General features: G+C 41.4%; 1 protein-coding gene, 1 long non-coding RNA gene and 1 other non-coding gene across 3 annotated transcripts; 2 read left to right on the plus strand and 1 right to left on the minus strand.

The window, feature by feature from the left end:
* Window positions 1–534: 534 nt before the first annotated feature.
* On the minus strand, window positions 535–46,380 carry LOC115837268. Its single transcript, XR_004032322.1, has 3 exons — window positions 46,023–46,380; window positions 45,338–45,451; window positions 535–860 (listed from the first exon to the last, which is right to left on the minus strand). It is a non-coding gene; the product is annotated as an uncharacterized LOC115837268 (long non-coding RNA).
* A 192-nt stretch (window positions 46,381–46,572) lies between these two features.
* On the plus strand, window positions 46,573–111,312 carry SH3TC2 (SH3 domain and tetratricopeptide repeats 2). The gene is made up of 17 exons (XM_003266616.4): window positions 46,573–46,726; window positions 57,761–57,859; window positions 62,031–62,158; window positions 67,825–67,930; window positions 69,629–69,772; window positions 70,851–71,052; window positions 71,790–71,863; window positions 73,992–74,187; window positions 80,758–80,891; window positions 82,703–82,744; window positions 82,867–84,561; window positions 84,669–84,849; window positions 99,106–99,256; window positions 101,368–101,490; window positions 102,758–102,908; window positions 104,678–104,874; window positions 106,861–111,312. Exons 1-17 carry the CDS (start codon window positions 46,675–46,677, stop codon window positions 107,050–107,052), a joined length of 3,867 nt encoding a protein of 1,288 aa, XP_003266664.2. The 5' UTR covers window positions 46,573–46,674; the 3' UTR covers window positions 107,053–111,312.
* On the plus strand, window positions 52,063–52,165 carry LOC115831754. The gene has a single exon (XR_004027246.1). It is a non-coding gene; the product is annotated as a U6 spliceosomal RNA (small nuclear RNA).
* Window positions 111,313–144,179: the final 32,867 nt, after the last annotated feature.

Raw genomic sequence — 144,179 nt, forward strand, 5'->3', positions numbered from 1 at the left:
TTAGAAGTGTGACTGCATTATGGGCTAGTGATAGCATGAGTTGGGGTTTGGCAGTGAGCAATGAAGGTTGAGGATCTCCCCAGGATTTTCACCACATCACAGTATGATGCGCAGATGGTGGAAGGTCTCAGGCTTTGCACCTTTGTTTTTCCCCTTGGCCTTAATTCAGGTGCAGAAACTCTACATTTTCAGTGACAAGGTGAGATGCTCTCTTTGGATCATGGAAGTGACAAGAAGTCAGAGTGTGCCACCTACCTGGCATGATGCTCATGGACTGATATAACATCTGCCTACCAGCTGACTCTATATTCCTAATATCTTCTAGAGATCCAAGCTCATCAGGATTAATTGAGTTTTTCTAACTGGGGATAGAGTGGTTCAGTCTGGATTAGAGTTCAGGGCATCCATGAATTTGGGGTTATGGTCACTATTCAGCTTGATGACTTCCATAGTATTTGATTGGTATAAAAATTCCAGGATTACATAAAACATGTCTTATGTCCAGTGGAAGTAGGGAGAATACTAGGCCAGGCCTGCCCAATCTCTTAACTCTATTTAAGATTTGAGGATATAAGGTGCCTGAGAGTAGGACAGGGGTCACTAAGAAAAAAAGCCTGTGATTATTTTAGCTCAGGGAGGCTGGTGATCACCTCAGCTTACTATAAAGCTTTTCCACTCACAGCATAATCTCTGCAGTCATCTTGACATTCCGTTACTTGGAAGAGGATGGTCAGGGCCAGTCCTGGGATGTTATAAATATGTCAAGGGCAGGGCAACAGGGAAAATGTGTGCTCTTTCTTCCCAGTCCTTGTAAGGGACAAATGCTTGACACTTTCTTCAGAAAGCTGACATCTGTCTTCCTGTCAAAATGAATCAGGGTCTCATTAGTCAAAGACAATGCTATGCTTTCATCACTGTGCACAAGGTGGCATGGGCGCTGGGTTGTCCATGATGAGATGATAACCACATTAGATAAGGTCCTCCTATTGGTTCATAGGATCAACTCATGACTATCCACGGTACCTGTGAGACTGCTGCATTATTCCATGCAGCATGGTGCTCCAACTTTGGCTTGTATGAGTTTTATCAAGGTTGCTTCTTAGAAAGTCAGACTTCTGGGTTGCAACTATAATAATTTGGATTGAGTCAGTCTCAGATAGGGCTAGGGTTTCTGATGTAATACTGATGCAGATGGGCGATGGTCACAGTAGTGTTCTGGAGCCAGCATGTACCAGCCCTTGAGACCTGATTATTAAATACACAGGAATTTTGTGAGCTGGTTATTTAAACATTGGTAGCATGAAATTAACCATGGTGGTAGTATTTATACCATGGAAATTGGCAAATAGTACAAATCAGAGCCTTTTTTTTTTTCTGGATTGCTGGTTTACCAGCACACCATTAACCACGACAACTATTTCAGTGTTGTGAGACCAGAGCTGGACTGTGACTTGGGAGAAGAAAACGTTTGCTTTGGAAAGTCCTCTAATGTGCTTCCCCATTTTATGCAAGTCCATTTTCATCTCTGGGCCCAAGGTTTCCTTTATAAAATAAGAGCATTAGACTAGGTCAATTTTCAAACCAGGTTGCACAATAGTCATTTGGAGCTCTCTGACCAAGACTGAAATCTGGGCCTCGCTCCCAGAGAGTCTGGAGCCTCAGACTAGCATGGGATTTCAGTACACTGCACATGTATGTATAAAATATTTTTGGGAGAGTATACTTGCCACCACGGTTGAGAACTATTAATCTAGATGATGTCCGCTGTTCCTTGAAGTTCTAGATTCTCAGCCTGTGCAATACTATGTTGCCTTATATTTCATTTTTGCATTAATCCCTGTCATGAAAGAAGAGTTCTTCTGTATAAGAGAATTTTACAGACAATTAAAGAATACACTAATAAATATCAGTCTTTTTTTTTTTTTTTTGAGACGGAGTTTTACTCTTATTGCCCAGGCTGGAGTGTAGTGGCGTGATCTCAACTCACAGTAACCTCTGCCTCCTGGATTCAAGCGATTCTTCTGCCTCAGCCTCCTGAGTAGCTAAGATTACAGGTGTCCACCACCATGCCCAGCTAATTTTTTGTATTTTTAATAGAGATGGGTTTAAAAATTTTTTTTTTATTATACTTTAAGTTCTAGGGTACATGTGCACAATGTGCAGGTTTGTTACATATGTATACATGTGCCATGTTGGTGTGCTGCACCCATTAACTCGTCATTTACATTAGGTATATCTCCTAATGCTATCTCCCTCCCTCCCCCCACCCCACGACAGGCCCTGGTGTGTGGTGTTCCCCACCCTGTGTCCAAGTGTTCTCATTGTGCAATTCCCACCTACGAGTGAGAACATGCGCTGTTTGGTTTTCTGTCCTTGTGATAGTTTGCTGAGAATGATGGTTTCCAGCTTCATCCATGTCCCTACAAAGGACATGAACTCATCCTTTTTTATGGCTGCATAGTATTCCATGGTGTATATGTGCCACATTTTCTTAATCCAGTATATCACTGATGGACATTTGCGTTGGTTCCAAGTCTTTGCTATTGTGAACAGTGCCGCAATAAACATACGTGTGCATGTGTCTTTATAGCAGCATGATTTATAATCCTTTGGGTATATACCCAGTAATGGGATCGCCGGGTCAAATGGTATTTCTAGTTCTAGATCCTTGAGGAATAGCCACACTGTCTTCCACAATGGTTGAACTAGTTTACAGTCCCACCAACAGTGTAAAAGTGTTCCTATTTCTCCACATCCTCTCCAGCACCTGTTGTTTCCTGACTTTTTAATGATCACCATTCTAACTGGTGTGAGATGGTATCTCATTGTGGTTTTGATTGCATTTAGAGATGGGGTTTTACCATGTTGGCCAGGCTGGTCTTGAATTCCTGACCTCAGGTGATCCACCTGCCTCAGCTTCCCAAAGTGCTGGGATTACAGGCATGAGCCACCATGCCCAACCTAAATGCCATTCTTTTAAAACATTTGCTCTATTTAAATTTTTTTTCTTAAGCAGAAGAATCAGAAGAAAATTTTAGGATGTTTTTATATTTTAGAGTCACTATTATGGATGAGCATTGTTCATTTATATAACAAATATTTATTTGGCATCTATAGTGTGTTAGGTGTCTATTATAGAAGTGCCATAGAGAAGTAGAAAGATTGCTGGACTAGAGTTCAGGGCAAAATAATATTAATAATGGCTAATATTTATAATATTATATTACATACAATTTACTGTCCTAAACATTGTAGTTTTATCACCCCATTTAATCCTCATTACAATCTTCTGAGGCGGGTAAAATTAAATCCCTATTTTACAGATGAGGAAACCAATGCACAAAAAAGATCTTCACTTTCTCAAGGTCACACAACTGGTTGGGGCAGAGGTAAGATTCAAACCAGGCCCTGATCTTCTGTGTGATCTGCGACAAGATTGTTCCCTCCAAATCCTTGGTTTCCTGTTATGCTAGGTGATCTCTGAGGATTCTTCAAGCCTCATAATTCTCAAGTCCATGTCCTCCCTCACGTGTGCCATGGAAAGCCTGTGTATCTTCATTGGCCCGGGGGAGAAAAACAAGGCTGCTGATGCCTGGCTCAGGGATGAATTATGCGATTTACAGTCACCAAAACTAGATTACAAAATGTATGCCCTGAAGTCCATGTTCACTAACATATTTCTGTTTTCAGTAAATATTGTAGATATGTAGTATGGTTAAGCACTAAAGATTCACTGTTAAAAAGAGATCAGCTTACCGTTCATTAAGTAAATGAATAAATAGATAATTGCAAAGTAAGACAGTAGAATGAAGGAAATGTACGAGGGGTGGGGACAAGTAATCTGGAGATAAAATATTTCAGTTATAAGACTGGAAGGATGAGTGAGACCCAGCCATGGAAAACCAGAGGCAAGAACCAATCCAGATGTAGAAATAGCACATTCAAGGGTCCTGAGGCTGGAAAGCACATGGTGAGTTCAGGGAGGCCAGTGCAGCTGGAACATCAGGGACAGGGAAAGGCTTGCACAAAATAAGTTGGAGAGGAGGCTCCTGAACTGTAAAGCATTTAATCATAAAATAACAGGTGCTGTTTTATTTGATATCAATCTGTTGACATAAGTGAGATAGATTGGATGGAGCCATTGAACAACGGAAAGTGTTCTCATACATAGAGTACACAGATCTCAAGTGTATATCTCCATATTTCAACAGCACGATCAAGATAGAGGACAGCTTTTATCACTGGAGAGTCCCCTTGTGTCCTTTCCCAATGCATATCATCCCCAATGCACATCCCCACTCCAGAGGCAACCAAGCATTCGTTCGGTCTGTTGGACTTCATACAAATGGACTCACATAGTATGTATTCTTTTGTGATTGGCTTCTTCCCCTTTGCATAATAGTTTTGAGATTTATCCATGTTGTTGGTTGTGTTATTAATTGATTCCTTTTTATCCATAGGCTACATGACATGAGATATCACAAATATTTGATCTCTACTTTTAACAGTTTTGGAAGGAATCTCAATGATCCAACCACAGAGCCCTGTGATTAACCCCCCTGCAGTATCCCACCTAGTATTCATGAATGGAAACACTTCCCTTGATGGAGGGGTTAGGGTCTCCCAAGGTCATTCATCCTGCTCTCTTTGCCTAACTCTTAAAATGAGGTCAATGCATATTCTAGTGCCTCTGGGACACAAAATAGTTGGCCCTCCATATCTGTGGGTTCCACATCCATATATTCAACCAACAGCAGATTGAGAATATTCAGGAAAAAAAGGTGGTCATGTCTATACTGAATATGTATATAGACTTTTTTCTTGTCATTATCCCCTAAAGAATATAGTGTAACAACTATTTGCATGGCATTTACATTTATTAGGTATTATAAGTAACCTAGAGATGATTTAAAGCATATGGAAAGATGTGCATAGGTTATATGTAAACACTACACCATTTTATATCAGGGACTTGAGCATCGGTGGATTTTGATATCTGTAGGGGTTCTGGAACAAACCCTCTACAGATACTGAGGGACAACTGTACTCACACCCTCTGCTTATTTGAAAAAAAGATGTGAGCCTAGAATAGCATTTTTCTTACTATTTGTGTTTTTAGTATTCAATATTATAGGCCATATTTTCTTTAAAAAAATTTAAAAGTATTTTTCCTTTGTTTCAGGAATACTCAGTGTTGTGGTATTAACAAGCCTAGAGTTCCTGAGGATTCCAGAGAGATGAAGCCCAGAGCTGGTCACCTGTCCTCTTATTTCTTACTAACTGGGAAAACAGTTGACCACTGCTCATTTCTGTCCTCTTTGAGAGAGACAGGGGCTCCCAAGGTAGTATTTTTCTGGCAAAATCGAGAAGCAACAGGCAAAGTACAGCCTACATGTATCTGAATGTGTGCAGATGAAAAGATGTGACATGACCATCGACTAAAGAAAAACACAAGCAAGCTTTTAAATAATTAAAGTTAGTTTTATTTAGAAATCTTACTGAGGCTTATGGAGGCCTATGGACTGAGGCATACGTGCTGGGAGGAGGCTTTCAGAGAGGTTCTGTCAGACACCTCCAAAGCAGTGTTTAGCCCATTGCTTATACAGGTTTTGGGGATTCGGCACATGCAAAATCACATCAAATGAACACAAGAGCACATCTGATTACAGTTTGCAGGGGCATAATCCCTAATCTTGGCAGGTGTTCTCTTATGTGTAAATAAAGACAGGGGCCAGAGTCATTTATTTTTTAAGAAATATAGTGACTCAAGCAAGAGATGTGGAGGCTGTGTGTGTTCTATCCTGTTTTGTCTTCAAAGCATCTTCCGGAGAGCTGCATTTCATCACAGATAGGGTTTAAGCAAAAATGAGCAAATATTCCTTCTTATGTTTGCTACTTTGCCTCAACACAGCATGACAGAGTCTGAAGAATTTTGCTCTTTTCAAAGTTCTTTGGCTGTATGAGGCTGTCGCATTATGAAATACATATTTGGTGTTGGCCCCCAAGTCCAGGCATACTATTCCTAAACCCCTTGGAATCTCCAGAGTGATAAAAGTGTCTTAAGTCCCTAGATAGTTTCAGGGTGGGGGCTGCTTGGCAAAAGGACATGAAGGCGTGACTAGAGGGTTGGGACTTTCAGCTCCATCTCCCTACTTTTAGGGAGAAGCGAGGGGCAAAGGGCTGAGAGTTGAGTTAATCACCAATGGTGATTTAATCAATTATGCCTATAGAATGAAGCTTTCATAAAAACCTTAAAGGACTAAGCTCAGGAGCTTCTGGATAGCTGAGCATGAGGAGGTTCCTAGAGGTTGGTATGCCTAGAGAGGACATGAAGGCTCCATGCCCCTTCCCACGTGCCTTGCCCTATCCATCTCTTCATCTGTCCATTTATCTGTATCATTTATTATATGCTTTATTAATAAACTAGTAGACATAAGTAAAGTGTTTCCCTGAATGCCATGAGCCACTTTAGAAAATTAATGAAATCCAAGCAGGAGGTCCTAGGAACTGTGACTTGTGTCTGAAGTGGACACAGTCTTATAAAACTGAGCCCTTACCCTATGGGAGCTGGTACAATCTGTGAATAGATAGTATCAGAATTGAATTGAATAAGAGGACACCTAGCTGAATAATCTGCTGGAAAATTGACTGATTGCTGGTGGGAAGAAATCCCCACACATGTGCCTGTTGGCCCTTTGTGTGTCTTCTTTTGAGAAATGTCTATTCATGCCTTTTACCCACTTTGTAATGGGATTATTGTTATTATTTTTTAACTATTGAGTTGTTTGAGTTCTTTGTATATGCTGGATAGTAGTCCCTAGTCAGATGAATAGTTTGCAGATATTTTCTCCCATTAACAGGTTGTCTCTTCACTCTGTGGATTGTTTTCTTTGCTGTGCAGAAGCTTTTTAGTTTAGTATAGTCCCATTTGATACATTTTGAGACAGTGTCTCAAATGTCTTGCTGTGTCACCCGGGCTGGAGTTCCATGGTGCTATCATAGCTCACTGCAGCCTTGACTTCCTAGGCTCAAGCGATACTCCCACCTCAGCCTTCTGGGTAGTTAGAACTGCAAGTTCATGACACCAGCATGCCTGGCTAATTAAATTTTATTTTTATTTTTTTGTAGAGATGGCACCTCTCTATGTTGGTCAGGTTGGTCTTGAATTTCTGCCCACAAGCAATCCTTTTTGGCATCCCAAAGTGCTGGAATTACAAGTGTGAACCACCATGCCTGGCTTTTATTTTATTTTTTGTGTAGACATTGTAAGTGGAATTGCCTTCTTGATTTTGTTCTCAAATATTTCATTATCGGTGTGTAGAATTGCTACTGATTTTTGCATGCTAATTTTGTATTCTGTAACTTTATCAAATTTATTTATATCTAAGAGTTTTTTGGTGGAGTCTTCAGGATTTTCTAGACATAAGATTGTATTATCTGCAGAGAGAAACAATTTGATTTCCTCTTTTGCAATTTGGATGCTTTTTCTTTCCCTTGTCTGATTGTTCTGAGCAGGACTTGCAGTACTATGTAGAATAGGAGTGGTAAAACTGGGCATTCTTGTCTTGTTCCAGTTCTTAGAAGAAAGGCTTTCAGCTTTTTCCCACTTAGTATAATGTTAGCTGTGGGTTTGTTATATGTGGCCTTTATTATGTTGAGGAATGTTCCTTTAATGCCTGGTTTACTGAGAGTTTTTATAAGAAAGTCATGTTGAATTTTGTCAAATGCTTTTTCTGCATCCATTAAGATGATCATATGAGTTTTGTTCTTCATTCTGTTAATGTGATGGATCATGTTTATTGATTTATATATATTGATCCATCCTTGCATCTTTGGGACAAAACCCAATTGATCTTTTTGATGTGTTGTTGGATTCAATTTGCTAGTATTTTGCTGAGGAATTTGCATCTATGTTCATCAAGGGTATTGGCCTGTGGTTTTGTTGTTGTTGCATCCTTATCAATAATAACCTTGAATGTAAACAAATTGAACTTTCCACTTAAACTAGATAGCCTGGCTGAATGGATTTTAAAAACATGACCCAACTATTGGCTGCCTACAAGAAAATCATCTCACCTGTAAAGATATATAGACTGAAAGTGAAGGGACAGAAAATGATATTCCATGCAAATGGAAACCAAAGGTGAGCAGGAATAGCTATACTTAGATAAAACAGAGTTTAAATAAAAAAAAAATTTAATTCTTTTTTCTGTTTTTGATATCAGGGTAATGCTGATCTCATAGAATGAGTTAGAAAGAGTTCCCTCCTCTTCAAGTTTTTGGAATGGTTTGAGGAGAATTGGTGTGAGTTCTCCTTTGAAAGTTTGGTAGTATTCGGCAGTGAAGCCATCATTCCTGAACTTTTCTTTGTTGGAAGATTTTTATCACTGATTCAATCTCATTACTTATTATTGGTCTGTTCAAGTTTTTAATTTCTTTCTAATTTAATATTGGTAGGTTTTATGTGTCCAGAATTTATCCATTTCTTGTAGGTTTTCCGGTTTGTCAGCATATAGTTGTTCATAACAGTCTTTGATGATTTTTTGTATCTCTTTGGTATCAGTTGTAATGTTTCCTTTCCATTTCTGATTTTGTTTATTTGAGACTTTTGTCTTTTTTTCTTGGTTAGTCTAGCTAGTGGTTTATTGATTTTGTTTATCTTTCCAAAAAATAACTTTTGATATCATTGACTCTTTGTAGCTTTTTCGCCTCTATTTCATTTAGTTCTGTTCTGATTTTTTTTTTTTTTTACTTCTACTAATTTTTGGTTGGTTTATTCTTGCTTTTCTAATTCCGTGAGGTGCATCCTTTAGATTGTTTGTTTGGAATCTTTCTATTTTTTTGATGTAGGCATTTATTGCTAGAAGCTTCCCTGTTAGCACTACTTTTGCTGTGTTTCATAGGTTTTGGTATGACAATTTTTGCTTTTCATTTGTTTCAAGGAATCTTTTTACTTCCTTGTTAACTTCTTCCTTGACCCAGTGGTCGTTTAGGAGCATGTTGTTTAATTTTTATGTATTTGTAGTTTCCCAAGTTCCTTTTATTATTGATTTCTAGTTTTATTCTGCTGTGGTCTTAGCAGATAGTTGATATAATTTTAATTTTAAAAAATTTGTTGAGACTTGTTTTGTGTCCTAATATATGGTCTATCCTAGAGGATGTTCTGTGTGCTAATGAGAAGAATGTGTATTTTGTAGCTGTGGGTGAAACGTTCTGTAAATGTCTGTTAGGAAAATTTGGTCTAATGTGCAGTTTAAATCCGATTTTTTTTTGTTAATTTTCTATCTAGATGATCTGTCTACTGATGAGAGTGGGGTGTTGAAAGTCCTCAACTATTGTTGTATTGGAGTCCATCTCTCCCTTTAGATCTAATAGTATTTACCTTATATATCTTAGTGCTCTGGTGTTGGGTGAATGTATGTTTAGAATTGTCATATTCTCTTGCTGGATTGATTCCTTTATCATTACATAATGATCTTCTTTGTCTCTTTCTACTATTTTTTATTTAAACTCTGTTTTATCTAAGTATAGCTATTCCTGCTCACCTTTGGTTTCCATTTGCATGGAATATCATTTTCTGTCCCTTCACTTTCAGTCTATATATCTTTACAGGTGAGATGATTTTCTTGTAGGCAGCCAATAGTTGGGTCATGTTTTTAAAATCCATTCAGCCAGGCTATCTAGTTTAAGTGGAAAGTTCAATTTGTTTACATTCAAGGTTATTATTGATATGTGAGGGCTTATTTCTGTCATTTTATTAATTGATTTCTGATTGTTTTGTGTATCCTTTGTTCCTTTCTTTCACTCTTATTATCATTGTGTTTTTGTGGTTTTCTATAGTGGTAACATTTGAGTCCTTTCTTTTTCTTATTTGTGTTTTCATTCTACCAGTGGGTTTCATACTTTTGTGCATTTTTATGAAGGCAGATATTATCCCTTTGCTTCCAGGTGCAGGATTCCCTAAAAACATTTTTTTGTAGGGATGGTCTAGTGGTGATGAATTCCTTCATTCTTTGCTTGTCTGGGAAAGACTATTTCTCCTTCATGTACAAAGTATAACTTTGCTGGGAATAGTATCCTTGACTGACAGTTTTTTTTTTTTACTTTCAGCACTTTGAATATATTATCTCAAATATATTATCTCATTCTCTTCTGGCCTGTAAGGTTTCTGCTGAAAAGTCCATTGTTAGTCTGATGGGGGTTCCCTTATAAGTGACTAAACATTTTTCTCTTTCTGTTTTTAGAATTCTTTCTGTCTTTGACTTTTGACAATTAGATTATAATATGCTGTGGAAAGATCTTTCTGCATTGTATCTGTCTGGGGATTTCTGACCTTTCTGTATCTGGATGTCTAAATCTCTTGCTAGACTTGGGCTGTTTTCAGCTACTGGTTTGTTAAATAGGGTTTCTAACCCTTTCACTTTCTCTTTCCTCCAGGATACTGAAAATTTGAGTATTTAGTCATGTGACAGTGTTCCATATGTCACATAAGCTTTGTTCATTCTTTTTAATTCTTTTTTCTGTATTTTTGTCTGCCTGGTTTATTTCAAATGACTTATCTTCGAGTTCTGAAATTTTTCTTCTGCCTGGTTAAGTCTAATATTGAAGCTTTCAAATGTGTTTCATATTGCATTTAATGAATTCTTCATTTCCAGAATTTACATTTGATGGTTTTTTATGCTATCTATTTGGAAAATTTCTCATTCATATCCTGAATTTGTTTTGATTTTTTGTATTATTGTTCTCTATTCTCTTGTATCTCAATGAGCTTTCTTAATATCATTATTTTGTTTTTTAAATTAAAAAAATTATTATTATTTCAATAGTTTTTTTGGGAACAGGTGATTTTTGGTTACATGGATAAGCTCTTTAGTGGTGATTCTGTGATTTTGGTGCATCCATCACCCAAGCAGTGTACACTGTAACTGATGTGCAGTCTTTTATCCTTCAACCACCCCCACTCTTCCCACTGTGTTCCCAAAGTCCATTGTATCATTGTTACACCTTTGCATCCTCATAGCTTAGCTCCCACTTGTAAGTGAGAACATACAATGTTTGGTTTTCCATTCATGAGTTACTTCACTTAGAATAATGGTCTCTAATTCCATCCAGGTTGTGACAAATGTCATTATTTTATTCCTTTTTATGACTGAGTAGTATTTCATGGTCTATCTATCTATCTATCTATCATCTATCACATTTTCTTTATCCATTCATTGATTGATGGACATTTGGGCTGGTTCCATGTTTTGTGATTGCACATTGTGCTGCTATAAACATGCATGTACAAGTATCATTTACATATAATGACTTCTTTCCCTCTGGGTAGATACCCAGTAGTGGGATTGCTGGATCAAATGGTAGATCTACTTTTAGTTCTTTAAGGAATCTCCACATTGTTTTCCATAGTGGTTGTACTAGTTTACATTCCCATCAGCAGTGCGAAAGTGTTCCCTTTTCATTACATCCGTGGCAACATCTATTATTTTTTGAGTTTTTAATTATGGCCATTCTTGCAGGAGTAAGGTGGTATTACATTGTGGTTTTGATTTGCATTTCCTTGATCATTGAGATGTTGAGCATTTTTTCCTGTTTGTTGGCCATTTGTATATCTTATTTTGAGAATTGTCTATTCATGTCCTTAGCTCACTTTTTGATTGGATTGTGGTTTTTTTTGCTGATTTGTTTAAGTTCCTTATAGATTCTATGTAATAGTCCTTTGTCAGATGCAGTTTGTGAAGATTTTCTCCCACTCTGTGGGTTGTCTGTTTACTCTGCTAATTATGTCTTTTGCTGCACAGAAGCTTTTTAGTTTAATTAGGTCTCATCTATTTATCTTTGTTTTTGTTGCATTTGCTTTTGGGTTCTTGGTGATGAAGTCTTTGCTTAAGCCAATGTCTAGAAGGGTTATATTCTAGAATTTTTATGGCTTCAGATCTTAGATTTAAGTCTTTGATCCATCTTGAGTTGATTTTTGTATAAGATGACAGATGAGGATCTGGTTTTATTCTTCTACATGTGGCTTGCCAATTATCCCAGCAGCATTTGTTGAATAGGGTGGTACGTTTCCCCACTTTATGTTTTTGTTTGCTTTGTTGAAGATCAGTTGACTGTAGGTATTTGGCTTTATTTCTGGGTTCTCTATTCTCTTTTATTGGTCTATATCCCTATTTTTATACCACTACTGTGCTGTTTTGGTGACTATAGCCTTATAGTATAGTTTGAAGTCAGGTAATGTGGTGCCTCCAGATTTGTTCTTTTTGCTTAGTCTTGTTTTGGCTACATGGGATCTCTTTTAGTTTCGTATGAATTTCAGGATTTTTTTTCTAGTTCGTTGAAGAATGATGATAGTATTTTGATGAATATTCAACAACAAATTTGATGAGTATTCAACAACAAATTTTGTTGAATTTGTCAGTTGCTTTTGGCAGTATGTTCATTTTCACAATATTGGTTATATTATATTGATTATACCCATTCATGAGCATGGGTGTGTTTCCATTTGTGTGTGTCATCTATGATTTCTTTCAGTAGTGTTTTGTAGTTTTCCTTATAGAGGTCTTTCATCTCCTTGGTTAGGCATATTCTGAAGTATTTCATTTATTTTTTGCAGCTCTTGTGTAAGGAGTTGAGTTATTTATTTGATTCCCATCTTGGTTGCTGTTGGTGTGTAGCAGTGCTACTGATTTGTGTACTTGATTTTGTATCCTGATACTTTACTGAATTCATCAGATCTAGGAGCTCTTTGGTTGAGTACTTAGGTTTTCTAGGTATACAATCATATCATTGGTGAACAGCAATGGTTTGACTTCCTCTTTACCATTTTGGATGCTCTTTATTTCTTTCTCTTGTCTGATTGCTCTGGCTAGGACTTTCAGTACCATGTTGAATAAAAGTAGCAAGAGTGGGCATCCTTGACTTGTTCCTGTTCTTGGAATGCTTTCAACTTTTCCCCAGTGAGTATAATGTTGGCTGTAGATTTGTCATAGCTGGATTTTATTACCTTAAGGTATGGCCCTTCTTTGTCCATTTTGCTGAGGGTTTTAATCATAAAGGAATGCTGGATTTTGTCAAATGCTTTTTCTGCATCTATTGATATGATCATATGATTTTGTTTTTGATTCTTTTTATGTGATATATTGAATTTATTGACGTGTATGTTAAATCATCCCTGCATCCCTGGTACGAAACCCACTTAATGATGGTGGATTATCTTTTTGATATGCTGTTGGATTCAGTCAGCTAGTATTTTGTAGAGAATTTTTGCACCTATATTTATCAGGGATATGGTCTGTAGTTTTCTTTTTTTGTTATGTCCTTTCCTGTTTTTGGTATTAATGTGATACTGGCTTCACAGAATGCTTTAGGGAGGAGTCCATCTTTCTCTATCTTTTGGAATAGTTTCAGTAGGATTGGTAGCAATTTTTTTGAATGTCTGATAGAATTCAGCTATGAATTATCTGGTACTGGACTTTTTTTGTTGTTGTCCATTTAAAAAATTACCATTTCAATCTCACTGCTTGTTATCGGTCTGTTAAGAGTTTCTATTTCTTTCTGGTTTAATCTAGGAGGGTTCTATATTTATCACAACTCCTCTAGATGGAATTTATCCATCTCCTCTAGATTTTCTAGTTTATGTGCATGAAGGTGTTCATAGTAGCCTTGAGTGATCTTTTGTATTTCTGTTGTATTGGTTGTAATATCTCACATTTCATTTCTAATTGAGCTTATTTGAATCTTTTCTTTTCTTTTCTTTTCTTGGTTAATCTTGCTAATGGTCTATCAATTTTGTTTATCTTTTCAAAGAACCAGACTTTTATTTCATTTATCTTTTGTATTTTTTGTTTCAATTTTATTTAGTCTGCTCTGATCTTTGTTATTTCTTTTCTTCTGCTGGGTTTGAGTTTGGTTTGTTCTTTAGTTCCTTGAGGTGTACCCTGAGATTGTCTATGTGTTCTCTTTCAGACTTTGCAATGTAGGCATTTATTGCTATGAACTTTCCTCTTAGCACTGCTTTTGCTGTATCCCAGAGGTTTTGATATGTTGTGTCACTGTTATCATTCAGTTCAAATAATTTTTAAATTTCTATCTTGATTTCATTGTTGACCCAACAATCATGCAGGAGCAGGTTATTACATTTCTATGTATTTGTATGGTTTTGAGAATTTCTTTTGGAGTTGATTTCCAATTTTATTCCACTGTGGTCTGAGAGAGTGCTTGATATAATTCCAATTTTTTAAAATTTATTGAGACTTGTTTTATGGCCTATCATATGGTCTATATTGGAGAATGTTCCATGCACTGATGAATAAAATGTATACTCTGCAGTAGTTGGGTAGAATGCTCTGTAAATATCTGCTATGTCCATTTGTTCTAGGGTACAGTTTAAGTCCATTGTTTCTTTGTTGGCTATCTGTCTTAATGACCTGTCTAGTGCTGTCAGTGGAGTATTGAAGTCTCCCATTATTATTTTGTTGCCATCTATCTCATTTCTTAGGTCTAGTAGTAATTTTTTATAAATTTGGGAGTTCCAGTGTTAGGTGCATATATATTTAAGCTTGTGATATTTTCCTGTTGAACTAGTCCTTTTATCATTATATGATGTTTCTCTTTGATTTTTTTAAATGTTGTTGCTTTAAAGTCTCTTTTGTCTGATATAAGAATAGTGACTCCTGCGAGCTTTTGGTGTCCATCTGCATGCAGTATCTTTTTCCACCCCTTTACCTTAAGTTTATGTGAGTCCTTAGTGTTAGATGAGTCTCTTGAAGACAGCAGATACGTGGTTGGTGAATTCTTATCCATTCTACTTTTTTGTATCTTTTAAGTGGAGCATTTAGGCCATTTATATTTAGTGTTAGTATTGAGATGTGAGGTATTATTCTATTTCTAGTGCTAGTTATTGCCTGAATACATTTTTCCCATTGTGTTATTGTTTTATAGGCCCTGCAATATTTATGCTTTCAGAAGGTTCTATTTTGGTGTGTTTTGAAGTTTTGTTTCATGATTTAGAACTCTTTTTAGCAGTTCTTGTCATGCTGGCTTGGTAGTGGTGAATTATCTCAGGATTTGTTTTTCTGAAAAAGACTTTATCTTTCCTTCATTTATAAAGCTTTCCTTCATTTATAAATTATCTTGGTTGATAATTATTTTGTTTAAAGAGGCTAAAGATAGGACCCCAATCCCTTCTAGCTTGTAGGGTTTTTGCTGATAAATCTGTTGTTTATCTGATAGATTTTCCTTAATAGGTTACCTAATGCTTTTGCCTTACAGCTCTTAAGATTTGTTTTTTTGTCTTGACTTTGGATAACCTGATGACTATGTGTTTAGGTGATGACCTTTATTATTATTATTACTATTATTATTATTTTTAATTATTATTATTTTTGAAGACAGAGTCTTGCTCTGCCACCCAGGCTGGAGTGCAGTGGCATGATCTTGGCTCACTGCAACTTCTGCCTCCCAGGTTCAAGCAATTCTCATGTCTCAGCCTTCCTAGTAGCTAGGATTACAGATGTGCACCACCATGCCTGGCTGATTTTTATATTTTTAATAGGGATGGGGTTTCACCATGTTAGCCAGGCTAGTCTTGAACTCCTGAGCTCAGGTGACCCACCTGCCTGGGCCTCCCAAAGTGCTGGGATTACAGGCGTGAGCCACTGCCCTTGGCCTAGGTGATAATCTTTTTATGATGAATTTTTTGAGTGTTCTTTGAGCTTCTTTTATTTAAATGTCTAGGTCTCTAGCAAGGCCAGGCAAGTTTTCTTCAATTATTCCCTCAAATAAGTTTTCCAAACTTTTAGATTTCTCTTCTTCCTTGGGGAAACCAATTATTCTTAAGTTTGGTCATTTCACATAATCCCCAACTTCTTGGAGGCTTTGTTCATTTTTACTTATTCTGTTTTCTTTGTCTTTGTTGGATTGGGTTAATTTGAAAGCCTTGTATTTGAGTTCTGAAGTTTTTTCTCCTACTTTTTCTAGTCTATTGTTGAAACTTTACAATGTATTTTGTATTTCTCTAAGTGTGTCTTTCATTTCCAGAAGTTGTGATTGCTTTTTGTTTATGATGTCTATTTCTCTGAAGACATTGTGGTTCATATCCTGTATTATTTTTAAAATTTATTTAAGTTGGTTTTCACTTTTCTCTGGTGCCTACTTGCATAACTTAATAACCTTCTGAATTCTTTTTCTAGCAATTCAAAGATTTCTTCTTTGTTTGGATCCATTGCTGGTGAGCTAGTGTGATCTTTTGGGGGTGTTAAACTTGTTTTGTCATATTACCAGAATTGTTTTTCTGGTTCCTTCTCATTTGGGTGGACTATGTCAGAGGAAAGATCTGGGGCTCAAGTTCTGCTGTTCAGATTCTTTTGCCCTAGGGGTGATGCCTTGATGTGGTGCTTTCCCCCTTCCCTTAGGGATGGGGCTTCCTGAGAGCTGGACTACAGTGACTACTATTGCTTTTCTGGGTCTAGCCACCCAGTGAAGCTACCAGGCTCTGGGCAGGTACTAGGGTGTGTCTGCAAAGAGTCCTGTGATGTGATCTATCTTCAGGTCTCCCAGCCATGGAGACCAGCACCTGCTCTGGTGGAGGTAGTAGGGGAGTGAAGTGGATTCTGTGACAGACCTTGGTTGTAGTTTTGTTTAGTGCACTTTTTTTTTTTGGATGCTGATTATGCTAGTAGTAAAGTTGTAATGTGGATAGACTCAGGACCTCTGGGTAGCCAGGATGTGTTAGGTGGTGGAATTGGCTGTTGTCTTCTCCTTCCTTGGAGTAGGGTTGTTCTGTTATGGGTTACTGTAATGGCTTGAGTTGATTGGTTTCCAGGCAGGAGGTGGCACTTTCAAGAGAGCACCAGTTGTGCTAGTAGAAGGAGGATACGAACTTATCCTAAGGTAACCTGGGTAAGTATTGGGTTTCTCTGGTGATGGTTGGGGCCATGGACCTCCCACAAGCTTATGTCTTTTGTCTTTGACTACCAGGGTGGGTAGAGAAAGACCATAAGGTTGGGGCGGGGTTAGGTGTGTCTGAGCTCAGACTCTCTTTGGGCACGGCTTGCCATGGCCACTGTGGGGGATGGGAGTGTATTTTTCAGGCCAATGGAGTTATGTTCCAAGGGGGATTATGGCTGCCTCTGTTGCTTTGTACAGTTGGCCAAGGAACTGGGGGAAAGCTGGCAGTGACAGGCCTCACCCAGCTCCTGTGCAGCCAGCAAGGCCAGTCTCACTCCAGCCATGCGCTCCATAGAGCTGAATTTATATCCAGGCCTCCGGTGTGCAGGGCTGAGATCTTGCCTCAGGCTACAAGCCTCCTTGCTGAGAAAGCAAGCAGGTCTTTCAGGTCTTGACCCTCCCTGCCTGCCATAGCTTCTGTGCTCCTCTCTACACTTTCCGTTCACCCTGCTAGCCCACAGATTCTGCCCAAGAAAATTCGCACTTGGTTGAAATTATTACATAGTTCAGCTGGAAGCCTCCTTTACCCTGTGGCCCTTCCCTAATTCCACTGTCTGCCTTCCCCCAAGGACCCCTGTGAGATAAAGTCAGAAATGGCTTCCTTGGGGACTGGGAGTGCCTACAGGCTCTTCCTGCTTCTGCTTCTACTTTTTTACTTCACTTGGCTCTCTGAATTTGCTTCAGCTCTAGGTAAGGTTAAATCCTTCTTCAATGATCTGTGTTTTCAGGTTCCCCGGTAAGGATGTGTGTTTGGAGGCAGACTTTCCCCTCTCATAGTTTGCAGCAACAAGCTCCTTCCTTCAAAGGGTCTGTGCATTATTTTGGTTTTCCTGTTATGTTCTTTTGGTGGTTCTTGGAGCAAACATTCACGGTGTGAGTCTCCACACGCTGCTCTGTCCATCCAAGTAGGAGCTGCAAGTTAGTCCTGCCTCCTAGCTGCCACTTTCCCTCCTACTCTAACATCATTATTTTAAGTATTTTATCTGGGATTTCATAGATTTGCTTTTGACTGAACTCTATTGCTGGAGAATTACTGTGTTCTCTTGGAGGTGTCATATTTTCTTGCTTTTTCATGTTTCATATGTTTTTACACTGATGTCTGTGCATCTGGTGTAACAGTTGTTTCTTTCAATTTTTGGAATTTGCTTTCATAGGGGAGGGTACTTTTTTGAAGATGTATCTATGGTGTTGGTTGGGTCGGGCACTTTGCCATTGATTTTGGATGTGTGCAGCAGTGTGGTCACCATATGATTTCTTCAGCTGTAAACATTGTCAGTGGTGTCTGTGATTTCCTGAGTGGCTTAGGGTGCAATCGTTAGTGGAGTGGAGACTGTGGCAAAGTTTTGCTGGATACAGCAATGCCAGGTGGTCCTATCTTCAGACCTCTGTGATGGCAGCAGTGGGCTGAGCATGCCTGTCCTTGGGCTCCAGGGTGGCATATACTGGCACTGGTTTCAGTAGTTCCAGGCAGTCCAATTCTTGGATCCCTGGGTGGCTTTCTCAGGTGCTGGTAGTAGCAGAGTTGGGCCAGGCAAATTGGTGGGTTTTCAGGCCCCTGGGCAATGGTCATGGCATGGGTGATTGTAGTAGCAGTAGATGGACTAATCTCTGGGTCCTACATGGTCTGTACTTGTGTTGACAGTGGCTGTGATGGGCTGGGTGGGCCAGTCCCTAGGCCTATAGGTGTGTGCCCACTGTGGTGGTAATGGCAGGTTGGGTGGGCTTGAACTCAAGCTTCCAGGAGGAGTGCTCAGGTGCCAACAATGATGGACTGGGCTGGGTAGTCCCCAGGTCTCTGGACCACATGCTCTGGTACTGGTGGTGGGGGAGCAGAGCAAGGCTGGGCAAACTGGTCCTTAGTCCTCCCAGGGGTACTTGCAGGTACTAGCTGTGGTAGGCAGAGGCAGGGTGAGCCTTAGGCCCACTGGTAGCGTGTGTGGGCGAGTGTCAACTGCAGTGGCAGTGGCAGGCCGAATGAGCCTCACCTCAGGCCCCTGGGAGAAGTGCTCAAGTGCCAATGGTGATGGACTGGACTAGGCAATCTCCAGGTCCCTGCACTGTGTGCTGTGGCACTAGGAGGTTTGGGTGGTAGAGTGAGCCACGCAGTTGTGTCCTTTAGGTCTGCCAGTGGGGCTTGCAAGTGCTGGCTGTGGTCGGCAGGGGTGGGGTGATCTCCAGGCCCAAGGCAGAATGTTCAGGTGGGGACTGCAGTGGCTGCACTGCAGACCTGCTCAGGGCTTGTGGGAGGAGCAGGGTTGCTTTTAGTGGCAGGAGCCATATGCAGATGGCTGAGGAGTATGCATTTTGCTCATGCTTGAATCCTGGCAGTGGCAGCCATAAGCAGCTGTTGAGGGTAGGGGGGTTTGTCATTGCAATGCACGAAAATATGCAGTGGCTTCATTGTGGGGGGCAGTGGGGTTTTGCTAATGGCTTACTCTTCTGCCCTGGAGTCTGTGGTCTGTTGGAAGCTGGGCTCTCAATATGGCATTTTGCTATAGCTGCTTAGGGCTTGGGGTGTGCGGGGCCCAGCATGAGCTCTCTTTCTGGAGCAATGCCTTTGATCTTCAGGCAGCTTTTGATATTAGTCTTGAAGACTGCAAGGGTCTAGGGCTTTCCCATGCAGAGGATGCAGGAGTCTGTAGTGGAAATGTTAATCTCTGGGAATCACTCACTCATCCTTTCGCTGCATTGTGGAGCCTCCCCAGGCTCCCAGCTAATCCTGGCCAAGCAGACTGCCTGACTTCCCTCTCCTTCCTTGCTTTGGGTTTTTCCTGTAATTTCTCAGTTGAATTCCAGTGTTGTTTCTTAGATGATATATTCAAAGTGTTCTACTCTATTTCGGTTCTTCTTTGTGGAGGAGGCAAGCACCAGATGCCTTCAGTCAGCCATCTTGAAGCCTCTCAATTTACCTATTTAAATTGTACAGCTCAGTGATTTTTAGTATAATCACATAGTTGTGCAACCATCATCACAATCAATTTTAGAACATTTGTGACATGTCATAAAGAAAGCTTGTGCCCTTTAGCTATTACTCTTCAATTCCCCCATACCTCCCAGCCCCAAGCAACTACTTTTTGTGTGTATAGATCTGCCTATTCTGGACATTTCAAAGAAATAGAATCATACATGCAGCATGTGGTCTTTTGTAATTGGCTTCTTTCATTTAGCATAATGTTTTTAAGGTTTATCCATGTTGTACCATGTATTGGTATTTCATTTATTTTTATTGGGGAATAATATTCTATTGTATGCATATACCACCTTTGTATTCATTCATCAATTGCCAGGCATTTGGATTGTTTCTACCTTTTGGCTATTACGAATAATGTTACCATAAACATTCGTGTGCAAGTTTCTGTGTGAACATGAGTTTTCATTTTTCTTGGGGATACAAAACTAGCAGTAGAGTTGCTGGATCAAATAGTAACTCTATGTTTAACATGATTGTATTAGTCCATTTTCATGCTGCTGACTGATAAAGGCATACTCAAGACTGGGAAGGAAAAGATATTTAATTGGACTTAGAGTTCCATATGGCTGGAAGGCCTCAGAATCATGGTGGGAAGTGAAAGGCACTTTTTACATGGTGGTGGCAAGAGAAAATGAGGGAGATGCAAAAGTGGAAACCCCTGATAAAACCATCAGATCTTATGAGACTGATTCACTACCACGAGAACAGTATGGGGGACTCCACCACTCTGATTCAAATTATCTCCCACTGGGTCCTTCCCACAACATATGGGAATTGTGGGAGTACAATTCAAGATGAGATTTGGGTGGGGACACAGAGCCAAGCCATATCATTCCACCCCTAGCCCCTCCAAATGTCATGTCTTCACATTTCAAAACTAATCATGCCTTCCCAACAGTCCCCCAAAGTCTTAACTAATTTTGGCATTAACTCAAAAGTCCACAGTTCAAAGTCTCATCTGAGACAAGGCAAGTTCCTTCTGCCAATGAGCCTGTAAAATCAAAAGTGAGCTAGTTACTTCCTAGATACAATGCGGATACAGGTATTGGGTAAATACAGCCATTCCAAATGAGATAAATGGGCCAAAATGAAGGAGTTACAGGGCCATGGAAGTCTGAAATCCAGTGGGGCAGTCAAATTTTAAAGCTGCAAAACTATCTCCTTTGAATTCAGGTCTCACATCCAGGTCATGCTGATGTAAGAGGTGGGTTCCCATGGTCTTGGGCAGGTCCGCCCTTGTGGCTTTGCAAGAGGTGGGTTCCCATGGTCTTGGGCAGCTCCGCCCTTGTGGCTTTGCAGGGTACAGCCTCCCTCCCTTTCACGGGCTAGTGTTGAGTGTCTGTGTCTTTTCCAGGCACATGGTGCAAGCCGTAGGTTGATCTACTTATTCTAGGATCTGGAGGATGGGGGCCCTCTTCTCACAGCTCCACTAGGCAGTGCCCCAGTAGGGACTCTGTGTGGGGGCTCTAACCCCACATTTCCCTTCTGCACTGCCCTAGCAAAGGTTCCTCATGAGAGCCCCATTTCTGCAGCAAACTTCTGCCTAGGCATCCAGGCATTTCCACACATCTTCTGAAATCCAGGCAGAGGTTCCCAAACTATAATTCTTGACTTCTGTGTACTTGTAGCCTCAACATCACGTGGCAGCTGCCAAGGCTTGGGGCTTGCACCCTCTGAAACCATGGCCTGAGCTCTGTGTTGGCCCCTTTCAGTGGCTGGAACACAGAGCACCAAGTCCCTAGGCTGCACACAGCATGGGGACCCTGGGCCTGGCCCACAAAACCATTTTTTCTTCCTAGACCTGTGGGTCTGTGATGGGAGAGACTGTCACAAAGATCTCTGATATGCCCTGGGGACATTTTCCCCATTGTCTCGAGGATTAACATTCAGCTCCCTGTTACTTATGCAAATATCTGCAGCCAGCTTGAATTTCTCCTTAGAAAATGGGATTTTCTTTTCTACCACATTGCCAGGCTGCAAATTTTCCAAATTTTTATGCTCTGCTTCCCTTTTAAAATTGAATGCTTTTAACAGCACCCAAGTCACCTCTTGAATGCTTTGATGCTTAGAAATTTCTTCCACCAGATCCCCTAAATCATCTCTCTCAAGTTCAAAGTTCCACAAATCTCTAGGGCAGGGACAAAATGCTGCCAATCTCTTTGCTAAAACATAATAAGAGTCACCTTTGCTCCAGTTCCCACCAAGTTCCTCATCTCCATCTGAGACCACCTCAGCCTGGATTTCATTGTCCATATCATTATCAGTATTTTTGTCAAAGCCATTCAACAAGTCTCTAGGAAGTTCCAAACTGTCCCACATTTTCCTATTTTCTTCTGAGCTCTCCAAACTGTTCCAACCTCTGCCTGTTACCCAGTTCCAAAATTGCTTCCACATTTTCGGGTATTTTTTCAGCAATGCCTCACTCTACTGGTACCAATTTACTGTATTACTCTGTTTCATGCTGCTGATAAAGACATACCAGAGACTGGGAAGATAAAGAGGTTTAATTGGACTTACAGCTCCACATGACTGGGGAGGCCTCAGAATTATGGCAGGAGGGGAAACACATTTTTTACGTGGTGGCGGCAAGAGAAAATGAGGAAGATGCAAAAGCAGAAACCCCTGATAAAATTATCAGATCTTGTGAGACTTATTCACTACCACAAGAACAGTATGGGAGAATCCACCATGATGATTCAAATTATCTCCCAGTGGGTCCCTCCTACAACACGTGGGAATTATGGGAGTACAATTCAAGATGAGTTTTGGGTGGAGACACAGAGTCAAACCATATCAATGATGAAGAACTAACAGACTGGATTTTAAAAGTGGCTGCACCATTATATATCCCCACCACCATTGTATTAAGGTTCTGATTGCTCCACATCCTTGCCAATGCTTGTTATTATCTGGCCTTTTGATTGTAGCCATCTTAGTGGGTATAAATTGGTGTCTCATTGTGGTTTGGATTTGGCTTTCCCTGAGGACTACCGATGTCAATCATCTTTCCATGAGCTTATTGGCCATTTATATATCTTCTTTGGAGAAACATTTATTCAGATCTTTTGTTTATTTTTAAATTGGTTTATTTTACTTTGATTTTTAAGTTGTAAGAATTCTTTATATGTTATAGATATGTGTATGTATATATATTTATATATTCTATGTTATATCAGATATAAGATTTGCAAATTTTGTCTTCTTGGGTTGTCTTTTCAATTTCTTGATGGTGTTCTTTGAGGCATGAAAGTTTTTCATTTTGATGATGTCCCCAGCATCTCGAAATTAACAAAATGCTTCCAAAGATACTTCTGAATTTCCTCTCACAGCCACTCTGTAAAGCACATAGGGCAGAGATTATGTTTCAATTTCATAATTGATGAATGCACCCTTGGACAAGCTGCTCAGCCTGTCAGCCTCGTGATGAGGCAGAGGGGCAGAATCAGGACTTAAATGTGGGCCTCTCACTGTCCTTTGTCTAGGATTCATTTTATCTCATCCAGCTTAATGGTGATCAATTCGTCTTAGGCAAGACCATTCATTGACCCTTGGGTCATCGAAAGTCCCCAAATAACTTCTATCGGGAAAACAATCTTCTTTTCCCTGCATAATTATGAGAGCATAAATAAAGGGTGTAAAATGCTACACCCATAAGGATGTTCATAACAATTGGTGGCCACTGGCAAGGTGCAAGAGGAAGGCCTGGTGTGGGATTGTCTGTGGGGCTTGCCTGGTAAAGTAATCAGAAGAGTAGAATCTTGGCTCGTGCCTCTCAAGGGAATGGAGTTGAGAACCATGGAGCAGAGAGTCCCTTTGTTTAGGAGTTTGTTTTGAACTTGTTTAGATTCCAGGAAGGGAGATACAACTCCCACCGGAAAGAGGAAAATATTCCTAGATGTTGGAAAACCATGTGCCAAAAACACTGAGACACAACTTACTGCCTCTAGCAGGAGGAAAGAGAAAACCTTTCTGCGCCAGCTTTACCCATGGACCTCACCTTTCACAGGCTGCCATCTGGGCTGCCCTCAGTAAAGTTCTCTTTTCCACGAAGAGCACCCATCTTTCTCACTTGAAAGACCCAGTGACAAGTCAAGTTAAACAGGCAAAGTCAGAGTTGCCATTTTCACAATGTGGGGCAATTCCAGTGAAATCAAGCATGAAGCGGTGTGCAAATTAATATACATTATGTAATAATATAATATATTATACTATCTTGTAATTATATAATAGATTTTTAGTTATATAATACTATATATAGTATGAATATATATGGATATGTTTGATTATTATGTGATTAATATTATCTTAAGGGTGTGTGTGTGTGTATATATATTTTATATATATATATATAAAAAATATATATAATCTTTCTTCCAGAAATGGGAGCATATATGCCTGTGTCTAGAATACAGAGCCAAAGATCTGGAAGGTCATTCCAAAATACCAGTGGTTGCCTTTATAGAAGGGGCTAAGCTTGAGTTAGGGCTGAAGTTGTTTGAAAGGGGACTAGCTTTTTTGTTCACTATATAGTTTGAACTTTTTAATGCACATGCACCTACTGTAATAACATCATTTTAAGCAGAATACATTGGGTGGTTTTGGGACCTGACTTATCTGCAGGATGGCACTTCCCTCATCATCCTCAGCAGGGACTCGGACTCCATCTTACTCTCCAGCATTACAAACATGATCTCTGACGTGCCCCTCTGCACCATCCACTTTGTCTGCTGTCCTACTCTGTGTTAGGCTGTTCTTGAATTGCTGTAAAAATAATATCTGAGACTGGGTACTTTATAAGGAAAAGAAGTTTAATTGGCTCACAGTTCTGCAGGCTGTACAAGCATGGTGCTGGCATCTGCTCAGGTTCTGGGAGGGCCTCAGGAAGCTTTTACTTGTAGAAGAAGGTGAAGCACAAGCAGGCACATCACATGGTGGAAGCAGGAGCAAAAGAGAGAGAAAGGGGAGGTGCCACACTTTTTTTTTTTTTTTTTAAATAGAGACAGAGTCTCGCTCTGTTGCCCAGGCTGGAGTGCAGTAGTGCAATCTCAGCTCACTGCCAACCTCTGCTGCCCAGGTTCGAGCGATTCTCATGCCTCAGCCTCTAGAGTAGCTAGGACTACAGTCATGTACCACAATGTCTGGCTAATTTTTTTTTTTTTTGTATTTTTATTTAGTAGAGACAGGGTTTCTGCATGTTGGCCAAGCTAGTCTCAAACTCCTGACCTCAGGTGATCTGCTTGCCTTGGCCTCCCAAAGTGCTGGGATTACAGGCATGAGCCACTGCGCCCGGCCCACCACATACTTTTAAATGACCAGATCTCATGAGAATTCACTTACTATAACAAGGACAGCACCAAGGGGGTGACACTAAATAACTCATGAGAAATCTGCCCCCATGATCCAGTCACTTCCCACTAGGCTCCACCTCCAACATTGGGGATTAAATTTCAACATGAGATTTGGATGGGGAAAATATACAAACTGACTCCTGAACCTGCTGGACAGTCTTCTCATGACCTTATGTCATGGACCATTCTTGCTCTCATTTCCCTTGCCACCCACCTTGGCCTCCCCATCCAGCCTGACTCCAAGGTCACCTATTTCAGTGACTCTCTCACCAGCTCCCGGTATTCTGTCACCCCATTTTCCCCTGGCCACCCCTACATTGCCAGCTCAGAACCATCTGCTGTCCCTGCTGTGTTTCGAGACTACTGGAGGGGTGCCATAAATTCCCATGACTGGGTACCCTGAAAACTCCTAACAGCCAGCCTGGCTTGCTCCTCACTGCCCCAAGCAATTATCTTACGCCTTTCTGTTGACTTCTTATTACACTGCCCTCCCATGTAGACCTTTCCTCTTCTCGTGGTTTATATTAAGAACACTGAGACCTCCACCCATGGACTGTCCCAAATGCTCCTCTCCTTCCCTCGAACTCTTAACATTTTTGTGTATCACATTTTCCTTGTGGCCCATCTCAGAAGAGCTCTGTCTCCGAGACAGGCTGTTTGTATATACCCTCAAGTCCATCTTAGTTTCTTTTGGTGCTGTCCTCATTATAGTGAGTGAATTCTTATGAGATCTAGTCATTTAAAAGTGTGTGTATAAGAACCTCCCTCCAGAAAAAAAAAGCGGTGTTTTTCTTCTCCTTTGCATCATTAGTCTATTTCTCTTTTGTTCGTATCAGTGTGCCACACATCTCTATTCTGGACTTATTTAATAGTTTCCCCCAACAAAATGGCTGAAAAAACAGGCACACATACAGAATGTTGTGGAGGCTGCCTACATTCCCACCACATCAGGACGGACCCACTTATCCCCTAGTTGCTGGAAGCTTTCAAGGTTGGCGGCTCTCAACTGAGTCCTTCTCTAGGGCTTGCCTAGAATTGAAGAGAACAATCTCCTGGGCATGGTCCCTTCTGAAGCAGCCTGACTCCAGTGATAGGCTGTTATAGGCGTGAAAAGGTCGGGCCCCCTGACCTCAATTCAGGAACTCTGAAGGGCCCACCCACTCTAGAGCACTCTGTAGGAATCAGTCGAGGCCTCTGTTGGATCTGCATTGCTGCCCAGCTACTCCTCCTGCCCGATCTTGTTTCTCTCGCTCTATCCACTGGTGTGGATCCCAAGAGCACATCCCCATAAATTTCCTGCCTGCCATTCTTCTTCTCAGAGTCTGCTTCTAGGAAACTAACCTACTGCAGCAGGCTTTTTAAGTCTGGGAAGAAATCTTGAACATGGATCAGAAGAATCAACACTCACACTGATTTCATCTGCCAGAGCCCAGTCTGAGAAGATAAAGCTCCTTGGATCGATGTAAACTTTTGAATTATGTAGCTTAAAGAAAAATCCAGTTGTACAAATATAAGATGTAGGCTGGGAGTGGTGGCTTATGCCTGTAATCCCAGCACTTTGGGAGGCTGATGTAGGAGGATCACTTGAGTTCAGGAGTTTGAGACCAGACTGGGCAACATAGAGAGACCCCATCTCTACAAAGAATGTAAAAAGTGTGGTGGTGTGCACCTGTGATTCTAGCTACTCTGGAGACTGAGGCAGGAGGATCGCTTGAGCCTGGGAGTCTGAGGCTGCAATGAACTGTGATCATGCCACTGTACTCCAACCAGGGCAACAGAGCAAGACCTTTTCTCAAAATAAAACCAAAACCAAAAACCAAATATAAGTTGTGAGAGATTTTGGCACACATTTATTTGAAAAAAACCTAAGGGACCCCTTCATTCTTTCATCCACATATTTATTTATTTATTTACGTAGAAGTACGTATTCTGTGCTAGGCACTTACTTGCTGCACAGAGTGGGTGGGGGCAGAAATATGAGGAGGGGGAAAATAAATAAACAAAAACCCAGATTTGTGATTATTCTCCATGAAGTAAATAAACAGAGGGCAACAAAAGGGAATAAAAGGAGTATCTCTTAGGTGAGGTGACATTAAAAGCCTGGTGAGAGATCCATGCCAATTTCAATGGGACAGAAGCTCAGGGCTCAGGCAGTCAAAGGTAAGGAACTATGGACTCTGCAAGGTCCCTGCTCCCATGCCATGCTAACTGGAGGCTCCAGTCACTGAAGGAAGGGCTGCAGGTGGAGTTGCCTGTGGTCTTGCTGCTCAAAGTATGGTCTGCAGACCAGTGGAACAGGTACCACAGGCAAGCTCCCATTAGAAATGCAGATCTTCCAGCCCCTTCCCACCCATCAGGATCAGAATCTGCACCTTACTGGTTCCCATGTATATTAATTTCCCATGGCTGCTGTAATGAATTACCACAAACTTAATGCTTAAAACAACACAAATTTTATTTTCTTACAGTTACAGATGTTAGGAATCTGAAAAGAATCTTTCTGATTATCTTTGAGGACAGGTGGATGTGGTTTTGCTTAGTGATGTTTCTGGATATGCCTTGTGATTGAAACTGAGATTTTGTTTCTGTCATGACTGCTTGGCATATTCTGCTCACCTGGATCCCCTTCTTCCCCATAGACCTATATGTTCCAGGTACTTGAATAACACAACTAAGACAAGTAGAACAGTGTTTGCACGTGTACGCCCATGCACATGAGCTTTGCACAAGTAAAAAATAAATCTTTTCAATTTCTCACCATTATTTAGTGAGGTATAACCTTTTTTGTTATCTTTAATTATTATTATTATTGTTATTTACAAAGGGGGAGATATGCCAAAGAGCCTACAACTCAAAACCGGTACAGCCAGGATTTAATTCAAGTCTTCTGACCACAAATCTAATGCCCAAATTGACCGCTGAGAGGTACAAACACATCCAAGTACTGGTAAGATTTCTGTTACCCTCTTGGATAGTAGCTTGTCTGGCTGATTTCTCCACCCAGGGAAGGCAAGCCCAAGGACTGGGAAGTGCTGTGGGGGGAGGGTATGTTATTCTGTGTAATCCATGTAACCCTTCAGCCTGCTCTCAGACTGGATGAAAAGAGGTGTGTCATCTTCAAGAAGAGAAGAGGCTTCCTCTGCTATTACCCAAAGCTCCCAGCAAGAGTGGGGGCCCTCTGAACAGATTGCTGGTCGAATGGAGGCAATTCTTCAGGCAGGGGAGAGTGTAGAGGTCATACTTGGAGGGTGGCCACATTCACACAGATGGTGTAACTCCTGCATGACGTCTGTCCCAGAAGAAGATACTGGTAGTATAAAGTTGCTTTCCCCAGGGCGCTGGAATCAGCTACAGGCAGTGCTCTATGAAGGCCATCAAGAAACTGGGGAGTTGAGGGACCTTCAGTTACTGGAATATGCCTGTTACAGAAAATGCTTCTTGGTTTTGCTTCTTCTTCCTTCCGAGTTGCTGTGGAGATTGTGTTTGGCACTGAGATCTGGTATCTTCTGTGATGCACAGTATGAGGGACCATCTCTCGAGTCAGGTCAAGAGTATAACAGCCTAGGAGACACCTTGGACCTCTCTTCCAAGAGCACTCCTGATACACCATGCTTACATTAGAATTTCTCCTCCTCTTTTTCTTTCTCCTTCTTCATCTCCTCTTTTTTTCATTTTTTAAACATTTTATTGCATATATTTGAGGTTTACAGTATGATGTTATGGGATATATACAGATAGTAAAATGGTTACTATAGTGAGGCAGCTTAACATATCTATCATTTCATATAGTTGTTTTTTGTGTATGTGTGACAAGAGCAGCTAAAATCTATTTAACAAAAAATCCTAATACAGTATTACTTTTATTTTATTACTACAGTCATGTTGTACGTGAGATCTCTAGACTTGTTCATTGTACATATTGGCTACTTTGTATCCTTTGACATCTCCCCATACTCCTCACCATGGTAACCACTGAGACAAATGACAATGTTGATTCTTTAGCTCTGTATATTTGGCCTTTTTTTTTTTTCAGTTTCCACATATAAGTAAGATCACACAATTTTTTTTCTTTGTGTGTCTTGTTTATTTCACTTATCAAAATGTCCTCCTGATCCATCTATGTTGTGGCAAATAGCAGAATAATCCCTTCTTTCCTCAGACTGAATAATATTCATATACATACATATTTACATTTTCTATATCCATTCGTCCATTGATGGACACTTAGATTGTTTATCTTAGCTGCTGTGAATAAGGCTGCAATGAACATGTGGGTGCAAATATTTTTATGAGGTGGCTATTTCTTTTCTGTTCTCTTTTTTTCAGACAGCATCTTGCTCTGTTGCCCAGGCTGGAGTGCAGTGGTGTGATCATAGCTCACTGCAGACTTACTCCTGGATTCAATTTGATCCTTCTGCCTCAGCCTCCAGAATAGTTGGGACTACAAGCAGGCACCACCACACCTGGCTAATTTTTTATTTTTTGTAGAGAAAGGGTCTTGTTATGTTGCCCAGGCTGGTTTTGAACTTCTGGGCTCAAGTGATCCTCCTGCCTCAGCTTCCCAAAGTGATAGGATTACAGGCATGAGCTAACACACTCAGCAGTGGAAGTGGTAATTTCATTTTCTTTGGATATATACCCAGAAGAAGGGTTGCTGAGTTATATGGAAGTTTTATTTTTAATTTGTTTAGAAACCTCCATACTGTGTTCCATAATGGCTCTACCAATCTACATTCCCAACAATAGTATATTAGGCTTTCCTTTTCTTGACACCCTTACCAACATTTATTATCTCTTATCTTTTTGGTAATAGCCATTCTAACAGGTATGAGGTGGTATCTCATAGTGGTTTTAATTTGCATTTCGCTTATGATTAGTGATGTTGAGTACCTCTTAATATACATTTTGGCCATTTTTATGTCTTCTTTAGAGAAATGTCTGTTCATATCCTTTGCCTGCTTTTAAATCAAGTTATTTGTTTTTTGCTGTTTGGTTATAAGAGTTCTTTATAAATTTTGGATATTAACCCCTTATCAGGCACACAGTTTGCAAATATTTTTTCCCAGTCCACAGGTTGCCTTTTCATTTTGTTGATTGTTTCCTTCACTATAATGAAGCTTTTCAGTTTGATGTAGTACCATTTATTTAGTTTTGCTTTTGTAGCCTGAGCTTTTGGTGTGATATCCAAAAATTCATTTCCAAGACCAATGTCAAGGGGCTTTTTCCCTGTGTTCTCTTCTAAAATTTTATGGTATCAGATCTTACATTTTGGTCTCTTATTCATTTTGAGTTGATTTTTATGTATGGTGTAAAATAATGGTCCAATTCCATTTTTTTTTGCATGTTAAAGTTTGTTTTCCCAGCACTCTTGTTGAAGAGACCATCCTTCCCTCCTTGTGTCCTCTTGGTGTACTTGTTAAAAATTAGTTGAAAGAGTTTAAGAGGTATTGACATTAATTCTTTTCTGACTGTTCGGTAGAATTCAGCTGTGAAGCTATTTTGGTCCTAGGCTTTTCTTTGTTGGAAGGCTTTGAATTGCTTCTTCAATCAATTTATTTGTTACTGGTGTGTTCAATCTCTCTATTTCTTCCAATTCGATCTTGGTAGTTTATTTATTTCTAAGAATTTGTTGATTTCTTTAAAGTTAACCAATTTGTTGGCATATAACTGTTCATAATAGTCTCTACAATCCTTTGAATTTCTGAGGCATTTGTTGTAATGTCTTCACTTTTCTTTTTCTTTAAGTCTTTTTTTTCTTAGTCTACCTAGGGGTTTGTCAATTTTATCTATTTTTTTAAAAGAACCAACTCTTAGTTTTATGAATTATTTTCCTATAGTTTTTCTGTTCTTTATTTGACTTATTTCTATTCTGAACTTTATTATTATTTTTCCTTCTACTAACTTTGAATTTAGTTTGTTTTTCTTTTTCTGGATAATTGAGGTATAATGTTAGGCTATTTATTTGGAATCTTTCTTTTTTAATACAAGCATTTATTGCTAAACTTTCCTCTTAGAACTTCATTTGCTGCATTCCATAAGTTTTGATATGTTGTGTTTCCATTGTCATTTGTCTCAAGACATTTTTGAATTTCCCTTTTGGTTTTTTTCTTTGAACCAATGGTTGTTCAGGAGCATGTTGTTTAGTTTCCACATATTTGTGAATTGTCAAGATCCTTCCTGTTATTGATTTCTAGTTTCATACAATTTTGATCAGAAGCAGTACTAGATACCATTTTAATCATTCTAAATTTGTTAAGACTTATTCTGTGGCCTAGCATATGGTCTATCCTGGGGAATGTTCCATGTGCACTAGAGAATAATGTATATTCTCCTGCTGTTAGGATGGAAAGTTTTATATATGTCTATTAGGTCCATTTTGGTCTCATATGCAGTTCAAGTCCAGTATTTTCTGGTTAATTTTCTGTCTGGTTGATTATCCATTATTGAAAATGAGGTAGTAAGCTTCCCTAATTTTACTGTATTGCTATCTATTTCTTCCTTCATGTTCATTAATATTTGCTTTATATATTTATGTGCACCAATGGTAGATGCATATATATTTATAATTGTTATGACCTCTTGATGAATTGACTCCTTTCTCATTTAATAATGATCTTCGTTTTTTGCAACACTTTTTGACTTACAGTCTGCTTTATCTGATATAAGCATAGCAAGCTCTCTCTCTTTTGGTTGCTATTAGCATGGAATATCTTCTGTCATTCCTTTACTTTCAGCCTATGTATGTCTCTACAGCTAGAATAGGTCTCTTGTAGACAGCATATAGTTGGATCTTTTTTTTTTTTTTACGCACTTTATGTCAGCCACTTAATGTCTTATTTTTTCTTGAGATGGGGGTCTTATTGTGTTGTCCAGGCTGGTCTCAAACTTCTGTGCTCAAGGAATCTTCTCACTTCAGTCTCCTGAGTAGTTGGAATTATGGGTTTGTGCCACCATATCCAGCTTGTCTCTTTTGATTGCAATGTTTAATCTGTTTACATTCAAAGTTATTACTGATAAATAAGGACTTACTCCTGCCATTTTTTAAGTTGTTTTCTGGTCGTTTTGTAGATCCTTTGTTTCTTTCTTCCTCTTTTATTGTCTATCTTAGTGATTTGGTGATTTTCTGTAGTGTTAAGTTTTTCTTTCTTTCTCTTTCTCATTTGTGTATCTGCTGTGGCTTTTTGTTTTGTGGTTACCATGGAGCTTACCTAAAACATCTTATAGTTGTGATAGACTGTGTTAAACAGATAACAACTTACTTTAGTTGCATATGAATACCCAAGACTTTTATATTCCCCCCATTTATATTTTTGCTGTCACAATTTATACCTTTTTATATTGTATCTTCCTTTATACTTTATTGTAGCTATAGTTATTTTGACCATTTTAACTTTGAATCTTCATACTAGAAATTTGAAAGATTTACATACCACCTTTATAGTAATGAAGTGGGGAATACTTTATTTCTTTTTTATTTCTGAGGGATAACTTTGTGGGTATAGTATTCCAGGCTGGCACTTTTTTCTTTCAGTACTTTGAATATGTTATCCCGTTTTTCTCCTGACTTTCAAGATTTCTGCTAAGATATTCACTGATAGTCTAATGGGGATTCTCTTTATGTCACTTGCTGCTTTTAAGATTCTGCCTTTGTATTTTGACCTTTTGATAAAAATGTGCCTTTGGAATAAATTTGGTGACTTTTGAGCTTCATGGATCTGAATGTTCCTATCTCTGCCAAGACTTAAGAAGCTTTCAGCAGTTATTTCATTAAATAAACTTTGTGTGTCTTTTTCTCCCTTCCTCCTTTGAAGTTCGTAATGTGAGCATTTGCTCATTTAATGGTGTCCCATAAATCCTGTAGGCTTTCTTCACTCATTAAAATTTTTTCCCCTTTCTAACTAGGTTTTTTCTTTTTTTTTCTTTTTTTTTTTTTCTTTGGGTGTGTGTATGTTTCACCCCTCCTAACACCTATCCAGCTTCAGGTTTTTTCTCAAAGCTGCTAAGAGAAGGAAATTTTTTCAAGAGAGTTGTCTTCAAGTTCAGAGATGTTTTCTTCTGCTTGATCTATTCTGTTGAAGCTCTCAACTGTATTTTTTTTTAATTCCATTCATTGAATTCTTCAGCTCCAGATTTCTGTTTGGTTCTTTTTAAATGATATCTATCTTTTTGTTGAATTTGTCAGTCAGATCATGAGTTGTTCTCCTGGTTTCGTTGAATTTTCTATCTGTATTCTATTGTATCTCATTGAGTTTCCTTAAGATCATTATTTTGATTACTTTTTGGGAAATTTGTGAAGTTTAATTTCTTTAGGATCAGTTACTGGAGACTTATGTTCCTTTGACAGTGTCATATTTTCTTACTTTTCCGTGCTTCTTGTGTCCCTGTGTTGATGTCTGTGCCTCTGATGAAATAGTCATCTCCAATTTTAGAGTAGCTTTCATAGGGAAAGATTTTCACTGGCATATGAGTCCTAGGTTGGTTGTGTGTTGGCTGTGGTTCCAGGTAGGTGCAGTAGAGCAGTCTCCATGAAGTTTTTCAGTTGTTATTGACATCATTGATAACTGCAGCTGATTCAGTGGCTAAGGCTACAAGAGTTTGTAGCAGCAGTGGTGGCAGGGTAGGTTGTTAGAGCTCTCAGTGGAAAAGTCTTTGGGGAGGTCCTCTTGTTTTTTTTTTCCCCACAGTGGGAAGAAGTAGCTGAGGGGATCCCTCTTGGTGCTGGGTCTGACACAGGCCACAGGCAGCCACAGTGGTTCTGTGTTCCAGAGTACAGCTGCTTAGAGTAGCTGTGGAGTTTGGGTCCTGGCTTCAATGTCTTGTTGTACTATTGTAGAACCTGTAATGTGGGTGCAGGTTCACTCTCTGTGACAAGTGGATGAAGCTCTCCCACTAAACAGAGGACTGTTACTCTGAGGCACTCCCCAGTAGCTTGGGCCCAGGGGTCAGGTGTGTAGCTGTGACTCTGATGCTGGGGGTCAGGGCACAGCACTGGTATGGCTCTGGGGAGGAAGGAGTGTTCCAGAACTTGGGCCCAGAGCCAACAGGGTACATTGGCAACTCAGGCATCAGGAGAGGAAGTAGCACATGGTGGTGACTCTGGACTCTGGAGAGGTGGAACACAATAGTGGCCCAGGGTGTGTGAGTCCAGGTGCAGTGGCAGATAATTCCTAGAATGGAGGGGCACAGTTGTGGCTTGGGCTCTAGGAGGCGGGGAGCAGTGCAATGATAGCTCAACACCTTGGGGAGGTGCAACACCTCAGCAGCTCAGACTCCAGAGGGTTGGTTCAGATCCAAGAAGATGGAGCTCTGCAGTTGCTCAGCCCAAAGGGTAGGGTGAAATAGAACAGCCACGACTCTGTTTCCCTAGAGGGTAGAGCACCACATCTGCTCAGGCACCAGAGGTGTAGCTGCTCTGGTGAGACCATCTCTGGATCCCCAAGGGGCTTGGTGACACATAGGCTTGAATGCTGGGGTTGTGGCTACTCTCCTGGGCTGACGCTCTGATTCTGAGGGGTGAGGTACGGGGTTGGTTAAGGCTCTGGGGGGTCAGGCATGCTCTGCTGGCTCAGGCATGATTTATCCCTCCCTTAATCAGCTACTAGAGGGCAGGGATGTTGCCTACCCTGCTCCCTGCTAGATGATTTTCTTATGAATTACAAGGCCAGCACAAAGAGGGCACTCAGTGCACAATTGTGGAATTATTAAATCCATTGAAATCATCAGGCAAGAGGATCTTCTTTCTACATACACACGTATGGTTGGGATGTTTTTTCTTTTTCACAAATGGGATCATATTGTATGCATTGTATTACCAACTTTCTTTTCTTCTCCTTCTTCTTTGTGTAATAATATCTTAGGGATCTTTCCTTGACTTTATGAAGACCCACTTCATTCATTTTAACTGCTGGATAATCACTCCTGTGTTGATGGGCATTTGAGTTCCTTCCACTCCTCACTATTTCTTGTGATGCTGCTGTAGGCTTCCTTGCACAGGCCTCTTGCTACACAGGTGTGAGTGCTTCTCCAGGAAAGACAACTGAGCAGGACTCACTGGATGACAGGGCTCCTCTTTCCTATCCCATTTACTGGGTCAGATGCTTAAAATCTAAATTTTCCTGAAAAACAAGCTCAACTGAGGAGAAATTCCTTTCCCTGGGAGTGGTAGGGAGTGTCAGTCCTGGGCTTGTATCATGAACTTGGCACACACACAGACACACACACACACTTGATTCTATTCCAGCCTGCTCACCAGGAAACCTAATTTTAAAACAGGAACTAATTCATGTGTTTTTCAGCTCCATCAGGTCATTTATGTTCTTCTCTAAACTGGTTATTCTAGTTAGCATTTTGTCTAACCTTTTTTCAAGGTTCCTAGCTTCCTTGCATTGGGTTAGAGCATGCTCCTTTAGCTCAGAGGAGTTTGTTATTACCCACCTTCTGAAGCCTACTTCTGTCAATTTGTCAAACTCATTCTCCATCCAGTTTTGTTCCCTTGCTGGTGAGGAGTTGAGAACCTTTGGAGCAGAAGAGGCATTCTGGTTTTTGGAATTTTCAGCCTTTTTGAGCTGGTTTCTCCCCATCTTCGTGAATTAATCTACCTTTGGTCTTTGATGTTGGTGACCTTCGGATGGGGTCTCTGAGTGGACGTCCTTTTTGTTGTTGATATTATTCCTTTCAAACCAGGAACTAATTCATGTTAGCATCTTTTGTGGAAGCACACTGAACATGAAAGTCCTCATATTTGAGTTCTAGTATAGGATTTGTCACAAACCTTCCAAGAAAATGTAGGACAAGGAACATAGCCTCTATGGTCTTAAATGGGTTCGGAGGAGATAAGGAGTAGAGGGATAGACACATTACTGTTCAAGGGCACTTTCAGTGCTAACTTTCCAGGGTGATGCTTTGGTTTTCTGCCCTTGACCTCAGGTTTGCCCATAGGAGACACAAAATGGGAAGCGGATGCTTTAAAAGCCAATCAGTTTTCCCAGGTGAGTCAGAGTCAGCAGCTTGGTGACCTAAGCCCTGGTCAGCAGCCCAACCTTCTTTCCTGGAGCTACCACTGCTGGTTCCTCAGCTGACCCCTGGAGAGGGCATGTTTCACATCTCATACCGAAGAAAGTCGGGAAAAAGCCTTGCCCAAGACTTAGTAGTCTATATTTCTGGTGGCTGCTGGGCCCCACCACCACAGATGCCTGGTTTGGTGTTTCTGACAAAGAAGTAGAGCTGAGTGGTAAGGCAAAGGCTCTGGGGTCACACTGCCTTGGTTCCAATCCTGCCAGCAGACAGAACTAGAGAAAATCACCCAGACTCTTACTTTCCTTATTTTTAGTTGGGGGTGAATATTAAGTGAGGAATTTTCACATAAGCACGTGATAAGGGCTCAATATGCGTTTGTGATTGTTGTTGTTAATGTCCACAACAAACACAGCTTTTAAGATCACCAGTGGTGTCTGATGAATTCGTAGACAGATGCATGAGTGTACAGGAAGTTACAAGGCTAATATTCTGCTCATATTTCTGCCACTGGCTCCCTCCAAAATCAGTCCTCTGCTCATTCAAACTGAAAAAGTGTTCCCTAAACTAGCCTCAGTGCGAATCCTAGCATTGATAATGGCTCTTTCTTAATCTGGGATTGTCTTCCCACCTATTTCTATGAAAATCCCATCCTTCAAGGTCCCCAATCACATGCCACCTCCTCCAAAAAACTTTGTTTTTCCTGTTGAGAAGTGCTAACTTCATTTTCATATCGAATATATATCTATGTGCTGATGATTTCCAAGTCTGTATTTTCTATAGAGACCTTTCCCCTAAATACCAGACTTGTGAACAGTTCTATCTCACCTACCCACTCAGTCAAGCCTGCTCTTCTGGCAGGCCTCCTCCTGACCCCCATGTGAGATAGATCCAGTGCCAATTGTAACAATAGGAAAAGCAAGCTGTTATTCCTACCGTCACACACAATACAACACTCAACACAGCATATAGAGTATTTTATTGCTTCTCACCAAAATGTGTCTGTTTTTTTCCTCATATACCAAGCAATTCTCCAGCAGACACCAACAGGGTGTCCTATAATTCAGTTCAGTTATGACACCATCTACCTGAAGATAGTGTTAGATCCCACAGTTTAAGAGCCCAGTCCCACAAAATTGCCCTCCACTTCAGGTGTCAGTCACAAGTCCCTGGTTGTGATCTGTACTTCTGACCAGCTAGCTGTAAACCAAGGGTTCCCATGATCCTTTCTTTGTGTTTGATTAATTTGTTAGAGCATCTCACTGAACTCAGACTAACACTTGACTTACATTTACCCATTTATTATAAAGGACATTACAAAGGATGTGGATGAACGCCAGATGGAAGAGAGGCATAATGTAAGGTATGTGGGAAGGGGCACAGAGTACCATGCCCTCTCCAGGTGTGCCACCCTCCCAGCACCTCTGCTGATTCATCAACCAGGAAGCTCTCTGAACCCTGTCCTTTTGGGGTTTTATAGAGGCTTCATTATGTAGCATGACTGATTAAATCATTGACCATTGGTGATTAGCTCATCTTTAACACCCCCTCTCTTCCCCAGAGGTCAGGGCAGTGGGGTCTGAAAGTTCTAATGTAATCACATGGTTGATTCCCCTGCCTACGAGCCCCCATCATGAGGCTATTAAGGAGCCCACCAAGAGTAACAGAAGATGCTCCTGTTCTCCAGGAAATTCTAAGGGATTTAGGAGCTCTGCATTAGGTGATCTTGTCACTTAGGAAATCATAAAAGTTTTAGGAGCTCTGTCTCAAGAACCAGGAGCAGAGACCAAATATGTATTTCCTCTTCTTCTTCTTCTTCTTTTTTTTTTTGTTGAGATGACGTCTCACTATATTGTCCAGGTTAGTCTCCAACTCCTCAGCTCAAGCAATGGTCCCGCATTGGTGGCCAAGGTGCTTGGATTACAGGCATGAGCCACCATGCCCGCCATGTATTTGTTATTATATCACACTATTACACAACCTCTGTCAGTTCATGGCACTCCCAATCCTTCTAGGTGCTCAGGCCTTCTCTCATACCCCGCATCTAATGCAACAGTTAATTCTGCCTCAACCTACAAAATAAACCAGAATCTCACCACTTCTCATCACCTCCACTGCTTCTACTGTTAAAAGAAAAAACTTTAGAAAAATTAAACTTAAGAACATTTAGTTGAGCAAAGAATGATTCACAGATTGGGTACCCCCACCCTTGCCCCACGCCGACCAGAACAGGAACAGTTTCAGAGAGCTCCAGGCTGCAACTTGAGCAGGTAGCATTTACGGACAGCAAACAGAAGTGAGGTACAAAGGCTGCTTGATTGGTTACAGCTCAGTATTTGCCTCATTTGATCATGGTTTGATCAGTTGGCCACCTTTGACTGAAGCTCTGCTGCTGTGATTGGCTGAGACTCAGCTTTTTGTTACAAAAGTATACACCCAAGTTAGTTTCAGTTAGTTCATGTACTAAATTAGGTTATAGTTTGTGACATAAGAAATCAAATATGGAGGCATCCTTAGGCCAAATTTAGTTTAACATTATTTTTAAGAAAAGAAAAATAGAACAATCTGAGCTGTGCGAGATATGCAAAATTTATCAGGCTCAGAGACATGAGTATGGGACTTCAGTAATGTCTCCTGCACCCATGCCATGGGTCCATTATTAAAGGCATTTTGTTCCTGACTAGCTGCCTCACCCATAATCTTCATTTTCCTGGAATTTAATAACAATGTGTAGCCAATCAATAGCTTATGTTATTTTAATGTAAATTATTGGTAAATAACTTAGGAACTGCTGCTTCTTTTCCTTTAAAAACCCACCTGTAATTGTGGCTAATCCAAGCTCATATGCTGAATCTATAATTCTGGGTTGCAGTCCTCAAACTTGGCTCAAATAAACTCCACTTATGTTAAGTTTGCCTCAGCTTTGTTTTCCTTAAGGCCGACCCCCTGGTCCAGCCACACTTTTGCTTGCATTACTGCAATAGCCTCCTGCCAGTCTCCTTGCTTCACTCTTGTCCTTTTCTACCCTATCTATTCTCAACACAGCAGCTGGAGTGATTCTTTCAAATCATAAGTCATATCACTCTTCCACCAAAAATTCTCCAATGGTTGCCATTTCACTCAGATGAAAGCCACCATCCTTAAAATGATCTAGCAAGCCCTACATACCCAGGCCCCTGTTACCTCTCTGACTTCATCTCCTGCTAATCTCCCTGTGCTGCCCAATCTTCAGTCATCCTTTGGAACCCACTCCACACTCTTCTCTACCCTGTGCTGTGCCCCCAGGAGGCTGGCCTCTACGGGCTTCCTCCACAAAGCTCTGTTAATCTTTGGCTTCCAGTTATATTCAGTCATGGGAAGATGGAAGGTGAGAAGACGGAGTATTTATTCTGCTGGCCCCTTTCCATTCATGACCTTGGCTAGGCCGTAGCTATGTTCCTCTATCAAAGACATAGCCCCTGGCCCTGGGCCCTGGCTGCAGCCAGCTCTTGCTAGATTGCACTAGCTACCCCTCCTTTTGTGCCTTCAGGCCTAAGGATGTTATGGCTTCTTTTTATTTCTAGCCCTGGAGTGCCTCATCATACTTGCTGGTTTGCCTTAAGCCTGCCTACACTTTTGTAATGAAGCTCCTTCTTCATTCTTTCTTTAATTATGACCTTGAAGGTGTCTGCTTCCTACCTCTTTCTCACCATGTTCAAGTCACACCCTCTTCTGCCCTTCCTCTATCATGCTGGGCACCCTTCTGCCCCAGGGCCTTTGCACTGGCTCTTCCCTTTTCCTGGCATGCTCTTCCCCTGGCTGCTCCTGGATCCTTCCCTCATGTCCTTTTGGTCTTTGCTGAGTTGTCATTTTCTCAGTGATGACTTCTGTCTCTCAGCCCTTCTGAAAACTGCAGCCCCTCTACTGTGGAAGACCCTTTTTTTTCCCATATCACTTTCCACCATCTAACACACTGTATAATTTACTTATTTATTATGTTTCTTGCCTTTCTCCTTTCACTAGAATGTGAAAGCTACATGAGGGCAATATGTTGTCTTTTTTCCTTGCTGATGTATCCTCTAGACTTAGATAAATGCCTAGGTGTAGAAGATGCTCAATAAATATTTGTTCACTGAACAATTTGTTGAATAAATGGCATATTCTTATCTCTTATGGGATCTGTATTACTTTCCTAGGACTACTCTAACAAAGTACCACAAACTGGGTTGAAACAATAGAAAAGGATTGTCTTACAGTTCTGGAAACTAGAAGTCCAAAATCAAGGTGTCAGCATGGCCATACTCCCTCTGAAACCTGTAGGGGGAATCTTTCCTTGTCTTTTTCTAGTTTCTGGTGGTTTGCAGACAATGCTTGGTATTCTTTGGTCTGTGGCTATGTAACTCCAATATCTGCCTTCATTGTCACACGGAGCCCTCCTTGTGTGTCCTTGTCTATTCACAGGTTTTTGTTTTGTTTTGTTTTGAGACGGAATCTTGCTCTGTCACTCAGGCTGGAGTGCAGTGGCGCGATCTCAGCTCACAGCAAGCTCTGCCTCCCGGGTTCACAATATTCTCCTGCCTCAGCCTCCTGCATAGCTGGGACTGCAGGCGCCTGCCACCACGCCTGGTTAATTTTTTTTGTATTTTTAGTAGAGATGGGGTTTCGCAGTATTAGCCAGGATGGTCTCAATCCCCTGACCTTGTGATCCGCCTGCCTCAGCCTCCCAAAGTGCTGGGATTACAGATGTGAGCCATCGCCCCTGGCCCACAGGTTGTTTTCTTATAAGGACATTTTTATAAGATCATATTGGATTAGGGACCTACCCTACTTTAGTATAACCTCGTCTTGAATAATTATATCTATAGCAAGCCTATTTCTGAATAAAGTCAGATTCAGAGGGTGAGGACTTCAACCTATCTTTTTCAGGGGGACACAATTCAACTGATAATGGGATCTTTTCAGTTTTTCCCTGGAATTATAGTACCTAAGTTATGATTGCTCCAACTAGATTACAATTTTTCTAAGAAAAAAGTTCGATTTTATGTCTGAAATGGCAAACTCGTGGGTGGCTCTTGGGTTGGATTTTGGTCTACAGGCAAGTTTGTCTGCCCTGAGGTATTGGCCCACATAGTGCTTTGAAAGATTTTTTGAAATAATTTATAAACATTTATTTATTTATTTATTTATTTTAGCATTTTCTTAGAGATAGGGTATTTATATTGTTGCCCAGGCTGGTCTTGGACTCTTGGCCTCAAGTAATTCTCCTGCCTTAGACTCCTATAGCTTATAAACATTTAAACGTTAGGAACCTTCACTTACAAATCTGGATTTTTGGTTTCCATGACAAATGAGAATGTCTGGTTACACAGGCCTGTCTTGCACCATGTTCCTCATTGCCCAAAGCCTAGCAGGGGCTTCTTCTTAGACAGAGCAATGCCCTCCATGCCCTACAGGTACACCTCTCCCTGTTGTTGCCCCAACCTTGATGCCAGTGAAACTGCTTTTGCAAAGATTATGACAGTGAGAGAAATTTAATGTGACTGATTTCATCTTGCTTCTAGCCTCACAGGCTGGCTGTCTTTGCTCATCCCTAGGTGTAGGCCAAGGTAGCCATGTGAGGAATTTAGTTTATAGTTTAACTTTGAAGCGAGGATGATAACAGTCCCTCTCTAAAACGAATTCCCTCATTGGGGGCTGAAACTGTCTTTGTAAGACTAATGAAAAGCTGTAAGATTAAGATTATGGGAGGGACCTGAATTCTGCTAAAATGTAGATACAGTTTCTGTAATCCCTTATTGTTCAGGAGTCATGTGGTCAGAGGTCACAAGATTTGTGACTTCCCCAATTGCTTCTGTAGGTAACACCTCTGTTGTAGAACCTAAAATTGGTCTTTTGAGATGTCTTTCAGACTTTTACATTCTGGCAACTGACTGAACCCACCTAGACTCATGACTCATGACTTCACCTGTCCTGTGTTTCCCATCTAGAAACAAACTCAGTGCATGAGGACTATTTTCCACATTCCTATGATTGGATCCCCAACGAATCAGCAGCACCCACCCCCTCCCCACCTGCCCACCAAACTATCCTTGAAAAACCCTAAACTCTGGGTCTTTGGGGAGATTGACTGGAGTGATAACCCTGGTTGTTCTGCATGGCTGGCCTCACATTAATGAAAGGTTTTCTTTGCTGCAATACCAGTCTCAGTGAACTGGTTTTGTCTGTGCAGCAGGCAGAAAGAATCCATCAGGCAATTACAGTGGCATCAGCTGCCACTTATCTCCTGGCCAGCTCACTCATTTCTATCAGCTGCGTGGCTCTTGTAGCCATATGAGCTTGTAACCCTTGAATACCAAACAAATATTAAGGGAACAACAGGTATTCCATAATGATGGCAGTGATGGTGATGGTGGTGAGTCGAAGGTCGGTTGGAGCTCCACTTTTTTTTTTTTTACCATATACTCTTGAAGCTTTCCCAATCTAGCTTTTATCTCCACTGCTCCACCAAGATGTCCAGTGGTAAATTCTCTGTGCACATCTTACTTATTAGCAGCATTTGACATAGTTAATCACCTTCTGCTCTTGAAACACTTTCTTAACTTGAATTCTGTACCATCTTATGCTCTTGGTGCATATCCTCTCACTGGCCACTCTTTCTCTATCGCTTTTGCTGGTTTCTACTCCTTTCTTATTCATGTAAAAATTAATGTGCTTGTAGGGCTCATTCTTGATATATCCTCCGTATTCTATCCTCCACTTTCTCCCTTAAGAGATCTTATTTGGTCTCCTAACTTTACATACCCTCTACACAGTGACAACTCCCAAATACTTACCTTCAGCTTTTAACTTCTCCATGAACTCCAGATTGCTTTGTCTACATTTGCTTGGATATACTAAAGGACTATTAAATATTACATATACAAAACCAAACTCCTGGTTTCAATTCACAAAGCTTCTTTTCTCCTAGCATTTAACATTTCAATAAATATTAAATTATTTCAGTTGTTCAGGTAAAAAAAATCAGAACTACTCTAGAGTAGATTTTTTTTTCCTCTCATACATTCAATGTATCAACACATCCTTATGGCTCTCTGTGATGGTTAATTTCATGTGTTCTCTTGGCTAGGTCATGGTGCCCAGTTGTTTGACCAAAGAACAAAATAGATGTTGAAGGTATTTTTTTTTAAAGATAATTAATATTGACATCAGTAGACAGTGCACAAAGCAGATTACCCTCTATAATGTGCATGGGCCTTCCCACCAGCTGACTGGGGGCCTTCCAATTAGTCAAAGGCCTTAAGACTGAAGACTGCAGTTTCCTGAAAAAGAAATTCTTCTCAAGACTTCTTGACTGCAACATGGGAAACTTGTGTGAGTTTCTAGTCTGCTGCTCTGTGGAATTTGGACTAAAGGCTGCAATAGCAACTCTTACTTAAGTCTCCAGCCTGCTGCCTTGCCCTATGGATTTCAGATTCGCCAACCCTCACAGGGGCCAATTCGTTAATTTTTTTTTCTCTTTATCTTTAAACTTTTATTGGTCCTGTTCCTCTGGAGTACCTTGACTAATATACCCTTATTTCAAAATATGTCTAATACGTAAACCCTTTTCATCACCTCTACCAATAGCACTTTGGTTCAAGACATTATCATCTCTCTGCTGGATGTTACAATTGCTGCATATCTGGAGTTCCATCTATAGCCTATAAGCCAGGCTGACCCTTTAAAACCATAAGTCATGCACGTTACTCTTCTTTTTAGTGTCCTCCATTGGCTCTTACCTCATTCAGAGTAAAAGCTGAAGTCCTAAGATGACCTCTAAGGCCCTCTATTGTTTGGTCTCCTGCTGCTTTCTCTGACTTCATCTCTGTGCCCTCGCCTACCTCACTAGCCTTCAGCCACACTTCCTTTAACATGCTAAGCAAGTTCCTACTTCAGGGCCTTTGCTCCTGCTGGAAATCTCTTTGCTCTAATCAATTCATCAGGCTACCCAGGAGCAGAACAGCACAGTTTCTTGCATCTCAAGGGAAGCGATGACTTTATCCAGAATGGACTATTCATTTAAGACCTGCCACAATGTGTGTGTTAGCCAACTGCCTAGGGTGTCATCTCTGACAGATGGCCTGGGATCCTTTCAATAGTTGGTTTTGATCGTTTATAGTCTGATTGTTGTTGTACCTGTGTAAGAGTGGTGTGCAGACCAGCCAAGGAGCAATGATAAGTCTGTGCATCTGTCAGCATGTGTAAGTTAGAGCATGGGGCTTCTTGTCACTGCCTGATTTTCACGTACATCCCAGTTTTAAGTGGCTGTTTTCTAAAGGAACTCTTGTCCTTTCATTGTGGGCCCAAGAAAACATTCTAATTCATACTCAAAAACACTGTGCTTCGGTAAGGGAAACACATGAGAAACGTATGGGAAGTAGATACTTTAAATAGACCTGTACAGAGAAAACATCCTCCCTGGTGGCAATGTGATCAGAGAGACCCCATCCCTCCTGCACTCTACTCCCCGCCCCAGCTCTCATCTCCTGGGCTTTGTGTAAATGGTTAGCTGGCTCCAGAGGTTTCAGTCCTTCCTAGGCTTTTCTCATTGTGTGTCCTAGTAGTCATGGAAGAACCCACAATGTATCTCATGTATCAGAAATGTGATCCTTCTGGGCTGTGGAATCAACTAGACCTGGCTCAGTCTTGACTCTGACATTCATAAACGGTGGGAGAAGGGAGGGAGTTGGACAAGTTATACACTCCTCTTTAACCATTTCCTCACTTACAAAGTAGAAATGATGCCTACATTATGGGGCTGTTATGGGATTTGAATAGAATAATGTACAGTGACAGCCTGGCCCACAGTAAACATTCAATAACTGTGTCTCAGGATAAGTCAGCGTGGAGACGGGAGTGGCGCTTCAGAGACAGGCTCAAGACCCTGTCCTCTGGGGCCGGGCTGGTGCGTGAGGTGGATACTCCTGATCTCCGGTGGGACTGACCCCTAGACCATTCTTCACCTGGTCACCCGAGTGCTCCTCTCAGAATATAAACTCGATCAGGCCACTGCCCTCCTTAAAATGCTGGTGATACTGACCTCAAGTTCAGCCTCCAAATAGCCTGCAACATAGGCCTGGCAGGACCCCACCTTCTCTTGGCTCACACCTCCTGTTCTTTGGGCCTTTCACCAGGGTCCTTTCACGACTTTGCTCTAGTCATGAAGGAAACATTGGGTGAGCAGTGCTCTTTGAGCTTGGTTGTTAGAGCAGTCATGCTTCTGTCCAACCTTGCTGGCATTCAGCCATATTTTCTCCATCTCCTTTGCAAGATCTCATGGGACGTTTTTTGAAATTTAGCCACAGTGTCAACTGGATTCCCCTGCTCCACTGCCTATCTGAAACAGGAAAGAAGTTAGTCTTGTGGGACCAGTTTTGCTTGCATACCTGTAGACTTGCTGTATTTTTTTTTTGTTTTATTTTTAATTGACACATAACAATTCTACACATTTATGGGCTAGAATGTGATGTTTCAATATATCTATATATTGTGTAATGAACAAATCAAGGTAATTAGCATATCCATCATCTCAAACATCATTTTTTTTGTGGTGAGAACATTCAAAATCCTCTCTTCTATGTTGAAATATACAATACATTATTAACTATAGTTCCCCTACTGTGCAATAGAACACTAGAACTTACTCCTCCTATGTAACTCTAACCTTCTACCTATTGACCAACCTCTCCCCATCCTTTGATGTATTTGTTTTTCCATCCCCTCACCTGTAAAATGCTGGGCTTCATCAGGTGATCTCCTGGATTCTTTTCCTGCACACCAGCAGCTGGGGGTTTGCATGTTCCCCAGTGAAGAGCTGGCTCATTGATGCTGCCAGGTCGAAGTGAAATGCTGCACCCACAGCTCCAACTTTATCAGAGAGCCAAGGGAGGCCTTTGCAGAGAGAGACTGGGTGGAGATCACTGTAAAGGGGTGGCAGGCCAGTCAGTGTGGGCCAAGTCAGTCAGGGAGGGAGCAAGAACAGCAGTCTTGATCTCTGGGATGTTCTCTGCCCTCCTCCCCCGCCCTGGCTGCCCCCACAAGAACCAAACTGTATATCTCAATCCTAGAATGCGAGGAATGTGCTGCAGGCTGATAGGCATGAAGCGATCTGCTGAGAGGCAGGGAGGAGCCCTGTTCCCCAGGCCTGACAGTGCAGGAGCTGTGGGCCTGCAGGCTGGGCTGGGCTGCCCCTCCCACCCTCCCTGGGCCTCCTGCCCTAGCCGGGATATCAAAGGCTGCATTGTGCATTGAGCAGGCCTCGGTCCCTTGTATGCCAGGGAGGAGGCAGGAGGAGGGACACCGTTGGGAGGCTGGCCCTTGCAGCACTCTTCTGGCCGGTGTTCCCAAGGGCCTCGGCCAGGGTAGGATGGTACACACATGGGTGGCTGCTTCTGCATCCCCAGGGAGCGGAGTCTGACCCGGGGCCCAGGTGAGTTTCCCAGGGGGCCCTTGGCCTGTGGCTTGGCCAAAGTGGATGGTCCAGTGGAGGCTCAGGAACCTGCTGGGTTGGAGAAACTTTTCTCCCAAAGATGGGGAGATGATTATGCTTTCTGGCTGCCTCTCCTTCCTCCTTGGGTAAGTGTTTGTCATGCTGGCTCTGTAAAAAGGGAGCAAAGCCTGGAAGCATCTATTTTTTCCTGAAGAAAGAGGCTTTGAGCTTGCTCTGTCAGGAGCTAAGCAGCACTGCTCCTGGCTGCCACTCCCAGGGTGTGACTAAGCCCTTCCTTCCTTTCTTCCCAAGATCCCCCAGGACAGGAAGAAAGTTCAGGCAGTGAGTTCCTCTGTGGCCTATGGGTGGTCATAAACTTGGCTTTAGTCATTCAAGCCTATTTTTGTCAGGGTTGCTGTTACTGGAGAAAAACAGGCAGTTTCCTGCCTCCGTCTATTACAGTGTGATTTGTGTGTGAGTGCATGTGTAAGTGTGTGCATCAAGTTGAGGCAATGGAGAGTTGTTGCTCTAAGAAATTGTCATCTCATGGGAGAGTGACTTAGGGTGACCAGCCATTATGGTTTGCCTGGGACTGAGGAATTTGCTGGGATATGTCAGTTCCAGGCCAACCAGGCTGGTTGGTCTCCCTGAAGCAACCTTCTTGCCTTTTTTCAGAGGAGAATCCAGGTAGGGCCCTGTGTTCTCTTGTGTGGTGTTTATCAGGATGAGTGGTGGCTTTGGGGAAATGTGGGGGTAGACTGGTGGGGGGAGGCTTGCTTGGGAGATAGGGGAACATTGCTCCAAGGAATCATTCCTAACCCTTGTTAGAACTCTGTGTCTTCCTGGAGCTCCACCATGGTTCCTGAGAGAAGGAGCTAAGGAGCATCCCCTAGCTGAGGGCTCTCTATTCTCTGACAGACAACTTTCTTCTTTAGTCTTATGACCTGGGCTTGTAGAAGGCACCCGAGGTCATTAAAGTGAACTCAAAACAACCGTATTCTGTTTCCTCTGCTTGAAGTCTTCATCTAGGCACCTTGGCACCTACAGCAGGGAATATCTCCCAGAAAAAGGCAACCCCTGGACCTAAAACTATAAGCAAACAAACCCCAAATGATGCCTTTGGCACAAAAGGCACGACTTTAGCTATGAACAATTTCACTTCTCCAGATTTCTCAGATGTAAACACTTTTCAGTCCCTCCCCCTAAGTTCTATTGCCATTGTGCCCCATGAGAGCAGAAACAGCATGGAGGGAGACATGCAGGACCACTGGTCTGGAAGTCGGAGATTGGGGCTCTAGATCTGACTTCCTCTAGCTCTAGTTAGGCAGGTGTCATCTTGGCTACTCACTTGGTCTTTGAGGCCAAAGTGTCTGGATTTGATCTTGGTTCTTTTACTTGCCTCGACAACTTATTTAACTTCTCTGTGTTTCAGTTTCCTTATCTGTAGCTTTAATGACATAATTATGCCTTCTTCATAGAGCTGTGGTGGAGATTAAGTCTACATGTGAAATGGTGAAACAGTCTGGTGCACAGTTAGTTGAGCACAATAAAATTAACCATTGTTAATTCCATTTTGATGACCCTAGTATATCTCGCTTTCTCTCTGGGCCCCCATTTAGTCATATATACAGTTTTAGGGTTGTAAACTGCTGTGTAGAGGTGTCTCAGAGAGCTCTGCTCATGTTCCCTCGTCCCTGCTTCTAGTTGACATCTGTCCTTCAGCCAAATATTTCCTGTAGAACAGAGATACGCAGCTCAAAACAAACAAACAAAAAAACAATATTGAAAAAGATCAAAATCATAGTAACACTATCATTCAATTACTTTATTCTTTCACCTTCTTTTTGCCATTGATTACTGGCTGGCACCCCACATTCACCTTTTCACCAAGAGTTAGCCTGCTATGTATCTCCCTCGAGACTTTTCATGCAATTCCCCCATATTATTCCCTGTATGTGTCAGGGCCTTTCCCTAGTAAGGTTGATATGGGTGTTGTAGGTCCGAGTCCAGTCGATCTGGATATTCCCATTCCAGATTCCCCTATTTATCCTAGAGAAAAGAACAAAGTATGAGACCCATCCTGGAGCAACTTAATAGTTGTGTGACCTTGGGCAAGTCCTTCATGTTTTCTGAACCTCAGTTTTCCTGGCTGTAAACTGTGTCTAATGGTGGTACTTATCCCATGGAAGTTATGTGAGGATTAAATTGAATAATTCCTCTCATGGACTTAGCACAGGGTCTGGCTTTTGATAACCCTTCAATAACTACAGGCTGTTTTATTGTTAGTTAATATGGGCCACTCCTACATCACTCCCTCCTCATTCCTTACTGGCCTGGAGAAGTCTGTACTTATGTTTCCTGGGGTGCTTCTGCCTTGTGTCTGTTTAAGTGGGAGTTAACAGCAGACACCAAAACAGTAAGTCCTCAGGGCTAAGGGACACAGGAAAGGAGAAGGCTCTTGATAGCACTGAGCACTGGACAGCTGCCAGACTGGTTTGCGTGGAGTGACACAATAATGAACGTTGACTCTGACTACTCCAGGCACCTGCATTCTTACATGTGGACTCTGCCTGCAGCATCTGTTCCCTGGGATGGCTCTCAATTGCTCACAGAAGTCCCCTAATCGGGGGGACTGCACATGGTGAGAGGATAGGTTCTGATCAGTTGCTATCATCTCTGACTTCCCCACCCTATCTATGAGTTGTTTCTTGCCATTGTTTGATAAGCTACAGTTGCTCACTTTGGATCACAGAGAAAGCCATGTCAAAGCTTGTTGATCAAAAAACTTCTAGCACTTCACCCTTATTTTCAATGCCTGTTTGAAGAAATTTGGCAGATTTACGCCCTTAAATAGAAGATGTGGAAGAGATACATTCGCCTCTGTTGATCACTGGTGCTTGTAACTTTCCTTTCAACCTTTTTGATAAATGTGAATCATCAGTATAATAAGAGGAGATCAAGGGTGAATGCTGATAATAGTAAATGATGCTTCACTTTTGAATTTTAAACGACTTGTAAAGCATTTAAAACTACTGATAATAGAGGATATTAGAATAGTTAGCCCACCATCTAGCTGTAACAAATTTTTGCATTATGCCATGTTATCTTCAGAACTTTACCTTTTTCTTTCTCTTACTTTTTGAAGAACTAAAACATCATAAACATACTTAGGGGCCCCTGGATATCTCTTTCCAACCTCATTACCCTTCTCTCTCCACATAGTTAATAACTTTCATGAATTCAGTGGTTATGTGCTTTCACTACATATTCATGAACTCACGATCATTCCAAAGAATTGTTTTGCAGACTTTAAAACTTAAACAAAATGATATCATGATGCAACTTTTTTTTTTTTTTTGCTAAACATTATAATCTAAGATATATTCATGTGGGTAGATGTAGCTGTGCTTCTAACATGCTATTCGTCCCAACAAAGAGAAAGTGGGTTTACATCATAAAAACTGCTGATGGTAGGTCTGTTAGGTCAAAAAAGAAAAGAAAATGTGGGTACAGGAAAAAAAAACATGCAGAAAAATGTTTACTGTTTAGTCTTCTTTTTAAAGTTGAGCTTGGTGGTGGGTGGGTAGGAGCAAAGAGAGGCTGAGAGAGGAGAAATGAAGGTGAATTCTCATTTTCAGCCAGTTGTTGTGAGATGTTTCCCTGATCAGAGGCCCGAGACTTTAGAGTTCTGAGGTCAGGTTAATGTAGTGAAAATGGCAAGGTCACTACCCATTGATATGGATGGGCTCTGGCTCTTTTGCTAATTTGCTGTGTGATCTCAGTAAAATCACGACTCCTCTCTGGGCCTTTAGTTTCTCAACATTAAAATTGGGAGTGGAACTAGGTGATCTTTTAAATCCCTTCCTTCATTCATTTTCTGCAATTCTTGCCTCTTCCCCATGTTTATCCCTCATATTCAATATGTCAAGATGCCTTCTCTTTTCTTGTTTTAAAATATAGCCTCATTCACTCTATGCCCTCACTTCTCATTGCCAGGGCCATAGCCCATATTCTCACACTCACCTCCCTGGATTTTCACAGCACCTCTTCAGCTGGTCTCCCTGCCTATTGTGCTTTTCTCTCCTTATCCTTCCCATGTTACCCAAGTAGAATTTTCACTTTTGTTATACCATTGCCATGCTCAAGAATATTTCACACCTCACCATTGCTTACTGTATCCATTCTAAACACCCCTGCCTGCCTTAAAGTGCTCCCCCATTTTGACCCTACCATATTTATCCATTTTAGTCCCACAACTACCCACCTCCCCAGCATGCGCAGGCTGGCTTCTACCATCCCATGTGTGTACAAAGCTCATTCCCACCCTATCCTGCTTTCCTCCCACTTATATACATCTGCCAAGAACACAAAAAGCAAGCCATCAACTGGGGATAATATCCAGAACAAGTATATTACAAAGAAAAGCTCCTTCAACTCAATAATGATAAGATAAATAACCCAATAACAATTGCAAAATGTTGGAATGGACACTTCCATATAAAAAATATGTAGATGACTAATAAGCATGTGAAAAAGTGATTAACATCATAAGTCATTAGAGAAGTGCACATTGAAACAATCAGATAAAATGGCCTACCTACTTAGAATGGCCCAAGTTAAAAAGACTATAACATCAAGTGTTAGTGAGGATGTGGAGCAACTAGAACTCTCACATATTGCTGGTGGGAATACAAAATGTTACAGCCTCTTCGGAAACCAGTTTGGCAGTTTACAAATGAATCTCAATGTTTTTCTGAATTGAGGGTTAGTAACTTTTTCTGATCAATAATAATAAAAATAAAACTAGCTTATATCAAAAGCAATTTATTGATTAATAACTGAAAGTCTAGGTTTTTTTTTCTTCAGATATTGCTAAATGAAGGTGTTCAGATGATGTTATCAGAAAGCTAACTTTCCTAAGCTCTGTTTTTATGGGTTGGACTGAATGTCAGGTGGGCTTTCTCCTTGTGGTGGGCGCCACAGCTCCAGGCTGTCATATTCATAGCTTCTAGTCCAGTGAAAAGAAATCTCTTCACTAAGTGTGCTGATGAGGGTCCTAGAACTAATTCTCATTGGCTTAACTTTGATCTTGTGGCCATGGCACTGCATAACCCAGTTGGATTATGCCTGAATTGTGTGCTCACTTTTGGAGTTAAGGAGTCAGCTCCACATAGACTACATAGACTGGGTTCACATGGGTCACATGGCTAATGAAGAAGCCAGGGTTTGAGTCCAGGACTGTCTGATTGCCACTTGTTCTTAGCCACTTCTCTACCTGCCTTCAGTGTTAGAAAACAAATGCATGCTGATTACAGAATATTTGAAAAATAGAGAGCTTGCTTTGGCAGCATGTATGCTAAAATTGGAAAGATACAGAGAAGATTAGCATGGCCCCTGTGCAAGGATGACATGCAAATTTGTGAAGTGTTCCATATTTTTGAATAGATAATGAATGGATGCTGGGCTAAATACCTAGGTGATGGGATGATCTGTGCAGCAAATCACCAGGGCACACGTTTACCTATATAACAAACCTGCATATCCTGCACAGGTACCCCTGAACTTAAAATAAAAGTTGAAGAAAAACTAAAAGAAGGGTGGAGGAGGGACTTCATCATTCCAAAATGTCAATGTCATCAGAGAAAAAAAGTCATAAAAAAAGTGTATGGAAATGTTCCCAATGAAAGCAGGCTAAAGACTTTTGACAACTAAATGTAGTACTTGATCCTAGACTGCATTCTATACTGAAGAAGAAAAGATGATAAAAAGGATATTACTGATATTACTGGGTCAATTGACAAAGCTGGAATTTAAATAGTAGATTAAAGTATTAATATTAAAACAATTATTAATCAGCAGGCTATATTGTTAGCAGATTGTGTTATCATCTTTAATATACAAAACTTTTTTCAAAAAATTAATATTTCAGTTAAATAATATTTAAATTTGCCTATAAAAAAAGAAAAATTAGAATATTTGGAAAGTAGATGAAAGTATCAAAAAGATTGTTAACATGACTCAGCGATAACTACCATAGACCTTTTGGTTTATTTTCTTTCAGTTATACGAAACATACATTTTTTTGAAGGTAATTTATTCTGTATGACAGTTTTTTGTTGCCTTGAATTATCTCTGGTTCTTTTACAAGGCCCAGCTCAAGTTTTCAAACTTCTTCATGTTGAAATATAACACCATGTGTAAAAGAATGCTGTAAACTGTCAATCCATGTATAACTATTAGCTGTTTTTCCTATTATAGAATGCATTCTAATTTTCCAGCTTCTTTATTGTTTCTCAGAGAGGTGCCCTTCTGGCTCATGGGATCCGAGGCCTCTGGTGAATTGGCTTGAGCATTCTCACACTCTAGAAGACATCAGAAATACCCGAAGTGCTAATTAAAAACGCACACCTCAGGACTCTACTCCTAGATATTTCAAGGTAGAGTAGGTAGAGAGGGGCTCCAGGAATATTTTAAAATTCAGCTTTTTATAAAAGTGTACCATTAACACATATACACCATAGAATACTATGCAGCCATAAAAAAGAATGAGAGCACGTCTTTTGTGAGACATAAATGGAGCTGGAGGCCATTATTCTTAGCAAACTAATGTAGGAACAGAAAACTAAATGCCACATGTTCTCACTTATAAGTGGGAGCTAAATGATAAGAACTTATAAACACAAAGAGGAAAACAACAGACACTGGGATCTACTTGAGGGTGGAGGTTGGGAGGAGGGAGAGAAGCAGAAAAGATAACTATTGGGTACTGAGCTTCATACCTGGCTGATGAAATAATCTGTATAACAAACCTCCAAGATATAAGTTTACCGAAGAACCAAACCTTCACATGTACCCCAAAACCTAAAATAAAAGTTAAAAAAAAAAGAATGTTGATGTCAGTAAAGGCTTTAAGAGGATTAAAAAAAATTTACCATTTATACAGAGTTGTGCATGAAATCATGTGTACAGTGTGGTGACTTTTCACAAGTGAATATACTCATCGATATTGTTTTATACAGTTGCAATTCATTCATTCTCATTGTTGTATTGGATTTATTTATTTATTTAATTTTTGGGGGATGGGTCTTGCTATGTTGTCCAGGCTGGGCTTGAACTCCTGGGCTGAAATGATCCTCTAGCCTCAGCCTCCCAAATAGCTGAGATTGTAGGCATGTGCCACCATGCCCAGTTTGCTGTGTTAAGATTTAATTATATATTATATATACATCATTTACTTGTCCATTCTAGTGTAAATTGACATTTGAATTGTAGACAAGTTTGGGTTCTTATAAACAGTGCTGTTCTGAATATTTTAGTGGATGTCTTTTGGTCTTAGTGCACGCATATTTTCAGCTTGAATTGACACTGTCAGCTTTCCAAAGATAGAACTTCAGTTTATCTTCACACTTGCAGTATATTCTAGTTGCAGTATATTCTAGGTATTCTACTTGCTCTATATCCTCACAAACACTTGGCTTTATCTGTCTTTTTTTTCATTTTAGCCAGTCTGTGTAGCTGCGTTCCATTGTGGTTTTAATTTTCATTTCCCTGATGAGGTGAAACAATTTTCATATATTTATTAGCTGTTTGAATATTGTCTTTGGTGAAAAGGTTATTCAATCCTTTTGCCCATTTTTCTGGTGGGCTGGCTACCTATTTCTCAAAGATTTTTGACATTCCTTAAATCTTTGAATATGTTTGAATTATTTGATGACTATATATATGTATGATCAATATTTTCTTGTACTCTGTCACTTTTTTTTTTTTTTTGAGGCGGAGTCTCGCTCTGTCGCCCAGGCTGGAGTGCAGTGGCGCAATCTCGGCTCACTGCAAGCTCCGCCTCCTGGGTTCACGCCATTCTCCTGCCTCAGCCTCTCCGAGTAGCTGGGACTACAGGCGCCCACCACCACGCCCGGCTAATTTTTTTGTATTTTTAGTAGAGACGGGGTTTCACCGTGGTCTCGATCTCCTGACCTCGTGATCTGCCTGCCTCGTCCTCCCAAAGTACTGGGATTACAAGCGTGAGCCACCGCGCCCGGCCACTTTTCAGTCTCTTAATTGCATCTTTTGATTAATAGAAGTTTCTAATTTTAATGTATTACTATTTATCCATTATTCCTTTTGAGGGTAGCACTTTTTCCATCCTGTTTAGGAAATCACTGGCAGCATCAAGTCATGCAGATATTCTTCTATATTTTCTATAAGTTTCTTTTGCATAGACATCTTTTTAAAAACAATTATCTAAAAAATTCTGATACAGACAGTTCACGTATCACATTTTGCAAAACCTTGCAATTTTCTGCCCTAAGCCTCACAAATCCTTAAAAAGCTGTGCACCCTTTCCCCAAGCCAGGGTCCCCATCCTTGACTTCCCTTCTTCAAGGTGGGCTCACCTCACAAGTCCTCATTGTCAGGCTATTGTATTTTCTCAGAGAATTCTACAGCAGGGATACACTCACAAACTTGCCAGGGTCAGGTGTAAATGAGTGACGGAATAGGGTGGGGACCATGGTGGCTGGAGAACAAATGCCCTGTAGAGCAACAGCAGCCACTTGACCCCAGCTGACTGTTGCCATATGACAATGAGGGTCCTGGGCTACAGATCTTCCATGTTTCAAAACAAACTCAAGCATCTGGGTTATGTGAAACATTTCAATTTCTAAATGATGTCAAGCAGTTCAAAGTAAAAATTCACTATGTGGGCCAGAAAAAAATAAAGAAGATGTTTGTGGCTTTGCTGTAGTCTACAGTCAAATTTTGTCCCAGGGAAGCAGGCTGCTACCCAAGTGTGGTCCTGGGAGCAGCAGGAGGAGCATCACCTGTGAAAACATCAGAAATGCAGAACCTCAGCTTTCAAATACTGAAGCAGAATCAGCATTTTATCAATATCCATAGGTGATTCATAGGTAAAATAAAGTTTCAGAAGCACCAATCTAGACATACGGTTCTCAACACTGGCTCAAATTAGAATCATTTGAAGAACTTATTATTAAAAAAAAGATCTATGGCTGTACTATGGACCACAAAAATCTGAATCTCTGAGGATGAAGCAATATTTTTTCTTTTTATTCTTTTATTATTTTTAATTTTTGTGGGTACATATTAGGTATATACATTTATGGAATACATGAGATATTTTGATATAGGCATATACAATGGGTAATAATCACATCAGGGTAAATCACATCGCCTCAAACATTTATCTTTTCTTTTTGTTACCAACAATCCAATTATACTCTTTTAGTTATTTTTAAATGTACAATAAATTATTGGTGACTACAGTCACCCTGTTGTGTTATCAAACATTAGATCTTATTTATTCTATCTAACTGCATTTTTGTACCCATTAACATCCCTACTTCTCCCTAGCACACACACCCTTCCCTGCCTCTGGTAACCATTATTCTACTCTTTATCTTCAAGAGTCCATTGTTTTAATTTTTTGTTTTAGCTGGGATGAAGCAATATTTTTAAAAGGCAACCTAGATGATTCAAATAGGCAGCTGGGGTTCAAAAGCACTAATTTAGATCAGTCCTTCATTTATAAGTGGGGAAAGTGAAAACTCACAAAGTGGACAGGTGAAGTGTCTTGCCTAAGGTCACTGAACTCATGTATGGGAAGATTTGATTTGTGCTCATTCTCATTTCTCATTATTCCCAAGCCAGTGCCTTTTTGCTGCAGTTGCTTTTGGTTCCTCAGGGCAGAACTGAAAAATGATCCTGTTCAACTATAGCTCATTGCTGCCAGGTTTCCAGCTAAGCTGCTTAGCTTTCAGCACTGAACAGCTAACAAGATTTACTGGATGAAGAGCTGACAGGCCCCTGCTTCTGCCTATTCCATTTGAAATCCACTTCATTCTTCATGTACATCACCCAAAACAGTGCTAACTGCTCCCACTGTGAAGAAATGGAAGGTCCTCAACTTGGGTGTCAAAATCTTCCTCCATAGGCACAGAATGGAGACACAGGCTATTAGCAGCAATATGAGAATTTAGGTTCAACATTAACCAGAAGTAAGTGTGACTGCTCCACCCCTGTTGCATTCTTAAGCTGTGTCATTAGAGGCACAGATCCAGTATGCAAAACTTGGTAGGCCTCTTTGGCTCTGACACACAATTTTGTAAGCAAATTAAAGGAGCGACTCACAAATAGTGGTTGAGCCAAGGTTTCCTAACTGCTTTTCAGGATCAGGTAATACTTATCACATTCTGACTCCATGGTACAGTTCTTGAACAGTTTTATGGAAAAAAGGACAGAATCCATCAACTAAAATTAATGTGTGAAGGACTTGAGTTTCCTTGTTGTATTTTGGGGATGCCGTAAAGGAGGCCAATGTTCTACAGCAATGTTTTTGACATTTCCTTCTGTATCTACTTCATTATGCTTTATAGGTGCACCATCTTCTTTCTTTTCAACTCTCTGCCATCAAAGTTTCCTCTTCCCTAGCCCTAGCCTGTGTCTTGGTCTTCTTTCTTCTTCTTTTTACTCCACTTCTACCATTGTGAAGACAGTAACTTTTCAGAGTTGGGAAGAAAGAGAGGCCTGACAGGACCCTATTTAAGGGGAAGACAGAAGGACAGCTGGGGACAATTATACATTTCAGGGCCATTACAACCACACCCCAATTGCCTCCCTAATGATGCCAATGTCTGTCTCCACTCCAGCCCTTCCATTATCTGCCCCTATTGAACCTTAAGCTTTGCTGTAGTCAGATCTGTGATGACCTGTGTAGGCTCAATGTATATTGAGCACCTTCGATGTTCTAAGCCATGAGACTTAGTTCAATATGTGAATGGGGATCTGCTTTTTAATAAGATGGGCATACCCAGGCTGCTGCTGGATTGAGATGGCATGTATGACAGTTCTTTGATAATAGCTTACATAATTACAAGGCAATGGTGATAACAATTAGAATTCTTTCATGCCACTAATCCTGGAAAAAAATTGTCACTTGACCAAAGCTACAGCCTTGCTTATAACTTGCTTTGAACTTCCTTACATTCTTAAGATGACCTTTTATTTCATCTTCTCCAGGTAAAGAAACTCCTTCCAAGGATCCAGCTGTATCGAGTGAGTGTATAGCCTCATCTGAATACAAGGAAAAATGTTTTCTGCCGCAGAACATTAATCCAGGTATCCAAATACCAAAGACAAGCCTTATTCTTCCATGTTGAGTATTGCAATAACCTCTTTATCTCTCCCATCTAAACAGCCCCTCCCTCTTTCCCTCTTGATGAAAAGATTTTGACTATGCTGTTTGCTTGCTCGTAAATCTTCTGTTGCACTCCATTGCCAACAAAATTAATTTTAACTTTCTCAAGCTGTTACTCAGAGCTCTTCACAATCTGGCACTTATTAGGAGCTCCATACTTATTTGCTTTGTTAAAGAAAGTATATCATAAATTAGATTTGAAGGTATTGAGAGATAGGGGTTAAAAATATTTATATTCAACATGGTACCTCAAAGAGTTGTTCATACATTGTTGCTGCTCAGAAAATGTTTGATGAATAAATACATGGGCTGCACGTGGTGGCTCTCACCTGTAATCTCAGCACTTTGGGAAGCTGAGATGGGAGGATCACTTGAGCCCAGGAATTGGGGCCTAGTCTGGGCAACAGAGTGAGACCTGATCTCTAAAAAAAATGAAAACATTAGTCAGACACAGTGGCATATGCCTGCAGTCCCAGCTACTTGAGAGGCTGAGATGGGAGGACTGCCTGAGCCTGGGAGGTTGAGGGTGCAGTAAGCTGTAATTGCACCATTGCATTCCAGCCTGGGTAACAGAGTGAGACCCTGCCTCAAAATAAATAAATAAATGAATACATGAATGGTTGAATGAATATGTGGAGGTCACTTTTACATACTATATGATACCCAACATAGTACTTTATATGTAGTAGGTTCTGCGTAAATATTTGTTAAATAAGTGAATAACTAAATGAATATGTGAAGTGAGATTGGCTTGAGCAGAAGGGCATCTGTATGACTCTTTCAGAAGCAGAAAAAGTTTTGAAATTAATGTGAAAAAAATCTTATTCTTAATACACATCTCGCACAAAATCCCCTTTAAAAGACATCGATGAAGCCTGCAAAGAGAAAATTGTTATCAGAGGAAAGGTGCACCTGGGCAGAACTCTGTAACAGAAACTCTGAGGACAAACCTGTAGAAGACTTGATTTCTGTTGTACAGTAGATAGGACCATTTTAGAGGGCAATTCGCGTGCCAAATGATCCTCACATGTTTTTCTCATTTTTGCTTGCCCATCGCTAGGTGGAAGCGCCCAAATCTCCATTTAGCTGATGAGAAACAGAGTGTCAGAGAGGGAAATGACTTCACCACGACACAGTTAACACGTGATGAGGAAGGGCCTTGTTCAAAACCACAACGCTCCTTCGCTCTCCAAAAATATAGCTCTCCCTGTAATACAAAATATAGACTTGTGAAAAAGATTATAAATATATTTAAAGGACCTAGACCATGTAAATAGATATTGTATACATGTCATACCAGGTTCTTTCTTTTCCCAGTTTCAAACGAGATCGGGCGTGTTCAGGGTGGTATAGCCGCAGGCCCAATTTCAAATTCGTCAAACTTCTTGGTTGACAATGAGAAAAACTTTGCCCTTTGTTTCTTGATATTGTGTCAATCTGCTTATCTGTCTGTCAGCTTGGACCACCCCTGGAAAAACCTGAATTACCATCTGTTGTTTCATGAACGCAGTAGAGTCAGCATTTTGCCTTATCAATGCATGAAGGCCAGTGAACAAAGGGTATCTGTAGGTGAAACTGAACTGACCTCGGGCTGAACTTGTCCATCTTTCAGCATTTTCCACCCTGATGCTGTTTCCAGGAAGGTCATGGAGTGAGAAGGGGAGATGGCTGTAGCTGCCAACCTCTCCTCAATGCAGTACAGTTGCAGACAGAATCAGTCAAACATATTATCACAATTACAGAACTGACTTTGAGAAGGATTAATCTGTGACACAATACACTTCAGGAAAACTATATCGAGCTTGACTTCCTCCCTGCTCTAGTGATGCAGAGGGCGCTGTAGGATCCCACTGTGGGCACAGAGGTTCTGCTCTAAGTATCAGTTCTCACGGTTGAGATCTCAAGAGCAGTCTGCTTATTTAAGTCCAGGTCTTTTGAGTTCCATATACATAGATTCATGTGCATGGCAAGGAGATTCACACGAAAGGCCCTGTTTGACAGTCAGCAGGGGCTACTCTAAGAGATTTGAATGGGGATTTTGGATTAGATGGTGGAAGGATGGATGAGATGGGTTTGGTAGAAAGGAATCATAGAATCAGTTATTGCCAAGGTTAATAGTCATGATCACCTGAGGGCAGCCAGCCATGAGCAGTACTTGCTAGTGGTGGGGAGGTGAGGAGGGGCAACAGCTAATGCGTAATGTGTTTACTGAATATTTAATATGTACCAGGCACTGAGTAAAAAGATTTATATGCACGATGTTATTTAGGAAGCATTTTTTTTTTTCCTTGAGGCAGGGTCTTGCTCCGTTGCCCAGGCTGGAGTGCAGTGGTGTGATGTTGACTCACTGTGACCTCAGCCTCCTGTGCTCAAGCCATCCTCCTATCTCAGCCTCTGAGTAACTGGGCTACAGGTATGCACCACCATGCCCAGGCCACCATGTCTGGCTAATCTTTTTTTTCTTTTTTGTCAAAAGACAGGGTTTTGGCATGTTGCCCAGGCTGGTCTTGAACTCCTGAGCTTAAGCTCTCCTCCTCCCTTGACCTCCCAAACTGCTAGGATTACAGGCAAGAGCCACTGCACCCAGTCTAGTAAACATCTTAAAACCCCTGTGGGATAGGTACTATAAAAGCCATTTTGCTAAAGGGAAAAGCCATGCATAGAGAGGCAATTAATTGTTTAGGGTGGCACAGTTATTGAAGAGCAGAGCCAAGTCTTGAGCTGGAGCCTGTGTGACCCCTCCCTGGGCTTCATCTTTGCACCGTACCTCCTCCTAGAGCTCAGCATGCCACAAGGCTACCAGATGGAGGCCTGGATGGATGGGGGGTGCTGAAGAAAAAGGGGTTGCATGATATTGGAGCATAAGCCTAGGAGAAACTGAGTGGAACAAACACCCATGTGAAGTTTACATCAAAGTCTGGTCATTTGGGAATGTCATAGAAGAGCTCATTTGCAGCCACAGAATTTTCAGGACTTCTAGGTTAAAGACAGGCCTTTTAAAGGTAGACATCCACAGCTGCCTTGTGGACTCAGGCCAGCATGATAGGGGTCATCTCTAATGTGCTGAGGAATTTGCAGAGGTCCTGGCAAGTTGAGGCTGCAAGTGAGACCTCTGTGATGATCTATTTCAACGCCTTCTCGGTTTATTTTTTGAATAATTATTAACAGGATTGCTACTTACTGTCTAAAGAAGACACATTGCAAAGTGTAATTATACGATGAACCTCCTCAGTGTGGCCTTTCTCGACAACACTATCCAAAGGCATCCCCTGCCTTCAAACACTCCATCTCTCTGTCTCTTGACTCCATTAATTTTTTTTTTCACAATGCTCTTCTCCATCTGAAACTATTATGTTTGTGGAATTTCTTGCCTAGTTATTCACTTACCAAGAAGAATACAAGCTCCATCAGAACAGGGACTGCCTGTTTTGTTCTCTGCTGAGGAGCCCGTAAAACAGCTTCTGGCTTATAGAAAGCTCTCAATAAGTATCTGTTAAATGAATGTGCATTTTGGAGAAATTAAAGGTAGACTTTAATACATTAATTACCCTGATAAACATTAATAATTGCAGTATCAGAAAAAACAGGTTAGAGAAAATGTGTTTATGTGTAATGTGTACATGTTTATATATATATGTGTTTATGTGTAATGCACAAAGTATATGTCTATTACATATGATAACTTTGACATATAAGTACATTTCCTTAAATATGGACAAAGTCCTATTGATTCTAAACTTTCACAATTCATTCACAGGGAGTGATGTATGTCTTAGCTGGTCCTGTGTTAGCACCATTACATCAGTGCCAGGCAGTGTAGGAATAAACCTTGTACAAAGCAGAAATAACCAACGTGAGTCCATCAACTCCTGCAGTTCCAGAGCCCTCCTGGGTTCAGTATGTGTTTTTCCTCTAGGGAGGACTATTTAAAGGGGTGCTGCGAGGAGTGTTAAGACCACTCTGATCTGTAACTAATGAGGACACCAGTTGAGGGTTCAGGTATACATGTAGGGGAAACTGTGGGCTTATCTAATTCTTTCTTCCTTTTTATTCTATTTCCAGCCTGATCCTTCTCTCTCTGTTCTCTTTAAGACCTGACACTCTCCTTCTGTGTAAAGAGCCGCTCCAGGAGGTGTGTAAATGGACCCCTACAGGAAGCTGCTCGGAGACGGCTCTGGGCGCTGGAGAATGAGGACCAGGAGGTGCGCGTGCTGTTTAAGGTGAGCATGAAGGAAACAGGTGAATGCTGAGTGCTGACTTGTGTCAGTCTGCTACAGGATCCCCAGCACCTAAGACAGCATCTGGAACAAAGTAGGCCCTTGGAAAAAACATCTAATAGGTAGACTGAATGAATGAAAGATTCTGTGCACATTCTCTGCACAGGAGTGGATAGGAATGGGCAGGAACTCTGAATGGGGCAACTTGGAGTTGTTGAGTTAGAGAAAATTTGGTTTCAAATCTTCTATTAGTTGTGTGATCTTTGACAAGTTACTTAACCTATATAGAATGGGAATTGTTATAATACCTACCTCATTAAGTATACTTTTTTTCTAATGTGGTAATTTCAAATTCTTTTTTTACTGTGATACAATATACATAACATAAAATTTTCCATTTTAATCATTTTTTAAGTGTGCAATTCACTGTGGCACTAAGTACATTCACAACCTATCCACCTCCAGAACTTTTTCATTATCTCAAACTGAAATTCCATATCTATTAAACAATAACTCCCATTATCCCCGTGTCTCAGCTCCTGGTAACCACTAAGTATATATTTTTAAAGTACCAAGATTGCCAATCAAAAAACAATACTTTATAAATACTTGGGTGAGAGGAGGAAAAAAACAATAAAGTAAATAAACCAATTTCTCATCTTTCATAGTAGGTAGATAATATCTTCATTTGTTAAAACCAAGGAAGAATGGTATGATCAAATTATTTACAGTTTAGGATGTACTAAGTAGGAGAACTAAAGTCAGAAATGGAAAAAAGTTGTTTCAACTAGAGGAAGGGAAAGGATAATATTACTTTACATAATAAACTAGTATGTTCTAGTTACTGTTTACAGTTTCTGCATGAATCTGGTACAAACTGAAGCAGAAAAGTGGTCTAAATGTCATGCAGCAAAAAAAAAGATGATGTCTGGTTTTTCAGGGGGGAAATGAGATTGTATGAGTAGAGAGCTTGGCATTGTGTTTGGTGATATGTGTTCCATAAAAAGTAGCTACGTTTTTTTTTTTAATTTTCTGGTCTTAAGTTTTATTTATTTATTTATTTTTTATTTTTTATTTTTTTTAATTTTTAAGTCTTTTTTTAATTATACTTTAGGTTTTAGGGTACATGTGCACAATGTGCAGGTTTGTTACATATGTATCCATGTGCTGTGTTGGTTTGCTGCACCCATTAACTCGTCATTTAGCATTAGGTATATCTCCTAATGCTGTCCCTCCCCCCTCCCCCCAACCCACAACAGTCCCTGGAGTGTGATGTTCCCCTTCCTGTGTCCATGAGTTCTCATTGTTCAATTCCCACCTGTGAGTGAGAACATGCGGTGTTTGGTTTTTTGTCCTTGCGATAGTTTACTGAGAATGATGTTTTCCAGTTTCATCCATGTCCCTACAAAGGACATGAACTCATCATTTTTTATGGCTGCATAGTATTCCATGGTGTATATGTGCCACATTTTCTTAATCCAGTCTATCGTTGTTGGACATTTGGTTTGGTTCCAAGTCTTTGCTCTTGTGAATAGTGCCGCAACAAACATAAGTGTGCATGTGTCTTTATAGCAGCATGATTTATAGTCCTTTGGGTATATACCCAGTAATGGGATGGCTGGGTCAAATGGTATTTCTAGTTCTAGATCCCTGAGGAATCACCACACTGACTTCCACAATGGTTGAACTAGTTTACAGTCCCACCAACAGTGTAAAAGTATTCTTATTTCTCCACATCCTCTCCAGCACCTGTTGTTTCCTGACTTTTTAATGATGGCCATTCTAACTGGTGTGAGATGGTATCTCATTGTGGTTTTGATTTGCATTTCTCTGATGGCCAGTGATGATGAGCATTTTTTCATGTGTTTTTTGGCTGCATAAATGTCTTCTTTTGAGAAGTGTCTGTTCATGTCCTTCGCCCACTTTTTGATGGGGTTGTTTGTTCTTTTCTTGTAAATTTGTTTGAGTTCATTGTAGATTCTGGATATTAGCCCTTTGTCAGATGAGTAGGTTGCAAAAATTTTCTCCCATTCTGTAGGTTGCTTCATCCCCGGGATGCAAGGCTGGTTCAACATACGCAAATCAATCAATGTAATCCAGCATATAAACAGAACCAAAGACAAAAACCACATGATTATCTCAATAGATGCAGAAAAGGCCTTTGACAAAATTCAACAACTCTTCATGCTAAAAACTCACAATAAATTAGGTATTGATGGGACATATCTTGAAATAATAAGAGCTATCTATGACAAACCCACAGCCAATATCATACTGAATGGGCAAAAACTGGAAGCATTCCCTTTGAAAACTGGCACAAGACAGGGATGCCCTCTCTCACCACTCCTATTCAACATAGTGCTGGAAGTTCTGGCCAGGGCAATCAGGCAGGAGAAGGAAATAAAGTGTATTCAATTAGGAAAAGAGGAAGTCAAATTGTCCCTGTTTGCAGATGACATGATTGTATATCTAGAAAACCCCATTGTCTCAGCCCAAAATCTCCTTAAGCTGATTAGCAACTTCAGCAAAGTCTCAGGATACAAAATCAATGTACAAAAATCACAAGCATTCTTGTACACCAATCACAGACAAACAGAGAGCCAAATCATGAGTGAACTCCCATTCACAATTGCTTCAAAGAGAATAAAATACCTAGGAATTCAACTTACAAGGGACGTGAAGGACCTCTTCAAGGTGAACTACAAACCACTGCTCAATGAAATAAAAGAGGATACAAACAAATGGAAGAACATTCCATGCTCATGGGTTGGAAGAATCAATATCGTGAAAATGGCTATACTGTCCAAGGTAATTTATAGATTCAATGCCATCCCCATCAAGCTACCAATGACTTTCTTCACAGAATTGGAAAAAACTACTTTAAAGTTCATCTGGAACCAAAAAAGAGCCTGCATCGCCAAGTCAATCCTAAGCCAAACAAACAAAGCTGGAGGCATCACGCTACCTGACTTCAAACTATACTACAAGGCTACAGTAACCAAAACAGCATGGTACTGGTACCAAAACAGAGATATAGACCAGTGGAACAGAACAGAGCCCTCAGAAATAATGCCAGGTATCTACAACTATCTGATCTTTGACAAACCTGACAAAAACAAGCAATGGGGAAAGGATTCCCTATTTAATAAATGGTGCTGGGAAAACTGGCTAGCCATATGTAGAAAGCTGAAACTGGATCCCTTCCTTACACCTTGTACAAAAATTAATTCAAGATGGATTAAAGACTTACATGTTAGACCTAAAACCATAAAAACCCTAGAAGAAAGCCTAGGCAATACCATTCAGGACATAGGCGTGGGCAAGGACTTCATGTCTAAAACACCAAAAGCAATGGCAACAAAAGCCAAAATTGACAAAGGGGATCTAATTAAAGTAAAGAGCTTCTGCACAGCAGAAGAAACTACCATCAGAGTGAACAGCTACGTTTTTTTGAATTTTATTTTATTTTTTTAATACCTGGAATTCAGGAACTGGGAGACACTGGCTGCTATTGGTACTGTAGATTTTCCTTTATTTTGAGTCTCATTTGGTATGGCAGGAGTAGGGTTGATTGAAAGAACTGGTCTGCTGGGCTGAAGCTTGAGTCAGACATACTTGTGGGTTAAAGTTGAGGCCTGGAGTCAGCTAGATCTGAAATCTAATCAAGGCTCCGCAACTTACTCCCTGAAGGTGACCTTGGACAATTTACTTAACCTCTCTGTGCCTTGGCCCCCTTGAATATACAACCGGGATAATGCCATTTTTCATTAGATCTAAGATGCCATTGATTATAAAATGCACTGTTATTTTATGTACTTCCAAGAAAGAAAACAAATGCTGCCAGTTATGGTTGATGACATGCTTCCTTATCTTTTAGTTCAGAAGTGGTTAAATGTGATAAAAACACATTTTGGAATGGACCAAATACTGTCATTGCATTCTCTTCATAGGGCTTTTGTGGGAGTTAAATGACATATTGCTCATAAAGCTCTGGGTGAAGTGCCCGGGATGTAGTAAATTCTCTGTAAGTTGATTTTTACCTAGCACCCCTTCCCTAATGATGGATCTGGGGCCTCCTGGGGTTTGGTATGGCAGAAGGAACCCCACAGTTCTGATTTTACTGAACTGGGGCTTTTCTTCTGGATTCTTTTATCTTCTTCTTCCTCTAAGTTTCCCTCATGATAGAGCTCCTGGAGTTGGTACTGATGACAGGACCTGGCCTGGTGGAGGGATGTTCTGACCATCACTTGTTATAGTCAACTCCAGAGGCTTGGACAAACAACAGATTTAAGGGAAAACTAAGTCTGGGCAGTGATTCAGACCTGCTTATTTTTTAGGTATTAAAAAAAAAACTGGGCCGGGTGCAGTGGCTCACGCCTGTAATCCCAGCACTTTGGGAGGCCAAGGTGGGTGGATCATGAGGTCAGGAGATCGAGACCATCCTGGCCAACATGGTGAAACCCCGTCTCTACTAAAATACAAAAAATTAGCCAAGCATGGTGGCGGGTGCCTGTAGTCCCAGCTACTCGAGAGGCTGAGGCAGGGGAATCGCTTGAACCTGGGAGGCAGAGGTTGCAGTGAGCTGAGGTTGTGCCACTGCACTGCACTCCAGCCTGGCGACAGAGCGAGACTCCGTCTAAAAAAACAAAACAAAACAAAATAAAACAAACCCCAAGAGGCTTATAGTCTTCCTCTAGCTCTCCTTGTGAGCATTTAAATTGGAATGCCTTCCTGGAGGACAGTTGGGTGACTGTTGACTGCATTTTACGATGGAAAATATGCATATCCTTGCATTTCCAATTGCACCTCTTAGAAATACTTGTGTTAAAACAATTAAGAATGTACACAAAGATTTAGCTATAAAGATGTTTATCACAGTACCATTTAGGATTTTAAAAAATGTAAAACAATCCAAACATGAAACCATAAGAAAATGATAATAATTCATTATGTTAATGCAACAATGGCACATGTAACCATTAAGAATGGTGTAAACTTTGTGATGACATAGAAGATGCTTTGCAAAATATTGCTTAGCAGCAAAAGAAGATTGCAAAATAATTTATGCGATGTGATTCTATGTATGTGAAATAGTTATATGGAAACTTGTATAGGAAAAAAGATTCAAAGTTATTACATGAAGGTGTTAACATTGATGATCTTTAGGAATAGAGACTAGGGATGATTATTTTTGTGTGTTTTGGTTTTTGTGTTTTCAGCTTTGTATTAATAAAAATAATCATTAGACATAGATTCACAATCAAATTTGTTTTCAAGATGCCTTCTATGAATCATCGTCCTTTATCCTCCAACATACACTTTTTTTTTTTAACACAAAAAGTAGCATTCTCTGCACATAGTTCTATTCCCTGGCTTCTTTTTGCTGCTGCTGCTGTATAGCAGTATTATATCTGGAGCCTATATCAGTACACAAAGAGCTTCTTTCTTCTTTTCTGTGGCTGCATAATACAATATTTCACTTTATGGATAAATTGTACTCCATTTTAACCAATCTCTTATTGATGAATATTTAAGTTGTTTCCATTTTTTGGTGATGTAAAAATCAATGCCATAATCAAGAAGTTCGTACAGAGTATTTGGTCTATATACGAGCTTGCTAATGGGACACTTCTGTCATCCCAGGCTGACTCATTGTTTCCTTTACATAGGACCTCTCAGCAAGGTTGGTCAGTATCCAGTCTCAGAAGGCCCAGTTTCTCATCACCTTCAAGACCATGGAGGAAATCTGGAAGTTCTCCACCTACCTTAATTTAGGTATGATACAAAGCAAGCAGGTGGAGGATGATCTCCTCCACAATTTAGCCAATCTGTAGGGCTTGACATTAAGGAATTGGCCTGGCTCTGGTAATTAAGAGAAATAGAGCCTTAAAAAAGATGGTTAACTTTTGAAATATCACAAAGTGCCTCAAACTAAATCTAAAGCAAATATTAACTATTATTCTAAAATGCCATATGAAGAAGTTTGCTTTTTTGTGTCCAGGGAGATCCTTTTTTATTAAATAACCAATCAATTGGAAAACAGTTATTGGTCATCTACTAAGTTCAAAGTACTGAAATAGATGTGAACTTGGTGCTAGTGTGTGTGTGTGTTTTAAACTATAGGGAACTAATCTTGAGTAAGATCAAAGTAGCTGCTCAACATAGTCAACAGCAAAGTTCCAGGTGTTTTTTCGCATGTATTTGGAAAAGAGTTAAAAAAGAAATAGAGAAATTATCTGCTTATAGCAACCTAAGGCTGCAGCGTTTTCTAGAAGGTAAAGAAGGACACTGGGATGCAGCATCAGTTCCACTGTGGTGGGAAATTGTTCACCTGCCTTCTCCAGAGAGAACAACTTATAATGGGGAAGTTAAAGTGAAGTCAAAAAAAAACAAGAGGTCACCTAATTTGATGGATGTTTTATATCTCCCAGAAAATGCTGGGCTCCATGCTGACATACACAAGGACAGATTTTGTGCAGGGGTGGAGGGTCAAGACGACTCATGACTGGAAAACATAAGGTATAATAACTTCTCCTCTTATGGTCTGGAGATCTGCTCTCTGCACTATACATCTCCTTCCTGACCATCAGATATCCTCACTATTCAAACAGTGCTCCATAGACTGGCTGCGTTTAAAAAAATATTAAATCTGTTAAAAAAAAAGAAAAAGGAAAAGCTCAACCCTATCTCAGACCTTCACTAAGCATTTGTAGTTTAATAAGATCCCCATGTGATTTGTGTGCACACTAAAATTCAAAAGTGCAGTTATAGAAGATACATAAGGCCTAGATCAGTGCAATGGACAGTCAGGATGGAAACAGGCTTTTGCATCTTAGGAAAAAGAAGAAGCCTCAAGAGAAGCAATACGAGTAGTTCATGCTTATGGCCATGTTTAAAATACTATATATGATTATTAGAGTTTTACAATTTACATAGTTTTTAGTCTGCTTTTACCAGAGAGATCTTCTGGGCATTGGAGGAGGGGCAGGGTCAGAGCTGGTGGGTGGAAGCAAATCCTGACTCCTGAAATTCACTGAGGGGGAACCATGTAGAACCTCCTCAGGCACTGCATCATCAAGGGCACAGTGGTTTGAACCTCAGGTCAGGAGAACTTTAAGGGGGCACTAGGAACCCCCATAGTCAACACTGTAAACTTGGAGACCTCCATGGATGTATTAGAAAAAGGCAGTTGGTTTTGGTCATCTCATTATGCATTTGTGGAAACCCACAATATGTTGAAATAGTAAATAACATTTAGAAACGACTTGTATTTCCCAACAGATGTTGAGAAGACTCAACTCATTCTAGAAAATGTCTAGCTTTGCCTCTTACGCTGTTTTAATTCCAGTTAAATGGCAGGTTGGGGCTTGTGGTCTGGGAATCAAGCTCAGGAAGGAATTTTCTCACTCTCTTCTGTGCTCAGCTATGTCAGAAATCATTTTGTTCAGAAATATTGTTGGCTTGACTTCTTAGGCTACGTATCCATGTGTCTGGAACATCTCCTCTTTGACCACAAGTACTGGCTCAACTGCATATTGGTGGAGGATACAGAGATCCAAGTGTCTGTAGATGATAAACACCTGGAAACAATATACCTGGGACTCCTGATACAGGAAGGTGAGTGCAGCATAGTGGTAGAGATGGGATCTTATTCAGATATTTGCTACCAGAGGCCCTGAAATAAGCAGGATGCAAAGGGAGGGAAAAATCATTCAAACATGGAATATTCACAAATGAACCCACCTGTTATAATAGTACTTCGAACATTCCTCTCAGTTCAACACTGACATTACATGAACAGCTGTGCTGGTCAGTCTCACTGATTGATGTTAGAACTGCTTGGAGAGTTTTACTAAGATACCCGGGCCAGGTCTCCACTTAGGCCCATTAAATCTCTGAAGGTGGTGGCCCAGGTATTGGCATATTTTGGAAAGTTTTCCACATAAGTCTAATGTCTACCCAAAATCGAGAAACACTTTTCTAAACATGTGATAAAATTTGATTGTAAAATAAAGTTGCAAATGTTGCAAAACTTGAAGTTTTTTATGAAATTGAGGAAAGTGATGTTGAGGAACCTCTTGGAGCACCTCTTGATCTGTTTATAGGTGAGAGTCCCATCAATGTTATCATCTACCAATTAACAACTATGAAGTGGATAGGCCTGATGACATCACAGACACATGGAAAGAGCCAGATTTGCATATGATATTTTTGCAAAAAGGGTTCTTTTTATGATTGCATTGCACAAATATTGCATGAAGGAAAGAATTTAATATCATGCTATTATAAAACTTACTGGAGTAAATTATATTCACCCAAACTAATTTAATCAATTCTTTTTTGGTTCTAATTTTAATCATGAGGTTGCAACAATAAATGAAATTCTATTAAATATAAATATATTTTCACAAGTTTTCATCTCTTTTTCAAGATACAGTCCCAATTAAGCCTTTTTTCTCATAGATTATTAGAAATGTTGGTGTCTGTTTTAACTGAATTCCCTCTCAATGGCTTTTTTCTTCCTGGTATCAGTTTCCCGGGGATCATAAGGCCTCTTTTAGTGTCTCCCCTGTGAAATGTCTACTTCCAGGAAGAAAAGTACTCCAGCTCTGGATAGAAACATTACTTTGTGTGATAATCCCTTTTCACTTCTTGCTACTCCTTAGAAAGCCATTGCTTTTCTCATTATCCACAGGCCACTTCTTCTGCAGAGCCCTATGCTCTGTGACTCCACCAGCCGAGAAGGAAGGGGAATGCTTGACACTTTGCAAGAATGAGTTAATCTCAGTGAAGATGGCAGAAGCAGGGTCCGAGTTGGAAGGCGTGTCTTTGGTGACAGGTCAGCGGGGCCTGGTACTGGTGTCAACCTTGGAGCCTCTGCCTCTCCCTTTCCACCAGTGAGTAGCCATCTGCCTCCTGGGAGCAAGTCCCAGAGCAGACTGAGGTCTGCACAGAACAGAGTAGGCATGCTTTCATATATGGGCATCCATAGTGTGGAGGAGAGAACAGATTCTGGGTGGGTCTTTATCTTTCTGTCTTTTTCTTTTCTTTTTTAACAATCAAGAATTTTAACAATCTGATGAAATTGGAGACAACTGTAAATTTCACATTGGCATTGTATCTAGGAGCAAATATACCGCATGACCGCCAATGTAGTGTTTCCCCATGTATGGACTGGGGACCACTTATCTGGGCCTCCTTAGACTCTCTTGGGGTTGAGTCTAGGAATCTGCATTTTAAATAAACTTCCCAGAAGATGCTTTTCACACTAAAGTTTAAGGATTCCTGCTGGAAGATATGATAAACTTAAATATACAGATTGACAATAAACATTACCCCACACCATGGACCTGTGTGGCTCTGGCAGACATCTGACAGTTCAAATGTAAAGGGATTGTTTGTTAGTTATTTAACTGACAAACTACTTTCGGAGCCACAAAATATCCCAGGTCTGCTAACTATTCACCTTTTCACAGGTCCTGGTAGAAAGTAAGTTCTCAATAAACGTTTGCCATCATTTAAATAAGAGAAAAAACAATACTCATCATCATCATCATTATTCTGATGGACTGTTCTGTTCATTGTTGCAATTTTTTGAAATCCGTGTTTGCAAACCCCATGTTTTCATTGGCAGGTGGTTCCTAAAGAATTATCCAGGAAGCTGTGGCCTTTCCAGGAAGAGGGATTGGACAGGCTCCTATCAGATTGGTATGGCTGAGTCAAAAACATAGTATTGTTAGGGAGATAATGTTATCCTGTCTCTCAATTTTATCTGCAGGTTTGGAGTCAGTTGATGTGAATTTCTGTCTCATCTCTGCTAAGAACTGGATTGAGGGAAGCCAGTTTCTGTCTGTGCACATGGTTTTCCCTGCCTGTAAAATGAGAGGTCTCAATCCAGGGGGCAGCTACAAATGCCTGCAGGTGTGGGCAGGACACACAGATGCTAGAGGGCCTGGATGGAAGGTGTTAGGGAATGGCAGGAATAATTAGGGATTTTAAGATATATGAGTGAAAAAAGAGCCTGTTGTGGGCCAAATTAAATGTTTTGTGAGCCAAATGGGCCTGTGGGCTGCCTGTTTCAATCTCTGGTCAAAACATTTTCTAATTTCCCTTAGAGTTTTGTAAAATTAACTTTGAATTTAGGAAGAGTAGAAATGTCTGGCACATAACGGTACTCAGTAAAAATTTGTTGAATAAATGAATTATACACACACACACACAAGTAATCTCTGTATGTGTGTATACACACACATATCTGTAAGTACTGTAGATCCATATCTACTGGATGATGAAGTCCACCACTTTTTAGACATCTAGAAATACCTTCTGTTCATCTTCATCCTTAGAACTCCCCTTCACCCCACTCCCACACACTCCTACCACAAAGTATAATTTTGTAAGTGCTGAGCCCAAATAACACAAAAAAAGAAACAGAAGGATTATGGAACCCAGACATCAGATCTAATCAATTATTGATGACAAACAAGATTTTTAGCTTCCTAAAGCAGTACAGCCTTGTAGTTAGAACGCAAGGCTTTGAAGTCTGTTCTGGGTTCAAATTCTGGCTCCTGGACTTAAAACCAGTGTGATCTTGGCCAATCCACCTGCCCTATATTACAATTTCCTCATTAGTAAAATGATGCAATAAAACCAACTTTAATGTTGTTATGAGAACCAAACAAAATGACATCCATAAATCACTTTGTACAGTTTCTCTTACGATGTAGATATTTAACACATGGTAAATCCCATCAACCCACAAAACAGTGAGAATTTCTGATCTTGAAAACACAATCTAGAAACTTGACCAAAAATGTCAGAAAAAATAGGCTAGTAGCTTTAGCAGAGAAGCTAAAGCAAATATGGAAACCGAGGCACATAAAAGCCTTTATCTCCACCAGGGTAGGATTAGTAGAGACGCTAACCAGCAGCCTGAAGATTTAAGCTCTAGACCCAGTTTTGCCATGCATAAGATCCTTAGGCAAATCTCATACCCTCTCTCTCCCTCTGTAATCTGGGAAAAGGATATTCTGATAGTTTCTGTGCCCTTTGAAGCTCTTGAGAAGACCTGAGAACGTGAGTACAAATTGTACTTTGTAAACTGGACAGAAAAACATTCATCAAAAGGTCATTGCTAGATCCTAGGTAGGCAGTTTATCAGACTGAGTACCATAGTCAGAAAGGGAGTCTTTTAGATCTTTCTAAGTCATTAGCAGCTTTCTATTCCACCAGTGGTAATGAGGCTAATGTTTATTGAGGGTTGACCAGGTACCAGGCATTGTGCACTATATCTCTTTGATTCTCTTTAATATTTATAAGCAGCAGGTATTCTTATTATCCCCATTTTCCAGTTGGGGAGACTGAGGGTCATAGAGGCCAAAGGAGCTGGAAGGACATGGAGAGCTTCTCTGGTCGAGTGGTTCTCACACACTGGTCTGTGGATTTGTGCCAACCATGACAAAGCATTTACATGACATTGGCAAAATCAGACAAACCAGGACAATACAGTGAGCTTTCCAGTTTCCCATAAGCTATGTTTATTCATTTTTAAGGCATATCCACTATCTGAGAATCTTTTTTTTGTGTTTGTTAAAACATCTTTTCTTTAGTGAAAGTGGATTGTAGTTCTTTTAAAAATATGTCCTAGTTTGGCAAAATAAAAAGCCAATTGTCCTGAGTCATTCCTGCCAATTTATGGGTGGGGAGGGGAGTGAAATGTTACTGGTCCTTGACATTCTAAAATCTGGGAACCCCTCATTTTCTATTGCATTGGAAGGTGATGGGAAGCTTAGCTGTTCATGTCTTCTGTAGCTGATCTGTGTGCTATTTTCCACAGGCAGAGGACGCTGTAAGGCCTTGAAGGGTTATGAGCCAGGAGAGAAGGATGAACTGAGTTTCTACCAGGGAGAAAGTATTGAGATCATCGGCTTTGTCATACCTGGGCTTCAGTGGTTCATTGGAAAGTCGACGAGTTCAGGACAAGTGGGCTTTGTCCCTACCAGGAACATAGATCCTGATTCTTATTCCCCAATGTGAGTATTGACAGTGAGCATGTCCTGGAGCTGGGCTGCCTTTCCCAGGGGTCCCTCCCCGCTTTGAGGAGATTTGCAGTTGAACTTTGAGGGTGCCCTGGTAACATGGAGCCACAAAAGCACATTCTGACACCGAGGTTGATACAGAGAGTGTGATAGAAAGGAGAGAATGCATCAGTTCAGTTTATTTTAACAGGTGGTCACTGAGGATTTCCTCTGTGCAAGGAGGGAAGCAAAACTCCAAGACAAAGGGTGTGCTGTTAGGCACTGAGGGTGTGGTTTTGGTACTTGGATCCTGCTACCCACCCTGTCTAACCAACAGGGCCCCTTCAGAGGAAGGGCACACACGGGGAGCAATAGATTGGCAGCATGCTGATCCCACTTAGGGCTGGGAGGTAGGTCCCATGTAGATCTTCACTCATTCAGCTTTCAAGCTGAATACCAATGTGTGACTTCAGCATTGGCTAGGAGGGCAGAGTCTTTCTCTTACTCTTTTCTGCCTTGAATCCAGAAAGGCTGGTTCTGAGGAGCAGACCCATCTGCCTGGCCAATCAGGAGAAGGTGACCAGCCTGCTCCCCCCACCCTGTCATGGAAGGACAGAGATATGGGGTATTGCTCCATCTTTTTGGAGTGGGCTTCCTAAGTGGGGATAGGAAACAGTAGAAAGCCTGGGCTCAGGAAGTACATGGAGAAAGGGAGAGTTGGCTCCTAACATTGACACAACATTGCACCCCACACTGGGAAAATGTGGCCCAAGAAATGTCTAAGGATCTGAACAGAGACTGAAATTCTTTCTCTTGTGGGAAATAGCCAATGAAGAGAGCAGACCAAGGGGCAGAAGCTCCCTGTAAGCCCTGCCCTTCGTGGGGAGAGGAGGAGACAGAAGGTTATTTTTTTCTATGTAGAAATGTGGGAGTCCAAATAACTATAAACAAGGAAGACCACTCACTGAGCTCCTGGAGAGGTGTGGAGAACTATCGGGACTTGTAAGGAAGAAAAGGATATCAAGAGAATTTCATGAAGAAGGTGACATGTGAATTAAGCTTTGCACAATGTAAAATATTTCAACAGATGTTGATGGGAAAAGAGGTCATAGGTAGGAAAGTGACTCAGTGCTTGAAGAACGACTCATGTAGTTGGGAGGAAGTTACCAGAAGGGCACTGGTGCAGCAAAGGTGGGTCCATGCTCTGGAAACCTGGGAATGCCTGTCAGGGCCCTCTCCTTAACCTGGTGGAGAATGGGGAGCCACTGCATGTCTCTGAGCAAGGGTGACATATTATATGACTGGACCTTTTCTCTAGGAAATGAAACCTGGCTTTGGGGGAGGCATGCATCATCAGGGGGAATCTGGAGGCAGGAGACCAGCGAGAGGCCTAGGGTGGCACTTAGAAAAGGGTGAGAATGGAGAGGAGAGGCCACTGCTGAGGACCAATTGACAGGAAGTCAAAGATTCCAGGAGCTTTACAAATATGGATACCTGTGTTCTGCTTCCAGAGGCTGTCATGTAACTGGTCTGGATGGGGGCTGGGCAATGATATTGCTAAAAGCTCCCCAGGTGTGGCTGGTGGGCAGCCAAGGTGAGAACATTGCTCTGAGCCACCCCTTCGTGTTACCACAGGGGGAACTGAGGACCCCAGGGGTGAAGGGGCTGAACCCAAGGCCTTCCCTCTGGAACCTTAGAATCCTGACGTTAAATCCAGTGAGCTCTCATTAGATGTCCTGGTGATTTTAAATCCTGACGTTAAATCCAATACATTCTGGTGAGAAGTCCCAGTGAAAGGGAGAAAGAACAAAGAGGATGGAAAATAGGAATCGGGGAAGAACCCTGGAGGATGCCTCCATTTACAGAGCAGAGGAAGAGAGAACACAGAGAGGAGACAGAGGAGCCACAGAGCGTAAGAAACAAGCTGAGGGGGAGGCAGGGCTGACACCTGTGCTGTCATCAGAGAGGTACAGCAGGGCCAAGTGAGGAAAGGCCTTTTGGACTGGCCATTGGGAGGTCTTCTGGAAGCACAGTAGCTAAATGGCTTACAGAGTTGCGGAGTCAGGCTGCCCAAAAGGCATTCATGAGCATGTGAGTGCAGCTTGTGCCTGCACTGGCTTACCAGCTCTATGTCTTTGGACATATTCATTTATCTCTCCATGCCTCAGTTTTCTCATCTGTAAAATGTGTAGAATGTTAGCACTTGCCTAATAGGATTGCTGTGACTTTAAATGAGCTAATAATACACACAAAGCCCTTAGAATGGTGCCTGGCACAGTGTGTGTGTGTATGATCCACAGGCACTTGTTCTTATTGTTGTTTGTGCCATTGCCATTGTTGTGGGTGGTGATCTTGAGAGGCAGTTTTAATAGGATATTGGGGACAGGTGTCATTTTCATAACTTGTATTTGGACTTTTGCACCTCACGCTAATTTACCTCAAATAACAGTAAGTCAGCACTACTGAATTAATTCAGTCACATTTTCACTGGCTTAGTTGTAAGGGGTCCTCTCACACTGAAGAGCAATGTCCTCCGTGTTGTGTGAGGTGGACTACGACGTTCTCCTGTGCCTTGTCAGTTGTGGGACCCAATGCACCAGAGATTGCACAATTGGTAGAGAAGGGGCAAATGAGCCAGAAAACAGGGAGGGGTGGCACAAGGAGAAGAGGGGAACTGGCTCCTTGCATATCCCCAAAGCACTCTCCAGATATCAGAGCTCCTTGAATCACAGCAACCGAGGAATGGGTTTTGAGCTCAGAGGAATGACCCAACTCCGCGCAAGCAAGCAGTGGAAGTCTCTGCATGCTGCCTTCTGACTGGCCACTGGGTGTCACTCTTCGTCTATGTTCGTTGGGTGTCAGGGTCTGAGAAGACATTTAGCCTTTGCTGAAGTCTCCATCTTCTCCGTGTAGGTTCTCTTTTTGTGCTTGTATATTACTCCCTAAAGTATGTGTGTATACTTAAGTACCTAAATTAAAAAAAATAAGTAAGATTGATAAATTAATGTACTCAAAACCAGAAAAAAGAACATAGGAAAAAAGCTAGTATTTTATAGTATTACAGTTAGAAAACATTCTTTTGTTTTATCCCCTCTTTTATTCTTCATATTGCTTGTGTCTTTATAATTCAGTTTCTTGTGGAATCTATTTTTGCTACTAATAATTTTGGTCTCATAGCCATTTCTTTGCATGATGTGTCTACATGTAATATATTTTATTACATATTGACAGCAAGTTGTCCACTTCTTCTTCATAAAGTATCTATTTTAGTAGCTATTTCAGTGAAGATCTGTGGGTTACAAATACTCTCAGTCCTGAATATTGGCCTTCTTAAATATATATAATACTTAAAATATACTCTTGAATGATAATTTAGCTAGGTATAGCATAACATCTTCAAAGTTTGCAGGAAAAAATAACTTTAACTATAAAATTACAAATCCATGTTGCCAGGGCCTTGTCCATTTTGTTAGTCTTTTCAGAGAATCATTTTTTCTTTTGTTGACCATCTTCATTGATTTTTGTTTTTATAATGATACTTCATTAATGACAGCATTTGCCTTGATTATTTTCATCTACTTTCTTTGTTTTTATTTCATTAATTTATGATCTTATCTTTTATATTTAATTCATTCATTCCATGAAATTGAGCTGTCAATAGTAATTAAACCAAGAAAGGAAGTGTAGGAAAAATAGAGAACTTAAAAAGACCTGTAAGCATAAAGAAATGGACTTCATGTTAAAAATGATATTATTTTTATTTATTTTGCTCAGGACTTGGTGTGTTTCTTCAATATGAAGATTCATGTCTTTCTTCAATTCTGGAAAATTTTCAGTCCTTCTTCCTTTGAATATTGCCTCTCTCTCATTCTTTTTAGTCTCTCTTCTGGAATTCCTATTAGAGGTACGTTGGACTTACTCTATCCTCATTCTTGCTTAATCAGTTCTTTTATATTTTTTATCTTTTTGTCACACCAGGCTAAATTCTGATGGATTTTCTTGACATAATCTTCAGTTTCACTAATTCTCACCTCTGCCATGACTAAACTTGCTGTTTAACCCACCCATGTAGTTCTTAATTTCTGTGCCTTTATTTTCCATTTTCTAGGATTTGTATTTGCTATTTTTCATATATGGCTGTTTCTTCTCACGGTGTTCCATCTTTTCATTGTAGCTTCTATTTTTTCTTATTATTTCACCTTTTTAATCATTCATATAAATTCTTCAGATTATTGTCATTTCTAGTTTTTTGTAGTGTTAATATAGTTATTTGTGCATCTGCTGGCTCTCTTTGTGAATAGTTCATTTTATTGCACGGTTTGTATTTTTTGTTACATGAACTAATTTTCAACATTTTAAAAGATGGGCTTTATATGGATCCTGGACTGAAGAAAACCTTGCTGACTAGGTTTTGCATTTGCTTCTCCTGGAACCTTAGGGAGTAATGATCCAGGACTGATTTTTTACTGTTAATTCTTGGAACGTGCTACCAACACCAGGTAGTGTAAATTCAGATCCCACACGTCCCAGTGGCATAAGCCTAGGTGTTTGATGTTTTCCAGGAACTCAAATAGATGAAAAGTGTGTTCTTGGCAGGTAGGAAGAAATTTTCCAATCTGCTCTTTACAGCAGTTGAACCCTTTCAGACTCCAGGGAGTTTAATTTGGCTGCCTGCTTCATGCAGGTCTAAATCACAGCTCCTGTCCTTGGGGTGGACATTAGAAGGTCAACCCCAGTTCTGAAGGCCAAAGCCCCAGCTGAAACTACCAGGAGCTCTGGGCCATCTGCTCTCACCTGCCAATCTGGGTTTGGTTTTTGCTTTTGTTACTGGCTTCCAGTGATTTCCCTTTCTTTCTTTCAAGAACGTACTAAAATATTCATCTTTGTTACAGATTTTTCTATAGATATGGGGGAGAGTGGCCCTTTTAGAGCCCTTTAACTTGCCATATTGCCAGAAGCTTTGCCGTGTTCTTCTAACCCAGTTTTCATGTTTGGAAATCTCTAATACAATTTGTCAAGCTTCTTGGCCTTTCTCTAAATTCTCTAAGTTGTCCTGGAACTCAGGACTTTAGCAGATGCTGGGAGGCAAGGCACACAGAGGTAGAAGACCTCAGTTTTAGTTTCAGCTTTACCACTTTCTAGCCATGCAATTCTTAGCATGTCACTGAATGGTTCTGAATCCTTTTCTTAATCTACAAACATGGACTAAAAAAGCCTGCACCATAAAGTTGTTATAAACAGTAAATGAAATAGTAAATTTAGGAATACATTGTAAAATTTAAGAGATCTATAAAACTCTGGGATCAATTTATCCCAATTGAATTTAGTTGTAGATTTCAATTACATGCTGTTTTGAGATTAGAAGCTTCTATGGTGTTGGGGGGAATCTGGCGATCAGCCCAGGGAGATGGGGGCCCAGTAAGTGTAGTGCTATTAATAGTTTTCTCATCATGGGCTTTCAAACTACGTTTACCTGAGTTATGGGGACAAATGGTAATGGCTGATTACAGTACCCCCATCCCTTCGTTGAACACTGCTTTAACTAGAGAAGTCCCTATGTCCTGCTCTACCACTCCCTAACCACCAACTTCATTTTTCTGTGCCTCAGTTTATTCATCTGTAAAAAGGATAAGAGTAGTACATGCCTTGTATGGCAAATGTGTGGATTAAATAAAATAACAGTATCTGGTTCTTCATACCACTTCCTCTCAAAGTATTAGCTATTATTAACTTCTGGGCTTCCAAGTTAATTTTGTTTTAAAAATGGGTTCTGACATTAAAACATTCTCTGTTTAGAACTAAAAGTGGCCTAAAAAATTGTTCAGATAGATGCAATCCAGTAGCTTCTAAGGCACTTCTAGTTTTTAATTATTTAATTCTATAACAAATCTCTAGTAAGCAAATTAGGCTTAATAGTAAGTTTATACAACAGCATGAGTATCAAGATCTCTATTGTTTATAATAATTTCTTTCAACTCCCCTAATCTTCCTTTTACCCACTTCTTTCCCTTAGCGATTCCAATCCTCTTAATGTTGACTAAACTGTTGTTCTATGCCGTGGAATCAGACCTTAACAATGGTGAAAGATTCCTCTGACTATGGTCACATTTTCTTCATTATTCCTCTAGATTGTGTCATTTGTCCCTCACTTTTTCTTGAAATAACCTAAGGACAAATAAACTTTTTTAATCATCCCTTTTCAACCCTTCCATGTAGGGCAATCAATTCCTCTTTCTTCCATTAAAAATTGGTATCATGGGATCTCAAAGAATGGGTAGAGGTTGAGAGAAGGGGCTTTGTTTTTCTTGGGAGATGGGGTTTTAAGAGGAAGGGTGTTTTCATCCCCACTTTGACCTACTGGACAACCACATCTCTCAGTTCTCCCAGCATGATGTGCTAATAGCCCTTCTTATTTGGCGGTATAAATACCGTATGCAACGGTGAGATGAGGAATCTAATTTCATCTATGGGCCGGTGGATTGATGGCTTTTCTGCATCCTCCACTACATCCTAGTGTGGAGAGAAGAGGAGATGGAGTCTGAAGCCTTGCACTAATCTGTCTCTGTGTTTTTTGCCCTGATGCAGGAGCAGGAACTCTGCCTTTCTCAGTGATGAGGAGAGATGCTCCCTGTTGGCCCTGGGAAGTGATAAGCAGACTGAGTGTTCCAGCTTCCTCCACAGTCTTGCTCACACTGACATCACATCTGTCTACCGACTCAGTGAGTGTTGGTTCTCAGACACCTTCAGAAGCCTGGGGTCCTCAAGAATAAGATAGTGTCCCTAACCGGGAATAGAATACCCCTAAATTCTAATCCTATTCATGAATTTGGGTGGCTATGACCACTGTTCTGTTGATGACCTGATTTGTATTTGATTAGCAGCATTTCACTTTAGATTTCAGGTAATTCTGGGGTTGCTGGGGAACTATGAGATGTGATGAAACCAACTCACCTATATCATGGGTGGTCGGCTGTACTGGGTCTTCCCTCCTAATCTTGGGGAAGGAGAACTTCCTGAGTCCTGGCTGAGGTACCTTCTAGGACTGAAGTAGGCCCCCAGTGACACGGGTGGGGCTGTAAATGTTACCACTGTGAAAAGGCCTTAGAGATGATTTCTTGTCTCACATTACAGATTGGGAAACAGGCCCAAAGGAATTAGTGCCTTAGCTAGGATAAGAACTGCTAGTCAGAGCAATCCATTTTACCACACTGCCCCCGACACAAAATGACTGAGTTGTTGGGTGTGTTAGTCTTGGATGTTTTCTGTGTCATGGAATCAGATCTCAACAATTGTGAAAGATTCCTCTGACAAACTGACTAGTTTTCAGCAGTGTCTGAAGGACTGACTGACTGAATGAATGATACTCATTTCTCTTACTTTGAGAAAGGCCTACTGCTCTGTGTCAGGGAGTACATTTTCTCATTGATGGTGACTTGAGGAAGAATTTTGTTTCTCCCATCTCTTTATTGATGGTGACATTGTGTCTGCTCTTGTGTAGCCAGATTAGATGATCCATATTTTATGGATACAGCTAGAGATTCTGCTGAACGGGCCCTCAGGCCATCTCCCAGGAGTAGAGCAGGGAGTTGAGAGCTTTGTCCGTGCATAAAGAGTGTTTGTGAAAGCACTTGCCTCAGGCATCAGCACCCTGCCCTAGCAGAGCTTTCTTGCCACAAGCCACAAGCAGATCATATTGCCTTATGAGGTTGAGCAGGAAGCTAGAGCTGTAAGCACTGCCCAGTAGGCGGGAGCCTGATGTCTGAAAATTGAGGTATACTAGCAGTGTTCCTTGGGGAGAAGGCCTGGGTGCAGACTTGGATCATGATTTGGTCCAGTGGTGGGGAGGATGCAAGAGGAGGCCCCAGACAGCACTTGCCTCTCACTCAAAGATCAGGAGTGCAGGTCTGTGGCATGCGGCATACATCCTTGCTCCTTTTTATTCTCCCTTCACTTGTGGCCCCTCGCCCCTGCCACTTTTACAAACACAGTGTCCAGCCCAGTGGACACATGGAACCAATGTCTGCCAAGTGGATGAATGATGAATGAATGGAGGAGGGAAGAATGAAGGATGTGATACATTTGGAAGTGGGAGGCAGCACCATGTGCTCCCACATGCTCTGTGCTGGGAGTTGTGTCCTGGCTCCATCGTGAACATGCTGAGAGATTTGGGAACTGCATTTCTCTGATCTTCAGATTCTATCACGACCCCCACTTTCCCCACCCCCCACCCCCCTACAGTACCCACACCTCTTGACATAAAGCCTGTGTTTCCAGCTTTTCTTCTCGGACTCTGAGTTTCACGTATACCTTGGTTCCCCCACTGTAAAGTGCATGGGTTAAACAAGATGATTAGGCCCCTGCAGCTCTTAAGATGATGGTGAAAGGATAATTCTGCCCTGTTCCTTAATGATGACTGAAGGTCTTAAATGCCAAGTCTCCTAAGAGGCCACTGGTCTGGGGTACACCTGGAGGCATGGGCATGGTGGCCCATCCTGACCTAACACCAGACCTGTTCTTCATCTCTACTTAGGTGGGTTTGAATCCATCCAGAATCCTCCAAATGATCTGAGTGGTGAGTAGCGATCATGCTGAACCTGACATTCATCCTCGAGGACAGCACTTCTGTCCTCTTGCCGAGAGCGGCCACATTAGGTGCAGGTGCCCAAGGTTGCTCAACTTTGCCTATCCTTACAGCATCCCAGCCTGAAGGCTTCAAGGAGGTCAGGCCTGGAAGAGCCTGGGAGGAGCATCAGGCCATGGGCTCCAGACAGTCCAGCAGCTCTGAGGACTCCAGCCTGGAGGAGGAGCTCCTCTCAGCCACCTCAGACAGCTATCACCTGCCGGAGCCTGATGACCTTGATGACCCGGAACTGCTCATGGACCTAAGCACTGGTCAGGAGGAGGAGGCTGAGAACTTCACCCCCATATTGGCTTTTCTGGATCATGAGGGTTATGCTGACCACTTTAGGAGTCTCTATGACTTCTCCTTCTCTTTCCTCACTTCTTCCTTTTATAGCTTCTCTGAGGAGGATGAGTTTGTGGCCTACCTGGAGGCATCAAGAAAGTGGGCCAAGAAGAGCCACATGACCTGGGCCCATGCCCGGCTCTGCTTCCTCCTGGGCCGGCTGAGCCTCAGGAAGGTCAAACTCTCTCAGGCCAGGGTGTACTTTGAGGAGGCCATCCACATTCTCAATGGAGCATTTGAGGACCTATCCTTGGTGGGTGCTCTGTACATCAATTTGGCTGCCATCTACCTGAAACAGAGGCTGAGACATAAAGGCTCCACCCTGTTGGAAAAGGCAGGTGCCCTGCTGGCCTGCCTGCCTGACCGTGAGTCTAGTGCCAAGCATGAACTTGACGTGGTGGCCTACGTGCTGCGCCAGGGGATTGTGGTGGGCAGCGGCCCACTGGAGGCCAGGGCCTGCTTTCTGGCCATCCGCTTGCTCCTGAGCCTAGGCCGGCACGAGGAGGTCCTGCCCTTCGCCGAGCGCCTGCAGCTTCTCTCTGGACACCCTCCTGCCTCTGAGGCTGTGGCCAGTGTTTTGAGTTTTCTGTATGACAAGAAATATCTTCCACACCTTGCAGTGGCCTCTGTCCAGCAACATGGTATCCAGAGTGCCCAAGGGATGTCTCTTCCTATTTGGCAGGTCCACCTGGTCCTCCAGAACACAACCAAGCTCCTTGGCTTTCCTTCCCCAGGCTGGGGTGAAGTTTCTGCCTTGGCCTGCCCAATGCTCAGACAGGCCCTGGCTGCCTGTGAGGAACTAGCAGACCAGAGCACCCAGAGGGCCCTGTGTCTCATCCTTTCCAAAGTGTACCTCCAGCACCGGTCTCCTGATGATGCCATCCACTACCTGAGCCAGGCCTTGGTGCTAGGGCAGCTGCTGGGTGAGCAGGAATCCTTTGAGTCTTCTCTCTGCCTGGCATGGGCCTATCTCTTAGCCAGCCAGGCCAAGAAGGCTTTGGACGTGCTTGAGCCACTGCTATGCTCCCTGAAGGAGACAGAGAGTCTCACTCAAAGGGGAGTCGTCTATAACCTCCTGGGACTTGCACTCCAAGGTGAAGGCCGGGTGAACAGGGCAGCCAAGAGCTATCTTCGGGCCTTGAACAGAGCCCAGGAGGTGGGAGACATGCATAACCAGGCAGTGGCTATGGCCAATCTTGGCCACCTGAGCCTTAAGTCCTGGGCTCAGCATCCAGCCAGAAACTATCTCCTGCAGGCTGTACGACTCTATTGTGAACTTCAGGCCAGCAAGGAGACAGACATGGAATTAGTACAGGTGTTTCTCTGGTTGGCCCAAGTTCTGGTGTCTGGACGCCAGCTGACCCATGGCCTTCTTTGTTATGAAATGGCATTGCTGTTTGGCTTAAGGCATCGACATCTAAAGAGTGAGTATGTCCCATGCTGCTGGGAAGCTATGGAGAAAAGTATTGGAGCAAGTTTTTTCCGTTTCCTATCTCAAGTCATCTCATTCATGTCCCTGCTTTATGTTCAGGTCAGCTTCAGGCCACCAAATCCCTCTGCCATTTCTACAGCTCTGTGTCCCCAAATCCTGAGGCATGCATCACCTACCATGAGCACTGGCTGGCCCTGGCTCAGCAGCTCAGGGACCGGGAGATGGAAGGGAGGCTGCTGGAGTCCCTGGGGCAGCTTTATCGGAACCTAAACACCGCCAGGTGAGTCAGGGCTCAGGAACTGTCCTAGAAGCAGCTTTCCTTCCTTAGGGAGAAACAGTGTTCTTTCCCACAGGAAGCAAGTCCAAATGTACATGGTACAGGCGGGGCTTTGTGCAAAAGAGCAAGGGCTCTGCAGCCACCACAGTGCATCCATCACTTATTAGTGGTGTAGCCTTGGGCAAGCTATTTAATTTCTCCATGTCTCAGTTTCCTCATCAGCCAAAGGAAGATAATAATGGCATCTATCTTACAGTGTTATTGTGAAGGATAAATGAGTTAATGCTCATAAAACACTTGTAACTGTGCCTGATACATAGATAGGTCTCAGTAATGTTAACTGTGCCACTATTACTTGTGTGTTTCCATAACCGCCTATCACGGGATCATGGCTGAGGGTGCATAATTCAGAGAAGTGGCAGTTATACCAAGGACAGAGGAACCTTCAGGAGGTCTTCATTACCGAGGGCAATTGGTTTTAAAGAAAGGTCGCCCCCACTGAAAGCAGGGGTGTAAAGTGTCATGGTAAAAAAAGTTTTATTGGGAACTTACCTTTAAAATGAAATTGTAGATTATGAAATGAAGAGTGTTTTCACCTTTTAGTTAAGAATATTTAGATTATAATTTCAACTTTGCATTAAGTCTTATAATAAACATGGAATAAAAGGAGTGTTGACTTTTTGGCTTAATTGTGCTGACAAAATGATGTAATAGCACAATGGAGCATTCTTTGTTTTGTGATTGATTTTTTAGGACTACCTTAAAAATCCTCATTTTTGTAAAAATAAACCAAAACTTAACGGTTTAACCCAAATGCCTCCTTTAACCCTTTGGTATTCACATTATTATCACTTGCAGATTTTGCCATCTTCTGTTGATTTTCTCTTCATTGTTTCTTCACTGGTCTAATACCGCTTCATCCTCATTTGCCAGTGGGCAGACTGAAGTTCTGCTCTGTAACAAGCCTTAAATTGATTCCATTAAATCCTGTGTGGTTTGCAAGATCTTCAAGTTCACTTTGCAACACATTTGCCTTGCAGTATTGCATTCATAATTATAAATGACTTCTAAAATAGAGCATTCAGAATAGCTTCTAAAATCGCTACTGTTAAGCAGAGAGAGAGGTGGTTGAGGAGAGGGTAATTAAATGACTTTTTTTTTTTTTTGAATTTCTAAGCAACATGGTAACTGTGTGCACCTGGACAATCAGATAAGGAATAATCAGATAATGAATTCCACTCCCCCTTCTCTTTCTCCTCCAGTTTGTCTCCCTCTCACTCTACCTAATTCTTTCCCTCTCTTACAAGAATCAGGTATCTTCCAAACCTCCTGCTGTCTTTGCCTTCAGTCCCAGGGAGGGAGCTTTGGATCCATGCAGCATGTGAGGAGTCAGGGGGCCCCAGCTCCACCCTGCTTTCATTCTAGGACTCCCTAGGAGTCTGGATGCTTCTGGAGAAGATCCAGAAGGCAGGCTTGAATTAACTATTGAGATGAGGTAGTCATATGTTCATGGTGAGGTATTATAGGACTGGGCTCTGGAAAAGTTGGATTCTCAGGAACAGGAGCAAGAGTGCCAAATACGTGTCAGGCTATTGGCACCTCTGGCTACTGGGCAAGCTCAGTCTTAAATATTCCCAGACATCAACTATCCCACTGCCATCCTTTATTCACCAGCTCCCCACTCCAGATGCCTAAGCCCACTGAAATATTAAGGGGGAAGCCAGAGAGAAGGCCCTGGATGCTGTCAGCATGGACCAAAGAGGCCTTAGTTAAGACAGGATGCAGAATCACTGTCCTGATGTGATGGGGATGATGGAGAGGAGGTCAGGGGTGGGTCTACAGATGGCCTCTGATAAAGAAGTTACTGGAGGGAGTCAGAAGCCACAGAGCTGGGAGAAAAGCAACCAAAACTGGATTAGGGCCAGAAAACCTGATCCTGCCATGACCTAATAACGTGTCCTTAAACAAGTCACTTTTCCTCTTGGTCTCTTTCCGTCTGTAAAGATAAGCTGAATCAGATACCTTCCAGGAAAATGTTGAGTCTGAGACCAGCTTGCTATGCTATTCTGACACTGAATATTCATACTAGAATTCCTGCTGCCTCCAAAGTGTATTGAATTTTTGGTGCAGATTCTTAAAGTTGTGGTCTTTCTAGAGTGCCTCTGAAATCAGAGACCTAAGCTTTTAGGGTTTGAAAGACTTTGTAGTATGTTCAGAAGGTCTTGTGGGCAGACTGTATGTCTAGCACAGAGCTTGGCACGGAGGAGACATACAGTACATGTGTGTTTGGGGTAGCCAGGTGATTAGTGAGTAACTTAGTCCACTAGCTCACAGCCCTTGAGCTGAAGCTGTATGCTGACATGGCTACTGATGATTATGACAGAGAATGGTGCAGCTTTGTGTGGGGGAGTCCCTGGCTCCTTTGCTCAGGGCTCAGGTAAGGAAAGAAAGGTGTTTGCAGCTCGGAGGCAGGCTTTTTGGTCTTTAGTGACAAGCACAGTAGTCACAGTGCCGTGAGTGGAACCTCAGCTGCCCATTCCAACAGCCCTTTGAGAACACTGGCCTATATAGTATTAGCCACAGAACACAGTGCGTCTTTTCTTAGGGATTCTCCTCTGATAAAGAACCAAATTACATATAGTGAAGTAGAATATCAGAGATTTGATGTTCTACTTCATGAGGAACATAGATTTTTCTAAAATTATGTAGTTGCTTAAGATTAAAAAGCATTACACCTTTTAACTAGGCTGAGGCAGGTGGATCACTTGAGATCAGGAGTTCAAAACCAGCCTGGCCAACATGGTGAAACCCCGTCTCTACTAAAAATACAAAAAAGTTAGCCAGGCGTGGTGGTGGGCGCCTGTCATCCCAGCTACTTGGGAGGCCGAGGCAGGAGAATCGCTTGAACCCGGGAGGCGGAGGTTGCAGTGAGCCGAGGTCACACCACAGCACTCCAGCCTGGGTGACAGAGTGAGACTGTGTCTCAAAAGAAAAAAAAAAAGGATTACACTAGTATTGAAGGTTATAGGTGAAAAATAATGGTCCCCTTCCAACTTCCCTTTCCTTGATACTTACCTGAAGTAACTACTTAAAGATTTTCAAATACCCATCAAGGAATATTTCATGCATATTAAAGATTATATATGATACATATTGTCTATCTTAAATAAATATTAGATATATTAAATATAATATGCACATGTTTTAGTTACATAAATGGAATCATGATAAAATGTCTATTACCTAATATACTGTTCTGTTCTTTGCTTTTTTTCATTTGAAAATATCACTGTGAAATGTCAATCCAACATTTTATCACACTATGGGAGCCCTTCCATTGTGTCAGGCACTGTGGTAGGTATTGGGGAATTCAGCGGTTAGAAAAACAATCCAAATACCCACAAACAGAACAGTCTGCCCTATGTAGGAGTGAGCTTGTTGCCTTTACAAGTATTCAAACAGAGGCCGACTATTCAAAAATTTTATGAGTTTCCTGAATTGAGCTGGATCTGGAACTACTTACTAACAGTTTTATTGAGGTTTAATTACACACCATAAAATTCAGCCTTTTGAAGTATGAAATTTAGTTTTCAGTATATTCACACAGTTGTGTAACCATCACTGCTATCTAATTTCAGAACATTTTCATGGCCCCTGAAAGAAAGCCTGTACCCATCAGCAGTCACTCCTCATTACCCAACCTCACTCCAACCCTGGAAACCACTAATCTACTTTCTGTCTCTATGGATTTGCCTATTCTGGACATTTGACATAAATGGTATCATACAGTATTTGTCCTTTTGTGTCTGGCTTCTTTCACTTAGCATAGTGTTTTCAAGGTTCATCCATGTTGTCACATGTATCAATACTTCATTACTTTTTATGGCTGAATAATATTTTGTTGTACTGATATGCCACATTTGTTTATTCATTCGTCAGTTGATGGACATTTGAATTGTTTCCACTTCGTGGCTATATGAATAATGCTGCTGTGAACATTCATGAACAAATTTTTGTATGAAGAAGTGTTTTCAGTTCTCTTGGGTAGACCTATGAGCAAAATTATAGAGTCTTACCATAATTCTATATTTAAACTTTTGGGAAACTGCTAGATTGTTTTTAAAAGTAGCTGCACTATTTTTCATTTCCATTAGCAAGGCGTAAGGGTTCCAATGTCTCCCATCTTCACCACCACTTGTTAGTGTCTTTTTTTTATTTTAGCCATCCTAGTGGGAGTGAAATTGTATCTCATTGTGGTTTTGATTTACATTTTCCTAATGACTAAAGATATTGAGCATCATTTCATGTGCTTTTGGCCCTTTGTATGTCTTTGGAAAAATGTCTATTCACTTGTCCATTTTTTAAATTGGGTTGTTTGTCTTTTGATTTTTGAGTTGTAAACATTCTTTATATATTCTGGATACAAGTCGTTTATCAGATATATGATTTACAAATATTTTTCCCCAGCCCATGGGTTGTAATTTCACTTCTTGATCCCTCATAGAGTGAGTTGGGAAATATTCCTTCCTCTTCTATTTCTTGAAAGAGTTTGTGAAGGATTGGTGTTAATTCTCCCTTAAGCATTTGATGAAATTCACCAGTGAAGACTTCTAAATCTTGACTTACCTTTGTAAGGAGTTTCTTTGTTTTGTTTTTGAAAATTGCTAATTCAATATCATTTGTTGTTATAGGTTTATTTAGATTTTCTGTTTCTTCATGAGCAGTTTTGGTAGTTTTTGTCTTTCTTGGAATTTGTCCATTTCATCTAAATTAATTACTTTGTTGGTATACAATTGTTCATAGTATTCTTTTATAATCCTTTTTATAATTTCTATGAAGTTGATAGTAATGTCCACTTTAATTCCTGAGACTCTTCTCTCTTTTTATTCTTGATCAGACTAGCCAAAGATCTGTCATTAAAAAAAATTTTAAACAAATTAAATTTTGGCTTTATTGATTTTTTCTATTCTCTGTATCATTTATTTTTGCTCTCATCTTTATTATTTCCTTTCCTCTGTTTGCTTTGGGTTTACTTTGCTTTTTTTGTCTAGTGTCTTAAGGTGGAATATTAGGTTATTGATTTGAGATTTTTTATCTTTTAATACAAGCATTTACAGCCATAAATGTTCCTCTGAGTATTGTGCCTATGCCATTTTATAGATTTCAGTATGCTATGTTTGTTTTCATTCATCTCAAAGTAGTTTCTAATATCCTTTGTGATTCTTATTCAGTTCATTGGTTATTTAGGAGTATGTTGTTTAATTTCCACATATTTGTGAATTTTCCAAGTTTCCTTCTGTTACTGATTTCTAATTTCATTTCATTGTGGTGGGAAAACAAACTTTGCATGATTTTATTCTTTTTACATTTGCTGAGATTTGTTTGGTGGCCCAACATATGGTCTACTCTGAAGGATGTTCCATGTAAACTTAAGAAGAATGTGTATTCTGTTGTTGTTTGGTGTAGTCTATAAATATCTTTTAGGTCTAATTATAATTTTTTATTTCCTTGGTGTTCTTTTGTCTAGTTCTTCTATCCATTATTGAAAGTGTGTTATTAAAATCGCTAATTGTTGTTGAGTTGTCTATTTCTCCCTTCCATTCTGTCAGCTTTTTCTACATGTATTTTGGGGCATTGTTATTAGGTGCTGCATGTATATTTATAATTATGCCTTTCTGATGGATTGAGTCTATTATCATTATAAAATGTCCTTCATTGTCTTTAATGACAATTTTGGTCTTTTTATCTGATATTAGCATGGCCACTCTAGCTCTCTTTGGTTACTGTTAACGTGGTCTATACTTTTAGTCTATTTGTGTCTTTGAATCTAAAGTATGTCTCTTGTAGGCAGCATATAGTAGAAACATTTTCTTTCCTCTTCATTCCTCAATGTTTGTCTTTTAACTAGAGTGTTTAATACATTTACATTTAATTACAGGTAAGGTAGGATTTATGTCTGCAATTTTGCTATTTTTTCTCTGTATTAATAACTTATATCTTTTTGTTTTTCTGTTTCTCCATTACTGCATTCTTTTGTGTTAAATAGATTTTTTCTTGTATACTATTTTAATTTCCTTGTTATTTCTTGTCCTGTATTTCTTTCAGTTATTTTCTTAATGGCTATCCTGGGGTAATAATTAGCATGTTTTTAAAATAAAAATCTTAGCAGTTTCCTGGTCATGCTCACAGCTCTGCACATGCATGTGGTCTTCTAGATTCCCAGGAATATGTCAGAACTTTTAAAACTTTTTATGGACATCTCATTTCCCAACTTTTTCCTCTCGTGTGTGTGTGTGTATGTGTGTGTGTGTGTGTTTTGACCTTTTCTTGTTGATCCGAATGTTTTCACCACCTAAGGCAGTGACCATATTAAACAATTGCTGCTGATTATCTTTGACATATGCCTCAGGGAAAAGGCTGTTCTGCGCTGAGTGAGCTCTGAGTGAGGTTAAATGAAAACAAGCCCTGTGAACAGAGGCTTCCAGGGAACTTCCAAACAGATCAAACAGTAACAGTTCTCTGGGTGATGGAACTTTGGGGGATTTCAAGCTCATTGTCTCCTTCAGTGGTTGCTAGGTTGCTGGTTTTTCCAGCTACCATTATTGTGAGGCTGTTGGTTTTTAAGTGTACCACAGAGCTAGGGACAAGCAAGATGTCTCTAAGGCAAGTTGTAAAGCAATGAAGCTCACTTTCGTAACAAGATTCAGCCGTTTTCCTGAATAAATACTTCTTGCAAACCTTTGGTTAATATCCAGAGTTCTGAAAAATTTTATTTAGATAATTTTTGCCTGTTTTCATTGCTTTTATGGAGGAGTAAACTTTTGGAAATTTTTATTCCATTGTTCTGTAAATTGATCTAGATTAGGATTTTTAATTTGAATAGTTTATAGTTTTATTTATTTTTTTTTATTATTATACTTTAGGTTTTAGGGTACATGTGCACAATATGCAGGTTTGTTACATATGTATCCATGTGCCATGTTGGTTTGCTGCACCCATTATATACCCAAAGGACTATAAATCATGCTGCTATAAAGACATATGCACACGTATGTTTATTGTGGCACTATTCACAATAGCAAAGACTTGGAACCAACCCAAATGTCCAACAACGATAGACTGGATTAAGAAAATGTGGCACATATACACCATGGAATACTATGCAGCCATAAAAATGATGAGTTCATGTCCTTTGTAGGGACATGGATGAAACTGGAAAACATCATTCTCAGTAAACTATCGCAAGGACAAAAAACCAAACATTGCATGTTCTCACTCATAGGTGGGAATTGAACAATGAGAACTCATGGACACAGGAAGGGGAACATCACACTCTGGGGACTGTTGTGGGGTGGGGGGAGTGGGGAGGGACAGCATTAGGAGATATACCTAATGCTAAATGACGAATAGTTTTTAGTTTTAAACTCCGAGATTCCTGTTTGTGCAATTGGGAGGAAATAAATATCCACTTTTGCTTTACCACTAATATGAGTGATATTGAATGGAAGATTGAGAAATACTTTAGGTGTCAGAGGAAACCCCTGTACACATAAGGTCATTGTCCCTTTGCAGAATGGCCAGTTCAACAAAGAGAACATGCTGTAATGCTATATTTGTTTAGCATGTATAAATCACCTTCTCCTACAGAACACTTAAAAAAAATAAAAGAACAAAGACCAACTACAGACACAGATAAACGGGTGTTTCCATGCACCTGGGGGTGGTTACTGTAATTTAGTACTAAGCTTCCTGGTAGCTGAGTAAAAAGGGGAAAGCTGTATGAGGTTCTCACTGTCTGACCAAAGAACATAAACACATGTATCTGTTGGAGCAATTTTTTTCCTGGCACAAATTGCTTAGGAGGAATTTATTAAGTGAGTCTTGATGTAATGGACAGATTTCTTCAACTAAATTCCCCTCTAGGGATTTGCATTCTCACAAAGCTCAAAGCCACAGCAAGCAAAGGCAGGAAGTGTTCATGGAAGAAGCGGCAGGCTTCTGTAGGGGCAGGTTTGGAGGGAAAGGAGACAATGCTTTCAGCAAAGGATGGGGGTGATCTGTCAGGGAAGACTTTATCAAGGTGGTAGCATTTGAGGAGGCCCTTGAAGGATAAGTAATATTTTGAAAAGTGGAGAAGGGTAGGTTTTAGGTGGAGGGAATAGCACTAGCCATGGAGAGGTCAGGACACATTTGAAAGACATTTTGTAGATTTAACAGACAGGATTTGGTGATCAGCTGGCTATGGGTAGTGACATGGTTTGGCTGTGTACCCCCTCAAATCTTATCTTGAATCATTGCTCCCATAATTCCCAGGTGTTATGGGAGGGACCTGGTGGGAGGTAATTGAATCATGGCACGGTTTCCCCCATACTCTTCTCATGGTAGTGAATAAGTCTCATGAGATCTGATGGTTTTATAACAGGAAACTCTTTTTGCTTGGGTCTCCTTCTCTCTCTTGCCTTCTGCCATGTAAGACCTGCCTTTCACCTTCTGCCATGATTGTGAGGCCTTCCCAGCTACATGGAACTGTGAGGCCATTAAACCTCTTTTTCTTTATAATTTACCCAATCGTGGGTATGTCTTTATCAGCAGTGGGAAAACGGACTAATATAGGTGCAAAGAAGACTCAACTTCTTCCCTAGAAGGAGATATGGAGGTTGGTGGGCATGGGGGAGGGGGCTTGCAGTGGGTATCCAGACCTGTACAGTGAACATCCATAGTGAAAATTATGGCCATAATAGCCTTCAGTGAGCATGCATTGTTTACTAAGCCATATGTAAATCTCAGGATCACCCTGTGACGTAGAAAGAATTGTGGAAATTGAGAACTAAAGAAGCCAAACAACTTGCATGAGGCTTCCCAGCAGGGATTGATATCCAAACAGTGTATTTCTAGAGCAGAGTTAGCAAGCTTTTTAAATAAAGAATCATACAGTAAGTGTTTTAGGCCTTGTGGGCCATATGATCTCTGCCACAAGTACTCCACCCTGCAGTTGTAGTATGAAAATAGATAATACATAAATGAATAAATGTGGCTGTGTTCCAATAAAACTTTATTTACAAAAGCAGATCGAAAGCTGTATTTGGCTCATGGGCCATAGTTTAACAACTCCTGATCTAAAATGCATGGTCTTAAGCACTCTATGTATTCTGTCCGCCCAGCCAGTAATTTTTGCCCTAGGCAAAAGAAATAGGTGTGGAAGGCTATAGAGTGAAACCTTGACACTTTTCTGTCCCTTTGTCTAATATCTGCAGGATCATGCCTTCTCTGCCTTCCAGGGGACAACTGCAGAATTTAGTCTGATAAAGGTTTGCAATCTCTCAATGGGAGGAACCTTAGGGCTTGTCTTCTGCCTTGAGGTGACACAACACAGACTGGCCGTAGAACTGAGCCAGATGGGGTCCATGAGAACTCTGTGGCTCTATTAAATCTATTAAATCAATTCAACAAATATTTACCGAGCATTTACTATTGCCCAGGCACTGTGCTAAAAACTGAACAAGGGTGATAATAGTCCATGAGCTCACAATGATAACAGAATAGCACAGAAAATAAACGTAAAAATAGCCACTAAAGGTATCATACAAATCGTGGTAAGTGCCACAAAGGATGTGCATATTATTGTTTTTAGAAAGAAGGGATGTCTTGCATGTAATAGGTCCTCTCAAAATAATGATTAATTCTTTGCATGTGAATACAACAGTAGCCTAGCAGCCATTGCTCCTGGCTTTTATTCTTTTTTTTTTTTTTTTTTTTTTTTTTTTTGAGATGGAGTCTTGCTCTGTCACCCAGGCTGGAGTGCAGTGGCGTGATCTCGGCTTACTGCAACCTCCGCCTCCTGAGTTCATGCCATTCTCCTGCCTCAGCCTCCCAAGTAGCTGGGACTACAGGCGCCCACCACCACGCCCAGCTAATTTTTTGTATTTTTAGTAGAGACGGGGTTTCACCGTGTTAGCCAGGATGGTCTTGATCTCCCCACTTCGTGATCTGCCTGCCTCAGCCTCCCAAAGTGCTGGGATTACAGGCATGTGCCACCGGGCCCGGCCGCCTGGCTTTTATTCTTATATTTATGCTTCTTATTTTTCTGGAACTGAAAAAAGTGCTACGTTTTAAAAAATATAATTAATATGTTAATCCCTAACACAGAAGCAATTCTTTTCTCATTTTTGTTGTAAGTAAGGAAGGAATTGCTTTTCCTGAAATGTTGTCATCTGATCACAAGGCTATAATGTACACTACCACCCCAGTTTCACACATGAGAAAACTTTGTTCAAGGTTTAAAACAGCTTATGTCTTTTAAAACTTCAGGATTTTTTAAGTGGTAAATGAAACAAAAATCTTCCCAAGTGCTAATATTTGATCCAGAAATTAGGCACTGCTTAAGGGTATAAATGTAACGGTTCTAGGTCAGACTCTGAGAGTTAGATCCTGGTTTAAACAGGGCTTATTACTTGGTCCAAGATAGTTACCCTTACTAAGCCTTACTTTTTTTCTATTAGTAAAATTAATGTGATAATAGTACTGATTTCAGGCCGGGAGCGGTGGCTCACCCTTGTAATCCCAGCACTTCGGGAGGCCGAGGGGGGCGGATCATGAGGTCAGGAGATTGAGACCACAGTGAAACCCCGTCTCTACTAAAAATACAAAAAAATTAGCCGGGCGTGGTGGCGGGCACCTGTAGTCCCAGCTACTCGGAGAGGCTGAGGCAGGAGAATGGCGTGAACCCGGGAGGCGGAGCTTGCAGTGAGCCGAGATTGCACCACTGCACTCCAGCCTGGGCGACAGAGCGAGACTCCGTCTCAAAAAAAAAAAAAAAAGATAATAGTACTGATTTCTTGGGGCTGTTGTGATGATTACATGAGATTTTGCATATAAAGCACCTAGTACACACTAAGTGCTCAATAGATGTCAGGTAATAATACTACCATTGTTACTATTATAAGACAAAGCTGCTGAGAGCTCAAAATAAGGCTTTAGAAATGTGCAGGAAAACTTAGATACGTTTCAAAAAACAAATCAAAGCAACAACATCCTACTGGATTTCTTTATTTGCAAAATGGGCTAAGAATTCTAATGGCTTGGGGTTTCTATGGGGATTAAATGAGAAAATGTATACTGAAAGTATACACCCAACACCTCACACAGAGTCAACTGTCAGTTTTTGGCCATCTTTATCATCAAAACAGGACAAGACCAATTAGTGGAGGCTGGGCTTTGGCCAGAGGTTAGACAGACTCATCCAGGCAAGGCAGGGATCTGGGAAGCCCCAGCAGAGGGTGGTAAGAGGAAGTCTGGAAATGCAGGTGTATTGGGGTCACTTGGCCATGGGCTCATGGCTGATGTTCAGGCAGGGAAGAAGAAACAAAGACTTAGCCCCAGAACTTGAGGACAGGAGAAATGAGAGAAAGAGAAGAGTCAAGATTGGAAAGGAGAGGAGATAACATACCGGAACACAGGCACAGGAGACTCAGAAGTACACAAGGCTGATGCAGTGCTGGCCCACCAGCAGTGCTCCATGCTTCTTTGGCTTTGGAAGCCAAACCAAACCTAGAGTCTGTGGGTGGTGGCTGGAGGAACTGGCATGCTGGGCTATCTGGTGCTCAACTGGTAGGTGACACTGCTTGGCCACTGGCAGATGTAAAGTAATGGGGGTGAGTGGTGATAGGAAGGAACCAAGGAAGCTGGACTACTGCCCAGTTTTAGATCACAGAAGCACTTGTTTTTTTTACTGGAGATCATAGATCACGTGCAAATCTTGGTGAGAGTCAGCTGTCTTTGGAAAATCTCCCATTTGCAAGGAGTCTCAATGGTGCTGTGTGAGCCACTAGGTCTCTGTAAGTCTTGTCTTCCCCTGATAGGGCGTTTCTTGGAAAGAAATAGAGATCTCCTCTCTTCCACAGTCATAATGAACTCAGAGAGAGAAAATGCCAGAAGCAAATGCTGGCTCTGTCAGTTGGCCTGTCTGTAATAACCTAAATCTTGTTCCCTGAAGGTCTGGAGAAAACAGCTATAGTAGCCCAAGGGCATCCCAGGACAGTAAATGGGAATATAAAAAAAACAGAGCAGGAAATAGGATGAGGATGAGATTTATGGGTCTTGTCTTCATCAACTGCTTCAGTGAGAGTGAGGAGAGTTGTGGAGGCCAGGCCTGCTGAATCTCAACCCGGCTTGAGTTTGCAGGGTACAAAGTGGAGAGAGAAAGGCAGGGCTTCCTATAGTGAAAGACGCCTGTGGTTACTGTAGCTGAGCTGAGGAGGTTGGTGATCACTGCAGCATGGTGTGGAGTTTTTCAGCTCATTGTATTCTCAGAGGAAGTTTCACATTTTAAAACTTGAGAAAGGGTGGCCAGCACCCATCGGGATGTCAATAAATCTCATGTTAAGAGCAGGGAGGAAGAGAAAGTTTGAGTGTTTTCTTTCTATTTCTTACAAGGGCCAAATGCCTGGCACTCTCTCCAGAAGGCCAACAGCTGCCTCATTGCCAATAAGGATCCAGGCCTCAGGAGCTGAGAGCAATGCTTGTTTGCCTCATGGTGCACAAAGGGGCCTGGCGGCTGAGAGGTCCATGATCAAGTGGTAACCACGTTTGTTGAGGACTTTCCACTTAAGTGTCCACAGACGTGGTTGATGATGATCAGTGTTTCTGGGAAGAGTTGCATGGTTTACTGCAGTGGTTCTCAAACTTTGGTGTGCAGGAGTGTAACCTGGATGTGTCTTAGGAATTCAGGTTCCTGGATTGCAACTGTAATGAATCTTTTTCAGTCAGTTTGAGGTAGCTCTGGGGGATCTGTGCTTTGAATAAGCTCCCTATGAAGTGCTGATGCAGGTGGGCCACAAATCATGTTTTGGGAAATATGAGTGTTTTGGGACAAGTCCTAGGCTGCTACTCAGAAGAAGGGAGTTCTGGCCTTGGATCTCCCCCTAATGTGCTGTGCAAACATACGTAAGTTATTTCCAGTTTCTGGGCTTGTTTCCTCTATAAAATAAGAAGATTGGACTAGATCGGCAAGTCTCAAGCTAAGCTGCACGACAGAATTACATGGAGAGCTTAGACACAGTGCTTGTGCCTGAGCCATATTCCAAGAGCCTGCTGCTCAGGCTATCATGACGTTGCAACACACTGGGAAATAGTGTGGCAGTGTACACGTTTAAAATGCTTCCAGGTGACTCTAGTTATTGCCGGGACTGAGAACTACTATCTAGATGATGCACAGTATTCCTTCCTTGTTTTTGAATACTGAATCATCTGTGAGAAAATATGTTACCTATGTCTCATTTCTTCATTGGTCCCTCCATTATCATGGAGGGAGAGTTTTCTCCAAAATACAATTTTCCAAATAATTACAGGGCACCCCATTAAGCACCAACCTGTTAAAACTTTCATCCTACTTTGATTTTTCTTTATAAACAAAACATCAAAATCTTTTCGATGATTTAAAGTTACCACTGTTGTCACTCATTCATGCATTCACTCAATAGGTATACATTTGATGTCTACTTCATGTTAGTAACTGTAATAGTTCATTCTCATGCGCTAATAAAGACATACCTGAGACTGGGTAATCTATAAAGGAAAGGATGTTTAACGGACTTACAGTTCCATCTAGCTGGGGAGGCCTCACAATCATGGCTGAAGGCAAAGAAGGAGCAAAGGCACATTTTAAATGACAGGAGAACTACCCTTTATACAACCATGAGATCTCATGAGACTCACTATCACGAGAACAGCAGCGTGGGGGTAATGGCCCCATGATTCAATTACCTCCCACCAGGTCCCTCCCACGACATATGGGGATTATGGGAGCTACAATTCAAGATGAGATTTGGGTGGGGACACAGCCAAACCATTTCAATAGCAGAACACCGAAAAAGGTTATAGAGCAGTAAAAGGGTTGATGGACCATGTATCAGTAATAATAATAATTATAAGTGATCTTTAAACATTCATCAGGTGCCAAGGACGTAATAGGCACTGTTCTAAACACTTAGTTTTGTCTCATTTAATCCGCACAACAATCCGCTCAGGTGGGCACAATTATAGGTCTGTTTTACAGATAAGGAGACCAAGGCACAGAAGGATCCTGTACTTTCTCAAAGTCACACAGCTGATTGGGGTAGAGCTGGGATTCAATTAGGCCCACCTCCCTGTGTGATGTGGGACATGGCTGTTCCTGCTCAGAGCTTCTATTTCATTCTGTGCTGAGTGGACCCTGAGGCCCCTTTGAGCCCTCGCACCTCACAAGTTCATGTCTGTCCCCAGGTCCCTCAGGAGGTCACTCACATGCATCAAGGAGAGCCTGCGTATCTTCATTGACCTGGGGGACAGAGACAAGGCTGCCGAGGCCTGGCTTGGGGCGGGGCGACTCCACTACCTCATGCGGGAAGACGAGCTGGTGGAGCTGTGCCTGCAGGTAGGCCTCCTGCAGAGCTCTCTGGGAGTTGTTGACTTGGGTCATTTGGGGAGGCAGCTGTACCCTTTAAACCAACCAGCTGGAACCAGAGCGGGATGATGTTCACCCTAAGCCCGTGGAGAGAGGGCCAGTCACTGAGACCCACATACACGCGTGCACCCTGGGAGGATGTGGAGGGAGACTCACATATCATCTGTAACGTCACTTGTCCGATTAAGTACACCTGTCTTTCCAAAGCTCAGCATACACCTTGACATCAGGGTTTTGCTGCAGTTTGAGGCAAGGTTGGTGTGTATGTGGGGTATTAACAATATTATTCTCTTATTTTTTTGTTTGTTTGCATACTTTTAATATCAGAGATGTGGTACAGTGTAATGGTTAAAAGCCTGGGCTTTGAAGAGAGAAAAGCCTAGAGTCAAATCCCAGGGCTATCACATATGGACTGACTGTGTGACTTTGGCCTTGCCATATGACATCTCTGGGATTCAGTTTCTTCATGGGGGAACTGAACTCTGTCTTTTAGCATAAGGATTAGTAAAACAAAAATTTATATGTCTCACTTACATAGTAGTAAATGCATAGTAAGCATTTATTAAGTGCTCTGAACTTAGTAAATGTTTAATACATGATATTTTAGTGTTTTATTACTATCTGTACAATATTGACATTAAATACTGTGGTGATATGTAAGATGTTTAATTCTACAAAAATATACCAATTTTTTTCTTTCCTATGTTTTGTTTTCTCTCTTTTTACTTCTCCTTATACTAGCACATAAACTTGCACAAATCCACTTCTACTGAGACTTAATAATGGCTGCAAAACCCTGAATGCATGCTTCCTATGTGCAGGAGACTTTGCTAAACACTTCACTTGCATGACGTAGTTTAACCCTCATTATAAACGCAGTAGGAGTTTCCATTATTAATTTCCATTTTACAGATGAAGCTCAGAGAGACTGAGTAATTTGCCCAAGGTGATACAACTGGTAAGTGGTGGAGCTGAGAACTTCACACGGTGTGACTTAGAGCCTTCACTCTCAGCCTCTACACCATCTGCCTTGCAATTTTAGGGTTGAAAGGGTTTCCAGAGGGCAGACAATTCAGTCTTCTCCTTTCATGTTGTGGGAGACTGAAGCCAGAGGGCACTGTTCTGATTGTGCATTGTTTTGGTGGCAAAGCCCCCTGATTCCAGGGTTCCATCTCACTGCCCGCCCCCCCATGCAATAACACAGCAACTGCAGCGTCTTGCCCCAGTGATGAAATGTTCACTGGCCAGAACTGGTCCCAGGCCTCACCCAACCCCAGGCTGCCACCTAACTGATGTTGTGCAGGGTCATTTCCATGGAAGTGAATCATTCTGGACCTGAGGCTATTTGAGGTCCTGTAACTGTGCTCTGCAGGTGCAGCAATATATTCTTTACTCTTCAACTTCCTTAGCACATTTGGTGTCAATGAAATCCAAAATAGCTTGCTGGAGATAAAGAAGCTGTGGAGGCTAGGGTACTGGGATGGAAGACACCAACATTTGTTTGCCACTGATTATTGGCCTGAACCTGGGGAAGTTCTGTTTTCTTTCTGAGCCACACTATCTCCATCTGGAAAGTGTAAGGTGTTGAACTGGATCACTATTTTTCCATTTCAGTTATTTACATATTAAATTCATGGTTTTGCTATATACATGTACCTTCTATACCATTGTTTACTTCTTTTTATTTTACTCAACATCAAATCAACGTAGCTTTTTTTACACTTAGTCTTATTCTACGCAATACACTACCTAAAGTTGCAGGTTGGATGCATTATTAGTTTTTTTTTTCTAAAACACATTAAAATAAATACTTAACTAGTAAAACAAAATGTTTTTCTATATACTGTTAAAAATAATCTAGCACCACCAAAAGCAATCTCTTATACCAGGATGGGGAAATGCCAGACTGGAGAATATCTAAAGTCCTCTTACCAGCCCTAGGAGTGTGAAGACATTTAGGATTTGGGGGACTTTAGCAGAGGATTAGTTGATTTAGGTGGTCTGCATCTTAGCTCTGCCAGTCCTGTGGAGGTTGGGAAGCCCTCCTCTCTGCCTTTAACAGCTGTCTCTGTCCCACCTAGGCAGCCATCCAGACAGCCCTGAAGTCAGAGGAGCCTTTGCTGGCTCTCAAGCTTTATGAAGAAGCAGGTGATGTGTTCTTCAATGGGATCCGCCACAGGCATCATGCAGTGGAGTACTACCGAGTAAGTCCACCTGTGCAGTTTGCTGAGACAGGTCCTGGCACGGGCATGGGCAGGGTCAGGCTGGACTTCGGTCTGGGTCCCTCTTCTCCTCTCTTGCTTGTATTTCATTTTTCTCTCTTTCTTGTCCAGTGCCCACCTACTCACTCTCTCTTCAACCTAGTGGGAGCTCAGGGAAGGTTCTGATAAACTTAGTCATTCTCAGGCTTGACAAGTTATCCTTCTTGGGATAATGCATCAAAATAATTGAGTCCAGGAGTTCAAGACCATCTCAAACTCTTGGGTGCATGATACTTTACAGTCTGCAGCACAGTTTTGAGTTTACCAGTGTTTTCCACTTACTACTGGGGATGCGGTGGGAGATTATTTAAATGGTTATGTAGATGAATGCTTTTATTTGATCATATTTTTAATAAGCATGTATTAAAATATATTTTTTAAAATTAAAAATATATAACACAAGCTCATCAAACCTATGATTTCACAGATATTATTGTGAAGGATGAGGCAAGAAAAAGAGTTGATGTTAAGAATAACACAGATTAAACGAATGTCCAGATATTAAGCAGATATATAAAAAATTGTGATTGTTGTTCATCACTGACTGAAGTTTAGGAAGCCTCATTATCTAATTTGATCCTAAAATTTTATTCATTCAGATATTCATTTGTTTATTTGTTCACTTGTTTATTCAGTCATCAAACACTAGCAAACACCCATTTTGTGCCAGGCACTGAGCTAGGGGTGGGGAAGAACAGGGAACGCATCTCTGACTATTGAGGGACTTATTTTCATATGCATTTTGTAGATGAGAAAACTAAGGTTCAGAAAGATGAAGTGATTTGCCTAAAATTCTGTCATAATAAAAACATAGAAATGACCACTTTTTGAGATATTCCCACACTATGCATATACTCATGTGTACTTCATAGATAGCGCCATGGATGCTAGGGGAGCACACAGCTGAGAAGGGAACAACTTTCCATGTGACCTTGGGAAAAGCCACTTCCCTTTACTACTCTAGGTTTCCCCAGTTTTAGGAGGCCCAATGCCCTCTACTTCTTCTACTTTAAGATCTGGGCAAAACATCATGAGCAAGGATCAGGAGAGAGAGGGTTGAGTAAAGGCACACAGGGAAACATGGCTGACTCCCCTTTGTTTTAGTCCACTGCCGTCCCCCAACTCCTGCCTGTAGAAGATAAGCCTCCTAGCTATGGTATGCACTGAGGATTCCTAGCTAGACTAAGGTTCCTTGGGCTTCTGTTCTTAGGCTGGAGCTGTTCCTTTAGCAAGGAGGTTGAAGGCGGTGAGAACTGAGCTCCGGATTTTCAACAAGCTGACAGAGCTGCAGATTAGCCTCGAAGGCTATGAGAAGGCTTTGGAATTTGCCACCCTGGCCGCCAGGCTCAGCACAGTCACAGGTGGGTGGTCTTCACTATTGGGTGTGTTGAATGGGAGGCATGATTAGTCAAGGATAGATAGCAAAGCAATAAGAGCACAGGGTCTGGAGTCAGACTGTGTGGGTTCAAATCCCAGGTCCAACTGTCAGGGAGACCTTAGTTAAGCAAGTTGCTTAACTTCTATAAGCCTCAAGCTTGTCATCACCAAATCAGGATTAAAAATAGTGCCCACCTCATGGTAGTTGTTATGAAGACAGTGATTATCCATGTAACGGCCACAGCACAATGCTGGGTACATGGTAAGTTCTTGGTAAGTGTTGCCTGTGCCACACTATTATTATATTACAGTTGCTGTTGTTCCCCAAGTGTAAAGTAAATGATATTTTATTCTCTGCATAGGCTATGTTCCCATTGCAAAAGGACTGTGCCCTAAATTTTAAATTAGTTAATTTTTAGTCAAAAGTGCATTTTCCCATGAAGCTAAAATGTAAATGAAGGTCAGGTTCCCATTACCCCAACTCAGAACATAGCTGAATATCTTGTGTTTATGTCAAAAGCTAGTGGGAAACAATAATAGTCATCAGAACAGATAAATGGCAGAATAAAAAAGATTTAAAAACCCCTCATCTTGAATGTTGGTGTTTGAAGAAAAGCAGATTTGATTAGAGAAGCCTTGATTAGATGTAAGTGTAAATGGAATATTCTGTGATGATTCCAGGAGGGACTTCTGGGCATTTTCAAGGGTATTGGATGTGGATGATACCGGACTTTATTGTGTCTAATTGCACTCTTGAGAGTGCTTTCCCTCTTTTCCCTACCTTTTTCCTTATTGCATAAGATCTCATCTGAGTGACTGTGTGCTAATCTCAGGAAAGGCCTTGGAGGCCCCAGGCAGCTCCTCTGAGCACTCTTTATCGTCACTGGATGGGAGCTGAAGGGAGGTTGTATGCATCCTTTATATATGTACTTCCCCTGTGGCTGAATTTTCCATATCAGAGAATTTTCTCTCTCTTAGATTTTCTTTTTTAATTTTGGCTTTTGGCTCTTTGAAGCTTAAAAGTGATGTTTTTAGATGGTATCCAACAGCCACCTTGCAAATATTCCAGAGACATGATTGTAAGCGTCTGTTCCCTGTAAAAGGTTGCTCTGTATTAAAACAAATCCACCAAACAACAAGTCATAGACCCGTTAGAAACCAGCATTCTAAAGCATGGTTTAAGGGTGAACAGGTGTTTGTAGCTTATCTGAGACTGACAGTAGGTAAAGGGGACAAGGAGAGACTGCTATATGGTGGTACCCAAGATAACTCTGAAGAGAGAGACTTTGTGTGAGGAAGACATTTATTATACAGAGTGATTTACTGCAATTCTTAGCTACTCCATTAAGCTAGACTTGTCACCATGTCCCATTAAAAGGGTTTAAGAAGAATTCTTTCCCAGAATCCTGCATTACAGTAGCATCTGCAATAAGGAGAAAATTTTCTTCTGGGAATCACTCCAGGAAACCTTGACCCATCTTCTACTTAGTCACTCTTATAGAGCCCTGCGTTTTCTTTTGTAGCATTTATGACACGTGTAATGTTACATTTGTTTGTGGGATTATTTAAGGAATGTCTGTCATGTGAGACAATAAGCTTTATGAGTACAGGCACCTCTTCTGTCTTATTCCCTATGCCCCAGCACAGTCCCTGACATCTAGTAGACCTTCAAAAAGTTTTATGGAATGAATGAGTGAACAAATGATGCAAAGTGTTGGTTGCAGGGTATCTCTCTCAGTCTTCCAATTATTAGGAGATCGGAGGCAGGAGCTGGTGGCCTTTCACCGCCTGGCTACAGTGTACTACTCCCTGCATATGTATGAGATGGCTGAGGACTGCTACCTGAAGACCCTGTCCCTCTGCCCACCCTGGCTGCAGAGTCCCAAGGAGGCCCTGTACTATGCCAAGGTGTATTATCGCCTGGGCCAACTCACCTTCTGCCAGCTGAAGGTAAGAGCCAGACTTCCAAGATTTCCTAACAGCCACCACCCAACCATTCTCCTTCCTGACTCAAAGACAATGAGGAGCCTTTGTGGTGGAGCTGAGAAAACCAGAGTGCCAAGATGAGGAGTCTTGTCTCATAGGGTGAGGAGTGGCTTTACAGGGGACATGGAAGCTCTTTCCACTTAACCCTGCTGAAGATCTCAAAGGTGCTCCCATCTTCGCTGAGGAGTAGACCATGGTTCCTCTTTTTCCTTGCCTTGCCACCATGTCTGTGGCTTCTTTATCTGTTAGATACTATAGGCACATTGCCTGTGAGTCCCTCAAGGGCCTATGGAAATATACAAGACCCCAAAACAAAAGAACTATAAGGTCTAAAATGAAGATCAAAATGAATACTTTACAGTATGTCCGTAAAATGTTACAGACCAACTAGTCAACTGCAACTCATTTCTTATAAAGTAATGTAAAGCTACATTTTATGAGAAATGTGGGTGCATATGAACATGTTTGAGATAACGAGGTGTGGGGCCTTTAAACTAAGTATACTTAGATCTTAAGAAGGCTTTAGCCCTGCTTCTCTTGCTTGCTGAATCTAGAACTTCTTTTTTTGCTTGCTTGCTTTTTTTTTCTTTTTTTTTTTTGGGACAGGGTCTTGCTGTGTAGCCCAGGCTGGAGTAGCATGGCTTGATCTTGGCTCACTACAGCCTCTGCATCTGGGGCTCACGCAATCCTTCTACTTCAGACTCCTTAGAAGCTGGAACCACAGGTGCACGCCACCACACCTGGCTAATTTTTGTATTTTTTGTAAAGATGGGTTTTCGTCATGTTGCCTGTCTCAAACTGCTGGACTCAAGCAATCTGCCAGCCTCAGCCTCCCAAAATGGTGGGATTACAGGTGTAGTAGGCCATTATGCCCACCCCAGAACTTCTTGATTTTTGGTGACTTCTAGAGTTGTGTTGGTTGCAAGTCTCTGTTACAACTCTGACCCTCAAACTGTGTCCCTAAGTTTGGCTTTCTTTTACTAGAGGTCCCTGTCCCCTGAAGCACAACCCTTAATCTCTTAATATAGTGGCTTCTGAGTCACTCTTGTGTTTGGCCCCCAGGGACCTCAGGGCAGCTCTGCTGTCCTTTTCTTATTTGCCAGCCTTTGCTTCTGGCCTGAATTAATTACTGACTTATGAGGGTTAATGGAAACCAGGCAACCTTTTTGAGTCTCACCCAAAGAAGCATCTGTTTCTCATCTTTACCATGTAGGGAAGGCCAGGGGGTAGTGAAGCACCCTCTAGCCATCTTGCTTCTGCCCCACATCTCCCAGTAGGTGGTTCAGGGATAAAGTGTGTGATCTGATCATGTCAACCAGGAACTCCACGGATTGTAAAGGGAAAAACTCAGTTCAAACTTCCTTAAGCAAAAAAGGCAACTTACTGGCTCAAAGAATGTGAAAGCTGAGCTACAAATGTAACTGCAGATAGCTCTGGATCCTGTTTCTCAATCGTCGTCAGAGATTTCCCCACCTCTCATTGTATTCCTTGACTCTGTATGTTTCTACTTTGCTTTGTTTCTTGGCCTTTTCCCTTTCTAGCTACTGGCAGGTTCAAGTCCACCTCTGAACCTGCCACTTCAGAGGGACTATTTTCCTTATTGAGACACAGTGGAAAGTCCCAGGGAGTGGCAGATGTAGGCCAAGTTTGGGTCATGTGCACATCCTTGAAGCACTGTGCCCAGGGCAATGGCTGAGCCTCAGTAAGGGACCACCTCTGTGCCTGGAGTGCAGGGCACTGGGATTCGCAATACCCCAAGGACCACAGTGGAGGGAGAGAGGAGCTCCCTAAGGACTCAGGAGATGGGAATTGGATATTGGGCAAACAAACAAACAAACAAACAAACAAACAAACAACAAAAAAAACTAGAGTGGCCAGCACAGCCTCCTAGCCTGTCCTGGAAGTGTTTGCTAATGCTGTCTCTTCTTTGCCCCCATACCACGGGGTTAGGATGCCCATGATGCCACTGAGTACTTCCTTCTGGCCCTGGCAGCAGCGGTCCTGCTGGGTGATGAAGAGCTTCAGGACACCATTAGGAGCAGGCTGGACAACATCTGCCAGAGCCCCCTGTGGCACAGCAGGCCCTCCGGGTGCTCCTCAGAGAGGTCGCGGTGGCTGAGTGGCGGTGGCCTGGCCCTCTGAGGAAAGCTGTCCTGTCTCTGGACATTTGGCATGGCCAGACTCTGACCCCACTGCCCTAGGCTCTTAAATACTCATTGGGAGGGTCCGAGTCATTACCTGGCTTAGTCCCCTCATTTTACAACAAGAAGAATGAAGTCCAGAAGGAGAGGGGCTCATTGCAGGCCACAGAAAGATTTGATGGTGCAATGATGAGAATTCCTGGTTCCAGGCTTTGCATCTGGAGCCTTTACCAGTTGACCATTGCCTTCCACACAAACAGCCTCTGAAAAGCACTTTCTCCATACATAATTCTGGAGCAGATGAGGAATCTTGCCCTCCAGGAACCTTCCTTCCTCCTGCAGTGAGGAAATCAGTCACTGCACTGGTGCAAAGATAAGCAGATTGGAATTTGTGCTCTTCACCGATTTTCTCAGGGAAAGACCCCTTCCCCTTGCCAGCAGAGGAGCCTGTAGTTTTTCCATTTCTTTCTTCAGAACCAAAGTATGTGTCACTTCTCATGCTCACAGGGATTGACAGGAGAGAATTCACCAGGATCTTAGCTCAAAAGACACAGCCTCAGAAAGGCCAGATGGATTGCACGAAACCTGACTTGGATTCACCATCTTCGTCCTGCCATAAGGCTGTGCTACCATATAACCTCCCAGAAGCTCCAGGGAAGCTTTCCAAGAACCAAGGCTTGAAAATTGAATGTTAAGAAAATTATGACATAAATTACATATAAATAGTGTATATGATTAAATATTGTCCAGTTACATTTACACACACATTTTATCTCATCCACAATGGGGACAGATGAGATGGAGGACTTGAAGGATGGGTGAGAATACCAATACATGTCATTTTTTTTTTTGAGACAGTATCTCCTCTGTTGCCCAGGCTGGAGTTCAGTGGTACAGTCAGGGCTTACTGCGACCTCAGACCCCGGGGCTCAAGTGATCCTCCAGCGTCAACCTCCTGAGTAGCTGGAACTACAGGCATGTGCCACCACACCCAACTACAAGGCATCTTATTGATTTCAGGGCAACTGCTTTACAAAGCATCTCTATTAATGACCTATCACTGCAGAGCACACTGAGTGGCCTAAAACACTTATAATCTCATGGTTTCTGAAGGGCAGGAATCCAAGCATGACTTAGCTGAGCCCTCTGACTTAGGGTGGTTCACAGGCTGCAATCAGCCAGGGCTGCAGTTATCTCAACTTCAACTAGAGAAGGATGGGCTTCTCAGCTCACCCACACAGTTGTTGTTAGAAGTCAGTTTTTTGCTAGCTGTTGGCCAGAGGCTTCCTGCAGCCACTTGCCACATGGGCCTCTCCACAGGGCAGTCACAACATGGTACCACTGCTTCACTAGAGGGAGCAAACAAAAGGAGCAAGAACCAGAGTGAGCAAGAGAAAAGGGAGTCACTCTCTTTCTGTAACCTAATCACAGAAGTGACATTTCCTTAGTCTTGCCTATTCAATTCATAATAAGTGAGTCACTAGGTCCAGCTCCCACAAGAGGCGGGTGTTTACCAGCAGCTTGAATACCAGATGGTGAGGAATCATTGGGGATCATTTCAGAAGTGACCTACCACAGTATCTGAGTTCTTTGATAATAAAATCAGGAATTCTCTAATTTCAGCAAACTGAAAATATGGTCCACTAACCGGCAGCATCAGCATCACCTGTGAGATTGTTTGAAATGAAAATCTGCGGCCCCACCTATGATCTCTGAATCAGAATCTCTGGATCCCAGAACCCTGACTCGTCCAAGCTTTCCTGGTGATTTTAATGCACCCTAAAGTATGGGAAGCACCACTGCAGGGCAAAAGCCCTCAGATAGTGTGCATAACTATTACCTGGTGAGGTTGTTGAACATGAACTTCTTGGTTTCTATCTCTAATAATTCTGATTCAGTAGATCTGGGATGTATCCCAGGAACATGCATTTTTAGAAAGAACTGAAGCAAGCCTGATGCAGGTGGTTCACCCTTGCTCCTTGTGTGAATCACAAGGATACCAGCCATAATTCCCTGCATCTGATGCCCATCAGCCTAGCTTTTATTATCAGACCATCTGCCCTTAATTTCTAGCTTCTTGGGCTAATCAGATGATTGGTTGTTTGGCAGGGTGAGATGGGAGTGGTGAGTTGAGCCGCCATTGCATCTTCTAGTCATCAAGGTTGTCTAGCATTGGCACATATTTTCTCTTAGAGATGTGGTTGGTTGTCAAAAGGCTGTCTACTCTAGAGAGTATTCTCCAGGAAGGAGAAGCTTCCAATTGTCTAATTAGTAAAGTTATCCAATCCACTATCATGCAGAATAGATGTGGTTTTGCCCCCACCACAAGCTGTAAAAGCCCCAAGCTGGGAGGGATGTTGTGGTTAAGGGTATTCAGTCTAATCTCCCATGCATAGACCTTTCAACAACATTCCTGGGAGACAGTCAGGGGCACACACATTCCAGAACAGTTACATATCGTGTATTTGAAGAAGGTTCACACAGTCCTGGAAACCATGCCACTGGCCATTCCCCATCTGACTCAGGTTACAGATCCCCTCCCTTTTCCCGCTGACCATTCACTGTCCTCTGGCCAGATTTCTTTCTGTTTCTCTGAAAGAGCGGTTCCCATAACTGCACAAGGCTTTTGATGTTGGCCGGTGGGTGAAGAGAACAGAGGGATGTTACTATACTTAATTTGATTCTTCCTCTCCCCAGCAGCCACATCTGTCCTTGGCTTCCACTGAGCTTTATAATCAATTGAAACTTCTGTGTCTTCTGACTTGAATTTCTGTTTGGACAGATCTTTCTCAATTGCTGGAAATATGTGTATGCATTTGCATATGCATACACATACACACACATATGTGAAGAGCATTGTTTCTATCCATGTTACATTTCATTGGAAATTTTAGCTAAAATTTCCCAGTTCTGTGCACTTTGATTACCTCTAAATCTGATGAATTTACCTGTAACCAGGTCAGTTATAAAAATGTTTAGCATGTTTCCAAAGACAAGGGTAAGACTATTTTTTTAAAATAAGAAAAACATTGTGCTATATAATTGCAATTACTACATTCTATATGTAAATCGCTTGCTAAAACTCTTTTAAAAAGTGTTTAAAAATTTCATTTTTAAAATGTGGGCCAACTATTCCCTTTGGAAACATGTTGATGCTGTCTTTTTTTCATGATCCACAGAGAGTAAAGTGGTGATTGGATCTGGTCTCTACTTAAACACTTAAAAAAATAAGTGTATCATAGCCAAACATGATCTAGTTACCCTCTTTATTCTAATTGTTCCCTCAAATCTTATATGGGCTGTGTGGCTGCTGGCTCCTTACATCTAATCTAAATAAAGAACAAGGAGGGCATTGCAACATTGTGGAAAACCTTGTAACATGTTTTCTCAGCTTTCAGGTATACTAGTTCCCTGTCCAACAGTATTAACATTCTGAAATCTAATATTGCTTTTGTCCTTTTCTTATTTGCTTTTCCATTATTTTAAGATGCTTTTATATTGTGCGTGTGTATATATATGTATGTGTGTGTGTGTGTTCATTTTCTTCCTCTTTGTAAATATAATGCACCCCATTTGGCAGAAGTTTATTTGAGAAAGGGAATATGCAGGAATGGAGGGTGTTAGGGTGAGGGATCAGGAAGCCTGTCACTAAAGGGAACCTGTATTTTAGTCTTGATTTTGATATTAAATTGCAGTGCGACCTTGGGCAAGTCACTTAACCTCTACACATCTCAGATATTTGTCCTCTGATAAAAGAACCTCACCTCTGGGTTTTTCAGCAGTGCTATTTTTATACTGTATGAACAGGATAAGAAATAGTATTGGAGAGATGAAATGATATATTTTTATAGCCCAATTATATTCTCTTATTTTTACAGGTGAGTAAACTGAGGAACAGAAGGGTAACTTCCTCCCAGACACATTGGTAGTTAGTGGCAAAGACAGTGGTACTTGAGGCAGGGGTCTCATGACTCAAGGACTTAGTTGCACAAATGACAGGATTTCTGCTATTCAGGGCTTCCTTCACAGTTGTATGTATATATGTACACGTGTGTGTATGTATGCATGCATTTATCACGATATGTACCAAAGAGCCTTTACAAAACATTTTCTAAATTGATTTACTTCTTTTACTCATATTAACTTATTTTTATAAAGGACGACCAGTCTATATAGAAGAAAAACTTGTATTGTTTTCCATAAACCGAATTCTGTAAATAATGGCAAATACAATGAAAATAAAACAATGCATTAACTTCAAGCTAGGTCCTGTTGCTCTTTGCAAGCACCCAGCCTAGGCCTTATCTGGCATTGTTTGAAAACAGAGAGATTAACAAGTGGCAGAGAGTGTAGATGACAGACTAGCAATAACCACTTTTTCCTTGCACACTCAGAGAAATGGAGTAAGCAGGGAAGAGGACTGAGCTCCTTCCGATGAGGGTCAGTGTCATTCAATGCCAGGTTTGGGCACACATTTCAGGGAAGTGGGGATTCAGCTGGGTGACAGGAAAGGGGCGAATTATATATTATGTAATATGATTCAGTATCAGAAGCATTGTGATTGGAGTTAATTACAGGATGTTACAGGCACTGAGGGGAAGGGATTTTACCCAGACAGGGTTATGGGCATCAGGAAGGGCTTTCTGGAGGATGTGATATCCAAACTGAGTTCTGAAAGGGAGACTTACTTGATTCTAACTGCAGACCAGCAGGTTGGTATTGACAGACAGTGCATGTGTCAAGCAAAGGTCCAGAGGGTGGACAGGGGTTGATGTTTTCTGAGAGCAGCTCACTGTGAGTGCAGTGAGGCTGGAACAGATTCAGGGAAGCAAAGAGGGTTTGGATTCTACCTGGAGGTTGAGGGAAGGGTATAGAAGGATTATAAGCAGTTGAAAGAAACATGGTCAGATTTGTGCTTTAGAAAGATGATTCTAGAAGCAGCATGAGACTAGATTAGGCAGCAGTGGAGAAGGTAGAAAACACATTAGGACTTGGCTATTGCAACAAAACACTCCAGCCTTGATTCAGATTATCGCCAGTTTTCCCCACTAATGTTCTCCTTCTGATCCCACATTGGATTTAGTTGCCATATTTCCCTATGCATCTCTGGTCTATGACAGTTTCTGCCTTGCCTTGTTTTTCATGACCTTGTCAGTTTTGGTCTCTTTTCCTCTTTTAATTGCTGCCATTGAGATGCGTGACAAGGGGCAAAGAAGGAAGAAATTCAAGGGAATGGGCTCTGCACTCACTCAGGTGACAGCTCAGGTGGGAGCAATGGAATGTGTTTTGGAGTTGGGCATACTCGGGTTAGAATCTGTTTCTTACTAGCTATGTGACCTTCTGCAAATTAATTAACTTCCCTGAGCCCAGGGCTATCAGAATTATATCAGACTTATTTATGTCATAGACAAGGAAATGGCTAAAGGAAATCCATCTTTGGGGGCATATAAGCCTTGACATTGAGAAGTGCAGCCAAACCTAGAGGTGTGGCCGGGCACCCTGGTCCTGCATTCAGGGACACTTGGGTCTGAAGCTCTTTCTCCTTTTCATCACGGAGTGACCTGAGCAATTTACTTTGCCTCTTTAAGCTTCAATTATTCCTCTGCTCAGACTTTTAATTGAGACGAGATGTATGGATGGCTTGGTATGAATATCAATTGGTGGTAGCTGTCACAATGAAGCAGAACTGAGTAGATTCTTAATAAGCACATCTATTCCTGGCTCCAACACCGTTAAGTGGGAGGGTGTGTATGTTAGGGGTGGTCTTTGCTACTGGGCCTTTCACTTGGTGGTCTTCCCTCTTCAGTGGGACAGCATATATTTCCTGATACGTACCCCCTCACTCTCCCAACTCTGTTTGATTATTCTAGAACTCAGGGGACTTGAGGATGGAGGCTGCTGGAAGTGCTGGCTCTGGGAATGTGCACTTTGTTCACCCTCCTCTAAGGGGTGTCTTCTCCCCAGAGAAGCAGAGACAAGTGACTGCTTAGGGGGTGGAGATTCTCCCCAGCTGCCATGGTGCAGGATCAAGGATAACATGTGTTGCCAGGACTGCACAATGGGGCTGCTTGGCTTGGCTTCCCAGTAGAGACTGAGAGGCAGGTGAGAGGGAAGGATGCTGTGCTTTCAAAACGATTTCAAAGGTGAGAACCCAGCTGCCACTTCTAGTGCTGCCTTTGACTTCTTATCCAGGGCATCACACTAGCTTGAGGGATGAGACTCTTTGAGGTGAGTTTCCAGACAGGGTAGGTGAGAGGATGGTTGAAGTCACACGGTTAATGAGAAGACAGGCTAATCGATTGCTGTCCTTTTCTGTGAGAAATCCAGGAGTTCCAGTAGGGGGCAGTGATGTCTTCCTAAATAGTATATCATTGGTAAAGAATGTATTTAATATTAATAGTTCTGAATCAGACTAGGGTAGTGGCTTTCAAATCCTTTGTTGTTGTTGTTGTTGTTGTTGTGGCCCACGGTAAGAAATGCATTTTATATTGTATCCTTGTGTGCATATGTTTGTGCATATGCAACAACATAGAGAAATGCACTCTGATACATTCTGTTCTGTTCTATTCATTTTTAAAAACATTCTATTCTATTTAAAAATATCAAATTTATGACTCACCAAATGAATTTCTCATTCATTAACCTGTAGTTTAAAAAGTGCTGACCTGGAGGGTGGTCTCTAAAAAAGTGCAGGAGGGCTCTAGCCTTTGTTCTTTTCTATGTATTATTTGATGGATACCTTACTTCTTTTTGAGACCAGAGAATGTGTACATCTCAAAATAAAAATAACAGTTGAGGTTGACTGTGTTTTATGCATTAAGTCCCATGCAAAACATTTGTGATGACTCTCATGTAATCACACAACATTTTGGTGTAGTTACTATTATTTTTATCTCCACTGAGGTTTAGAGAATTGATGTGGCTTGTCTAAGTCCACAGTTAGTGGTGATTGAGGTGAGATTTGAACTCATGTCCTCTGATGCTGGAGCTAGGAAATGAAGCCATTATATTATATTGTGTTTCTGTCAGGTAACACATCTCTGAGAGAAATGCTATCACTAAAATGATCATGAATAGGAGCATTAGATTAAAACTTGTTTCATCAGCCTGAAATACTGGGCTGAAATCAACACAATGATTCTGGTGTAATTGAATCAATCAAAATTAGTTACTTTAGAACAGGATTGGAGAGAACTGACTTTCCAGGAGGCCTTGAAAAAAAAAAACTGGTGTTATTGTTGACCACAGTCAGGTAACTTAGCCTAGAAAAAAAGAGAGACTGTATTTCCCAAATGGAAAATACAAGGAGGAACAGAAAGCTTTGACCTATAGTAGTGATTGGTCAAAACAAATTCTAAGATCTGTAAGTTATGTTTTGAAGAAGATTCCAGGTTGGGAGTGAGGTGAATGAGGGAAACTTGCAAGAGACTCCAGAGCCAATCATAGAAGACTATGGACACCTGAGGAAGGGAAGCAGCCAGGTGGAGTTTCGTGGGTCTCACCCATCATAGTACCCGTAGCTCCAATGGTGGTAGCAGAAGGAAGATCATGAACATGAGAGAATAGCCTACTTTTGACATCATGGAAAAAGCTATTGGGAACATCCTTCTCCTCCAAATATGTGTTGCAAAACAAATAGCCTGAGAAGAGCCAGTGTTCATTTACAGATGCTTTGTTTCTTATGCATAAATGTTGGTAGTAGCACTTTTTTACTCACTTAGTATTCAGGAATGCTTAATTATCTACTTCCCTAACCTTCCATTTTACTGTATTTTTATTTAGGGTCACACATTTTACCATTATCTATGAAAAGGATTTTGAAAATAGATACTTCGCTTCTGTCTTTTATTTTAACCTTTCAAATCTAGCGGACCATATTTAAACATGATCTGTATGACTCTTAACTACTTGATCTCCCTTGCATGGGCCAAATATGTGTGAAGGTGACTTTTTTTTGTTATTGAACTTTCTTGCACATAGAGAACTTCTCATGTTTGTTCATCTGGGGATATATCTGACATCTACTTCATAGAGACATTCATAGGAATGCCCCCGAATTCTTTGAACATTGTACCAAACAGCAAGCAGTGACAATGGCTACATCTGCTTTCCTCCTCAGGGGAGCTGCCATGGGCTAGGCTGAAATAACAGCTGCATGGTAATCCTGGTGACCAAAAAGCTACTTATTCATAAAACAAAACAAAACTAACTTTTGTCTGTTCTAGAACATGTAGCTTTGGGGCTCTAGTGGGTGGAGGGAAAGGATAGCAAACAGAAAGATTACTTGGAGGATTTTCATTTCCGGTTGTTTTACAGTCCTAAGAGCTTATATAAACTGATATTCTGATCCTCTTCCAAGTCCTGTGGCATTCTTTTCTTTCTTTCCAAGTTGTGTAAAGCCCATCTGTCTGTTTCTCTCTCTCTCTCTCTCTCTCTCTCTCTCTCTTATTTAGGCAGGGTCTCACTCTGTTGCCCAGGCTGGAGTGCAGTGGTGTGGCCATGGTTCACTGCAGCCTCGGCCTTCTAGACTCAGGTGCTCAGGTGATCCTCCCACTTAAGCCTCCTGAGTAGCTGGGACTACAGGCATGTACAACCACACCCAGCACATTTTTTTTTTGGTAGTTTTTGTAGAGATGGATTTTCACCATGTTGCCCATGCTAGTCTCAAACTCTTGGGCTCAAATCATCCAACCACCTCAGCCTCCCACAGTGCTGGGCTAACAGGTGTGAGCCACGGCGCCCAGCCAATTTGTCTCTTTTTTTCTTTTTCCTCATGTCCTTAGCATCTCCCTTTTGCTTGTACTCATTTGTCCCGGTACTTTTCCTTCAAAGTACTTACCATAGTTTAAAAGTGTACTTTATGTGAGTATGTTTTTTTTTAAATAATTCATGTGCACCACCTAGATCAGAAGTTCCATGAAAACAGGAATCTTATTTGGGTCACTCAGCTCTGTATTTCCAGAGCCCAGCCCAGTGTCTGATGCATGGCAGGCTCTCAATAAAGATTTGTTGAATGGGTGAATAAAAAAATAAAGGAATGAAATGTTGGACTTGGGTTTTGACCTTTAGGGAGAAAGTTTTAAAACTATAATATAACTACTTATTGCTCATGAGTGATTGAGAAATCAGGTAATAGGGCTTAACCTCTTTGAACTCATTTCTTCACATGTGTTACATCAATAATTATACAATGCAATTACTTCTTGCAGGTAGGAGAAATGAAGAGAAGTCAATGATATAATAAGAGTATAACCTTTAGTACAGTGTTTGAGGTATAAGTGCAGCAGGTATTCAGCAAAAGTTTATTGAGAATAATAAGCATAATTTTTGTTTGTTTGGAATAAGTTGCTATAGATGTGGTAGGTCTTTTCTTAATTTTCAGACAGATATAGTTTGACCAGGGATAATCATGGTCTTTTACTGAAGCTGTAATGATCACTGTGCTAAGTAATTTACCCACAGTATAGGATTTGATCCCCAAATGATCCTCCAAAGAAGGTGACCTTATCGCCCCTTTTCAGGTGATGGGATCAAGGTTTAAAGTACTTCAGATGTTTGCAGAGATTCAAAACCAGTTTTGTCTGACCTGAAAAATCAGTGCTTTACATAATTATGTAATTCTTGTTACACGTTTTCTCTTTCAGAACTTAGGATCTTCAAGATAAATATTTCTCTTTTGAACATTTGAATGTTTCCTTTGTCTTAAGGAGGAGGGATGATAGAAAATCTAGGGGGCAGGGACCTTGGCTTATGTAAGCCTTATTGCACCAAATACCACAGGAAATCCCTTCAGTGATGAATGTTCTATGGAATAAAGAGCCAGGGGATAGGCCGTACCTTTGAGGTATTTTGAGGCCTGAGTGGTCCAGAGTATTGTTTCAGAATCCCAAGTCTCTTTCCTTGGGAAATCATAAGTTCATGGTATTGTGGGATGTGGATAAAAAGTTCATCCTTGCCCTTGAGTATCTGTCAGTCTGTTTGGGGGAGATTGGATGCATATATGCAAAGCACTAGGAAGAAAAGTCTGAGTTTAGCTCCTTTGGGACAGAGGAGGCAGACGGTTATCCATCTATTCATCCATCTATTCATCCATCCATCCATCCATCCATCCATTTATCCATTCATCCATTCATCCATCCATCCATTCATCCATTCATCCATCCATCCATCCTTCCATCCATCCATTCATTTATCCAACCAGCCAATTAACCAACCAACCAACCAACCATCCAACCAACCAACCATCTAACCACCCAACCACCCACGTACCCAACCAACGAATCAACCAACTAACCAATATTCAACACCTCTTATGTGCTAAACTCACAATCCAGTGAGCAAGATAATGACAGTCCCTGTCTTCATAAGTCCTATGGGCTCCAGGGCAAGTCAGAGTCCTCTGATAAACTTACCTATTATTCTTACCATCACAGCTTAGATTTGAGCACTTACACCTCAAACACTGTACTAAAGTTTATACTCTTATTATATCATTGACTTCTCTTCATTTCTCCTACCTGCAAGAAGTAATTGCATTGTATAATTATTCATGTAACACATGTGAAGAAATGAGTTCAAAGAGGTTAAGAGATTAATTCTTACCCAAAGTCCTGTAGATAGAGAGTGGCAGCGTCAGGACACCAGTCCAAGCCTTATCTATATTGCAAGTATTGCATAAAACCTCAGCTGAAATTTTGATAAATTTTATGGAACTTAAGCTAGATAGATCTTGTTCACCTGAACATCCTGTCTGGGATGCATGGTAGTACCACTGAACAGCTCCACTGCTTATCAAATGTGTGATCTCAGGCAAGTTGTTAAGCTCTTGGTGCTTCATGTTCATCATTGGCAAATGGAGATGATAATAGTACTTATCTCATGGGATTGTTGTGTGGATCAAATGTTTAAATATATATAAAGTGCCTGGCCCATGTTATATAAGTGTTGGCTATTATTGTTATTGTGTTGACAGACGTTTCAGAAGAGTACTTGTTTGGCGAAGAAGTTAATGAACACTTCTTTGTTGAACTTGTGGGGTTAAGGCATGCTTAGAGGAATGTAATCTGGGCTAGATGCTTGGCTATTCAAGTGAGCATGTGACAGTGATGGTCTCAGTCTGCCTCCCTTGTCAGAGCATCATCTGTAAATGATTGCCTCCATCACTTACCAAGCACAGTCACAGGAAGTTGTGACCTCCCTTTATTGGAGCTGTCATTTTGAACCTATGTGTAGTCTGGCAGACATTTTGACCTCCGTGATTTATTGCTGAGGGTGTTTTGACTCCATGCTTGTAAGTACAACATTAAAAACCCAATAATAGCTGAATTTTTGCTTACTCAATCATTTTTACTCCAAGATAAATGTTCAATACAGAGCAGTTAAACAATTTCTACCTTTTTCCATCTTCTTTTTTATTTTATCAAAATCATTTTATGGAGATTAATTCTTTTGCATTTGGAATTTTACAACGATGGCTTGTAATTTATCGACAATAATTTATTTGGGTCAAATTTTAGCTTCTGCCACTGTGAATTTTCCATTGTAGTTTTATTTCTAGTAAGTCAAATTTTCCTGGTTTAAATTTGATTGATTTGAATTTTATTGGGATAATTTGATTCCCCTGTGAATGTTTGCTCATTAACACATTCTTTGTGTAGGTTAGCTGTTGTCAGTTTTATTTTGAACTGATTATTTCAATCAAAACACTGAGGGACAAATGCCTAATCACCTTAAGTGTCTATGGAAGCCAGGAGTGAGGCTAGGTAAAGGCAGCCTAGACCAGATCTAAATGAAACGCTGTGGGCTAAGTTTTCATTCACAGAAGATGGGCAGAGTGGCAGATCAGGGGTAACTATCAATGATACAAACTTCAAAGAAATGACGAGATACAGAGGCCCAAGGTTAAAGTCAATGATATATGTGAAGCATGATGATTTTCCAAACCATACCCAAACCCTATGAGCTGTGCATGTTATATCCAGCAGTTTAATCCTGGAAGACTCTTGGTGCATATTGCAGGGATGAGTTAGCTCAGTGTGATGTAGTCAAAGAGCAGTGGGATTGGGGTCAGGTGATCTGGGGTCTGAACCCAGTTCTGTCACTCCTTGTGTATACTGGGACAAGTCCATTTCCCACCTGAGGTCTCAGTTTTACCAACTGTCAACAGATTGCTCTAAAAGTTCATAGACCCCTTCGAAAATCTGAAGAAAAAAAAAAACCCTGTGAAATCTCTTCTTGGAATTATGTACACACACCCATATTTACACATACTTTCAAAGGGCTCATGGACCCTTTAATGCACGCCCAAGGATGATGAGTTAAAAACCTCAGCCTCTGTAATCTGTCAGGACCTGTCCAGGGTTGACATGCTAGGGCTTAGGTAGGTGTTATATATGTATCCTCCAGGTGATGCCTGAGAACTGACACACACACTGCTTATGGATAAAAATGGAGACATCCAGAAAAGTAGGATCTGGAACCTTTTGTATGCATTGTTGGTTTCTTAGTGTTTTCATTAGTATTATGAATGGTTAAGAGCATAAACCTTGGGATTATGCTACCTGGGTAGAAATCCCCACTCTGTGCATGATCTTGGGCAAGGCACTTAACCATTCTGGGCCTCCATTTCTGCATCTGTAATATGGAAGTATTAATGATAACAACTTCATAGGGCTGTTGGATGAAACAGCTAAATGTTCAATTGTTACCTCTTATTACCTTGTGATTGAATTCATGTTCTGATAATTTTATGTCATACAAAGTGGCAGCTGGTGGGCTTTGGAGACCCTCTAGCTCAGCTCTGTTGTTATTATATGAAAGGTGAACCAGAAAAGGGAAAGCCTTACCCATGGTCACCCAACACACGTTAGGGTTGCTCTCTGACACTCCCCTTAGACACTAGGAAAGTTGAGCCACCATGACATCATCAGCATACTAGCTTCCAGTGCAAGAGGAGGCTCACCTCCATGGATAAAGTCCCATGTGACGATCTGCCATATTTGTAGAGTTCTCTGACACCAGCTGTTTCTGTTGTGAGTATAGAGTGATTCAGGGCAGGTTGGACACCAGTGAGTATGATTTCTACAAAAGCAGTTTGCAAGAGCCTCTCATTTTACCTGGAAATTAGTCACATTGATTCTAATTACAAGGCTTTTGTGACCCCAGCTGACTGGCCACCCCTCCCAGAGCAAGCATTTCAACCACCTAGCTGCAGTGTCTGGAGACTACTTGATGTTACTACCACTAAAAGAACTGGAGCTCCTGGGGGAATCCCTTCAGACATAACCACTGTATTATCTGACAGAATGCAAAAGCTAAGGTGGAAGCCCACTCAAGAAACTTCCAAAGACTCCTGGGTCCTGGGAAATACAGGATGAGCCCATATGGCTAAAGTTAGCTTTGTTGTTGAGGGAACTGTGGATTTTATTGCTGGTGGGATGGTTTGTGTTGCTACTCCCCACAAAGAAATTGACCCTCTTTTTCAGAGCACAGCAAGGGGTACACATTACCCTACTGAAAGCACCTTGTTTGCCCTGCTGGTTTCAGCTGCAGGAAGTACATTCTTGCAGTATATTCACTCTCACACCCAATGTGATATATGGGTAAAAGCTTTTGTATGGAGAAGAAAAAGTCCTCTACATGTGTTAATTTCTGCCCCATGTGTAGTTATTGGTCTTTTGCTGTGAATGTTCCTGGTGTTTTAAAGGGTCATATTAAACGTTTTGGGGCATCTAAGGGATTGGGGTTTTGAAGGTCCCCTGGAAAGTGTCAACAGATGTTCAACAAGTGATCTAATTCCGGGTTTTGGGAAATGAAGTTTGTGGACTTGGCTGGGACCTCAGGGCTTGGAGTCAGATAGCTTTGGGACCTTGGAGACATGACTTAACCTCTCTGGGTCTCAGTTTTCTCACCTGTCAAATGGGTTATCCTAGAACTTGCCTTATAGAATTGCTCTGAAAATTAAAAGAGATAATGTACTTAGAATACTTAACTCAGGGCCTTGCTTATTGCAAATATTTAATATATAATTGCTATTATATTTTATATCCTGTGTACTCTGTAATAAATAACACAGCTAATGTTTACTGAGCATTTATGGTGTATAAAGTATTGGATTAAATTCTTTGAATGCATGATTTCATTTTCTATGTTCACAACAACCTCAAGGGTGGTATTATTAACATGCCCATTTTATAGGTGAGGAAACGAGGTCTTGGAGAAGTTCAGTAACTTGTTTGAGGTCCAATAGCTTGTGAGTAGCAGGCGCAGAATTTGCATTCAGTTGATTTGGTCCAAGGGTCCATGCTGTTCGCCACCAAGCTGCTCTGATCTCCTTTTGCTCCTGACTTGGCTTCATCAGCATGGTTGTCTTTAGGTTAACCTGGTCTTCCCCTCAAATCCTCTCCTATGAACCACTTGGCAGCACAACATTGTGTGGGTATGTGTGTTTGTTGACAAAGGCCAGCTTGCTTATGATGGGAGGTGTGAACATTTACAGGAAACTAAGGAAACTAAGGCTCAGAGAGGCATATATCTGTACTTCTAAAGAGTAACAGTTTGTCATCTTACTATGAATATATTTTAAATGACCAATATCCTAGTAGGAGAAAGGAACTGCAAGTGCAAGCAGAGACAGGAATAAATCAGAGAAAGAACAAAACAGAGCAGCCTAGCCCACTCCAGAGCATACCAACATGAAATCTACTTTGGGGCTATCTCAGTTTCCCCAGGATGGTTCACCTATGAGAGAAAGCAGGGAAAACTGGCTTAAGGGAGCTATATTTTGAGTGAGATGAGAGGTTGCTTGGAAATGACTCCTAGAAAAGAAGCAGCCCCCACCCCATCAAACACACACACATACACACAAACATGCACACACATGTGTATCCCCACACCCCAAGAACTCATTCTTTTCTGTTATGTATCTCATTTATCCCCAGTGCAGATGGATTGATTCATAGGGACATTTCCTAAATGTCCTGGTTGCTGTATAATTCTTCTCTTTCAGTTCATTCCAGCTGCTTCTGAGTATCAGATTGTTGAAGCTCTTGGGTCCCTGTGACTCACTCTATCCTGGGTCACTCTCCAGATCCCCTTGAATGAGTGGTTCCAGTATTCATGTTTTGGAATGATGGCATAAAATTTTATCAGACTGTCTTATTATCAGTGCAAACCGGACAATACAGAATTGTACCAACATCTGCAGAATATACATAGGTGGTCTGAAAATGTCAACACTTTGCAATCCCCAAAACTCACATGTAAGTCCTTCCTTCAGAGTGATTTTCCAAGGTACACAGTTCTACTGACCAAGGTATAGCTCCTGCCAAATGATTCAACAACTACAATGTGATTTCTGGATGTGAATGAATTCAGATATTTCTCAGCCATATTTATGCTGGTTAAGGTAGACCTAGGTTCAAATCTTGTCTCAAAGTGCTTAGTATCTGTGTAGCATTAACAGATCACTTTATGTTTCTGAGCTATGGCACTTTCAACTGTAAAATGGGGATAATAAATACCTATATAGCAAAGTTGTTGTAAAATTAATGAATTAATATGTCTAAAGCAGTTAGCTTTAGACATATGGTGGCTGGAATGTAATAGGTCGTTAATAGATTATGGCTATTTTTAAAACCCATGACTTGAGCCTGTAATCTTGGAAAAAAGACTCAAAAAGGGAATTCAATGACTCCAAAAGGAACTCAAAGAAATATAAAGAAAATACGTTAAAAAACAATGACAATAACAAATTCTTCCACAATCCAAGACATTGTTTTGTGTGTGTTGTGTGTGTATATGAGTGTGTGGTTGGTGGTGGTTTTTTAATTTCCTTCATGTTTGAGCTCAGTAGGGCACAACTAGACCAGATAAGGGAAACATTTTGAGTGAGAGAAAAGGTTGCTTGGAAATGACATCTCAAATCCAAAGAAGAAAGCAAAGCGATAACCCTTGAACATTAAAGTTATGGGGATCATGTTTTTGAACCATGAGATGGAACAAGTGACATAACAAACCACCCCAAAAGTTTCTGATTTAAAACAGCTTATCATCCTCTGTTGGTCTGATGGATTGACTGGGCTCACCCGGGCAATTCTCTCTTGGGTTCTCTACTGTGGTTGCAGTCCAATAGTGGCCAGAGCTGGAATCATCGAAGGCTCCTCTGGGCTGGGCATCGAAGATGGCTTCCTCACGGGGCTGGCAGTTGATGCTTGCAGTTGGTTGGGAGCTCAGCTGGGGCTGTGATCAACTGGAGCCATGAGCCATGTCCACTCCATGTGGCTTGGCCTTCTTACAGCCTGGTGGCTGAGTTCCAAGAGAGTGCATTCCAAGAGCTAGCATTCCAGGAGATTAAACCAGGAGCTGCAAAGCTTCCTATGACCTGGCCTCAGAAGTCACACGGTGTCACATCTGCTATATTTTATTGGTTATACAAAGCCAGCCTAGAGCTGGTATAGGAGGGGATTACTCAATGGCATGAGCACTGGGAAGCCTGGTTCACTTGGGGCTATCTTGGGGACTAGATAGTAAGGCAGCTTTACAAGACCAGTTAACACTCCCATCTGGGGTAGGATTTTTGATAATGATTTTCATGTCCATGGGAGAAGGTGTAAAGATGCTTTGTTACCCACTTTTCATAAAATCTAGCTTGTTCTCTTGAATCTTCCACCACTCAACTTCTAGCCTGTGTGCATAGAGTTTTTATTACCCAGTAAGGCCAAAAGAACCCAGCCTTGTTCTTAAGACGTGCAGGAAAGATATTAGGCAAGTCACCTTCTCTGTCTCCAAGTGGGCAGATGATATGACTCTCTGTCCTTGGCCAGAGGAGGTGCAACAGCATTCTCGGAACTTCCTTGTGGGTATCTGGAGAAGTGGCCAAAGTGGAGATGGCTCACCTTTAGGTGCACTCACTATGTAAGCTTACTCTGGGCCACAGAGTGGAGATTTTCAGATGAGAAGTTTCATGATCTAAAGAACACACACACACACACACACACACACACACACACACACACGGATTTTGAATGAGGCCTAGAGTGAGGACATGACTTGGTGAACTTCCTACACTTGTTAAGTGGTGGGAGAGTGACACAATTTTGTTCTTCTCATTCTTAATCTGATGATCTTCACTGAATCATTCCACCACACTTGTTATAAGGTTTCCCTTTGTTTCTGTAGTCATTCCTGGCACTTAGTTATTTCAGTGTTTGTACATAGTGAGACTCTCTGAAAATGCTATAGGTGAGAAACCCAGGCAAATATGTGGAAGTCTTATGGAATATGCACAAGACTATAGATGTAAAGACCATACGGGTCTGCTGGGGATAGAAATGTTAGCTGGACGGTCAGCCTGATCTCTCCTGAATAAGGCCTGGGAGATTTTCCACACCTTATCTCCTCAAGTTTACTTATGTACTCAATAAATAGTTGTTAGATTCCTTCTATGTGCCTGGCACTGCCCCAGGCTCTAGCAATAGATCAATGAAAAAAACTTATAAAGTTCTTGTCCTCTTGGCACTTACAATCCAGTGAGAATATTCCTGAACATTCCCAATGGTGACAGATAGAACCAATCTTTGTTCAGGAGCAAAGACCATTGGCAAAAATGTGCTTTTTCTCCTCTCCCCACAGAGGGGTTACAGTAGTTAAAATAAAATTTAAATCAAATTAAATTTAGAAGCATTTGATTTACACATTTCTTCTAAAGTGTGAAACTAATAAGACGATTTTGGAATGGATCTAAAATAAAGAATTTCAGATTAGAGAATTAAGCACAATGAACTACCATGAAATACATTAGTTGGGGAATTAATATTTCGTTTTCCAAAAATAATTTTAGAAACAATAGCTCCCTGGCATTGAACTGGAGTCTTTGAAAACTCTGCCTCTCCTTGGAATTCTTGATATGACCTCATATTATTGCATTGTTAAATAATCTCAGCATTTTTTGGGTGTAACTGTTTTAACAAGTTAACACTTGATGCTGTTTATACAACGTGTCCCTTGGAAGAGCAAGACAGAACAGGACTGGGAGATTACAGCATGGGAATAGGATTTAGGCTTTTCACATTTGGTTGACTGAGCAATTCTTATGCTCTGATTTGGCTTATTATGATGCCTACAGGTCACCCTAACAAGTGGCTTAATAATTTGTCAAAAAAGGTATCTGTCATGTAGTCAAACCTGTTGTGTATGAATAATCTAATTGAAGTTCACTTTTAAAATGATAATTCAACAAGCATTTATTAAGAACTTATTGTGTTCTAAGCAATGTAGTTGATAGAGGTTGCTACCTTGGCAGATCTTAACTCACAAAGAGTCAGAGAGACAGCAGAAAAATGAGTGCTATGACAAAAGTAAGACAAGGAGATGTAATAGGGAGTGAGTGGGGTTACCTTGGCTTTCCAGGGCCTCCGTTTTCTCGCTAAGTTTATCATTAAGAGCTGGGACCTAATGGAAGATCTCTAAGGTTCTTTTAGTTCTAACATTTAGTAATCACATGATTTGTGCTATTAGGTTTTAAGAACAGTCACTAGCAATGTCTGTTTTCTAATTAGCACAATATTTAATTGCTTTCTGATTTCAGATACATTTTTTTTCTCTTGTTCTTACAAAAACCCTGTGGAGATGAAGAAGCTGTGGTTTAAGGCAGTTATGTAATATACCCAATTTCACATGGGCAGTAAAATAAGGCTATTAAGCAGGGCCTTAGTGAGTGAAAATTGATTATAATTGGATCAAAACAGCCCTACTTAAAGATGTTGAACTAGTGAGTTCTGATTTCCTTCTAAACACCAAGATTCTGCATTTATGTGTTTTTCAAAAATCACCCTAGAGATGATACTCTGTAAGTCTCATGTCAGAAAAATGATCGAGTGGTATCTATAGGTTACTTTGCTCCCAGCACAGACATGAAGTCTTTTGAGCCCTAATGGAGATATGATAGTGTGCCAAATCTATATAAAAATGACATTCCACACATTGAAAAAAAGAAGTGGCTATTGCTGCTGGGAATGCAAAATGAAATAGCTGTTTTGGAAAATGCTTTGTTAGTTTCTTATAAATTAAACATACACTTACAAAATGACCCAGAATTGCTACTCCTAGGTATTTATATCAACGAAGTGAAAACTTATGTATACAAAAGCCTATACACAAATGTTTAGAGTGGATTTATTCATAGTTGCCAGAAATTGGAACAACCCAATGTCTTCCAACTGGGAAATGGATAAACAAACTATGATGTATTCATACAACAGAATACTACTCAGTAATAAAAAGAAATGAACACCCAATACATGCAACAACTTGGAGTTACATCAAATGCATTATGCTAATTAGAGGAAGTCAGACTTAAAATGCTACATACTGTATATCATCCATATGGCATTTTAAAAACTACAGGATCAGCAAACAGATCTGTGCTGTGAGTCGGAGGAAGAATTGATGAAAAAAGACACAAGAAAATTGTTTGAAGTGATGGAGCTGTTCTATATCTCGATTGTAGTAGTGATGGCATTGAATGCATTTGCCAAAACTCACAGAACTCTGTAACTAACAAAGAATGAATTATATTATGTATAAATTATACCTTCATAAAAGGGTACCCTCAAACGAGTAGTAATATATTTTTGCATGTGTTTTGATTTTAAGTGCTTTGAGTGAATAGTTTTTTTTTTTTTTTCCAGAAAAGTAGCTCATTCTTATTCAGTGTTTGTTTTCTGAGGATGTCAAGTGGAGTCAGAACCAATAAAAGTTCTATCGAGAAGAGTCTCAGTTAACCAGATTAGCTTGCCCAGGTTGGTGGAACCATGAAAACCAGATTAAAAATAATAGGAGTAATCTTCCATTGCTTCGATCCCTAGGATTCACTTCCTGTCCTGTTTTAGGTACCTGTAAATGGTACCTGTAAATGGCACCTCTATAATCCATTATGCTTTTTGGCATCATTGCTCACTTTGACTATTTGCTCACTTTGGCATCATTGCTCACTTTGACTATTTGCAGATTACAAACTGTTTGAGGTCAAAGAAGTGAGTGGAGTACATAACCTTCAAGGTGAAGCAGGAAGCAGATGTCTCCTTCCGAGTATAAGTTCTCTTAGGTCAGATACTGGGAACAAATTTGTTTATGGCACCAAGCACAGCATTTTGAGGGCTGGAACGCCCACTAAACATCTAAACAAATGTGGACATTTACCCTTCAGGATACACGCTGACAAATTCCTTCCTATGTGCCAACCTGAAAGACCAACCTTGGAGATATATGAAGCATTGCCCAGTCCAGAGTGAGGCAGAAGACTGAGTCAGGGGTTTTGACTTAGTCAAGGAATGCTCAATTTTCACCTTTTCCCTCTTCCTGCATACCTTCCTCAAGAGTCATGAGCCCAGACAAGGCCCCAGGGTTTTTCCCAATATAGTTCTTCAGGAAGTCACTATGTCAAGTGGAGTTGGTATTTATATGGCATTTGTTCCTTTTAAAATGTATTTTTAATTGATAAATAATAATTGTATATATTTATAATGTATAATGAATAAACTGAAAAATTCAATAGAAAGCTTCAACAGTAGGTTCAATTAAGCAGAAGAAAGAATAAGTGAACTCAAAGACGGGACACTTGAAATTATCCAGTCGAAGGAACAAAAAGAGAAAAGAATAAAAGAAGTCTATGGGATCTATGGGAAACCACCAAGAGAACTAGTATTTACATAATGCAGTTTCAGAAAGAGAAGAGAGAGATAAAGGGACACAAAGCCTATCTAAAGAAATAATAGCTAAAAACGTCCCAAATCTGGGAAGAGATATCACTATTCATGTACAAGAAGCTGTATGTAGGTTCTTTTCACTTTGAGAAACAGAAGGTGAAACTCAAACTGGCTTAAGTAATTTAAAAAAAATGTATTGGTTCAAGTGACTTAAAAACCACACTGGTTCCAGGAGCAGGTTGATAGTACCTCAAAGATGTCACCATCTCTTGGATGTGCTTTCCCTGTTCATTCTTAAGCTTCGTGCAGTTTCAGGGTGGTGACCAGAAGTTTACATCTTATCCCTTTCACTGGGTTTGACTGGAACAGAAAAAAGAGTGTCTTATTCCCTAGCACTTTGGACAAAAGCTCTGGACATGATGGCCATTTGTGACAGGGAAGTAGAATACCATTGTTTGACCAGCCTGGGACATCTGAATTCACAGATAGAGAACACAGACAGGGGCTAACGGGGTGCGGGGTGGGGGGAAGGAGACCCCAAAATAGGAAACTAGATTGCTGTTACTGGAAGGGGAATGTGCACTTCAGCAAGATGAAACCAATATGCAATTCAGCTCCTACATATGCAGAACTGTAAAAAAGGGAGCTGCATTTGGTTTCTTGGGACCTCCACCTGGATAAACTGAGTTCAGGGGTTCGGCATGCATCTAACAGCATGCTCCTATTGCCAGTAAATTTTTTCTTGGTGCTCCTTGCTATCTCCTTTTGAGCTGTTTTCATCCACTCAGAACCTGGTCTGTTCCCTCCGTTACCATATCTCAGGCCACAGGTGTATTCATGACACCCAAGTGCCCCTCTTCAGAGAGACAAGGTGGGAGCTTTTCAAAAGGAATTTGTGCTAAAAATAGTAAGTGGCAATTTGAAAAACAAACAAACGAATGAAGCAAAGTAACAAAAAATACAATATTCAAAATGCTTTTAACAGGACATATTTTATACAGCATGTGCTTTAAGCCAAATTAAGTAAAGCCTAGCCACAGATTAGATTCCAGAAGGTGAGACTAGCAGGAGGTATTTAAAACACCTGCTAGTTCTCCCTCTTTATCCCATAGGTGGGACACTGAGGCCCAGGAAAGGGAACACCTTGACATCAGCATCAATGTCAATGCCAATGTCAATGTCAGAGCTGGGCCTGGGACCAACATCTTCTACTTCAAGACGTGATGCCTCTGCTGTGTCAATCTCCTAAAGTGATCTTTCACAAGGTCCACTGGTGTTGAAACAGTTCATTTTTTATTTTGAAAGTATTTTTAAGTAATCTATATGAACAAATAATGAATTCTCATGATTCCCAAATCAAAAATTAAACAAGGAATAGCATGCCCCTGTTTCCCTACCATAGGCCACATTTAAAAAAATTAGTTTCTTGTTGGGGGAGGGGAGGGGGGAGGGGTAGCATTAGGAGATATACCTAATGTTAAATGACGAGTTAATGGTTGCAGCACACCAACATGGCACATGTATACATATGTAACAAACCTGCACATTGTGCACATGTACCCTAAAACTTAAAGTATAATAAAGAAAAAAAGGAAAAAAAATCAGTTTCTTGTGTATTCTTCCAGGGATATTTTGTGTGTATAAAAACAATTCAGTAATATACTCTCCCACCATTTTAAATATTACAGCATACTATACACTCTGCTTTGCACCTTGCTTATTTCAAAATGTCTATCTTGGAAAATCTTTTATGTGACTCCACAAACAGTATCCTCATTCATTTTTACAGCTGTAAAGTATTTCCTTGCATGATGGGAATAACAGTTTATTTAGCTGGTTCTCTAGTGGTGTCAATTTGGTTATTTTTGATACTGTGCTACTATAAACAATGCTGCAATCAATAACTTTATACACATGTCATTTCATGTGATTGTGATTATATATGTAGGAAAAATTCCACAAAAGTGAAATAGCAGAATGCTAAGGGCATATGCATTTGTTGTTTTGATAGATGCTGAATTGCCCTTCATGATGGTCTTATCAGTGTATTCTCCTACAATGCCGAGAGTGCCTTTTTCCTCAGGCCCTCCCCAACACAGCCAGTTACTAATGTTGTCTTTGAGTGTTTAATAGTAGTGAGATGGTATCTCAATGTTTTAAAATTTAAACTACAGAAATATTAAAAAAAATACCGCAATCTTGTTTCCAGAGTAATTTTTATTATCACTCAAATGATAGTAATATCCTTGCACATATTTCCACCTTTTTTTCACCCCAAATTCATTATTGACATCATTCAGAACGTACAATATCTATTTCCTGAGTATTGATCAGATTTTAGGCACTGGAGATAAAGCCCTACCTACCCAAGAAAGACACATTCTCTGTCTTGTGGGGCTTATAGTCTAGTTGGAAGGCATTTAAAAATAGACTATTAGCTTAAAGAGTGTTAAGTGCTTTGAAGAGTACCACAGGGTGATGTAGCAGAGGGAACTCATAAAGTGAGGTGGGGGCATGTTAGCCTGTCCCTCTGCTTCCTCCCCAAGATCTGTGATCTTTAGGAGCAAGTAGGATGAAGTGCAAAGTGAGCAGAGTGCTCTCACAAGCTTACTATTAATAGTAGTGATTTTTATTTATTATTTTTGGCCTGAACTGACCTGTAGCTTTGGTATTATGTAGACGGAACTTTAAGATCACCATTAAGACCGCCCCAGAGACACTCAGCTAGAGGCAAAAAAAGCCATTCCAGTTCCCCTAATGGGCTGGTGCTAAAACATAAATGGCAGTCTGGTTCCTGAGGACATGAGCCAGAACTCAGTTAAGAGTAAATTATCTTCTCCCTTTCACTAAGCACTCAATAAACAACTCATTGTCTAGTGCAGGCTTAGAAAATCCTATCTGGATTTGGAACGTAGTCCAGTTTGCATCGCATGGGTTAGGTGGTGGGAAAAACACAGCTCAAGGGATCAGGTAAAGGGAGCTGTGTTTCTGCTTCTTCCCTCTTGCTGTCTGGGAGACTTTGGACAAGCAGTAGTGGGAGACTTAAAGACTTCTGGGTAGGAAGCTTGATTAGAAGCATAAATCAGCTTGCTGCAGTTCCGACTCTGACCTGATTTGTGGGTCATGGTGCCCCTCTCAGAAACCAACCAGGTCCCCACCATGGGCTTCATTTCCAATTTAAGTCTTGTCTCTTTGTATTCCAGTCTTTGAGACTGGAACCTTGCTTACCTTTTACCCCATCTCTCCCTTAGGCTCTGGTCCTATTGCTCTCAGAACTCCCAGAAGCTTCATTTTTCTTGCTGAGGCCTCTGACCACTGTCAGTGACCAGGCATGCAGTTCCATGTGCTCAAGACCCGGGGAGTACCCGTCTCTGTCCCATCTTGCTGGATCTCTGTCGGATTGCTCTCTCTCTCTCTGGCTGGCACTCCATCTGTGTATTTCCTTGGACACCATCTTCTGTTTCCCAGAATATCATTCCCCCATGCTCATCTGGCCAGCTTCTCCTGACCCCATCTTGGAGGCATTGAGAGTTTCTGCCTTCCCCAACTCTGGCCCATACCATGGCCAGGCTTAGTAAGTGGCTTCCAACTCTTTCTTGAGCAGTGGAACCTACTTTACATGTGAACTTTTCAGTGGAACTCCATAACAGAAAATGGCAAAACAATAACAACAACAGCAACAAATAGCTTATTTAGGCCATTGAAATCTTCCTGGAAAGAAACACATCACCGTTTGCTGAACCTAGGAAGCACTACAGAACCCCAGGACTCCTCAAAATGTAGTTGGAAACTCTAAATTAGACAATTCAGTCTGTCCCTTTCTATTTTTTAGGCAGCTCAGACAATTAGGTGCCTTGCTAAGGTCACACACTGAGACTAATAGAATCCAGTTTCTAGAATGTGTTACCCCTAATACAATGTGAGCTCCTCAAAGGGCAGAGACCTTCCGTGCATGTGTCACTCCTGTATCCTCCCTGTGTAGCACATAGTAGAGGCATGAACAACAGTGGCAAATGAATGAACAAGTCTTATGGGCCATGACCTAAGGAACAGTCAACAAATGTTTATTGAGGACGTTTTATGTGCCAGGCTCCCTGTCTTTGGCTCTGGGAATGGAATAGAAAAGGCTGATGAATGTGGTTTCTTCCCATTTGGACTTACAGATAAGCATGGACCTGAAACAAATGATCACAAGTGGTTTATGAAATAATTGCAATGTGCCAAGCTCTGTAAAGAGAGAATATATGGGCACCTGAGAGGGCCTGGCACCTCATCTAGAGCATCTGAAAGGTTCCCTTGAGAGAGTGATGTGACTGGTAAGTGAGGATGAGTCAGGGTTTCTAAGGCACAACTGGAGAGAGAAAAGGAGCTCCACAGGGAGCAGGAAGCCAGGTGTGAAGGAGCACAGGTGAGAAAGAGATAGAGAAGGGGAGAGAGAGAGGGAGAGGGAGACAGAGAGACAGAGACAGAGAGAGAGAGAGAGAGAGAGAGAGCCACGTGTCTGCAGAAGCCCTTAGAGATCCAGGTGCCTGGGTGGGAAGAACCAAGGGGGCAATGAGAGGAGGCTGCAGACTGTAGAGGTGGGATTAGGCCAGACGGCAGACGGCACAGGGCACTTGGGGTCTCAAAAGTGGCAAGAAATCCATAAATCAAAACATAGGCCTCCCAGCTGTCTTAGTAAATAAAGTCTTATTGGAACCCTCATTTGCTTATGTCTTGTCTGTGGCAGGCTTCATGCCACAACAACAGAGCTGAGTAGTTGCAACAGAGACTATCTGACCTACAGTCCTAAAATATTTACCATCTGGCTTTTTACAGAAAGTGTGCTGACCCTTGGACTAAAGGAACCATAGAGACAAGAGGGCAGAAGCCAAGTGGGCCTCAGAGCTGCCTGCTAGAATGAGGTGGGAGTAGGATGGAGGTGGGTCCTGATCCCCAGACCCACTTGTCGCCTCCTAATGCCTTGTCTGTCATCTAGGCTATGGGTGTGGCCGAGGCTTGGTGAGGAGAGGCTCTGACCTCAGCTGCTCAGCTGCAGGACTCCTGCCAGACTCTGTCACTCCTGCAGGGAGGGCTGTCTCTGCCTGGAGCCATGGGTTGGGCAGGAACGGGGCAAATTCTCAGCCTCCACCCGTCAGTTGTATGCACTGTTCCCTAAGCCCTCTGCACTTGCCAGCTTCTGAGTCTCTGTACAAACTGTTCTCTCTGCCTGGGGTGGCTGTTTCCACCTATCGTTACCTTTCCACCATTACCATTATCAAAATCCTTTCCACCCTTCCAGGTGAAGTTTAAACACCACTTTCAGGGAGCTTGCCCTGATTATGGCCCCTCCTCCCCATCCCTGACTCCTCCTCATCCAGGAGGAATGCTCGCTCCTCTTCTGGCCTCCCATAGCCCTCCATCTCCCCCTCCTTTGTTGTAGCGACAGAAGCCAATTATGAGTTCCTGGAGATGTGTTAGTCCATTCATCTGTTCACTCCACAGCTATTTATTGAGCACCTACTGTGCACCAGAGGTTGTGAACAAAGTCTCTGCTTTCATAAGAATCAGAGAGAAAAAGCAACTACCAATAAGTAAATAAACAAGTGAAATCTTTTCAGGCTGATAAGGGCTAAGCAAGAAAAAAAAATCTCATGTTTGAGACTTTTAGGGTGGGGTGTGGGTATACCAGGTTAGGCAGGTCAGTCAGGGACGGCCTCGCTGAGGAGGTGAAATTTGAGCTGAGGTATGAATCAGCTATGGAAAGAGCTGGAGGGAGGGCATTCCAGGTCGAGGGGAGAGCAGGTGCCAAGACCCTGAGGCAGGAAAAAGCTTGGTGTGTTTGAGAAACAGAAAAAAGTCTGTGGTGGGGCTTCAGTGGAGGAGGAGAGGTATGAAGGGGTCAGGGAGGCCAGTGGGGCAAGGTTGGGTCAGGCTTTGTGAGCTCTGGTGAGCAGTTTGGGGTTTTGTGTGTATAGGAAGCCACTGGACAGTGTTAAGCAGGGAGTAATGCCCATTCTTTCAGCTAAGTGCTGAGAATGCAAGGAAGACTGGAGATGCTCCCTTCCCTCTAGACGTGTATGCCCTGGTGGAGTTGCCTTTCCCTGATGAATGGCATTCAAGCACAAAGCCTGGTTTCCACTTTGCAGATGCAGATATTTGATTTGCCAGGTTCCTCTCACCCCTCATTATTGAGAGTGTAGTTCAAAACCTTCTGTGGCATCAGCTGGGAGCATGTGAGAAGCACAGACTCTGGGGCCTCAGACCTCAGACCCCATGGATGAGAATCTGCAGTTATCAACAGCCCCCATTGGTTTGTGTTCACCTTAAACTGCCCTTAAAGCAATCAAGGTAGAGAGTGATAGATTCTCACTAACCAAATTGAGAAGACAGTAATGAGTCAGATGCTAGCTCAACAATTTATAGTGGGGGCTAATAACCTTACATCTGAGCCTCTCAAAACTTTAAAGTGCATATGTGTCACCTTCGAATCATGTTAAAATGCAGACTTTGGGTCAGTAGTTTGGAATGAGACCCCAAACTCCGCATTTGTAACAAGCTTGAAGGTGATGTTGATGCTGCTGGTCCCAAAATCTAAGCCTCACGTGACACTCACGCCATCAGTCCACTTGATTTTTATGCTTATCCTGTGATGAGTTGCTTTGTCTCATTATGTGAACCAGGAAACTGAGCCTTAGGAAGCTTATGTTTGAGCTGTGTGACCTTGGGCAGGTGGCTAGGCTCATTTCCTCATCTGTAAAATGGGTTTGGGGGTACTTCTGCCTGCTTTAGAGGACTGCCGGGGAGAACAAATGAACCAAAGCACATCCTGTGCTTAGCATAGCACCTGGCACACAGCAGGGACTCAGTATTTGGTCATTTGTTTATTTTCTAGGACTTGATCTAGGTTTTCAGCCTCCAAAGCTGGGGTTCTCTCCCCCAGGTTAGTAGAAACTAGGGGTCAGCTCAGCTAGAGGATGAGGTTAGGAATGAAAATACTTAGCAATAATTGAATATGGGGGCTGTCGGCTGGCAGAGTTTCCTCAGAAGGGTGGTGAGTTCACGTCTCCAATTCTGAGGATATTTGTACTGGAGCTTTGCCCATCAAATCTTCTTCTTCCTCAGACTATGCTGGAGACACACAGCAGTGTCTTTTGGTCTCTTCTTTTTCCCCTCTAGACCACACGCTCACACAGCTGTCCTGACAACAACCATGACCTCAGACCCATCAGAGTTCAATTGCAAAGACCACAGTACCCTGGTGCTATTCCAGGTGTGGCTTCTGGAGGAGAGGCCCAGATTTCCAGTTGGCCTCAGGTGACACAATGATGACTGAGTTTACAAGCTTCTATGGCCATTTCCATTTAAACAAAGGAACAGCATGTCGTGCCTCCATTCACTGTCCTCTCAGCTCTAGTTTTTGAGGCTGACATTCCTGAAAGTGCTCCAAATCCTGGGGATAGACTCAGTCTGTAGTTCCTTAGTAGAAATAATCTGTACAGCACTTAATAATTTATTAAGCACTTAACTTTATTTCATGGCTTTCAAAAGGACATACAGCAGATATTATCCAAATTGCAAATGAGAAAATTAAAGAGATTAAGTAATGCCCTCAATCACTCATGCAGTAACTGCCTTCCAACTCTGAGTTCATTTAATCAACCTATATTTATTGAGCAGCCAGTATGAAGAGGCCTTGTGCTGGGCCCTGGAGAGAGAGTATAGAGGAAAAGCAGGCAAGTCCTTGCCTTCATGGTGCTCACATTCTGGTGGGGAAGACCTATGTTAAACAAATAATCACCCATATAAATACAACAGTGCCTCTATGATAAGAGCCAAGGAAAAGAGGTGGTGTTGCTTTGAGAGCCTAATAGAGGGGGGGTTTGACATAAAAGAGAAGGCTTAACTGAAGCTACTGAGCTGGGATTTGTATTTTTTTTTTTTCTTTAAGTCTTCCTCTTTGCTAAAATTTTTTTTTATTTTTTTATTTTATTATTATTATACTTTAAGTTTTAGGGTACATGTGCACAACGTGCAGGTTTGTTACATATGTATGCCATGTTGGTGTGCTGCACCCATTACCTCGTCATTTAGCATTAGGTATATCTCCTAATGCTATCCCTCCCACCTCCCCCCACCCCACAACAGTCCCTGGTGTGTGATGTTCCCCTTCCTGTGTGCATGTGTTCTCATTGTTCAATTCCCACCTATGAGTGAGAACATGCGGTGTTTGGTTTTTTGTCCTTGTGATAGTTTGCTGAGAATGATGGTTTCCAGCTTCATCCATGTCCCTACAAGGGACATGAACTCATCATTTTTTATGGCTGTGTAGTATTCCATGGTGTATGAGTGCCACATTTTCCTAATCCAGTCTATCATTGTTGGACATTTGGGTTGGTTCCAAGTCTTTGCTATTGTGAATAGTGCCGCAATAAACATACGTGTGCATGTGTCTTTGTAGCAGCATGATTTATAATCCTTTGGGTATATACCCAGTAATGGGATGGCTGGGTCAAATGGTATTTCTAGTTCTAGATCCCTGAGGAATCACCACACTGACTTCCACAATGGTTGAACTAGTTTACAGTTCCACCAACAGTGTAAAAGTGTTCCTATTTCTCCACATCCTCTGTGGCACCTGTTGTTTCCTGACTTTTTAATGATCGCCATTCTAACTGGTGTGAGATGGTATCTCATTGTGGTTTTGATTTGCATTTCTCTGATGGCCAGTGATGATGAGCATTTTTTCATGTGTTTTTTGGCTGCATAAATGTCTTCTTTTGAGATGTGTCTGTTCATATCCTTCGCTTACTTTTTGATGGGGTTGTTTTTTTCTTGTAAATTTGTTTGAGTTCATTGTAGATTCTGGATATTAGCCCTTTGTCAGATGAGTAGGTTGCAAAAATTTTCTCCCACTGAGCTGGGATTTAAAGGATAACCAGGCAGGGCCCTGACAAAGACTTTTGTTTTTACCCTAAGAGTACTGTCCAGCCAACTGAGGGGCTCGAAGATGAATGTTTGGCACAGAAACTCCCTTAGCACTAGTCTTAGTCCACTTTTTTATCCTTGCCTTAGTTTCCTACTTCCCTGAGACATGCTTGAAGACAGAAATTAGGTCTTAAGTGGTGAGACCCAAAGAGACTAAATCTGAGCTGAGTAACTCAGTCAAGGCCCTGGCCACACATGCCATCCTCAGTGAATGTCCAAAGAATGTAGGCAGCAGGGGATTGAAGGCAAAATGCCAACATTCAAACAGGCAGGAAGGTGAATGATTTATATCATGAACACGCAGGTCAGTGCCTGAAAATGAGGACAGCAAGGAATCTAGAATGTTCCATCTTGGGCACCCTTTCATGCAAAATCAGAAAGGCTTTTCCATTCCCAAGGAATAGAAGCTGGTAAGGTATGGACTCTGGTGTCTGAATGCCTGGGTTCAAATCCCAGCTCTTCTACTTAGCAGATTCTAAGCAAATCACTTCTCCTCTTTTCCTCTTTATCTGTCAAATGGGGAAGATAAGATCTCTTCTAAGGATGTTGTGAGGATTAAATAAGATGATGTCAGTGAAGTGCTTGACACACGGTGAGTTTTAGTAAGCAGTCGTGATAGCATTATTAGGGATGCTGGCAAAGAGCCTGGGCAATTTCACAGCGTGAGCCCCTAGTCTCTCACTTATGTGGGTGAAGACCTCCTGTGAAAAATGATTAGCTGCCTCCTTCAGATTTAGTTGATGAGTGACCTTGTCACTGCCCTAGAGGAAAAAAATAAAAACTCCTGAGATTGACATCCACAGATCGTCACCATGGGGGCCCTGCCTGATTTTTTGCCCTCCTTCGAGATCACTTTTGTGGCCTGCAGTACCTGCTGCTATTCCCCTAAAGCATCATGCCTTTCTATGGGAGATGCTCACCTGTATAACTGCTCACCTGGCTACCTCCTAAAGTCACATCCTTATGAATCTTTCCCAATTTCCCCACAGAAAGTATTATTCATTCAATCATCAAGTATTTACTGTTGGCACATCTAATGTGTGCCAAGCCTATTGGAGGTATTAAGGACATAGTGATAAACACAGGTTCAAAATTCCTGCCCCTGTGCAGACTCTATTTTGTTTTGGAGAAACAGGCAATATGCAATTTGCAAATAAATAAACAAGGTAGTGTCAGATACTGAAAGAATGTTTCCAGGGAGAAAACAAAGGTGACATGATAGAGACTGCTGGGGTGCGTGTGGAGAAGCTACAGGGGATGATGAGATGACTGGGGAAGACCTGTTTGAGGAGGATGCATAAACTGAGACTGACTGATGAGAAGGAGCTAGCCAAATGAAGTGATGGGAAAAGATCGTTCCAGGCAGAGGGAAGAGCAGGGCAACCTGAAGCAGAATGAAGGGCAGTGGGACCAAGCAGAGTGAAGATGGTGAGGATGCTGTGAGTGCAGCTGGAGAGGCAGGCAGGGGCCAGGTCACACCTCGCTCTGAGACCCCCCCCGTGCTTTAAGATAACTCTGTTGCAGTCTTTTCCACATTGGCATATAATGTGGGCATTATATGTGGACCAGGCTTTTTTTATGTTTTTACCCCAAGCACAATGCCTGGTTCATAGTCAGGACTCACTAAATATTGATTGAATAAGAGCCAATTTGAGACAGGACCGGAAAGTCTGGAATGGATTTTGGGTGATGCAGCATGTCTAAGGCAGTCTTTGCTGAATCAGCACCCTTGATACACTTCTCTCCAAGTAATTTTGGTAGTAACTGGGCATATGCCTAAAATTTGAAAACAGTTCCAAATTATAGATTTGGAAGACTTGCCTCTGATTGAGATAAGCATAAATCATCATCTCTTCTCGAAGGAGGCAGAGCCAGACAGGAGGTGTTCTGGAAACAAACATAAACTGTTGATCAAATTCTAATCAATTTCATAATAGAAATTGTAGCTGAGTATAAGTTACATAAAAGGTAAGACCTCCCCAGAACTAGAATAGGCTGGTGGGACAATAAACACTGGCAAAAGAGGACCCTGGGAGAGGGAATCTGAGGGCTGAACGTGATAATTGGAAAACAGACCCAACCAGGATGAGACAGCAGCCAGGAGCGAGGGTCTGAGTCACCACCGAGGAAATATCGAACTACACACAGCTTTTCCTACCAGCCTAGTGAAAACCATTTGCTCAAATCCTGTTCTATTTCAGGAAGCACCAGCTGCATCATAGGAAGTTCTGCTCTTTCCACATTAGGAACAAGAGTCACTTCTCTTTGCTTTTGGGTGTTCACAGGGCACCAGCTCTGGAGGGCACAGGGTTATTCTGCCACTCAAATAAGGTAGATCAGTACAGTCTAATCTGGGCAGTTAAGCAGGCTGCCTTCCCTGAGACAGAGAAAAGTTGAGCTTGAGTTACCTCCATAAAGGATGGCTTTCAGTCCCTCTGAGCAGCCCTAAAGTATTCATGTGTCAGCTCAAAGAGAAAAAGTGGCCAGATATCATTCACTGTCATCTTTTCCTCTTTCTCCATTTTGGCCTGGGAGAGGAACATGGAAACCCTGGCCTCACCTTGCTGGAGAGGAAACCATGTGCAAGGACTCCAGAATGTGACTCCTTTGCAGGCTGAGGCTTCTGTGTGTTCTCACAGCCAACTATTTCCTGGGGACATTGCTGAAAGCTGCCTTCTGAGGGGGATTAGGGGCAGGCAAATTGCAGGTGACCTCAGTGGGTGAGAGAGGGTTTCTTCTCATTTATCTCCAGGCCTGATTTAAAGAGTTATAGTTGGTATGTGGTGAGGTTTGCCAAGTATGGGCTGCACACACTGAGGATTTTATAGGACAAGGAGTTCTTGTCGGGTAGCGCTGGGGATTTTTTTCTTCCTGAATTCCATATTACAGCAGGTTATCTAAGGATTATATTTGAATTTTGGGGTGTTCGGAGGTTTCCACAGAATTTTCTAAGTTTTATTAGAAATCTCAGCATATTTCTGTTACAAGACCCATGACACATGGAAAATGAGTGGATAGATAAAACAGAAAAAAAGGAGAATTGAGAGGGATCACATCTGCCACTTTGAGATGGATTACAGTTGTTTTTCATCCAAAAGTTAAGTGGATCAAATCAGTCTTCAATTGTGGTAAAGAGCAAATCCAAGAGTTTATTCAGATGTTAGTTTGCTGATCTGCAGTCTACTGCAGGAACAGAGACTGGGTTTATTTTTTCTGCCATTCATTTGCTATGTGACCTTGGTCCAGTAGCTGCCTGTCTCTGGGTTTTAGGGTTGGATCAGATAATGATTTCCTAAATGTCATGACTGTTTAACACAACATTGAAAATAATTAAATCATAGAAAGTTGTGCCTGATTGAATTCTCCTTTAATCTTCCTAATAAAGGAAAGAAGAAAGTCTCAGTGTAGAGTTAAAATATCTTCAACACCCTTTCAACACTTCCTGAGCTTATGTTTTTACAAAATGAGAACAGGCTTCAAGCTCAATCTTACTTGGACTACAAGTGTCTTTCTAGATGATATATTTTCTTTTTTTTGAGACGTTATTTCGCTCTTGTCGCCCAGACTGGAGTGCAATGGTGCGATCTCTGCTCACTGCAACCTCTGCCTCCTGGGTTCAAGCTATTCTCCTGCCTCAGCCTCCCGAGTACCTGGGATTACAGGTACCCGCCACTACGCCCAGCTAATTTTTGTATTTTTGGTAGAGACGGGGTTTCATCATGTTGGCCAGGCTAGTCTCGAACTCCTGATCTCAGGTGATCCACCCGCCTCTGCCTCCCAAAGTGCTGGGATTACAGGCGGGAGCCACTGTGCTTAGCTGATAATTTAATCATATTGTTTTGTCTTTGTTTTATTTATTTTTGTGGTTACCTTTTATTTTAGACAAGTGATTCCAGTTTTCTATTTACAGCAGTGATAGAGGGCTTTCTCTGAAAATAGATGTGTTTATGTAGATTAGAACACTTGGAGACATATATGAAAGTGTTATTGACATATGACAAAAACTGTGGGGTTGGTATCTGAATGGTTGGACTTTGGGAAACCCTGGTCTAGGTGACCTCTAAATGTTTTTCTGGCTCAGAGGGCTTATAAATATGAATGCCTCAGTTTCAGCACAGAGCACACATTGCTGGCTTCCAAGCTGTCTTAAATGTAAGCTCTGTGTGCATGGCAATTGTATGTGGCTTTTTGGCCACTGTATCCCAAATGTCCAGTTCAGTGGGTGGCATGTGGCTGGACTTCAATAAGTGATTCTGAAGGAATAAATGCATGACTCAGGTGAAAATGAGATATGACATCCCTTTTATGTTTGGGACCAAAAGAGAAGAAAACCCTTGCATTTCAGACCCTGTTGGGCCTGAAACAAGAGTGTGGCCTCAGCAAGTATAGGTAGGTGCGTGCACATCCATACATATAGCAGAGGACTTGGGGCAGTCCTTATGTTACCATTCACTGCTGTGTGACTCTGGCAAGGGCCTTAACCTCTCTGAGCTTCAATTTCCTCATCTGTTAAAACACACGCACATACATGCACACACACACATGTGCACACACACACACACACACACTTTGTGTTTTAAATGTTTACCCAAGTTGAATTTTTATGATATCATTGAAATTTACAGAACGTATCTAGTACTGTTTTATTTTAAAAAACAATTTGGCTTTTGACATCTTAGATTCTCTCTACAAAAAGGCAATGTTTAACTAATAAATAAATGAGTACATACATACATTAATATATTTCCCTTTTATTTTCATTTTCAGTTTTTCTTGTTTTCAAATCTCATTGGCTCTTGGCTTGGAGTATTTTTAAATTGACTGGCTGTTTGGTTCAAATGATGTTTAAACAAGCTTTGGCGCGAGCTTGCAGACCTATTGTGCTTGCTGGGTTGAAGTTGGGTGTGCCACCAAACTGCCTTGGCTAAATGACAGTTTAAATACAGCCAAACATTTGGTCCTGCTGGGAGATTCATTGGTGGGAAGATTCCACAGAAACAATGCCCTGGCTCAGACATTCCTGCCCCTGCAGGGGGATCTGAGGGACCAGGTGGTCTCCTCAGGTCCAGGGGAGATTGCCAGACTCAGGGGGAGCCAGCACTGACCTTCATTCAGGTGAACCTGTGTTCTCTTTCCTTCTTCCCCTGGGGCCCTAGTTGGCTCTGATTTCCAGCAGTAGTTTGAAGCTGCTGTCTCTGAAACTGGAGATGGTGAAACACAGGCAGAGACTGGACTTTCTTATCAGCCTCACTTCATATTTCAGGTGAAGGCTTGTCTTTGGATAGAGGCAGGAGAGGGGGTTTGAGACCATCTTTCAGACAAGGTCATCCCTGCTTCCTCCCTCCAACTCCAGCCATTTGGTTGAATTTATTAGCCTTTTCTGAGGGCAAAAGAGAAACAAAAAAAGCAAAAAGGAAAGCAGAATTCTGTGCAATGCAATGGAAAACCTCCCAGTGATTCAAATAGCGTGAATAGTTATTACAGAAAGAGGAAAGGGACAGGGCCATTGTGATGATGAATTGAGACAATGTGGGTAAAGCAGCGGAAGCTGTGTCCCACCTGTAGGAGACACTCCATAAACTATAGCTATTATTATTTAACTCCTCACATGGCAACTGGCTTCTAGTGGGTCTTAGTGTATGTTTGTTGATGAGCTCATGATAGGATTGGCTGCCTTAGGGGGAGGGAGCTAGAGGAGTACAGGCTGAAGATGAGCATTGTTGAGCTATGATATTGATACTCCCATCTAACATCAGAATAGAGATGGAAATAAGCCCAGAGACAATGTTGTAGCTCTGCCCCCATCAGGCCAGCTGATGTCCTTCAGGGCAGGGTGGCATTGACTGGCTAGACAACGGCTGACTGACTTTCCATTGGCCCTCCCCTTTCTGCATAATTGATTTTGAACTTAGGATATGCCTCAGGCTAAGCAAACATAGCTTCAGACCCCAGATATTTGCAGCAGCCCTTTAATAGGGCCATAGTTGGAAATGTGAAGCAAGAGACTGTCCCCCTATTTGGCACGCATTTTTAGAGTTTTTGAGGTTTGGCATGGGCATCCAAGGAGCCTCCTCCTGACCTAGTGGAATATTAAGACAAAATATAAGGTCTCTGAGGCTGTGTTGCCTTTATTTTCTCTCCTGACCTAAGAGTGTGTGTGCAGCTAAACTGCCAGAACCCAACACTTCACTCAGTCTAATGAACCTGGAGGGGGACACCACTTAGGTTATTGGAATAGGGAATGTATTCCCTATTGCAATCAAAAAAGACCCCCTCCATTGGGACTCAGAAAAAGACTTTCCCTCCCTTATCCTCCCTTAGGATATTGGAATAGGGAAGTGAATACGTTCCCTATTCCAATATCCTAAGGGAGGATATTGGAATCCTAAGGGAGGATGAGGGAGGGAGAGTCTTTTTCTGAGTCCTGGTGGAGGGAGCCTTTTTCTGAGCCAGGTTTGGTCCAATATATTTACTGTTGGACTTTCAGTGGCATGGGCCATCCACATGATGAATAAAATGTCTTAAAGTTCTCCAAGCAAATGGCCTCTGCATTCAGGGTAACTTAGGGGACATGATTACAAAGGGGAAGGAGTCTCAGTTAGTGGCAATTGCTTCAACAGGTGTGCTCTAGAGGGGATCTAGCTCCACGCAGGAGCATGAGTTGTAAATGAAGGCACTCATGTTTATGGAGGCCCTTTTTGTGTGTCCTGAAGTATGCTAAGGCCGTGGTGTGCAGCATTTCTGTCTGTCCTCTGAGCAACACTGTGGCAGGTGCAGGATAGTAGATCTCTGTTGTTTATGCTCCCAGGCAGCCATTCTCACCTCCCCACAGCCCCTGGCTTTCCTTTGGGAGCCTCACCCTTAGTGTTTATGGTTTTGTTGGCATGGTAAACCAAGATGTTTTCCCCTCCCATTATGATGCCTAAACTTTCTTCAAACCTCCCTGGGGAGACAAGGGAAAAGATTGGAATCTTTTGCCCAGGACTTGGAATCCCAAACCTATGTGTGAGAGCTGATGAAATGCTCAGGATGGATTGATTACAGCCCTGGGCCAGTTTGCTGCAACTTCTGCTGCCTGCTTCGAGTTTGTTTTACACCTTCTCTTCCTTATTGCGAGTTGTCCCATGCCCTCTAGTAAATTTCCTTTTAGGTAGAGTCCTTGAGTGGTCTCAATTTCAGGTCTATCTGACTCAAAGCTGGTGAACTTAACCATTATGCAATATTGGAGCCTCTCTGCTTTCTCCCAGGCCTGAAGTTCTAAGAGGCTCTGATTCTGAGAGTCTGAGAATGCACAGCTCTAAAATGATATGATTAATTACTTTTCTATTCTTTTAGAGCTGGTCAGTGTTCACAACTGCAAATCTCCTTCCCGAATGAGCTGTCACTGCCTGAGCTGTCAGCTGAGGGTGTGCAAGGGCTTTTAGACTTTGAGCTCAGCTGACAGGACACAACTCTC

The sequence above is a fragment of the Nomascus leucogenys genome, chromosome 2, assembly GCF_006542625.1.
Source record: "Nomascus leucogenys isolate Asia chromosome 2, Asia_NLE_v1, whole genome shotgun sequence".
Classification (NCBI taxonomy): Eukaryota; Metazoa; Chordata; class Mammalia; order Primates; family Hylobatidae; genus Nomascus; species Nomascus leucogenys.

Coding starts and splice junctions, on each gene's coding strand:
- SH3TC2 (XM_003266616.4), top strand. CDS start 46,675: ATGGGTGGCTGCTTCTGCATCCCCAGGGAGCGGAGTCTGACCCGGGGC. Junction 74,188..80,757: donor CCTGATTCTTATTCCCCAAT/GTGAGTATTGAC, acceptor GCCCTGATGCAG/GAGCAGGAACTCTGCCTTTC. Junction 84,850..99,105: donor CGGAACCTAAACACCGCCAG/GTGAGTCAGGGC, acceptor GTCTGTCCCCAG/GTCCCTCAGGAGGTCACTCA.